We start from the raw sequence: 144,179 nt of genomic DNA, 5'->3' as shown, positions 1-144,179 counted from the left end.
AGCTGCGAATTTGCACATAAGACAATTATAAACAAACTGTGCGTGTGCGTGTGCGTGTGTACGGGTCGCAGTATGCATGCACAATTCTATCCTGCGATGAAAGCCTGGTACTTTTTCTGATTGTTGGTCGTACACAAGGTGATTGACAGGAAGTAGGCCGTTAAGTGGGAGTGCCAAGTAAAACACTAGGCGTGGCTGAAAAAATACTGGGCGTGTCCAGGAAAGCGATAGGCGTGCTGGAAAAAATGCTGGGAGTGTCTGGTAAAATACTAGGCGTGTCTAGGAAAATGCTGGGAGTGTCCAGGAAACCGTTAGGCGTACCTGAGCGTCGTACCTGAGCGTCGTACCTGAGCGTCGTACCTGAGGGTCGTCAGCTCCAGGCTGGATATGCCCTTTTTTCAGCGAGGATTCCCCCAAACAGCAAGGCTCGCGGTTAAAGCAGGGAGCCCGCTGCATTTAGCCGTGTCTCGCAGTTTTAGCAGCCGCATACACTGATTCTCCCTCGCTCCAAAAACTGTGAGGGGGAATCGGCGCATGCAGAGGACCAGTTGAATACTGACCCTCGCTGTCACAGCTCGCCCGCAGCATTAAATACTGGCCATAATCTGAATTTTTTGTTTTTAATATGGGGGGATGTAATAGGGTGTGAGAATCAGAAAGGAAGAGATTTGGGGAGAGTGTTCCCCCTTTTTTTAAGCGGCAACTAGTTACATGGTAAAATCAACCTAGTTTTGCAATGCAAATCATTGCCGCTTTAAAATATGGGAAAACTCTCCCCAAATCTCTCACTTTCTGCTTCTCACACCCTATTACAATTGGCCCGCGGTGCGGGGCGTTCAGTGGAGGTGGGTAAGGGAAGTCACAGATTGTAGGTTAATAACAAATCTGTTTGAATTAAAAGATTGGACTCATTGAAGGGAAGTGAGAGCAGATTTCTTTAATGGGAACAGGCCATGACTCAGGCTGTGTTTTGTTGGATGCCAGCTCGGAAAGTGGTTTGAACTCTGCATTCACCGTTCGTTACTTTGACAGTAGTCTTATTAAAGAGATGTAAGACAGAAAACAGACGTAAGTTCTTACGGTGGTTCTTACGTTTTTGCTGAGGGTAAAGCATAAAACACAGAACTGTTAAGGACCATTTATAATGGTCTAACGAAGGAAAGTACATTTTAGAATGTGTTTGAACTGTGGGCCAGATTTATTAAAGTTTTGGAGAAAGTTAAACTGGAGAGAAATAAATTGAGGCATGTGTACCAAAGCTTGAAGAGATAAAGAACCAGCCAATCAGTTCCTAACTGCCATATTACAAGTTGTGCTTTAAATGACAGTTAGGTGCTGATTGGTTGGTAGTTTCTCTCTATCTCCGAGCTTTGATACATACTGTATGGGGGACAAGTCCAGAGCACTGGCCCATTTGAAACCTGGCACTGGCCAAACCCACACATTACTGGTCACACGCCCACACAACACTGGTCATGCCCCCACATTATTGGCCACATCCACATCACCGATCACACCCGCACATCACTTATTACACCAAGATTTCCCGGGTCACTGCGACACATGACTGGTCTCCCCCACACTGCTCCGGTTTCAGATAAAATGTCCTTAATCTGGCTTAATGTGGCTACACATTTAATCATTTCACAGGGATAAAACCCCCAAAATGCAGTCATAATATTAAAGGTAATGTAATATCTTTTGGACACTTTTGTCCTGTTCAAGAGATATATGTAAAGCAGCCCCAGCTGTGGCGGTTTCCAGGAATCTTCAGCACTAAACGGGGCATGAGATCCGATAATAGGCACACACACCCATTTGAACAGAAAATCCTGATTGCATTTCTCGGAGGGCATACCCAGCATCCCAGGTGATATTAGGCTGCCGCCCTGGATTCTTGTTGCACTGACGGCTCCTCCTCTATGACAGGAGCCAAGTGCTGCAGGAAAATTTCACACTTCAGAACCCGCACTCCTGTCACTGTTGAGGGGGGGTGTGATTGTTTGTTGGGGCAGCGGCCAGCGTTTACATACTCACTAAGCAGCCAAAGAAAACTGCTTAGCGAGCGGGTCTGAATCAGGTCGAAAGTGTCATGAGAAGGGTTTGTGGAACCAGTCGCGACTGGAGCGGTCTGATGGTGAATGCTGGATGATCACAAAGTAACTGTGGCTGAGGAACCTGTGCAGCGAGTGACAGGTCTCGCTAGACTGGAACCAGAATGGCTCCGGACACTGGTGACAGCAGGACCGGGTGACACGGAGGAATTGAACTACTGTACATGAAGCTGGTAACTCAATGAAGCTTCTGGGTCTAGATATATAAACTGGGACCAGGGATGCCAGAATAAGTCTGTGGATAATGGAATCCGGGGAAGCTGGAAAAGTAGAATAATCCTTTGGTAGAGACCCTGGACTAGGACAACACAGGTAAGCCTCACAGGGAAAAGAATAACAGAATGCCTCCTTGGCAATATAAGGAACTAAGGATAATGAATCTCCAAGAAGCCTTCCTTGGCAATAATTGAAACTGGAAATAACAACAGCAACAATGGAACGGAATTCCATGGAATGCCGGAACTCACTGGACTGGCTTCAGAAACCATATTACTTTATAAATGGGTCAGTTGGTGAAGCAAACCCCTAAATGCAAAACCCAGGTGTGCTGGTGTGATAGATTTTGTGTGCTGAGCCCGGTGTTCTATATGGAGGTATGAGAGTGTCATTCTAACTAGCCTCCTGAACATCAACCTTGGAGTCCAGTGGCTACAATATCTAGGAGTTTAAATTATCCTATATCCACCAGAGGTTATACAAATGCTCTGACAGAGGGGGAGCTTTATTGTGTCTTATGGGTAATACTTGTGTGTGTCATAATATGTATTGGGCAATACAGTGTGCGGCAATGTGTAATGGGCATAACGGTGTGTTCCATAATGTGTAATGGGCATAACGTTGTATTCCATAATGTGTAATAGGCATTACAGTGTGTTCCATAATGTGTAATGCTCCTTTTTGTGATGCCACGCCTCCTTTCTGTGAGGCCACACCCCTTCTTCGATGTGTGGCTTCGCCGCGCAAGGGTCCCGCCTACTGTTGGTGGGCCTGTGTGCTCAAAAATGCCAGGGCCTATTTCTGCTCCCAGTCCGGCCCTGCTTACTCCTTTTTTGCTACGAAATCCACATTAACCCTATAGTAATATATATTGTACAAGATCCTCAACACAACAAACTACAACGTCAAATGAAAACTGTAAAGCTAACAATGTATTTTTTTTTCAGATTCTAAAAAATAACTAGAAATAGACAACAAAATAAATATATACATTTAGTATAATCAATAAGCAAAACCGGCAGAATTGCACATGCAAAAAGCCAATTATCTTGGAATTTCTGTACATTACGCCTTTATCTCTATTCTTTTCTGTGACTGCTCAAAAATTTTGTAGATATGTTTTTATAATTTTTTTTTTTAAGTGTATCACTATTAACGGGTTCTAGTACAATGGCTGTACAGAGAGAACACTGCGTTTCCATCACTCCTCTCAATACTTGTTGGTCTTTGATAAATACAACAGACAAATGGAAGTATCGCCTCTGACAGTTTTTCAATAAGCTCTGTGTGGTTCTGTGTCAGAGGCTTCCCTTCAGTGACAAGGCCTTTGTTCTATATCAGTCAGATTTCCTAGTTCACACATCAAAAGTGGATCTGTGTACTTGTAATACTGAGAAAACAGTTCAAAGGGGTAAGGGATTTGCCTTTAACTCCTTAATATGTCATTTCCATAGCTGTAACAAAAACCGGGCTCCTGGGAGCTGAAAGGCCATACCGGTGGAGAAAAGTTCATTAGAAATCAAGTGATCTATGAAATGTTAACCAAGGAAGCCATATTGTGTTTTCTCTCTGAACCAATCTGTTCTGTGGTACTGAATGAGGCATGAAAGAAATACCACTTAACAACACATAGACTTGTTTACAGCATGCTGGCATGACCAAGGACAACCAATCAGAAGCAAAGGGAGTGGCATGGGTCTGCAGCAGTCCCACACCTGTGTAGGGTAACAAGAGTCCATGTACAGTAGGAGCAAAATGGTCGGGACATGCCCCCCCCCCACTTGTTAATGACCCCTAATGCCAGGAGGAGACGGTCCACCACCCCTCATCGCCACTTGTGGCATTGTTATTCACTAACAATGCAATTAATAACGCAAAGGACAGCTCTTGCAAGTTATCCTTTAGGAAGGGGCTCCGGCTCTGGACTTCCAGGTCTGAGACCCGCAAGTCCAACTGCGCATGCCAGAGTTATAGTGCCTGCTGCAGGGCATGCTGGGGAGGCATCCATGATGGATCCCTTAAACGCCGCGGCCGAGAGAACTCAAGGCTTCCATAGGGTATAGCCAGATTTTGCTGATGAATCCTTCTGTGGCAGTGCCCCGGCGGAGGGGCTTTAGTGCATTCGAAAATACGATAAAACCCCATCCCACCCAGGGTCTGATAAATTTCCCAGGGGCTCTGAATATAATTTGCAATAGGATATTCAATTATAGTTCTTGATAGGTTTCTATGGGTTACAACCTGTTTTTGCTATAGACGCCTATGCTACTGAATAAGCCTGGCTATATATAACTGTTATTGCCACAGGACACAATTATAATTGTCCAAGTACACCAGATAAACACGTGGGGTGTGGTATGACTGCTCGACAATTGGGATCCCGACAGTCAGTATACCGACATCGGAATCCCGATCGCCAGTGTCCTGACAGGCGGGGCGAGCACAAAATAGCCCCTTGCGGACTCACTGCACTCGCCCTATATTACAGAGACTGTCACTGCTATGGTGCCCAAGGGGCATAAGGGGCCCAGCTCTTGTGCCTGACTCAACTGCACCCAAGTCATAAAATTGTCTATCATGTTTTTGGGGCACAACATATTGACATAACATGAACTGGGGTACTGTGTGGTATAATGCGGACTAGGACGTTACTATGGGGCATAACAATAACTGGGGCACCATTACTATATACTGTAGATCATAAAAAGGAACTAGGATGCTACTATGGGACATAAAATGAACTGCTGTGAAGAGATGTCTCTCTAGAAGAGGGAAGCGGCTTCTTCAAAATGGCTCCTTCAAGTTTTTATAATGCCCCTGCTCAAACCATTTGCCCTTTGTAGATCAGGGCACTACCCAAGAAAGGGAAGTGTTTAAGCCCAGGTTATGTGTGAGGTGGACCACGTTTTCCTAGAGCATCTGTAGCACTTCTTCTAAAACACTAGGGTCCGCGGACAGCTCTTGGGAACACTTGCCTATGCTGTGTAGCGATCCGCTAAGAAGGAGATTATGGCTTTTAATTGTTCCCCCTTAGAGGATCATTTAGTGGGCATCAGTACACTCCAGTGTATGTGAATATGTAGACCCTGTCCCATTCTGTAGGGGGCATGAGCCAGCCGCAAGAAGAAGTGGCTTCACCTCTCTTTCATATAGCATTCTTACTCCGGATCATCTTAGGGACCACCATAGTGGGAGACCAAAGTTCTGAGGTAGTTCTTCAGCTTTAAGACTCTTCCTAATCTCCTCAGCTCTGTTTTCGGGATATATAGTGTTCATAACTACCACAATTCTTTCCTTCATTTATACACTCGAAGCCGAGATCCGCGGGCTTAGAGCATCGGAGGGCTTCATAAATGAACATCTTTTTATGTTGCTCCATTAAGAGGCGTTACAACATGTAATCGGAAGAGGCTGAGCGATTCATATTTCATTGTTTAAACATTCTGTCTTTCTAAAGGACTCTATCCCCTTAAGACGTATCTCTTGGTTTTTACTATTCTCAAAGCCTACTTATGTTTTCAAGGCCTGTGTTCCATTAGTAAGCCTGTATTAAATTTTTCATAGTGTTAGACAATTAAACTTGGTTATGAAAGCAAGATTTCAGCTTTCAACTGCGCAATTCGAACTCCGATTTCTCCCTTTGTGTTTAATTTCTGCTGCCATTTCAATTAAAAATGACTAGTAAAAATTGAGAGGATTTAATGAAAAGGACGAGATGAGTTACGGGGACAGCACATAAAATGTAACCCCTTTGACTTCAAAGGGGAAATATACATATTGTGCACAAATTGGATGCGTGATCTAAAAATCTAACGTGTTAAATTTAGAGTTTGGGTATGAATAAGTCAATATATATATTAATCCGTCTGTGTTGATTGACTGCTTCGTTATGCACCGTATCAGCAGTTGGCAAGAGATGTGAAACAGAATGCAGAAAGGCAAGCCAGTGATGGGAATGAGTTGATATTCAAATTATGACTGGGTACTTAAAGGACAGCTTCAGCCTGGAGGTGACTGCCGGGCAATGTTAGCAAAGATGAGGCCCATCCGGGACCCTGTGGCCGGTAACTGGACACTCATGCGCCGGGGACTGGGGTTGTTAAAGTAATTTTGAGTCTATGACTATGAGATCATTTACATGATGTGATTTTGGGGAGATGTATCAAATGTGGAGTATAAAGTGGACCAACCAATCAGCTCCTTTCTTTTTTTGAACATTCAGTGACGTCAACTGCCGCAGCTGCCAGCATGCATCGATGGCGATATAGTCAACGTTGTGCATGCAGCACAGACCAGAGCCGGCCCTAGCCTAAATGATGCCCTAGGCAAGATTTTGGCTGGTGCCCCCTAGCACCGCCACTAGTTCCGCCTCTGACACTGCTCCCCTTTCCCAGCACCATCAACCCTCATCATAGCAGTCATCATTTTGGTGCTCCTACCTGCAATATTTTAAATAGAAACAGTGCACACATTTGGTGCGCAGCCCAAATAGGGGTGCGTTCTTGCTGGGAAGGGGCATGGCCACACAATTTTACCCCAAATTCAAATTATGCCACACAGTAGTGCAACTTTATTCACATTATATCATGTGAGAGTGTCCCTTATTCATGTTACATCACATTGTAGTACCACTTTACCTTATATACATTACTCATCAAATTATACCCTTAGAAAAAAATCCTGAGAAAATATTGTATTTTAACCAACTCCATGGCCACACTGCAACCCAGCACAAAGCAGTGTGTGCTGGGCAGAGGAGAAGAGCTGCAGCTGCTGCTGTCACTTAAGGGGAGGGGGCCCAGGGCCCCCACTGGGCCCTCCCATCAGGCTTTGGCCTGGGTAATTTGTACCCCCTACCCCTTTCTCTCGGCACCCCTGATAATACCACACAGTAATGCCCCTTACACATGACACACATTATTTATGTCCTTATAACCGTAATGCCCCTTACACATTATGCCAACCTTTATTAATGCCCTTCATACACATGACACACATAATGCCCCTTACACATATGTTTCACATTATTAATGCCCTTATACACATGACACACAAAATGCCCATTACACATGTCGCACATTATTAATGCCCTTATACACATGACACACATAATGCTTGTTACACATATGTCGCACATTATTAATGCATTTATACATGACACACATAATGCCCCTTACACATATGCCGAACACTATTGCACAACCAACCCACCCGCAGACCGCACTCGCACAGCCGCTAATACTGTGACCTCTGCCTCTGCTTGGATTCAGATGTTTCCTCATACATCTTGTCTCAATAGGCCATGCAGCTCCTGGCCCTTCTGCTAACGTTGGGTGCCTTTTTTGCTGAAAATTCGTCTTATTTGCATTGTTATGACCAGCACACACAAGGAGCTTCCGATGATTAAAATGATATGCGGCATGCCTATATTTTGTGTGCGACTGTGGCTGTACCTGCATACGGAATGCTATGTTACAGTGATTTCCATGAATACACTATTTGGTACTTGTGAGTTATCCGGGCGTCCGATTTGTAAATCGGGTCGGATTGGGACATCGCATCGCATCGCATGCGACCATCGGATGCGATGCGATGCGATGCGATGACCCGATTTTTCCATAGGAATCAATGTTAAAATGGACTGAGTCCATTTTAACATGGAATTCAATGGGAAAAAGGGTCCTTTTCATACCCCTACTATCCAAGTGGGCATGGAGTTGGATATAAACCTGTGGCGAGCGTAGCGAGCCACCGAGCCCGAAGCGTGGCGAGCGTAGCGAGCCCCGCGAGGGGACACAGAATACCGTCCCCTCGCGGGGCTCGCTTCGCTCGCCACGCTTCGGGCTCGGTGGCTCGCTACGCTCGCCACAGGTTTATATCCAACTCCATGCCCACTTGGATAGTAGGGGTATGAAAAGGACCCCTTTTTCCATAGGAATCATTTTAACATTGATTCCTATGGAAAAATCGGGTCATCGCATCCGATGATCGCATGCGATGCGATGCGATGCGATATCGCATCGCATCGCATCTGATTGTATGCCTTAACTTAAGGCATACAATCAAAAAATCGGACGCCCGGATAACTCACAAGTACCCACTATTTCATATGCAGATACAGCCTCACTCACACAGAATATAGGCATGCTGCATATCATTTTAATCAGCAGAAGCTGCTGATGCCCCTAGGAATTCCAAATGCCCTAGGCAATTGCCTAGTGTGCCTATGCCTAAGGCCGGCCCTGGCACAGACAATGTAGAGGGGGTGGGGGGTGGTTAACAATATTGAGCGTACAAACTAGATGATATGAACGAGTTCTCAGGTCCATTTCTCTTCAGACAGTTCAACCTAGGGCTACCCTTACCCAGGGGCATCACCAGGACGCAGAGACCACTAGAATATAAAGTAGGGGGCTACAGGATGTCCCTCAGGACTGACTGGTGATTTCCTCTTCCGATGATGAGAGCATAGTGTGTACTTGTTTCTGCATTAGTATAAGAAGTTTAAACTGGGCTCAGCTACTATCATAGACACCTGAATATCAATGGTACAAGCTGGCAGTTCATCATTGGGAACTGCAGCCAAGCACCCACGTCACTATATAAATATTTCATACAGTATGGCTTCCCGTATGTACAAGGAAAATTGTGGGAAGTTCCTATCACAATATACCACCTTCAAGTATTCCAACACAGTTCACTATTTTGGACTAGCAGAAGTTGGCAAAACTTGAAAACGTGGCTCAGGCCTCCAGAATTGTGAGAAATGTGAGAAAGACGAGATGGGTGCTCAGCTGTTTTCTCCCGACTCCCCGGACCCCATGCCGCCTCCTGCTGTACTGCCCGGACCCAGTGACCTCCTCCTCCCTGGCAGCAGTACTTCCCCTTCCTGGTGCAGGGAGGAGGAGTTTAAGAGTCCCTGTAGCCTTCTGCAGTAGGAGGCTCCCGGGTATAGGAGATGTGAGGTACCCGCAAGCATCCTCCCACTGCCACTTCGCAAAGGGCAGCTCTTTTTGCAAGAGCTGTCCTTTGTGATACTAATCACATATGTTAGTACATATGTGGTCAGTATCAATGCGATGTGTGGGGAGATGTACTGCAATTCCATAGTACATCACGCCCTAAGAGGTCTATTGATGAAGGAAAAGTAGCAGCCAATCAGCCCCTAACTGTCATGTTTAAGGCTGGGTTTGAAAAATGACAGATATGAGCTGGTTTGTTGGGACTTTGGGGGTTATTCAAACCTGATCTCACGGCTGCAAATTGGCGATTATCAATAGACTGCCTGTGCGTACGGCTCATAGTACATCCTGCGATAAAATCCTGCTAATATTTTAATTGCTGGCCGTACGCATGTTGATTGACAGGAAGTCAGCGTTTGTGGGTGTCAACTGGCCATTTTATTGGAGTGTTAGAGAAAATCCCGGGGATCCCACGAGTTTGAGGGAAGGATGTGTTACGTCAGCTCCGGCACTGATCCGACTGTTTCTATCGCACCCACCGCGTAAGTCCTGGATGATGCACAGACTGCACACACTGGAATAGATCATTCTATGGTGAGCGGCTTGTGAAAACTGATTTGGAACAGAACAGAACAAATAAAATTGTCGGTACTTGTGTATTATCACGGCGCCCATCGCATAGCAGAGCACGATTTAAGCCCCCTATACGATTTTAAATTGTATAAGCACCCTAATGGGTGTTTTTAAGCACCCTAATGGATGCTTACAATGTTAAATGCACCCTCACGCCACCCCCAGTATGAACGTGAACCCGAAGCGTGGCGAGCGCAGCGAGCGTGCGCGGGGCGGCGGTACGCGTCCTCTGACCTTTTCATACCCCCACTATCCACGTCGGCGTGGAGTTGACTTTATATAGTGTGGCGAGCGCAGCAAGCCACCGAGCCCGTGGCGAGCGGACGCGTATTACTTTACATGTATTCCGCGTCCCATTAGGGTGCTTATACAATTTATAATCGCATCGCATTGTATGGCATTGTATGCCATATACAATGCTTTACAATTATAACATTGTATGACATTGGGGGACATCGCGGAACATCGCATCGCATCACATACCATCGCATGCCTTATGGTCTGCGATGCGATGGGCGCCGTGATAATATACAAGTACCAAATTGTCATCAGTGTCATTTATTTTCACTTTCTGACAATCAGCCAAAGTGTCACCAAAATATTTTGCCAGTTGGAATTTGTCAATATAATGTACGGTATCGATTATAGTTTAATATCTAATAATATACAGATATTTTGTGTCTGTGTTTTTGTTAAATTCTTAATCTGCGGGTTGCAACAAATACCGTTAGCAGACAAAAAAGCCGTTTTGATAAATTGTAACGTATGACTATATATAGTTTTGTATTATTATCATTTTACAGACCAGGAAGGAGACAATTTTCTCTTGAAGATATAAAAAAGAATAAAAAAAAACCCATTGCAAAATAATAAGTGCAATTTGATTTAGAATTCTCGGAAAATTGTCACCATTTGATCATAATTCATCTTACAGTATATGTTCCTTTGTGTTTATACACATAATGAATGCGTTCTGAATACCTATGCTGAACAGATTGTGGTTAGAAACTGGAATCGTCGCCATGAAACAGGTGCGATTATTTCTCTCTCTCTTTTTTTTGCTAAAATAAATAATAAAATAGAGAATTACTGATATTAAGGAAAAAACCTGACACACACTTTTGTAATGTGATTGACATATTGAAAGGTGAATGACACCAGTATGATGGATTATGCTTCATGTGGAGCTTTTGTAATATATAATTAGAGTTTAAAAACTATTTTTTAATGCATTTTGGAGATCTTTTTATAATCATTCTCGGGGGGGGGGGAACTTTTCTCAAGAGAATGTTCAAGCGCATAGAAGGTTACATAAGAGATTCGTGGCCTTAGAGGAGAGGGAAGGATACGCTGCAGTCATTTACTGGTTTTAGATTTTGCTGGGATTTTTTAGAAGGCTGAGTTCTATCAACTGTATGACACCAGCCTCTTCCCATACACCTATAGCAGCCCTTTATCAGCAGCAAGGGCAACCCATTACGTAGATCTCCATAAGGGCTGGTCTTGCAGTGGCAACAAGAACTGCCTATTCCCATACATTTTTCTATATGGGCTAGTCCTGCAGCGGTAGTTAAGGTGGCCATACACTGCTTTGACTTCTCGCAGCATTATAGAGCCATCAGATCCCCCTTGATCCACCTGGGACCTTCCTCGGACTGGTCCTGCAGCAGTAGTAAGACTAGCCCATTCCCAAAGATCTCCATAAGGGCTGGTCCTTCAGCGGTAGTAAGATTAGCCCATTCCCATAGATCTCCATAAGGGCTGGTCCTTCAGCGGTAGTAAGATTAGCCCATTCCCATAGATCTCCATAAAGGCTAATCCTGCAGCGGTAGTAAGACTAGCCCATACAGTAGATCTCCATAGAGGCTAGTCCTGAAGCGGTAGTAAGACTAGCCCATTCCCATAGATCTCCATTAGGGCTAGTCCTGCATCAGTAGTAAGACTAGCCTATTCCCATAGATCTCCATAAGGGCTGGTCCTGCAGTGGTAGAAAGAATAGCCCATTCCCATACAGTAGATCTCCATAGGGGCTAGTTCTGAAGCAGTAGTAAGACTAGCCCATTCCCATTCAACTCCATAAGGGCTAATCCTGCAGCGGTAGTAAGACTAGCCCATTCCCATAGATCTCCATAAGGGCTGGTCCTTCAGTGGGAGTAAGACTAGCCCATTCCCATAGATCTCCATAAGGGCTAATCCTGCAGCGGTAGTAAGACTAGCCCATTCCCATAGATCTCCATAAGGGCTGGTCCTTCAGCTGGAGTAAGACCAGCCCATTCCCATACAGTAGATCTCCATAGGGGCTAGTTCTGAAGCAGTAGTAAGACCAGCCCATTCCCATTGAACTCCATAAGGGCTAATCCTGCAGCGGTAGTAAGACTAGCCCATTCCCATAGATCTCCATAAGGGCTGGTCCTTCAGTGGGAGTAAGACTAGCCCATTCCCATAGATCTCCATAAGGGCTAATCCTGCAGCGGTAGTAAGACTAGCCCATTCCCATAGATCTCCATAAGGGCTAATCCTGCAGCGGTAGTAAGACTAGCCCATTCCCATAGATCTCCATAAGGGCTAGTCCTGCATCAGTAGTAAGACTAGCCCATTCCCATAGATCTCCATAAGTGCTAGTCCTACAGTGGTAGTAAGACCAGCCCATTCCCATAGATCTCCATAAGGGCTAGTTCCGCAGTGGTAGTAAGATTAGCCCATTCCCATAGATCTCGATAGGGGATAGTTGTTCAGCGCTAGTAAAACTAGCCCATTCCTGTAGATCTCCATAAGGGCTAGTCCTACAGTGGTAGGAGGACTAGCCCATTCCCATTGAACGTTACAAGGGCTGGACCTGCAGCAGTAGTAAGACTAGCCTATTCCCACTTCTTAGGCTGCTGGGGGGGGGGGTTAGGCTTATGGGAGTGAAGGTTAGGTACTCAGAAGGGGGGTTAGGGTTAAACTGCAGGGTGGAGGGGGTTAGGTTTAGGTGGTAGGGTACGGGGTTAGGTATTAGAAGGGAGAGTTATGGTTGGCTGCCAGGGGGGAGGGTTAGGGTGCAGGGTGAAGGTAATTATACAGTACATACCTGACCACTGGCCATGCAGCACAGCTGCTGGGATGAAACCAATTTTAACAAACGGGATGTACTGTACACACTACTCGATGTGCAGTATATATTGTCCGATATGCCAGATTGGATGACATATTGCCTAGTGTGTACCCAGCTTATGTTACATGAATATAGTTTTCCTGGCTTTCTGTCAGCTATAAATATATTGCTAGTTATATTTTACTAGTAATCCCACTAGAAGCAAATGCTTTGAAAGCAAGTCTGCTACCTTGTGATGGCCTCTGTGTTTGTGCATGTGTGAGAAAGAAAGAGATGTAGTTTTACTTGCTGCCAACAGATGGCAATGTTTCGGAGACACACAAACGGACACTAGACATATACACTATATAGAAGAGGATAGTGTCAGTGAAGTACAGAATATTAATTCTGCTGGTGTTCTAACAATTTGTTCCAAAAATAAGGATATATGAAAGCATTGGCCAGGACACTGCCTCCCAAACATTGCTAGTTTCCTGTTATACTCTGTGCTCAGTGGTCTAGCTAGGTGCCACAGTGCCCGGAGCAAGGGCATGTTCCGTGCCCATGCCCATTACATACTATATAACAAACTGTAATGCCCATTACACATTTGTCACATAAATGCTACTTACCTACATGCTCATTGCTAGGAACTTCATGCTCGTTGCTAAGGGGGACTGACCTTGCTCATTGCCAAGCCCGCTCCTTTGCCCACCCAGCTCTCCAGCTTCCCGCTGTGCCCGCCTGCCCGGCTGAGCCAGAGCTCAAGTCTCCCGCTGAAGGTGCGTGGTGGAAAAATGGGTGTGGTCATGGGCATGGCCATTTGACACTAGTGGGAGTGGCTACATGACAAAGGGTCAGGCTGCTCCCCCTGTATAATAAAAGGACACCACAGGCTGCTCCCCCTCTATAATAATAACAACAGGACCCCACAGGCTGCTCCCCCTGTATAATAACAACAGGACCCCACAGATTGTTCCCCTTGTATAATAATAATAACAGGACCCCACAGGCTGCTCCCCCTGTATAATAACAATCCGTTGCCCGGTGACATTTCTGCGCCCGGAGCGTGTGCTGCGCCCTAGCTACGCCTCTGTCTGTGCTGCTGCAAATATTCCAATCCTCTGATTCAAGTCTTGGGGTGGAGGGGGCGGGGCTAAGTAAGTTGAAGTTTTGCCTAGGGTGTGTTCTACAGATGTTGTTATTGCATCAAAGAGAGAAAAATGGCTTGCAACAGAAAAGCATCAAATTAACTCAATTTAATTATTTATTCACTTTCCTTTGAGATCGCTTTGACACTTTAGCAAAATGATTAAAAATTACCAATTAAAAAACAGATTATTAATCATTTTTTCAAATGATTTTGTTGCTATTTCTTATTAACTATGTATTCATTAGATATATTTCTAAAATAATGTGTAATATTTTCTTTTTTTTTGACACCAGTTATGTCATTAAAAGAAAAAAGTTTATTCATTTTAAACTGAACTCTGTATCATTGGAGGAAGTTCCTAGACAAGGTGAAGATCCCTGGAATAAATCTATTTCATTTACGTAATATTCCTAATGTAACAACAGTAGAAATTAAAGAGAACCGGTGCACTGTGGGCCTAATTCAGCATCACTTGTAGTGTTGCGAAGATTCCCCAAACTACAACGGCTCCCTCCAGCATGGGCAAGGCCTGCCCACATGCCAGCTCCATATGTTAAGCGTAGCCCCCCCCCTGGCCATGGTTGCCAGGCTGCCCTGTTTTGGGTCTCAGCAGCTGCGTGGGATTTTTCGCAGCAGCCGCAGACCACCCCTCAGACAGTCTGGAAAAGATTGCATTTCCCAGACCGTGACCCACAATGATGTGTTGTTGCCCCATCAATCCTTAGGGGGGTATTCAATCGTTGGCGGCCATCTCCCCACGGGGGAGATGGCTGCCGGGCCCTATTCAATATGTCTTCCCTGACAGCATTGAGCAGGGATTCCTTCTTTAATAGACATAAACAGGGGCACTGCAGGTGGGGCAGATATAACATGTGCAGAGAGAGTTACAAATTGGGTGAGTTGTATTGTTTCTGTGCAGGGTAAATACTGGCTGCTCTAGTTTTACACTGCAATTTAGATTTAAATTTGAAGAGCCTCGACCAAAATATAACTCTCTCTGCACATGTTACATCTGCCCCACCTGCAGTGCACATGGTCTTGCCCATTAGAGAGACATTTGCTTTTGCGGGCCAACCTGAATTTAGGCCCTATATGTATACATGAGCCCTGTTATTTGACTGGGATTGTGAGGGAAATTAGAAGCATTGTCCCGCCCCTGAGGTCCTGTCTAGGGGGAGGAGCCACTTAAAGAAAATATTTTCCTATGTTATAATGTAACTAATCGAATGCGGATTGTTATTACATTGCATATTAAATGTAATTTTTTTATTATCCTAAATAAACAGATAATTAATATTTACAATGCAATATAGCCTTGAGGCCCCTCAACTGGTCAGGGCCCGGTACAAGGGTCCCCTTTGACCCCCCTTTCGCCTGCCCTGTGGAATCCTGACTGCCAGGATACACAGAGTGGTAAGTATGCTGCCAGCACTATTATGCTGGGGTAGGTTTAGTAATTATTAGGGGGGGTGGGGCTTAGGGTTAGGCTGTGGTGGTGGGGAAGGGGTTAGGCTACAGGCAGGGGTACCGACAGCGGTGGGCACCCCGGTAAAAAAGGGGGCCTGGCCAACAGGAGGGCTGTGGCCATGCCCCTGTAAAAAAAAAATAACAGAGGGGGTGTGAGTAGGGCAGGATGCGGGTGGCTGAACTACCGGTGGGTGGGACACCCGCTCAGGGAGAGACATGTCAGGTTGCCCCTGTCTCTCTCCCCAGCTCAGCACATGGCACTAAGCAGTGTGTGCTGAGCTGGGAAGAGAGGCTGTGCTGCAGCCTGTCATCTCTCTCCCCACTGCCTGGCTCCATGCAACGGGGGAGCGGGCCCTCCAGCAGACCCAGGCCCAGGTAAACAGTACCCGCCTCCCCCTCTCTATGCCAGGGGAGAGTTAAGGTCAGGCTGTGGGGAGAGGGGTGAGGGTTCGGCTGCAGGAAGTGAGGGTTATGGGGGGGGGGGGGGGCGCGGGGGGAGGTAAGTATACTTTCCTGACCCCTGTAAGTAATGCCTCCTCTGGAATGCTGGCATCAGTATTCTGACTGTTGGCATCCCAAACGCCGGTCATCTGTATGTATCTTATATAATAATTGCACTGCCTCTTATTTATGCTGGGACTACAGATATCCTGGGTCACAGAAACCACTAGCTGCTATGGGTACCTGAAGTCAATGACCGCTTGGCTGCCTGGGTGTAGTAACCGCTGCAGTGTGAGGGTTAGCTGAGCAGACGAAGCATATAACTTACTGTATGCACACACTGAACAATGACTAGAACAGCGCTTTACCCCCATGTCATTTAAATAAGAGCTTTGCTCCTGTTCTCACTCAAAGCACAATCTGTGCTGGATCTCGAGGAGGACGAGCGGGAGGGAATTTCCCAGTGTACATTGCTAATTAACACAGAGGTTATCCAACAATGAGACAGAAAGGGGCCTGAGAGTAACAAACCATAACTTCAGCCACGGAGAGCTCGCAAAATGTTCCGTTCAGTAGATTCCGTTGGAATTCAGATTGTTCTTATTGATTATATTGGGAAGTACTAATTACCCGGGCCTGGGCTTGCCCTGGTCCGACCCCCTCCCCCTCTATCCCTACCGGGCAGCAGCACACGCATACAGCATGTGGTGTGCTGACAGCAGGCTCAGCATGAGTGTCTCACTGAGAGCTCATGCTGAGCCTGCTGTCAGCATAGCACAATCATGCTGTAGGTGTGTACTACTGCTACTGCTGAGGGGGGGCGGGGGGTGATAATAACACTCCCCCTCAACTTTAGAGAGTTTTCTCACTCCCTCCAGTAATAATTTTGGGGCGTGGCCTAATCACATGGGGTGACCACACCTCCCTGATTAGGCCACGCCCTCAATTTTACCGAGGCTCGGCATACCTCTCTGCTGCCCTGGAGGTAATTCGACATTTTCCACATTTGCTGTTGAAAATTTTTTTAATAAAGATTTTTAAGAGAGGCCAACATATATAATCCCTTGTGAGCAACCACCTGTGTTTTAGTCTGTGACTTAGGGCCTAATTCGGTCATGATTGCTGGGCAATTATCGATAGACTGTGCATGCACACGGCCGTTCTCAAGGCTATTGACAGCAGGATGGCATTTGGGGGTGGTAACTGGCCCTTTTTTTGGACTGTCAGGGAAAACGCAGGCATGCCCAGGTGGGAAGCCATGTGATGTCAGCTCCAGCCCTGATCAGACTGTTTCTATCACAGCCGCTGAGTAAGTCCTGGGCTACGCACAGACTGCACACACTGGGAAAATCATTCCACTGCATACCTCTGCCTCATACTATGCATTTCATCCAGTGGCGTAGCTTTGTTTGGGGCGCCCCCCAGCCATTAATGGGGAGCGCCCCCCTCTCCCCCCCTGGCTGCCCGTGCCCCCCATGCCCCCTCCCCCCATTGCCACAGGCTTACCTGTCCGCCGCGCATCCCGGCTCCCCTCCTGGCTTCAATTAATTCTATGCAGACGGACCACGATAAAATGGCCGCCCCCATACCGCAGACAGTTTCAGAGAACAGTCTGCTTTATGGGGCGGCCATTTTATCGTGGTCCGTCTCCATAGCATTGATTGAAGCCAGGAGGGGAGCCGGGACGCGCGGACACTGGACAGGTAAGCCTGCGGGGGATGGGGGGCGGGGGGATTACTATAGCACCGCAGCCCCCCCGGTGCCCCCATATGCACAGCGCCCCCCCGCGACCACGGGGGCTGCGGTGCTATAGCTACGCCACTGATTTCATCTACAGATCCTATTGTCTATCAAATTGTCTCCAAATATATTCCTAAGAGACACTGTAAGATTTTTTTTATCAACATTTCAGCTTTTGAACAAACTTATTGTATCTTTGAAAATGGATACCATCTATACTTACTATATTTAGGTATACACTTCTAGTCTTTATGGAGATTGTTATAGAGATCTTTCTCCGATAAATCAGCTTTTAAGAAAGCAATTTACATTTATGTATGTATGTATGTATGTTTGTACAGTATGTACTGTAGACTGGATGCACAGGTCTCCAAAAACATTGCACCCGGCATGTTTTGGAGACTAAAAATTCACTAGTGCACATGCGCGGCAGCCATTTTGGCTGTGATTTTTGCTGCGGCTAATAATGGCCACCAATATATTACTCATTGTAAGCTCTCCAACCTTTGTAAATTGCACTCATTTGCATGAATTCATTTACCTCGTATTTACTATGTGAATACAGTTTTGTCTGATTTCCTGGTTTCCTTAAGAAACTTCCTGATGCGTTTCATTAGGAGCAAGGTGATTTCCTCAGAGGTAATAGAATTATTATGCATTTTGCCAATCATTATAAAGATCTATTAAATATCGCTAATATTAATGATTAATCCAAATGATGTATTGAGTTGACTCAAATGAACCTGCATTTCAACAAACCAGTTACTTGATTATATTTAATAAATAAAAGCATAAATTGAATATAAACAAGGGAGACATTATCAGCTTCCAATCGTTACAGTCATCATAAAATGTATTCTGGTATAATGATCTAAAGCAGGGGTTCTCAAACTTGGTCCTCGACCCCACACAGTTCACGTTTCCCAGGTCACCGTGCAGGTGCACAGGTGCACTCATTACTCATTGACACATTTTTTTAAAAAAATACACAGGTGGAGCTAATTATTTCACTTGTGATTCTGTGAGGAGACCTGCAAAACATGCACTGTGTGGGGTCCTGTGGACCGAGTTTGAGAACCTGAGATCTAAAATGATCTCTCCTGGAATGGAATTCATAACAAACGTTGAGTTTTCCTCTACAAATATATACCTATAGTAACTGTTATTTATATAACTGTTATTTATATATTATGTAATAATCAACAATGTGTTATATTTGACATCAGTTTGTTTGAAGCACACCGTTTATTTAAAAGCTCTGGTATTTCTAATATAAGTCAAACCGAGATCTCAAATTAATCTCAATTTCAAATTCTATTAAGGAAAAGAAAGATGCCAGTATATTGCAGAGAACAGTAGTGGGAAGGCGGAGTATAAACTTTTTTACAGTACTGTAACTACTTACTGTATCGGCAAACGGTATGCTGAACAGACCGCAGCGTCTTTGTGGGTGCACCGTCGCTCGCCCCATTGCCCACGTTTCTGTCAGCAGTGCCCTAAGTATCCTCCTGCTGTAACTACTACAGTGGAGCCTGCTGTTATTATCTGGGTGCGGTGACACGCACCCCCCATGCATGATATCACATACAAAGGAGGCGGGGTCAGCACAGAGCACTGGGAGTCCTCGTTACTGCACTGCTTTTTTTTATATATCCCCACCCCAATTAAATAATAAAACATACATTTTGGGTGGAAGTACCCCCTAAACTGGGGCTGTACTTGGTGGCCCTCTAAATTTCAAAAGGGACACACGAGCGACGGCTCGTTACCATCTGGCAGGGGTGTCTGCAGCAGTCTCTCCCCCATCCTCCGAGTAATTCATAACTAATATTACTAGGAGGTGGGATGTAGGTCTGTGGCTTAGGTCTGGTACTGCTAAAAGTTTATTTTGTTTTTTAAAACTAGTGCTTGCAGAATTACACTTTTGTAATATGCTTTGCCTCCCAGCCTTTCTAAAATCTGAATATTTGTAAAATTCATGCTAATTGAACAAGCTAATGGGGGAGATTCTCTAACAATCGTGGCCCAGCTCCGCTCGCCATCCCCGCCCATCGCATACATAATTATTGCATATGTTCTAACATATGCGATAATTATGGCAAAGGACAGCTCTTGCGTTAAGAGCTGTCCTTTGCGGTGAGAGTCGCCGGGTCCCAGCGGCTCCCCCCTCCCTCCCTTACCCGGCGCTGCTGCTGCTGCACCGGGCTCTCCTCCTCCCTGCTCCCGGAAGAGGATCATAGTGCAGGGAGGCGGAGGTCACAGATCCGGGCAGCACAGCCCGGACGTAGGTGAGGGGGGGGGAGTCGGTGCGGGGCAGCGGGGGGTCGGTACGGGGCGGCGGGGGTCGGTGCGGGGTGGCGGTGGGTTGTGGTAGAAGCCCATAGGCTTCTTCTGGCAATGCCCCCCGCTGCGGGGGATGCTTAGAGCATCCCAAAATGCGGTAAAAACACGATAACGGGGTTTTTACCGCATTTTTAGTTTAGAGAATCTCCCCCAATGATTGCTGAGTATCTGATTGTCTGTCTATTAGTAGGGGCATATATACCAGCACAATCCACACCATAAGTCACCTTTGAAAAAGCTACAGCAAGTAGTGAAATGCGTTAGGAGTTTTTAGCCTCATCTCTAGTACCCAGAGACTTCTAACCCTGTGGGGTTGTTCTACCTTTCCACTGCCATCCTTAACCAAGGACTTATCACGCTATTGTTTACCCCTGGCTCCAAATTGGGACCCTTCACCTGGATACCCTCCAGTGGTCTGTACCATCTTATGAAAGGACGCTTGGTTCCGGTTAAATCGGGTCATATATCCATCTTCCCTCCAGCGGGTCAATTGGACACCGTACACCTAGTGAGGACTGGACCTATTGTTGGGTAACTGCTTCCACCTTCTCAAGCGGTGAGGTTACAAAACAACTTGGATAAAGTGCACTTACCTCTCCTCCAAGTGACCATCAACTTTTTCTTCAAAATTGGAAACTCCACTTTGATGAGGTCCTGAGATTGTGGCATTATTTTATTTCTCATTTATTTTTCTAATTTTCTTTAATCATTAACACCAATGTTCTTAATTAATGTACAGTATGGTGTTATATAGTACTTATCCAGTAAACTTTTTACAATTTAAAATTGTTTACTATCGGATCATTAGCGCTGCTAATTTGTGTGTTTTTTTCTATCTGGTGCTGCTAAACTGCCCGGCTTTTCCTGGCTTCTGCATCATCATTATGAGGAGCTGGCTGCCTACTTCTGGAGCGGACAACCAGAATTTAAATACAGCAAATATGTCTCAGCCCTCGAGTTTTCTTGAAGGGTCGTGTTTTCAGGATTTCCATCTGTAGAAGCAGATGTGATAATTACTGATGCAACAAAATAGATGAACTCACATGTTCATGATGAATAAAATCCAGAAAACATGACCTGTTGGTGGCACTTGGGACTGGGAGTTGAGAACCCCATGGAATACAATAATAAAATGTTCAAATAAAATTCAGCTAAAAACAAATGAAAATAAATATAATAAATCTGTGGCAGTAAGGCCCTTATTCAGATCTGATCGCAGTACAAATTTGTTTGGAAAATGGGCAAAACCATGTCCACTGCAGGTGACAGTGACACAGTGACACCCCCCATCCCCGCACACCGCCTCCCTAACCCTGCGGCCCCCCAGCCAGGCATGCACGATACACAGTGCAGCCTGCAGAGCGCCGAGCCTAGGACACAGAGGGGCTCGGCGCTCTGCAGGCTGCACTGTGCTTGTGTTTTGTGTTCACCGAGAGGTCAGCTGAGGTGAGTTCCAGGGAAGGGGGGGTGCGGGGGGCATGGTGGGGGGGGGGGCATTGCAGGGGAGGGGTTCAGACTGAAGGTCAGTCGCGGGCCCCAAAATTACTAGTGGCGGCCCTGCTGGCAGCCGTAAAAACCATTTGATGGTCGTTGACCAATGAATGATTTATCCAAGGCTCACAAATATAAGTTAGTGGAGACTGACATATTTGCGGGCTTCCAACCTTAGACAGGGCGAGAAGCTGACGTCCTGCCCCCAGCACGCTGTGTCATACTTCCAGTTACATGGGAATGGTTTGCGTTTGCATGGGAACGCCCATGGCGACTGAATGAATCAGAATCAGGGCCAATATATGTAGCTATTGGGGCAGGGACAGCATCTTTTACAGTTTTTCTAGTCCAGGTTTTAGAGCAACCGCAGCAAGAAAAATGTGATCAAAGTTTGGCTGTGGCTTCCTAATCAAAGTGTTTCCAGGGCAGAGTCTCATTGCTCTTGACGGTGGAATAGCTGCCCGTAATAGGCCGTGGTGTGGGCTACGGTAGGAACCACTGGAGCTTGTCAATAGTCAATGCTCAAATGGTTGCCAAGAGTTATTTAGGGTTTTTTGTAACTTTTGACTAATTTACCTTCCGCGAGGACTACAATTGTAACCTTGAACGAAACATGACCAGCAAAGCAAGACTACGAAGGTCCAAGTTTCCTCGAATCATTGTCATAAAATGACATAACAAATTTTAGCCAAACAAAATTCCAAAAAGTTGTATCAACTTTTTATGTGTCGATCCCTTTCATGTCCACCTTTTAACAGCGTTGTCCATTTCTACCCGTCTACCTTAGACACAGTCAACCGTTTGCGTGTCGAAAATATGGGGACTGTCTATGTAATTTATGCTGATCTATTATAATACCACAATCCATTGCAACACCGTATATTAGCACGTAATAGCATTTCTTTGTTGAAAGTGTTTTAGGGGTTTTATGGCAAATAACAATATTTCAAAACATATGTCACAAATGACTACCACTGTGTCAGTGGCGTAACTATAAATTTTGCTCCCCCCTGCCAAAATGTTTGTGGTGCCCCCCCCCCCACCCCCAGGCTCCTCTCCAGCATATTTCCCCAGTGTGTGACGTGATGACGGAGAAGCTGTAACAGGATATAGGAGGAGCTGAAGCAGGAGAGAGGAAGAGAGACCAGCATACACTGCTGCTTTCCTTGGCTCCGACGCATCCCAGGCCACCCTAGCACGCCCATCCGCCCGCCCATCCTGTACACAGTAGCCAATAGCCAGCTCTGTGTACAGTCAATTGAATCAGTGGGGGAATTTGACGTCTCTGCCATGGCCCCACCCGCGCTGTGGCTGACTCGCCTCCAGTGCTCAGCCAGTGGGCAGCAGCATGACAGTGCGTTGAGCGGGTGCCGGCGCCCACACAGACCCCACTGCTGCTTGCTCCCCCAAGCGGCTGCTGGGGCTGCCTTACAGTAGTTACGCCACTGCACTGTGTTAAATAACATATGTGTTAGTTAGCATCTTCAGCTACAAAGTATAGAACTAAGCCGGCTCACAAAATGGATTCCGCATTGCCCAGAAGCATTGTACAGTGCATGACACGCCTCAATATTAATTTCACAAGACTTCCAATTACTGAGTTTGGTTTGCACAATATTTTAGTATTTTCAGCCATCTAACCTGCTCCTCTGGTCATCTACCTTCAATAAAAACTAAGACTTCTTTATGATTTGCTTTGAAACATGGATTGTACTGATGTTATCGCTATTATGCCTTATTATAAAGTAAGTGCCCTTTATGTGCAAAGAATTCAGTGGTCTTCTTCTAACTTAAATGGCCCCAGAAATGCTACAAAGAACCAACCCAACCGATTGATGTAGAAAGAAGGTCTTAAGAAATTGTTCCAGATTCTGAAATAAAATTTCTGTTCTGATAAGTCTTTTTTTTCCCCACGGAATATGTGAACTCTTAACTTTAGATAAGGGCTATTAATGATAAATCTCAAATTATAGATGGATGTACAGTACCTGTGCAAGCCTAAAGAATCAGATATTCAATTCTTGTAATCTTCGCTCGGCTATAATCAGACATCACAAGCCGATTTGACCTATAAGTGACTTATCTCTCTCTCCGTAGACTTTACGAACATATGTGAAATCCTTTGTTCTTTTTTTTTTTTTCCCGTGTCCCATTTGTAATTTGCAGGTCTGGCGGTGGCAGCCAAAACAAAATAAGTTTTAAATACATTATAGGGAATATGGGTTTAGACAGGATACAAAACTAAGCCATATTTTGTCGTAAAAATGTCACAGCACTAAAACTTAAACAAATAATACCGTACTGTATTACCTATTAGTGGCTTGTGTCAAAATGCATTAAAACATAGTTCATGATTTTTAATGCCGTGTTTAACTAACATTACATTTAACATGACTATGAACTGTGAAAATAAATGACTGATTATTCGCTCATTGCTCGCAAAGTATATATATAAAAATTTCTGTGTTTGAAACAACTTTTTACGCACAGATCTTTAAAAAATGTAATAACTCAGAACAGATGTTAGATTTTGTGGACTAATGGAGGTTGTTGAATTGCCTTGTTCTTTAAGTTTTCACCGAAGAGCATTAGATAATAGCGTAATAGATTTATAATGCCGAGTTTTTAAGAGCTTGTGGTTTAAATGGGTTTTCAAGTGTTGCAAGTTTTGTCTGTCTCGAAATTAATAGGGATTTTTTTTCCCTCTTTTGGCTTCACTGGAGATATTTTCAATAGATTTTAGCAATTACATGGGGGACGAGCTCTGCAAGCTTGTTAAAGCGAAGAACTTTTTCTGAAATTACAATATGGACACTATAAAGATGTGCATTGAAAACGGTCAGGGGGAATTTACTAAGAAGGAAGTTCTACTTCACATGGGGTGCTATGGGCAGCCAATCAGAACTGACTTATTAATTGAGCACCTTCTAGAAGATAACAGATCTGATTGATTGCTTATATCAACATCCTATGTGAAATATAATTCCCATCTTATGCCTGGTACACACCAGGACGACTAGGGCCCGATCCCCTCAATCTAGATCCAATTCCGACCAATTGGATGTAGATTGTGTGGTGATTGGGCCCTTTTCTGTCCTGGTGTGGACCGATACCGATCTGATGCGTGGTCCCGCGGGTCGGTTGTTATTCAGATCCTACCTGCTGCAGGTAGATTCTGAATAACGACCATACTGCCGGGTGCGGGTCGCCATTGGATCGGACCCGCTCACGGTGCACATCGTGAGCGGGTCGTGCCCCCCGCATCATCGTGAGCGGGTCTGAAGAAACACTGACGACCCGCTCACAATGTGCATCGTGAGCGGGTCGTCGTGGTGTGTACCCTACATTAGTAAATATGCCCTTAAGCTGGGCATACTGTACATTAGAGTGACTTCTCCAAAATAAGAAGTTGCCCGTGTTCATTTGCATACAATATATTGCATGTGATCCCAGCCCAGCCGACTTGGATGCGATGCAACAGATAGCTTCTGCAGCTGGTACAACTCCCAGGCTCCTGTGCGATGCATTTGGGATTGGACCTGCTGTCAGTCACATGCGATATGGACACTTTTCATGCGGCTGATAGCCACAATTGCATGAAGAGTCCAAATGCAGCTCTGGCTGCATACAGCGAAGCGCGCAGTCCGGTTCACAAGTCCTCTCGACAGCAACACACACACATGACAAATCACATCCGTGCCTCTGATAAAGGAACTCTGGGGTAGCACTGTGCTGCGCTGTATGCAGTCTGAACAGCCAGGAGTCAGGGTCCCAACTGTAGGGTCAGAAAGCACGGGAGGTGAGTACCCTACCCGGATGGCACAGAGGAAAAATGGAGGGTGGGGGTTGTGTGTGTGTTTGGACAGGTCAAGGGGTTATTTTATTGAAGGGGGCCCCCACAATTTAGTTGTATCGGGGGGGGGGGGGTCCACAAGCCTTAGTCTGGCCCTGACAGTAAGAGCAAGAAACATGCTGGGGAAACGTGACAGACCCTAACAGCCGCCATGCATCTACAATGGATTGGTGCAATTCCCCTATCCACCAACACTTGGGATGGGGGAATTCAGGAAATTAAACAAGTTGAACATCCCTGATTTTCTGATGCAGACCAAACACACTCAGGATCACAATTTAACATCCAGACTTGACTTGATTTCCTGATGGAACGGCGATCATCATTGGCCAACTATCTGCTGTTATGATTATTGGATCGCCAAAATGGATTGAACTGGGGAAACCCATTGCAGATGCACAGATGTATCCTCAATAGGAGATTACCCAATGGAGAAGTGCGCCACGTGGGTGCACTCGGTACATATGGAGATGGTTGGTCATGTGCATGCAGGGCAAAGCCAAAACTAGGATTTTTAGTGCCTGGGGCAAGGCAGCAATTTGGTGCCCCCCCCCCCCCCCCCCCCCCCACACACACACACACACACCTTGTCAAAATTAGATGCAACTTAATAGCTAAGAGGTGTGAAGTGACATTACAGTACCTCCGCAGTTCCCCTGTGTCAAGTCCATGATTGTCCCTCAGCTGCGTTGTCTCTTTATCCTCCAGCTCCAGTCCCACTCCTCCTGCCTTGATGTCAGGGCATTCCGGCTCTTCCCCCAACTCTCCCCCCCCCCTCCAGCATGATGTCACTGAATGCCTAGGCCACTTAGCCGCCCGCCGACCAACTCCGTGTGACAGTCCTGTGCTGCTAAAGGTGCCCATACATGCTGCGATTGTATTGTGCTATGCATTTTGTACTTTAAAATGGTGCTATGCGATTTTGCCACTAGTATGCGATGCGATGCAATGTGTATTTTGTACTGTGCGATGCAATTTTAACCTTTTTTTTTAAATAGTATAAAGTCACCTAATCATCTGTGCTCCCCCTGCAGCAGCAGACCTCTCTCCCTGTGCTCCCCCCCTTAGTAGCCAGGGCAGGCGGCAGGGAGGGGGGGGGGGTCCAAGGGGAACACATGTACCGGGCCCTAAGCTTGTGAGGGGCCTCAAGGTTCTGAGGGGCTCAGGGGCTGTATACATGGCTGTGTCAGTGCAGTGCCTAGCAATGGTTTAAAAAGCACCTGCCTGGATTCCTGGGTACATGACTGGAACCCCCCTCCGGTATTAGTGAATATTAATTATATTTATTTTGTAACAATAAAAAACACGTTTAATATGCAGTGTGCTAACAATGTTCTGCTCAAGGGGGCGGGGTATTGGGCCCCATAGATATATCAGTGTACAGGGCCCCAAGATTTCTGTTGCCAGCCCTGGCAGCAGCAGCACCACAACTCCCCCACTCCCCCCTGCAGCAGCACCACTTCTCCCCTCAGTGGCGGATTATACACGGGGTGACAGGGGCAGTTGCCCATGAGACCCCACACCGATACCCCCTCCCCTGGTACCTGGCCAGCGCGGGGATCTGGGCAGCAGGATCCATGCTGGGGAGGCAGGGGAGTGGTGGGGTCCCTGGGGCGGATGGGAACTAGTAGCACGACTAGTTCCCATCCGCCGCAGGAACCCCGCTGCTGACTGCCCATCCACCACAGGGACCCCGCTGCCTCCCCAGCGCTGCATGGACCCTGCTGCCCAGATCCCGGGGCTGGCCAGATACCAGGGAAGGGGGGTACCGGTGTGGGGGCCCCTGGGCAACTGCCCCTGTCACCCCGTGTATAATCCGCCACTGAGGGGAGAAGTGGTGCTGCTGCTGCAGGGGGGAGCACAGGGAGAGAGGTCTGCTGCTGCAGGGGGGAGCATAGGTGACCATTAGGTGACTTTATTCTATTTTTTTTTTTAAAAAGGTTAAAATTCCATCGCATCGCACAGTACAAAATACACATTGCATCGCATCGCATACTAGTGGCAAAATCGCATAGCACCATTGTAAAGTACAAAACGCAGAGCACACTACAATCGCAGCGTGTATGGGCACCTTAAGTCAGCGTCGGTTGGGCAGCGTCAGCGGCACGCGACTGTCACTCGGAGTCAGAGTTGGGCAGTGGGCGGCTAAGTCAGTGGACAGATTTAATACCCCCTAACCCAGTGCCCAGGTGGCATGACCCCTAGAGGGTGACTGTGTGGGACAGAGTGGGAGTGGGGGAGGCAGAGCAGCGGTAGAGAGGGAGGCAGCATGGGACAGAGTGATGAGTTCCCTCATTATATGAAAGAAAAGGCTACAAGCACACTATATAGGTATAATTCACATTATGGGGTGTATTATTAATTTATTATTACTTTTCTAAAATATGAAAAATTATTTTATGCCCCCCCCCCCAAAAAAAAAATTCACCGTAATATTTCACGACTATTAGCGATACCTTTCACAATGATTAATTTGATTTTGACACTAGCCATACAGTATAATGTATTTTATTATATACTGTAGGTATGAAAAATATTTGGTACTTGTGTCCTAGCACGGCGCCCATCGCATCGTATACCATAAGAAAAAATATGGTATACGATGCAATGCGACGCGATATTGTACAATAAAATATCGCATTGCATCGTATACCATGCAATGGCATACAATGTTTTTTTTTATTGTTCAACCAACCTGATGGGTCCTTACAATGTTAAATGCCCCCTCATTGTCAACGCCACCCCCAGGATCAATGCCAACCCGACGCGTGGCGAGCGCTACGAGCCCACGAGGGGCGGCGGTACGCATCCTCCGACCTTTTCATACCCCCACTATCCACGTCGGCGTGGAGTTGATTTTTAGATAGTGTGGCAAGCCCGAAGCATGGTGAGTGCAGCGAGCCCCGTGAGGGGACGCGGAATACATGTAATGTAATACGCCGACGTGGATAGTGGGGGTATAAAAAGGTCAGGGGACGCGTACCGCCGCCCCTCGTGGGCTCGCTGCGCTCGCCACGCTTCGGGTTGGCGTTGATAGTGGGGGTGGCGTGGGGGTGCATTTAACATTGTAAGCACCCATTAGGGTGCTTATACAATGAAAAATCGTATACCATCGCATTGTATGCCATTGTATGGTATACGATGCAATGCGATATTTTATTGTACAATATCGCGTCGCATTGCACCGTATACCATATTTTGTCTTATGGTATATGATGCGATGGGCGCCGTGCTAGGACACAAGTACCAAATATTTTTCATACCTACAGTATATAATAAAATACATTATACTGTATGGCTGCGATGGCATAAGATGCCATAAGATGGAAATCGTGGGCGCCGTGCTAGGAAACAAGTACCAAATATTTTTTTTTCATATATCTAAAAAAAAAAAAAAATTTCCAGAATGTTTTTTTTATTTTTTTTATTGTGCTTAATTTTCAAGGCATTCTTATTGATTGTCATAAGGGTGACATATATTATTCTTAAAGTAATCTCTTGGAATTAATCAGCACAAACTTACTATATATATACAGTATATATATATATATATATATATATATATATATATATATATATATATATATATATATATATATATATATATATATATATATATATATATATAAAGATAGTAGGTATACACACATGTATATAACAAAAAAGATGAGAAATTGTTCAAACTGTACATCATTCTCTCGCCTGCAGTTGCAGACACCAATTAAAAATATGGCAAACCCGTGCATTTGCCTGAGATAATGTTTTCTAAGAGTCTAATTTAGCCACAACAGTATTTAATGTAAAATGTGATTCTCATCCTTCTTCTCTATGAGACAGTCACCAGTAATACGTCTTTTGGCAGTGTCAGACTAATCTAGGTCATCCCTATTGTCAACCTCCTTAAATAGTACCTGTCCTTAGTTATAATTTATGTTAAAAAGACATTACTGTAAGCTTTTAATAGGATGAAGAATTAAACATTACACCGTTATCTGGGGATGATATATTTTATAATATGAATGGGAAACACAAGACACGTTTAATTAGTTTTGCAACAGTCAAATTGGCCTGTGGTGGATACTTTTGCTCTCTACCGCCGTCTCAAAAGAAATTGAATGCTCCGTGTCGCTATTAATATTTTTTTTTTTTCGCTGGTTATCAACTTGACCCGCCACTGTAATATTCATCAAGTATAAACTTCTCTGTAGACTTAATTAAATAGCATCCCAAACCTGCAGTGCAGTAAGATGAGGGTTATTTAAAGATCAAAGCGCTATCTCACATAGCTTTATTGTAAAAGGCAGGCACTAACATTGCTTACATTGTTACATATTATTATCTACAGTATATTAGAGGAGAAGGTGTATTGTTATGTAGGGATGCGGTCAATATGTCGGCGGTCAGAATCCGCGACGGACTAAATACCGATGCCGGAATCCCGACCGCCGCAATGCCAGCACTTTGTCCCTCTATGGGTGTCCACGCAAGGGGGGGATCCACGGCCCCCCCTTGTCGGCATTTTTCGACCGCCGGCATTCCGACCGCCGGCATTTCATACCGAATCCGTTATTAATTAGGACTTTCATATATAAAATACAATAGCAAGTCTACAGCAACCATGGCTATTTCCAGTAAAGCGGATCAATTGTGTAATTTTTAATATCAGAAATAGTTAAATAACCAATCAATGTATACAGATGGAGCCCCTGCCATCCTTGGCCAGGGCTTGGCAGGGGCTTCAGTGAACTGGGATACGCGTGCATCTCACACGCACGAGCGTCCCAGTCTCTCGGCGGGGACGCTGCATGTCCCTTACGCAAAAAAGAATTTAGAGATCACTGCGCTGCTTATCCTCTCACAACGTGAAATTCAGTGGTACTGTCTCAGTCAAAAGATTCACTGTATTTCCAGAATGATGACACTTCTTAGATGTGAACTTTGTCTCCATACATGAAACAAAAAAGAAACAGCAAAAAAAGACTGTCAGACAATATTCTTCATGTAAGAAGTGAAGGAATGTTCATTCCAGGGGAAGGGATCCCATAATCCCCAATAATTGGTTGGCTTACACGTGCTTACAGTGTATAACGTGTGTAAAATCCTATCTGGGTATCTTTTATGGGGACCACCAAATTGTGCTCAAGACGGTTGCATGTCCCTGCCCCTCTTCGCTTCAGGGAGATGGGCAGGGTTAGAGGGGCGCTCGGGGCGGCGATGGCGGGGGAGGTGGCGGGGACCGGAGGCAGGCTCCGTTGTCCAGGGGGTGCGCGAACTGGCGTGATGTACGTATTTTTTTCCAACGGTCACTAGTGATGGGTATCAAAATGTATTACTGCGGGGGGGATTGAGTGATGGTAATGAGTACAAATATGTGGGCCAGGCTTGTTGGAGGGTCCCGGGCTAGTGGTTTAGAGCCGTCCGTAGTATTTTACATTTTTCTGCCAAAACAAGGTTTAAAAATTGTAGCATTAAAATCAGAGGTTTATTATAGACGCCCAGAGGCAAATTGAAGTTTGCTGCCCCCTTAAAAAAAAGGGTAAAACAAATATGGTGCGTGTGAATGTGTGCACTTGTGTGTGCATGTTAAACACCTTTGACTTACAGAATTATATAGATGCGTTCAGCCGTTCTACAGGAACCGGAGCACGTAGTGAATTGTGGGAGGTGGTAATAGATTGGGGTTGCTCTGGTGGTCTCGGGGCACCTTAGCTGGGCCTGAAATAATGTGCCTAGGGGTGGTCTGGTCCCTAAATTTAACCTTGCTAATGGCCTTATCTAGAGTTGGTTATGGGAGCGGCGACCTGTGATGCTTGGAGAGGTGGAAGGATGATGAGCCAGCACAGAGATGGTACGGTCACGACTCATAGGAGTGTGTTGAGAGCCAAAGGGTGTGGCCTAAGTATACCCAAAGCACCGGGAAACCGGGAGGTAGAGCAGCTGGTAGGCCTTCTCACGGCTGCACCTGGAAAATGTTAGTACAGTAAGGGTGTGTTCAGGTAAAAGTCACCCTCGTACTGTACGTACTGTAGATATGCCACCAAAAACGGGAATGCTCCACAGGAATTAATAGCAGGAAATGCATATGGATCATAAACGTAATCCCCTCACAGTTTGACTGACAGGAAACCGACATTTAAGGGTGGTAACCGGCCATTATCTGGGTGTGTCAGAAAAACCGTAGGCGTGCCCAGGTATTTATGAGGAGGGTCTGTGACATCAGTAATGACCATTTCCACCCTGTCTCAGTCGCAAATTAGTGGAAGCCTCAGACCCACAGTACTCAATTGTACAGGCGGCAAAATCTATTTGACGGTTCACAAATTCCATACGGATCTGCGAGTGGATGGCGATTAGCGATCCATTCACAATTCTCTTGCAACTTAGCAAGGGCCGTCTTCTTCTGTCTGTTTGGTCACTTTCTCCTCGCCGTCCACTGCAAATTCTCACATTAGCCAAATATACTGAATTAGTCCCAGACAGTAGTTCTTTAAACATTACATGTTTTTAAGCAAGGAGGCCGCCTTCTTTATAAATTATTATTTATTAACTCTATTTAGACTACTACATGGTACAATAAGTATTACACACGGAATTTGGGGGTGTTAGTATTTTATTGCATTTAAAGTGTAAAAAGTTACATTTGTATTTTTTTTTTGCAATATATTGGGCCGGATTCAGACATTCTCGCTGGGCTGAGTTTTCGGAGCCCAGCGAGCAGGTAAAGTCAACCCCAAAATGAGCGAAAAACCATTCAGTATCACTCACCAGTCTAGACTGGAAAGACTACAGGGAGAAGGAGGTCGCTGATGATGTCAGCAGCCCCGCCTTCCAATGGCCGGGGAATACCTGCCTTTTCTGGGACACTCCCAGAAAACGTTGTGCTAACTCCCCCCCAAATGGCAGCAGGGTGTCAATCACCCTGCGTGCAGCCAGCAAATGCTAGCCTTTGCTGGCGGCCTTCGTACGGACGGTTCCGGCATTTGTACAGCGTACCATGCGCACGGTCTTCCGATAAACGCTTGTGCAGTTAATACACAGCAGAGCGAACGGGTGTGAATTGTGCCCATTACATAGGTATAGGAATACAGAATGCATTTGTATGCTAGAAAGACGGAAATAATGCTATTGTTTGAGTTGCGATAAACAAGACTCAACATACACATGTAAAAAATTGTTCTGTTGCGATGTCATTTTTATGCATTCATATGAAATGCAATATGTATCCAACTATAAAGGATGTCCCAGCTCTGTTTTGTGATCCTGATATATCACAAGTTGCAAGGTGCAAGCATTAATATTATCAAGTACTTTCATTGACTAGCAAAATACCCAAAATTTGGAAAAAAATGTTTGGCAAGCGACTCGCTTCTGTACAGTTGTTGTGAAGAAAAGTTACAGGTTGCGTTTCTGTAGTTCTGCGTGCTGTGATGGTGGGCTGGACCCCCCGGCGTTACGTTTGGGCTACGTCGCACATTTCTTTGGTCGCTTGTTAAACAGATATGATATGGTAATGAGAAATGCTATCATTCTGACGGGTCTAGATGTGCCTAAGGGCCAAAACATGTCAGCGTTTTATGTGCACCATTGTGAATTAAAAACAGTTTGTAAGTTTGGAAATTCATAATTTGAAGTTCTAAGAACACTGCGAACAGCCTGGGGGCTCAAACATGTTTTTTTTTTGTAATGTATCCCACCTAGGAATAGGTATAGCTTCTAACATTGGCAACACAACTGAGGGGGGAAGGTATGCATTATTTAGATATATTGTTCCAATGTCCAAACATATTTTTCTTTACTTATGAACAGAACAATTATTGCGACCACGGCACGTGACTAAAAATACACTGTGCGTGTTTAAAATCCAGACGCATTTATTACAATATTAAAATTTAAATGTGCAAGTTTCAGAAGAAAACTGCAAAGCTACAAAATGTATATTTAATTAACTTATATATGCAGTGGGCTAGATACAATTTTTGTAGTGAAGTTTTTTAATTAATTCATATTTTTGGAGAACATTCAATATTTGCATAACTTTTTTTTTCCAAATTGCACATCATTAAATAATGACTGTATTTGTTTGTCTGTTGGTATTTAGGAACTGATTCTAGTTAACTCGGAAATCTGCCAATATCGCTTACTGAGCGCCAGAGAGCCGAGTCCCGTCGTTAACATAACGAAGACACAACCCAGTGCCAGATTAAGCCCCTTGCACTTGTCATTACTGGCCGCAAACTGCATGGGTGAATATTACACTGTCAAGACACAGAGTAAAGGCAGTAGAAACTTGGTCAATGGTTAACACACATACATACATACCACATGAAAATCCTGTGTTTGTCTCTCTGCACCTTACTCTGTAGGAGACCTCACAGTCCCAGAGCTGCCTCTGATTAAAAACCCTCCCATGACTAGGCTGCTGCTGCTGTTATCCATGGGCCTGAGAAGCATGTAATAAGCTCCACCAATCAGAGCTCAGCACAAACGTCTCAGCCTCTGCCCTCTGGTGCAAAGTGTCATGGGACTTAGTCAACTCCCAGTAATGCACTGCACACTTGGCTCCCGATGCTCAGCACCATTAATCATTGTCACATTGGCAGATAGGTGAAGCTGCAGCACTACCCCACTCCCATGCACAAAACCTGTAGCTAAAAAAAAAAAAAAAATTATTTTAAATAAATGCCAACCCACAGGGGGCCCCTAGCTAGAGGGGGGGCCCAGGGGCACTGACCCCTTGTGCCCCCATTATAATCCGGCCCTGACACAACCCCTCGCATGTCTTCGCAGCAGAAGAAATCATTCAATGGTCTCCTGGCTTTGCAAATAAAAGTCAGTAAGAACTGACTTTTACTTGCATGTGCCTGCCGGAAGACAGGGCGGGCAGTAGATGTCCTGTGACGTCAACCGTCCAACCCCCGGCACACATCGGCCCTCCCCTGTAGCCATGGAAACGCCCAGCATTTTCATGGGGATGCCCTACGAAACGCTGGGCGTTCCCATAGACGACACCCATCCCCACTGCCGACTATGAAAGTTACCGAAGCCGTTAGCAAAGGGGACCTGCACATGCACATAAAAGACCATGCAGTCCCCAAACCATCAGAACGGAGCCAAATTCGACCCCATCTGAACAAATTTGAATGACCCCCTTAGCCTGAACCACGATTGGCCAACATGCCACTTGTAATCATTAAATTAAATATAATGCAGAATGTAATGTATAGTTTTGTTTGAGGGTTTTTTCAACTTTCTTTATTGAACCCTGTGCATGTACAGACATGAGTAACAAGTGCAATGTATTGCAGAGATTGGGGTGCATTGGGGTGAATTGACGAGGGGCTGAAAGCCTAAATGTTTTGGTAAAACTATGAAGAGAATGCTGTGATATTTCATTTGGTCCATAAACACAGCTTTGCTCTAACACCTTGGGGTGTATTGGGGGACTTGCAGGGGTGCCTTGGATTGGTGGTCCACAGTGGCGTAGCTACATTTTGGTCGCCCCCCCGCCATTAGGGGGGGGGCGCCCATACCCACCCCCCGCCGCCGCCCCGTCAAGCACAACCCCCCTCCCCCCGGCCGCCCCGTCGCCTATGCTAACCCCCTCCCCCTCCCCTGCAGTCTTACCTATCGCGCTGGTCCCGGCGGCTCCGTTCTTCTGCTGAGGACCACCACAAAATGGCCGCCCCCGTACAGCAGACAGTTTCAGAGAACTGTTTGCTATATGGGGGCGGCCATTTTGTTGTGGTCCTCATCAGAAGAACGGAGCCGCCGGGACCAGCAAGATACGTAAGTCTGTGGGGGATTGGGGGGGGGGGGTAACTATAGCACCGCAGCCCCCGGCGCCCCCACATGCACAGCGCCCCCCCGCGGTGGCGGGGGCTGCGGTGCTATAGTTACGCCCCTGGTGGTCCATGACCAGTTCAAATTATCTATGACCAATGTAATAGGCAAACTGTGGACAAACAGGAGTGAATCCTGCCCCCCTCACTGACTCTGAGGGATAGACAGGCATACCACTCAAGTGGTAGAATTAAGTAACTTGTGTTTAACAAGTTACTTAATTGAACCACTTGAGTGGTATGCCTGGAAATTTTCGGGGCTCAGCTGCGCTGCCGCAGCGGGCTGTCCCGGAAAACGCCGGAGCGGAGGTGAGGGGGGTGGGGGGGCTTCCTTTGTTCTGTGGTGGGTTTTGCTGGGGCAAGACAGGTAGGTTTGTCCTGCCCCAGCAAAACCCACCCATCAAGGGGTTAATATTTATTTTGGATTTTCCCAATGAGAACCGTTTAGCCTAGGGGTGCCGTGATTCAAAAAAAAATTGAGAACCACTGCTCTAACAACACATGTGCTGAGCCACAGGAAGGGAGCAGTGCTAAATGACTGGATTCCCATTATTTGGCGCCACATCCTCACCGCGGACCTGTGAAATTGTCAACTTTGGACTCAAAAAAGGGGTGGGTCCTCAGAAGGGTTGGTCATTGCATTGGGTGGAGGGGTGGGTCCTGGTACCACAACCCCCATTTTTGCCATTTTGTGGGCGTGCACAGTGCTCCTCAAGCAGCTGGGCCCCAGCAGGTCTATTCATAAAGTTGCTGCTGCTGTATGTGATTGGTTTTTAGAGCCAATGTTGGGTCCCCTGTTCAGTCTGTGCCCAGGACTGGAGTCCTGACATTACCCCCCCTGATGGCGGCCCTGTGTGACAGCATAGCCGGGTAACGTATGTGCATGTGCAGCCTTGTCACTAGGTGTAATAATATATGATAAGCATAGTGTGTGTGAGGGGCTGGGAAGACGGTATTGGCAGGGCCGGCGCCACCACTAGGCAGGTCTAGGCATTTGCCTAGGGCGCCAGCCACTGGAGGGCGGCAGTTCGCCCCTCGCCCCCCGTGCAAAGGGGGTATCTGCTGCACCATCTGGGGAGCGGGCAGGGGGGTCCATGCTGGCGTCTGACAGGAGCCTGCAGTGGTGTCTTTGCCACGCGGGTACCTGCGGCGCTGTGTATAAAGCTGGCGGCGGTGGGGGTGTCCCTGCAGTGAATAAGAAATAACTAGCGCTATCCGCCGGGCTATGCGGCGGCGCGGGAAGCGCTGCCGGGTTTGAAAACACTGGCCGCACACTGATTGGCTGAGATTCAGCCAATCAGCGTGCGGCCAATGTTTTCAAAACAGAAGCACTTCCCACGCCGCCGCATAGCGCTAGTTATTTCTTATTCACTGCAGGGACTCCCCCCGCCGCCGCCAGCTTTATACACAGCGCCGCAGGTACCCGCGTGGCAAAGACACCACTACAGGCTCCTGTCAGATGCCAGCATGGACCCCCCTGCCCGCTCCCCAGACGGCTCAACAGGTATCCCCTGGCACCAGGGCGCCCCCACACCGACTCGCCTGGGGTGCTCCGGTGCCTTGCACCGGCCCTGGGTATTGGGGAGCAGGGGCAGCAGGATGACACTTTGCTGAGGGCACCTAGAAACCTTAAGGTGCCCATATATGGTGCATTGGTACTTGTGGAGTATCACGGCTCCCACGACCTTCATCGTATGCTGATCGTATGCTAAAAATCGCATCGCATCGCATACGATCAAATCGCATGCGATGCGATGCGATCGCACCCGATTTTGCACTGAAATGCATCAAAATGCATTGAAATGTGTATTAAAGTTGTGAAATGCCCCCAAATGCCATTTTTCATAGTGCACCACCCCACTATCAACGTCAACCCGAAGCGTGGCGAGCGCAGCGAGCCCGCGAGGGGCGGCGGTACGCGTCCTACGACCTTTTCATACCCCCACTATCCACGTCGGCGTGGAGTTGAGAATAGAAAGTGTGGCGAGCGCAGCGAGCCACCGAGCCCGAAGCGTGGCGAGCGCAGCGAGCCCCGCGAGGGGACGCGGATACCTTCACAGGTATCCGCGTCCCCTCGCGGGGCTCGCTGCGCTCGCCACGCTTCGGGCGCGGTGGCTCGCTGCGCTCGCCACACTTTATATTCTCAACTCCAAGCCGACGTGGATAGTGGGGGTATGAAAAGGTCGTAGGACACGTACCGCCGCCCCTCGCGGGCTCCCTGCGCTCGCCACGCTTCGGGTTGACGTTGACAGTGGGGGTGGTGCACTATGAAAAATGGCATTTGGGGGCATTTCACAACTTTAATACACATTTGAATGCATTTTGATGCATTTCAGTGTAAAATCGGGTGCCATCGCATCGCATCGGATTTTTGACCAAAAATGCTCAAAAATCGTATCGCATCGTATGCCACTACATATGGCATACGATGCCATACAATGGGAGCCGTGATACTCCACAAGTACCGGTGCATTTGCACCTTGCGATGCGCGCTCCCGCCGGCATCGCATTGCACAGTACAAAAAGTATATGCTGCACATAAGTTTTGTACTGCCTTCTGGTCGCATCTCCCAACCCTCACTTCCAACAGCCAAACCCTAACCCTACCCCACAGCCTGACGCTAACCCTCCAAACCCCTGCATCATGCTGCCTAAACCTAACCCACCCGCCTACAGCATATCCCCCCTTTTAATTCCCCAAACCTAACCCCTTCTCCCTGTAGCCTAACAGTAATCTTTCCCTCCCCGCAGCCTAACCATAAGATCCGCCTAAACCTAACACCCCCCATCCACGGCCTGACCAACCCGCCCCGGTGATCCTTTTGGGGTTGCAGCACCGGACTTGAGTCGAGATGCTGGGGATACTGACCGACACACATATATCATTAATTATCGTTCTTATATCCCTAAGAATTTTTTTTTTTTTCATTTTTAAATTACATTTTTAAGTCGTTACTTTTTATTTTCAAGGCCAATCCTTTATTTTCCATTATGCCTGAATTTTTTTTTAAAGGCAACGGGGTAATTTTTCTTGCAGCCAAAACATATTTTTTTTTAATATTCCTTCTCCACTCACGAAAATAATTTATGGAGGCTTGTTCTATATGCAGTTGATGGCATTCCAAGAATCACACCCACCCCCATACAGAAAACTATGTTTGCTCAAATTAAAGAAAGCCATTTTATCATTATTCACATGACTTTCTCTAACTGGAAACTATTCTGAAGTTATGACAACTTAAATCAAACGATATGCAACAGTGAGTTACAAATCTTTGTGAGGGGGGAAAGAAAAACCATGGAAAACTGTTTGGGATACAATCCAAAGTAATTTTTATTTCTTCTAGACATGTTAACTTGGATCCAGGTAAAATATTTGCATATAATTCCATATGTTCCATATTGCTTTCATTAATTGAATAAAATAACATATTTTTTTGTTTCTTTTGTTACTTTCGCTCTCTGTTCTTAAGTGGTCGGGTCTGCCAAGTCCATGTCTGATCATTTTATTGCTCCACCTGCATACACACAGGGAAAAAATGTTTTAAAGAGCTGGAACACACCTTGAATATAGGCGACAGGGATCAATGCTCAATCATTTCTTTATCGAGCACTCGCGGACTCAGTTAACTCCTTTGTGGCTGAGTGCAACTAATAATTAATAAAATGGAAAAATGGAACCGTAAAAAGGTATTTTATGAACATGCAAAATTGTGCCCAATGTTGCAGGAAAGAGTGGGTGGAGGGGGGTGGGTCCGCGTGTCACTATTGTATGACTATAGTGGGTGTAAAAGTTTGCAGCCACGGATGGGTAGAATTGGGTAGATCACTTAAACTTAGCTAAGTGCATGGGGAGGGGGAGCACTCATGCACCTCATAATTCCAGACATATATAGGATTGGGCAATCTCCAGTATCAAATCAATATACAGTATTATATATTATTTAGTGTTGCAATTAACGCCCGCCACCCCGCGAACCCTCTCGGGAGCATGCAAACGGATGTGTATGCTCACATATCCGTTCACAGCATTAGATGCTCGCCGGCCAATGAATGAATAAAAGTCAGCATATACTGACTTTTATTTGGGTCGGAAATGTCTGAGAACGGGGCGGGCGCTGATGTCACGTGACGTCGGTCATTTGCCCTGTACAGGCTTCTCCATGCCTGCGTTCGCATGGGGACGCCCACCATTTTTTGTGGGCACGCCCAGGAAATGCTGGGCACCCCATGTGCCAGCCCCCTGCGCCAGTGGTGTAACCATATATTTTGCTCCCCCTTGCCAAAAGAGTTTCTGGTGCCCACCTCCCCCCAATTCCTATTACACATTATGCCACACACCATAATGCCTATTATAACACACAATGTAATTCCCCGGGCCCTTACAGTGTACGCAACACACCATAATGTCCCTTAAACTATACGTCACACACCGTAATGCCCCTTACACATTACACCACACACCGTAATACCATTTTCACATTAAGTCACACACTATAATGCCCATTACACTATATGCCACACACCATAATGTAATTTACAAATTACTTCACACACCAGTTGTTCGTCTTGGCGGCAGGCTGCGCTAGCGAGCAGGTCTGAATCAGGCCTTGGGTCTAATGGGGCATACGCCCAGGGCAATTCAATAGCTATTTCTAAGTGATCGGACTCTGCCTGGCTGCTTGGTGTGTCTCTCTATTTTATTATAACTAGAGGCCTGTATGAGTCATGTCCTCCCTTTCCCTTTTCCCTGCGTGAGTCAAACCTCTATTCCCTGTGTAAGTAAAATCTCCTCTTCCACTTGTGTGACCATTCCCTGCGTAAACGATGCCACCCTTCCCTCAGTGTGAGCCATGCCCCTTACTCCCCCCCAGTGTGAGCCATGCCCCTTACTCCCCCAAGTGTGAGCCATGCCCCCCCCCCAGTGTGATCCGTGCCCCTTACTCCCCCCAGTGTCATTCGTGCCCCCAACTCCCCCCCCCCCGTGTGAGCCATGTCCCCCTCCTTCTCCCCTGTTTAAGTGATATCCCCTGCCTTTGGGTCACATACCATTCGTTATGGATTGGCAGTGGCCACTGCTACTCCAAATCCTGATTCCCTCTCATGTCCCTCATCTGCATGCAGTGACAGGAGTGGCACCCTTCTCCCAACTCTGTCTCCCAGCCTCCGGCTCCTCAGTCAGGTACAGTGCAGCCTACTGAGCAGAGAGCCGAGTCTAGGACACAGAGGGGAGCGTAGAGCTGCTGCTGATCTGCACTTCCCCTCTACTTAGGGACTTTTCAATCAAATCAGTTGGGGGTCAGCCAATGGCTGTCAATCATGACAGCAGCCAGGAACCGAGAGCGCAGCACCACACTGACTGTCCATGCAGCAGCGCAGAGCCTCTTTAACTCTTTGTGCTACCCCAAGCCACCACGGGGTCTGCCTCACCATTGTTATGCCACTGCCCTGTCCGCCCCCAATATGTGCAAATGCCTTGGCAACATCACACAGGGGGCTGTACATGTACATAATCACACATACGCAGTCTCTAAGACAATGGAACGGGGCCGAATTCAGGAAAAATTACTGAGGTTCGCCCCTCAAATCTGAAAGGTAATTTATTGTGTTACATTTTTATTTATATAACTGTTCACAATGTAACAATTCAATCAGCTATATTGGTGTGGCAAATTCAATAGCGCTGATCCGTATATATATATATATATATATATATATATATATATATATATATATATAGATATATATATCTATATATAAAGATATATCTATCTATATATAGATATTTATATATATATCTATATATATATATATCTATATATATATAGATATATATATATCCTCTGGAAAGCTCTGCGGAATGTGTGCACGGGATGCAGTTAAAATCCCGGCGGTCGGGATCCCGGCGTTCAGAATCCCGACGCCGGAATCCTGACCGCCGAAATGCCGACACATTCTCCCTCCTGGGGTGTCCACGACACCCCTGGAGGGAGAATAAATTAGCGTGCCGAGCGCAGCGAGGCACCGGGCCCGCTGCGTGGCGAGCGCAGCGAGCCCGCAAGGGGGGGCGATCCACGTCCCCCCCTTGTCGGCATTTCGGCTGTCGGGATTCCGGCGTCGGGATTCTGAACGCCGGGATCCCAACCGCCGGGATTCAATACTGAATCTGTGTGCACTATATAAAATAATAAATACATATTTAATGTTCAATATGTTTTCTCCAACAAACCTCAACAATTATTTTGGGAATTACACCTGCAACCTGAGACAGAACAATGGGAATAGGTTATTGAGGCCCTTTCTTCTTTCTGCAGGAGGGACGTTTTACAACTAGGATTCCATTTGTTTCACCCTAACTAAATAAGATGAGTATAAACATTTACAATGTGAAATAATTGGTCCAGAGACCCATCTAATGAGGTGCAAGCCACTTATAAACTAAAATGCAAGTGTGTTTATGAATGAATATGCGCACAGCTGGATTGAATGAAAACGTAAAATTGTGTGGTAGCATCGCGTATTCACTTCATAAAATGTACAGATGTTTGTGTGATGTCATACATGCTTTTTTAAAGGTGTCAGGACAGATACTCATACCACATACTAATACTTACCTATGTTGAGCCCGTAGGTAGCTCTCCGTCCATACGTCAGAAATCCACGTGGTACCTGTGGAAGGAAATTATACTTATAAATATAAGGGTCCTCCGGCGTAGATCGAATCCTCTTTATTTGAATCCTCTTTATTCCAAAGTAGCATCCAGGACCTGGCCACTGAAGCGTAGCATGGTTCGCTGCGTTTTGGGCACAGTGCCTCGGTACGCTCAGCACACTATGTTATTCTCTTACCACGCCCTAGTGGATGGTAGGGCATGGAATACCGCCGGTCGGCACATGTCGGCTCAAGAAAATGTGAAATTCCCCATGTCGACCTTTTGACACGCGACCTTCCCCATGTCAACTTAATGCTTTTTTCAACCTGATGACCTGTTCACCTAACCCATGTTGACCTTCAGTCATGTCGACCTTCATGCATGTCATCCTAATGCATGGTGACCTAGTGAAAGTATTCCCCACAACCCTGAACAGGGCCTGATTAGAGGTTCCAGGTGCCCTAGAGCTTGCCATGTAATGCTGATAAACACACTTGTATGGGCACTCAGGGACTCCCCAGTCACAGGGCTGCCATCAGGAATTTTGGGACCCAGGGCCAAGACTGGAAATGAGTCCTGGGCCCCAAAATTCCAACCTGGCTCCTGCTCCCCCATCTAATTTTCAGCTGAGCTGCAGCTTCTTCAAATCAGGATGCCGGCGGCCAATTAAAATGCAGCACTGGCTGGTGAGCCAATCAGAGCCCGCGTACCAACAGCCGCTATGATTGGCTGCCAGTACGTGAACTCGGATTGGCTCAAAAGCCAGTGCAGCATTTTAATTGGCCGCCGGCGTCCTGGGTGGATAAGCCTGCTCTCCGGGACCTTCTTTGTTCAGCGTACTGAGTGCAGCGCAGCGGAGGCAGTCAGGGGGGGCGGAGTTGCAGTGGACAAAAATGAGCTGCCCTGGCGTTTCCAGAGGTTGGGGCCTATTGGCGGCCCTGCCCAGTCATACTGCCCCTGTGCATGTAATGTAGGTTATACAACTGGCATGTAGGATCTAACACTTGTGGCGTAGGAAGGAGACTTTGGTTTTAGGCTGCCCGGGAGAGGGGTGGCACTGTAGCACAATGTACATAAAGTAATGGCTCCATCAGTAAGTTACATTGACACAGCCACCTGGAAGTCACCTTAAGAACTTTACCCCCCCCCCCCACAGTACAATATATTTTACAATTAGTTGTGCTTTAACATGTATCACTACATATGTGATTTACCTCTTGACGTGTCCATGTGGTCTGTCCTACTGCATGTAGGCAAGATGCAAAGACAATTTAAGAAGCGGACATCCCAAACGTAGGAGAGACATACATCAGGCATTAACATATGGATTCAGTGATCAACCTGTAAAGGTGTTCTTTAACCACAGTGTGGCTAGTATTAGATTAATTATTATCGATCACCAGTGGTGTAAATTTGTCCATGTCACCCGGAGGCAAGATAAACGTTGGTGCCCCGATAGATAGATAGATAGATAGATAGATAGATAGAGAGAGGGAGAATGATAAATAGGGGGAGCAAGAGAGAGAGAGAATCATGGAGAAAGAGAGAAACACGAGTGTCAGAGAAAAAGCAAGAATGTCAGGGGGAGAAGGGTGCATCAGGGAAAGGGAGGAAATTAGAGGGGAGAGTGAGAGAGTGTCAGGAATACAGAGGGTGTCAGGGATAGAGAAAAGGGGGTGAGAGGATTTAAGGGTAGGAGAGAGAAGTCAGGTACAAAGAGAGAGGGGAGGTCATGCAGAGGGAGGGGGGTTACTCGCGCGAGAGAGAGTAGGGTCAGGCAGAATGACGTATGGGGTGAGAGCGGAGTTTAGGCAGAGAGAGAGAGAGGGGGGTTATGCAGAGAGAGAGGGGGGGTCAGGCAAAGAGAGAAAGGTGGCAGTGGAGTCAGGCAGAGAGGGACTAGGTGGGAGGGTTACATAGTTATATAGTAGTTATGGCTGAAAAAAGACTTGCGTCCATCTAGTTCAACCTTGGTTTATGTAGTGAATACTGATATTTTATTTGAAAGACCAATTATTATTCTTATTTGTACCCCTGGATGTTTTTAACCAATAAATGTTTGTCCAACCTTATTTTAAACGTATTTATGTTTCTGCCGACACCACCTCACCAGGAAGAGAGTTTCAAAGTTTAGTTGCCCTGACTGTGAAACATTTTTTTCCTTCTAAGGGAACAAAATCTTTTTTCTTCTAATCTAAGCTCGTGCCCATGTGTCCTAGAGTCCTTCCTTGTGGTCAGGGGGGTTAGGTAGAGAGAGAGAGAGAGAGAGGGGGGGGGGTCGGGTAAAGAGAGATGGGCGACAGTGTGGTCAGGCAGAGAGAGAGGGTCAGGCAAAGAGAGATGGGTGACAGTGGGGCCTGGCAGAGAGGGATTGGATGGGAGGGGGGTTAGGCAGTGAGAGAGGGGGGTCAGGCAAAGAGAGATGGGTGACAGTGGGGCCTGGCAGAGAAGGATTGGGTGGGAGGGGGGTTAGGCAAAGAGAGAGGGGGATTCAGGCAAAGAGAGATGGGTGACAGTGGGCTCAGGCAGAGAGAGAGGGGGGGTCAGGCAAAGAGAGATGGGTGACAGTGGGGTCAGGCAGAGAGATAGGGGGTCATCAAAAGAGACATGGGTGACAGTGGGGCCTGGCAGAGAAGGATTGGGTGGGAGGGGGGTTAGGCAAAGAGAGAGGGGGATTCAGGCAAAGAGAGATGGGTGACAGTGGGCTCAGGCAGAGAGAGAGGGGGGGTCAGGCAAAGAGAGATGGGTGACAGTGGGGTCAGGCAGAGAGAGAGAGAGGGGGTCATCAAAAGAGACATGGGTGACAGTGGGGCCTGGCAGAGAGGGATATTGGATGGGAGAGGGGTTAGGCAGAGAGAGAGAGAGAGGGGGGGAGGTCAGGAAAAGAGAGATGGGTGACAGTGGGGTCAGGCAGAGGTCAGACAGAGAGAGAGGGGGGTCAGGCAGAGAGAGATGGATGACAGCGGGGTCAGGCAGAGAGAGGGGGGGGGGCAGGCAAATAGAGATGGGTGACAGTGTGGCCTGGTAGAGTGGGATTCGGTGGGAGGAGGGTTAGAGTAAGGTAACAGTGTATAATTTTCTTAACAATGGCTCCTACCTTATCCCATAGCCCCACCTGGGCAGCTAGTCCACCATCAGGAGCATTGTACTTGTCCACAGAAACAATTTTAAGGCAGATCACAGGTGCCACCAATCAATTCTGCTGCACCTGACTAATGAGCTGCAAGCAAAACCTATTATATAATGTATTAATTTGTGCGCCTGCATAGATTTTGTTACATGAGACTTGCTATCTCATTACAGAGCATTGCTTTCCTCCCAACATTCAGGTGTACAGAGGTGGGACTCTCGCGTGGCAACTGCCCCCACTGCGGAACACTGCCGGCCCTGGGTGGGACTGTCCTGTGGCAATCGGGACACTTGGGAGGTATGCCAATACATCCTTTAACACCTCCCCCTACCACCAGATCTAGGCGCTTATTATTGTCCATTCGCAGCAGGGCAGTGTGCGCACGGGGACCAATGTTTTTGTACTGCGCATGCGCATTTCTGCACATGTGCATATGCAAGGTGCGTGCAGACACGGCAAACAGACTGTTCTCCAGGTGCCTGCAACCAGGACAGCGGGTGGGGGGTGGAGAGGGGAGTGGGGCAGCGTGCGGCCCCATTAGCATATGTGAACACCCAGTATTTCATGGGCGTTCCCATAACAATGCTGGGCGTTCTCATGCTAAGGAGGCTATGACGCGGGCGTGGGGGGGGCAGGCAGCTGACACCACCGGATGGCAGCTGCTCGCCCATTTCCTTCCCAGCGTGCACGCATATGTAAGTGACTTCAAAGTCACTTTTATATTCGTGCACCTTCCACATCTTTCAATGATCGGCGACCATCGAAAGATCTGGGAGGCTCCCCCTGGCCTGCGAATGGATGCTACAGTGTAACATCCATTCGCAAGCCCCTGCCAGCGAGTCGCCCTTGCGAATGGGTGTCGTCAACCAACCATTCGTAAGTCGAGGTTTGGTGGACTCGCAAGGCTGCAACCAGAATAACCCCCCTAATTTCACACATTTGTTAGAAGAATGTTCTAACACAAATTTATTGTCCTCTCCCATCCTGGACAATGCTGAGAAATAAAACAACAGTTGTAAGCAATCAGGAATACAACAACATTTAATATGGAGCAGTGCAGTATGTCCCCCTGCACCTGCTACATACAGTACATAGGAGAAGATACTTGGCTACAGCAACGTGCAACTTGTAACATCCATATGTGAGAATCTATTTGTAGTACAAGAGAATGAAGTTGCTACAGTTTGAAATGTTAAAAGGGGTGGAAGGAAGCCAGGACCAGATGGCAATCCAGGTCTCAGCTGATATATCAAACGGAAAAAGTGAAATGATGTCGAAGATTCCTGCTAACCTCTCAGATGAAGAGCGAGTCGGGACCTAACCACGGTGACATGAAATGGGTCACCCCCGCTGATAGCACAGAGACGGGGAACACTTTAGTTCTGATGACCGGGGAGGGGGGTCCTTTTTGCTTGTGTAAATATTAATGCAAATATCGGTGTCAGAATCCTTGCCTGACACGCTGACGGCTCGTGCAAAAAGAATAGATTAAATTGTTGGCACGGAATCGCTTTAATACAGGAATATTATACATGCAAACCTTTACAAAAATAATATGTAAATCTTTTTTAAATTAAACTATTTTTAAAATACTAACTCCTAAGCCCCCCATACACTATGCGATTTGGGCACGATTTCATCGGATGAAATCGGCCCATATCGCAACTGTAGACATCCCGTCTGAACCGATGCACAGTCCTGTGCACAACGGATTGGAGTCAGGAGGTTTATGTGTAGCCCGGAGCCGGGTGGGGGACAGCAGTGGGTGGGGGATACCGGGGTCCAATGAGCCGGGCGGAGGGAGCAGGGAGGGGCAGTGAGGGGAGCAGGGAGCCGGGCAGGGGAAGCCGGGCAGTAGGCGCACAAAAAAAAAGCCAATACAAATGAATGGAAAGCTACTGATTGGCTGAGACCTCATTCATTTTTTTTTAAATGCGCTGGTCGCCACCATCCCACGCCCGCTGCTGTCCCCCGCTGCTGTCCCCCGCTGCCTGGTCCCTTCGCCGCCGCCCCCCTGCTCTCTGCGCCTGCAGCTCCCTGGGAGTTGGATGTGATAAATCGCACCCACACCCACTGGCACGCACTGCCATCCAACCTGACTCACTGGCAGTTGCTGCAACCTCCTGTATTTGTATTTTGAACTGTGCTGTAACCCCTTCTCTGGAGCTGCCACTGTTTAATACTGAAATATGTGATGATAATGATTCCTAGTTTAAATGGGTTGGCCAAAAATCTGGTACAAATATGCAACTCAGCCTCCGTGTAAATCCCGATACCAGCCCGTTATGTCCTTCAGCCACAAAAAGAGATGTGATTGAACTGTGCACCTATAGTTGCTCATAATTACGTATGCTTGGCTAAATGTGATTTATAGGAACCAATAAGATTGCACTAACTAAGGTCATGGAGGGGCCACCGGGGGAATGAAGTGTCAGGGCCCCATACTTAAGGGTGGGGCCAGACTCCATTGTGGGTATGGCTAGCCACCATAGAGACTTAGAGATGCGCTATGGCCGCAGCTCCTGGGGGGTCAGTGCGGGCGCTATACATGGGCGGGCTCCAGGGGCAGGGGCAGGGGTAGGCTCACTTATCTGCTCCCTGGTGCTTTCCTCCTGCTCTCCTCGATGCCTAAAGCTGCCTAGTGTGGCGCCGGCCCTGCATATCCTCATATGGCTCGCTTTGCTTGCCATGCTTTGGGCATGGTGCCTCATTTTGCTTGGCATACTTTAACTTCGAGTTCTTTGGAAGAAAAAAATTGTGAAAAACTCATGTTGATCTTTTCATGTGTCAACCTAACGCATATCGACATTTTTACCATGTCGACCTTTTGTTTGTTGACCTAGACCGGGCATGGGCAACCTGCGGCTTTCCAACTTTTGTGAAACGGCAAGTCCCATCATGCCTTGCCACAGTTTTGCTATTAGGGAATACTAAAGCTGTGGCAATGCATGCTGGGATGTGTAGTTTCACAACAGCTGGAGGGCAACTGGTTGCTCATGCCTGATCTAGACAATGTTGACCTAACAATCGGAAGCAGTATGGTCTGGGCCCCTTGACAAATATATTCAGTATACACTGCTACTGCCACTGTAGATTATACACCATAGCCTAGTGCAGTATAATATAACATACAGTATTTTAATGCATCATTCAAGTGCACTAGGGTAGAACCTGATTCTTAGAGGATTAGGTTGGACGACACATAGTGGTGACCACCGAGGGTTTCTCCTGTTCCCCTGTGGGCCAGTTCAACCCTGGCACTATCCCAATACGGGATGCAGTCAATTTACCGACATTCAAAAAACCAACGGTCAAAATATCGACAACCATTGGCAGTCAAAATACCGTCATGTTCACAATGCCGACATCGTCAAAAATGCAGAAACTGTAGATGTAGTGAAGGTGGGTTATTGGACAACTACAGAAGTTTTATATATATATTGACATGTATTTGTATACAGGACTGTCCATTTTAGCAGTGCTCTACAGTCATCCATGTGTGGCTTTTAGGTTTATCTGTTCCTGCAAATAACTTCATTGGAATTTAATCGCAGCCTTTTCCCATCACTATCTCTGTATTTATCATCATGATTGTGTTTAGAATGAGAGCAATACATTTGCTGAGCGTAACCTGGAACTCTCCTAGCTATTGACATACAATCAATTTGAGATGGGGGTTAGAGAATGAGAGGTGTGCAGAGGAGGAGAGGGGGTAGAGGAGGAGATGGGGTTGTACAGTAGGAGAGAGGGGGGGCTGTAGAGAAGGAGAGTGGGTAGAGTAGTAGGTGGGGTAGAGTAGGAGAGGGAGTGTAGAGAAGGAGGGGGGATGTAGAGGAGGAGAGAAGGGTACTGCTTTCCTAGCACGGCGCCAATCGCAGTAATCGTGTACATTTTTATATGGCATACAATCTGTGCAATGCCTGCGATTTAGGGTTTTAAATCGCAGGCATCGTATGAAAAACAGTACTATAGTCAGCTACGATGCGTGCGATGCGATGACTGCGATGTATGCGTTTAAATCGCATGCATCACACTCATCGAGTCACTTGTATGGATTGTATGTAGTTGTAGATGTACAATGAATGCGATGGGTGCGATATACTATGGTGTATGTATGCCCCCTATACTTACAAATTGTCTAATCACCCTAAAGGGTGCTTTTAAGCACCCAAATGGGTGCTTACCATGTTCAATGCAGCCCCACGCCAAATCCCCTCTATAAACGTGAACCCGAAGCGTGGCGAGCGGCGGCGGTACGCGTCCTCCTACATTTTCATACCCCCACTATCCACGTCGGCGTGGAGTTGGCGCAGCGAGCCCCCGAGCCCGAAGTGTGGCGAGCGCATCGAGCCCCGTGAGGGGACGCGGATACCTGTGAAGCTCGCGAGGGGACGCGGATATCTGTGAAGGTATCCGTGTCCCCTCGCGGGGATCACTGCGCTCACCACGCTTCGGGCTCGGTGGCTCGCTGCGCTCGCCACACTTTCTATTCTCAACTCCACGCCGACGTCGATAGTGGGGGTATGAAAAGGTCGGAGGACGCGTACCGCCGCCCCTCGCGGGCCACGCTTCGGGTTCACGTTTATAGTGGGGGTTTGGCATGGGGCTGCATTTAACATCATGGTTGCAATGTGCAATAGCGCATAACAACATTGAACTCTGATGCCATCTCAACACAGGAGAAATCAGCAAGGTACAGCAGACAGCAAGAATTCAAGAAATCTGTAATCCACCAGGAAAACTGTAATCCACCAAGAATCAGGAAGGAGTAATCAGAAATCAGAAACTCACTCTCCAAATCTCAATAAAAATGCACCAGCTCTCCAAGACACCTCCACCTCTCACACAAATAAACCCACAAAGAAACTTCAGGGAAGGAGGTGTCTCACACAGGGGATTGGAATTACAGTGAAAACATGTTTAGTGTTATGTAAACATATGTTACTATGCAGAATAATGGTTAATAAACCAATCAGAGATGTCACTATGCAGAAAAAGGGTAATTGGACCTATTAGTGATGGGCCTGTGAGCGCCAAATGTATGAAATCGCGTAAATCGCGTCCATCGCATACATTGTATGTATGTTTACAGTACGAGTGATGCGATGCATGCGATAAAAATGGGTACGATGAAAAAATCACTGTAGTCGCATTAATCGCAAGCATCGCATGCATCTTGTGGTGCAGAAACACATAAGATGCTTGCGATTAATGCGATGCTAATCGTGGGCGCCGTGCTAGGAAAGCAGTACCGAGAGAAGGGGGATGTAGAGGAGGAGAGAAGAGGGTTGTAGAAGAGGAGAGTGGGGGTTGTAGAGGAGGAGAGGGGGTAGAGAAGGAAAGGGGGGTAGAGGAGGAAAGGGGGGGTGTAGGAGGAGGAGAGAGGGGAGTAAGTACTTTTTACCCAGGCCCTGGTCTGCAAGAGAGACCTTGTCCTTCCCCCCCTCCCTCCTTGCAGTGGGGAGAGAGATGGCAGGATGCCGCCGCAGCACAGCCTCTCTCCCCTGCTCAGCACATCCTGCCCAGTGCCGTGTGCTGAGCTTAAGAGAGACACAGCTGTAGCGGCAGCTTATCCTCTCTCTCCCTCTTGTTTATTTTTTTTCCCTGGGGAAATGGCCACGCTCCCTCCCCGATGCCCCGCCATGCCCTTCCATTTTACCGGAGGGCCCAGCAGACCTGTCGGCACCCCTGCTTACCTGTATAGTTGTAGGTACAGTTCCGAACCCTTGTGTAGAATTTGCACATTATCTACACGTGTCGTTCCATGACATACTCATCATTTATTACAGAATTAGGTGTTATACGGTATATACAAGCAATCCTGTCTGTGGGCAAGGTTCCCTTTGCCAATAATATCACTGCAGTACGGTAAACACCATTGACAGGGGGGAAAAACATGGTCGTTCATTATAAATCATTCATTTGTTGCACCCCGTTATCATACCCTCCAACTTTTGACAGACCCAAATCGGTACATGTTCCGAAGGGGGCGTGTCCAATGGCAAAATGGGGGCGTGCCCAATGTCAAAAGGGGCGTGTCACTGACAGGAATACTTAGACACCTAAAAAATATATTGAATGAGGGCGATGGCTTTGGTGGGGGCTATTGGGGCCGTACCCTGTCTCCATTCCCCCGTCTTGCAGAAGAGATGATGAGCTCACCAGTGTTCCCCAATAAACTGGGAGAATATAGGCGCATTGATAGACGGCACAAGTCTCTATTTGTAGTGCTCAGCAGCCGGGCGGGTGGTGTGAGACGCCGGCGCTGCGTGTGATCCAAGTCACACTTTGTTCTCCTGCCGCTTCCAGCCAGATGGACCAGTGAGGCGTGGGCATGTGGGCGCTGTTGCAGAAGCAGTCTCTAAGTTACTTACTTAGAAGTAAGTGGACTGCAATTACTGTGTGCGGCCTGACGCGTCCCCGGCTTTCTGAGCTGGAGAGCATCAGGAGACCAGACTGCCCTTCTCATAAAACTGCCGCCTCCCAGCTCCTTGCACTGCGATTGGCTGCGGTGCAAGGCAAGCCTCGCTCTGCAGCCAGCCCCTCTTCTCCCGGCGCCACCTTCGCTTGTGATTGGCTGTTTACCACCGACGGTCTGAACAGGGCAGCCCCTGATCGACAAAAATCGGTACATTCGGTGCATATTTATTTAGCCGGTACAGACCGTAAAAAAACGGTACTGTACCGGCTAAATCGGTACCGTTGGAGGGTATGCGTTATCCTGAGTGATTTATTTACATCTCTGTAGACATGAGTTCATTTATTTACCCTCCTCTGTCAAATGACAAGTCCTAAGCACTGTGCTTCCCCCTCAGAGTCACATCTTTAAATGTAGTGTTACTACATACTGTCTTAGATTTCTCTTACCTCCAGTAAGCTACACTCTATTCCCTAACCCAGTTCATAAACAACAACTAATATAAAATGACTCAGTCAACTTAAAAGTACTTCATAAATGCTAGCTTGAAGTTGATTTGTTGCTATGGGAAACGCCACTTGTTCAGTTCTCATGTACTTAGGGTGACCAACTTTCCAAAGGGTCAACCCGGGACAGGGGGTCGCGGGCTCCAAACCCCCCCCCCCATACTGTATAATGGGATTTCCATTCCCAATCCCAGCCAGGCCTAGCCAGTAGCCCTATTCTAAGGGCCTTTGTGACTAAGGCCCTTAGTATAGGTCTACTGGCTAGGCCTGGCTGGGATTGGGAATCCCATTATATAGTATATAATGGGATTTCCATTCCCAATCCCAGGCCTTGCCCTATACTAATGGTCAGACTCCATACCAGTGCAAAAACTTTCAGCATAGCCTATTAGCCCTTAGTCAGTATAATAGGGGGTAGGCCCAGCCGGGAATGGGAGGGATAGATGACAAAGAATATAGAACAGAACTTTTAATGATTTATCTCGACTCTCACAGAGTCAGAGTGACTCACCCGGCGGCACACAGGCAGGGGCAGGGTAGCACACTCAGCAGCTCGCACACCGTCCGTCGCAGACGCAGAGCAGAGACTGACTGACAGTCTCAGCAGAGCCTCGCAGGCTCCAGCCTCCAGCGGCCGTCGGGTCACCGCCTTCAGTCACGCCAGGCCAGGGGCTCACCAACAAAGGCAGCAGCAGGTCAGTAACGCGGCGCCGTGCTCCCAGTAATGCTGCCTGACGGTGACCGGCCGCACCCGCCCTGGCTGGCAGTCAGTGGCTGCACAGCATTACTGGGAGAGTGGGAGGGGAAGCGGTCACGCGGCGGCCGAACTAACCAATAATGGGGAGGCAGCGGCGCACACCGCGTAACAGCTTCCCCTCCCACACTCCTCCAAGTCTAATGCTGTGCGGCTGGATAGAGCAGTGAGCTGCCCGGCACGTCACTAAGTAACAACACCAGCCATTTTATTTTGTTAAAACTGGACTTTCCGCGTCCCGGGATGGGTGTGCCCGGGACACGGGATTTATGAGGTTAAAATCAGGACTGTTCCGGGCAAACCGGGACGTTTGGTCACTCTACATGTACTGTACCCAACAAAAGCAACAATCCACACTGTCACGCACATACACAACGGTCCACAAGTGCACATACTGTAGCGCACTACTTGTTACCAGTAGGGCGTGCACACCCATGGTGTCCAATTGATTAGATGTGCACCCACATAGCCCTTATAAACCAGCACGTGCTGCGGCTTATCAGGGATTTTGTTCGCTTGCCTGAAAGGGGCGAACAAAATGGCTTTTCGATGCTGCGGCTGCTTTCACAATGCACCTTATCCCAGGTCCATACAGTACATCACCAATAACCCCGGTCCGAGGTGCGATGTGAAAGGGGTATCAGTGTATACACCCAAGCCACAGTCCCGAAAAAAGTCCAACAGGTGATGGGCTCAAAAAAAAAAAAATTATAAAAAAGCCTACCTAGTCGACCTAGACATTGCCGAACGAATGACCTGTCAAACCAATGACCTTTTGACCTATAACCATGTCGACCTTTTCCCATGTCGACCTAGACCCATGTCAACCTTTCCGCGTGTCGACCATCATGCTGTAGACCAAATGACCCCAACCCAAATCATCTATTTTAGTTCTTTAGAACCTGACTGCTTAGACTAATAATGCCCCAATAATAAATCTCATCATCCTCAGATATTAAATACTATGGCTTATCCTTGCATTGTCTGCGGCTCTGTGTAGGTAGGGGCTGAATAATTACATAAGGTAGATTTGGACGTCTTCCCAGACAGAGTCAGACTCAGACACTTGTAACTTTGTCTGCAAATAGTCACTAATGCTTAACTTGTATTTAAAAGTTATTAATAGACCATAAAAGTACCAGTTATATCAAGTATTAAATAACACTCATGCTTATTCGAAGCAACACGTCCTCTACCCAGCACAATTTGAGGCCAACGGAACACACCTGGTAATTATATAGTTTGTGCATATGTTACTTGCCAAGAGCTAAGTCTTATAAATAAGCTTGCATCAACGTACTCACAGAGTGACTGTAAAACGCTTGGCAGCCGGCAGAGAAGTACATTTCTACACTTTCCTAGGTATTTTGACATTTTTGCAGCCGTGCCAAAGTTCCTGGCCAGCTACCGCCGTCTAACTGTGAGGTTTTTAAATGGAGACCTTAGTGCCAGCAGGGGGGGGGGGGGTCCACGAAGAGTTAACGCTGTGGGCGCAGGAGAGTTAAAACCTCATTCGTATATCCGCATGGTACAGGTACACCGTTTTAATTTATTAGGTGGGACCGCTCTCTATAGGGTGAAATCATTCCCGATTCAGTTTCCACCATTCATTTTCGTTTCCCCCAATAAGGCACATCTAGGCGGATTTTATGTAGTGCTAAGTCTAGCATGTCTGTCGCAAGAGGGATTGTGGAGAAAAAGTGCGACGGGTATAAAACACCGATTTTTTTTTTTTTTTTGCAATCATTTTTATTATATTATTACCATTCGCTAAACAAAAAAAACTTCAGTCGTCATTTATTTTTTTATTAGTTCATGTCAAAAAAGTCTTATAAAAGTTGATCACAGTAGTTTTAGGCCAAAAGTGAAATCAATACTGTAGCAAATGTCATTTAAAAGGTCAATTTGTACATTGATTTGGAATCAGATGCAAAATGCATCATCCTGGGCCAGATGTACGAAGTTTCAAAAGTGATAAATTGGAGAGTGATAAACAGCCGGCCAATCAGCTCCTACCTGGCATGTCCCAGACTGTGTTTGAAAAATGTCAGGGAGGAGCTGATTGGCCGGCTGTTTATCTCTCTCCATTTTATCACTTTTGAAGCTTGGAGAATCTGGCCCTCGGTCAGATGTACTAAGCTTGAAAAGTGATAAAAAAATGGAGAGTGATAAAGTACTAGTCAATTAGCTCCTAAATGCCATGTTACCGGGGGATACGGAAGCTACAGTAGGTTGACAGCATAAAGGTGGACATGCATTAGGTCGATCACTAATAGTCGACATGAAATAGGTCGACATGCCTAAGGTCGACAGGGTTGGAAGGGTAACACAAGCATTAGGTCAACAATGGGAAGGTCGACATACATTTTTGATTTTCATTCAAAAATAGGCGGTATTTGATACCCTGCTATCCACTAGGGCATTGAGGTGAGAAGAAAATCATGGTCCGAGCGCAGCGAGCCATGCGAGGGGACCCGGTACACGGATGTGTCCATGTCGGTGTCCATGTCGACTTACGACACGAAAAACGTGAAGAAATCACGTCAACCTTTTGACTGTCGACGTTCCCATTGTCGACATAATGCTTGTGTTGACGTTCCGACCCTGTTGACCGTAGCATACTGTCAACCCTATGACCCATACCCATTACAAGTGGAGATAAAGTGGAAGGAGATAACGCACCAACCAATGAACTGTGTTTGAAAATGACAGTTGGGGGCTGTTTGGCTTTATCTCCTTTCACTTTATCTCCATTTTATCTCTTCACCAGGCTTAATACATCTGCCCATGTGTTTGAAAAGTGGCAGGAGCTGATTGGTGAGAATTTATCACTCTCCGTTTTATCACCTTTCAAGGCTTAGTACATCTCACCCTCTTCAAGGAAGATGTATCAGTCCTACAGATGGAGCGCCTGTCAGCCGGCCTGTAGAACCGGCTGATCTCCTCAGCTGGCGGACAGGCGACACAGAGCAGATTACCTCAGGGAGACGGGCAGGGCAAGAGGGGGTTGTGGGGGGCTACGGGGGAGGACAGGGGAGCCGTTGGAGGGGAGCGGCGAGCTCGGACAGAATGGGGCGCACGAGTGTCTCATGCGCACGTGCCCCGTTCTGTCCGCTGGTGGCGGGTAGCGGCAGCTGGCAAATGGCGATAGAATCGCCAGGAGCTGCTCCATCTGTAGGAGTGAGATAAAATGGAGAGATAAAGTACCAGAAGGTCAGGGTCTAAATGGAAATTGTTTGAAAACAGACAGGAGCTGAATGGTTGGTACTTTACCTCTCTCCAAGCTTTGATACATCTTTCTCTATACAGTATGTTGCTAGGACTAAATGTTTTGTGACCTCAGTGGTGTAGTCTGAGCGAGTCTTATAGAACGTGACGGGGTCCTGTAGAATAATGTGGTATTTATGTAAGAAGATTATAGATTGTTGCCATCTCAGCCATATTGTATGCATACATTGTACTGTACCTCCTGTATGCATACATTGCACTGTACTGTACCTCCTGTATGCATACATTGCACTGTACTGTACCTCCTGTATGCATACATTGCACTGTACTGTACCTCCTGTATGCATACATTGCACTGTACTGCACCTCCTGTATGCATACATTGTACTGTACCTCCTGTATGCATACATTGTACTATACCTCCTGTATGCATACATTGTACTGTACCTCCTGTATGCATACATTGTACTGTACCTCCTGTATGCATACATTGTACTGTACTGTACCTCCTGTATGCCTACATTGTACTGTACCTCCTGTATGCATACACTGTACTGTACCTCCTGTATGCATACATTGTACTGTACATCCTGTATGCATACATTGTACTGTACTGTACCTCCTGCATGCATACATTGTACTGTACCTCCTGTATGCATACATTGCACTATACTGTACCTCCTGTATGCACACATTGTACTGTACCTCCTGTATGCATACATTGTACTGTACCTCCTGTATGCATACATTGTACTGTACTGTACCTCCTGTATGCATACATTGTACTGTACCTCCTGTATGCATACATTGCACTATACTGTACCTCCTGTATGCACACATTGTACTGTACCTCCTGTATGCATACATTGTACTGTACCTCCTGTATGCATACATTGTACTGTACCTCCTGTAGGCATACATTGTACTGTACCTCCTGTACGCATACATTGTACTGTACTGTACCTCCTATATGCATACATTGTACTTTACCTCCTGTATGCATACATTGTACTGTACCTCCTGTATGCATACATTGTACTGTACTGTACCTCCTATATGCATACATTGTACTGTACCTCCTGTATGCATACATTGTACTGTACCTCCTGTATGCATACATTGCACTGTACTGCACCTTCTGTATGCACACATTGTACTGTACCTCCTGTATGCATACATTGTACTGTACCTCCTATATGCATACATTGCACTGTACTGTACCTCATGTATGCATACATTGTACTGTACCTCCTGTATGCATACATTGTACTGTACCTCCTGTATGCATACATTGTACTGTACTGTACCTCCTGTATGCATACATTGTACTGTACCTCCTGTATGCATACACTGTACTGTACCTCCTGTATGCATACATTGTACTGCACCTTCTGTATGCACACATTGTACTGTACCTCCTGTATGCACACATTGTACTGTACATCTTGTATGCATACATTGTACTGTACCTCCTGTATGCATACATTGTACTGTACCTCCTGTATGCACACATTGTACTGTACCTCCTGTATGCAAACATTGTACTGTACCTCCTATATGCATACATTGCACTGTACTGTACCTCCTATATGCATACATTGCACTGTACTGTACCTCCTGTATGCATACATTGTACTGTACCTCCTGTATGCATACATTGTACTGTACCTCCTGTATGCATACATTGTACTGTACCTCCTGTATGCATACATTGTACTGTACTGTACCTCCTGTATACATACATTGTACTGTACCTCCTGTATGCATACACTGTACTGTACCTCCTGTATGCATACATTGTACTGAACATCCTGCATACATTGTACTGTACCTCCTGTATGCATACACTGTACTGTACCTCCTGTATGCATACATTGTACAGTACCTCCTGTATGCACACATTGTACTGCACCTTCTGTATGCACACATTGTACTGTACCTCCTGTATGCACACATTGTACTGTACATCCTGTATGCACACATTGTACTGTACCTCCTGTATGCACACATTGTACTGTACCTCCTGTATGCATACATTGTACTGTACCTCCTGTAGGCATACATTGTACTGTACCTCCTGTATGCATACATTGTACTGTACCTCCTGTATGCACACAGTGTACTGTACCTCCTGTACGCATACATTGTACTGTACCTCCTGTATGCATACATTGTACTGTACCTCCTGTATGCACACATTGTACTGTACCTCATGTATGCACACATTGTACTGTACCTCCTGTGTGCACACATTGTACTGTACCTCCTGTATGCACACAATGTACTGTACCTCCTGTATGCACACATTGTACTGTACCTCCTGTATGCACACATTGTACTGTACCTCCTGTATGCACACAGTGTACTGTACCTCCTGTATGCACACATTGTACTGTACCTCCTGTATGCATACATTGTACTGTACCTCCTGTATGCACACATTGTACTGTACCTCCTGTATGCATACATTGTACTGTACCTCCTGTATGCATACATTGTACTGTACCTACTGTATGCACACAGTGTACTGTACCTCCTGTATGCACACATTGTACTGTACCTCCTGTATGCATACATTGTACTGTACCTCCTGTATGCACACATTGTACTGTACCTCATGTATGTACACATTGTACTGTACCTCCTGTATGCATACATTGTACTGTACCTCATGTATGCATACATTGTACTGTACCTCCTGTAGGCATACATTGTACTGTACCTCTGTACAGGTCTGTACTAAACATGAACATACAACCTAATATAGAAATCATTTCTGGCCCGGATTAGGCAACAAAGTGCATCACTGTTCAAAAAACCAACGTGGGCCTCATTCAGGGCCAGACTCTCTAAGCTTCAAAAGTGATAAAATGGAGAGTGATAAACAGCCAGCCAATCAGATTTTACCTGCCATGTCACAGACTGTGTTTGAAACATGTCGAGCAGGAGCTGATTGGCTGGCTGTTTATCACTCTCCATTTTATCACTTTTGAAGCTTAGAGAATCTGGCCATCAGACCGGTTCGCTAGGCTGCTTGTAATCGCAGCCTTGCTAACAGGTAAACGTCGCCCGGCCAAACGCCCACACCCCCAGTGCCCAATGAATTGAGGGTGGGCGCTGACATCATGTGACGTCTGCTGCCCACCCCACAGTTAAACAATGGGCGTTCCCCTGCTCTAGCACCCTGCCCGCTCCCTGTGCTCCCGAAGGCGTTCGCACAGGAGGTACGCACATGCGCCGACACTCTCCTATTGAAAGCTTTCCAAAAGTCTCTGTCACCGACATTTAGAGGAAGCTGCCATTTATGGGTGGTTTGGATCGTTGGGTATACAGCAAGTTGGTCGACAAGGATTAGGTCAACATCGTTAGGTTGACATGGGAAAAGGTCAACATGGTTCTACGTCGACATGGGACAAGGTCGACATTGGTCTAGGTCGACATGGGTTTAGGTCCACAGGTCAATAGGTCGACACAAGCATTAGGTCAACAGGGTCTATGTCGACAGTCAAAAGGTCTACATGGGGTTTTCAGTTTTTTTACCCGAATGTTGACACAGTCGACATGGACACAGTTTCCAGTGCACCATATCCCCTCGCATCGCTCACCATGCTTTGGGCACTATTTTATTCTCCCACCACACCCTAGTGGATGGTAGGGCATGAAATACCGCCTGTCGGCACATGTTGGCTCAAAAAACAGTGAAAAACCCATGTCGACCTTTTGACTGTCGACCTAGACCCTGAAGACCTAATGCTTGTGTCGACCTAAACCCATATCGACCTAGACCCATGTCGACCTTGACCCATGTCGACCTAGAACCATGTTGACATATCCCCATGTCGACCTAACTGTGTCGACCCAACGCTTGTCGACCAACTTGCTGTAGACCCAGTGACCGTATCCCTTTATGGGATACAGATTCATTTCTAGGCATCATGGCTTCCCTGAGAAACGTTCGTGTGTGCCAAAGGTGGGAGCGAGCTCTCACTGCAAGGAGTGCAGTTTTACCCCTCCTTAATGGCTGAGATACAGCTTATATACACTGTTAAGGACACGGGGAATATAAATAAAAATTGTTTTATTTTTATTGTACTCTTTCTTTAATAGGCCCTTACACATGTTGCTGTTCACACATATCCTCACTTTACAGTCATTATTCAGTTTTCCACTGAACAACCATCCTTGCTTGCCTAACCTCCTGTAATGGCTGAGGGCCTCCCAAAAATTGGTTACCCCTCCCAGCCCCCCGGAAAGGTAGGCAAGCCTCCCGCATGTCCTCTGTTCCGGCATTCAAAGACCACAGTTTGTGTCTCTTTGAGGGAAGAGGCGGGGCTAAAATGTTATATTTTAGCCCTGCCCCCTCATTGTAGACGAGCAAATTGCAGTACTTGATTACTGGGGGTGGGGCTTGATGACATGCATATCAGTTCCTGCCCCCCAAAGTGCCTCAGACAGTCTCTTCTTTGAGCTTCTACCGTAGATGAGAAAGTAAAAAATTGGGTAAGTATGCTTACATGTGGAGCCGATATCCCTTTTCCAGACTAGATAAGGGCCGTTGTGATTTTGGGGAAGAGATAATGACAGTGATTGGAGTGTGTCTCTATGTCTGGGGGGGGGGGAGGGGGAGGCTACTGGTAAGAAAGGGGTTGAGGGGGGCATGCGCCTAATATGACGATGCACAATGGTGGCTTTGCCGAGCCTAGTGGTGAGGGTCAGATAAGGACGGGGGATTCTTTCTTTGTTTTGTCTTTACATCTTGTAATGACAGATGTAGGAGACAATGGTCAGTAAATTGGGGTGGAGGTAAGGTGAAGTTGGTGCTGCTTTGGCAGTCAGAAGGGAGCAGGGACATGATGACCAATAATGTTGTGTCTAGGGATGGTGTAACCCCTAAATTCACCCCTGACGATGCACTGAGGGGCAGATTTATTAAGCTTGGAGAAGAGATAAACTGGAGATAAAGCGGAGAAAAGGTAAAAGGAAATAAAGCTCCAGCCAATCAACTCCCAACTGTCTTTTTCAAACACAGCTGATTGGCTGGTGCTTTATCTCCTTTTACCTTTTCTCTGCTTTATCTCCAGTTTATCTCTTCTTCAAGCTTAATAAATCTGCCCCTGTATTTCCACATGAAAAAGGTTGAAATGCTTTTGTTGGCATTGACAAAAGTTCAACACAAAAGGTCAACATGAGAATCGTCAACACAGAAAATGGTTGACATTGTTTTTTTTTATTGGGTGCTGTGAAACCTGCAGACATGGATACCATACAAGTGTACCATGTCCATTTGTGCTTCCGGCATGGTGCCCCCCATGAGCTCGGCACAATTTTATAATCTAACTCTATGCCCGGTTGGAACGTGAAGAAAGAACAAGTCGGTTTAACAAAAAACTCTTGTTGACCTTTTCTTGTCTCGAACATTTTCATGTCAACTTTTTGCGTGTGTCCACTGTTTGTCAATCTAAACCATGTTCACCGTCGATACTGGTCGACCTATTGACGTAGACACTGTCGACCATTTGACCGGATCCCACAACCTTTGGGCAAGTGGGAAACCAGGTCTTGCGTGCCCCTTGAAACTAGACACCTACTGAGTCTTTTAAATAGACCTATAATTCAAAGGGTTATGGATTAGCGGATCAATTGGGCAAAGGTCAACAATACCATAGTCAACCACTAGAGGTCGACGTCTATACTTGGTTGATCAGGTTTACATAGACAGTGACTCTGGATCGATGGGAGGCATGCATCGACTGGAACCCGATCAACAGGAACAAGGGTTAATTCATCTTTTTTTTTTGTGCCAAATGTCAGAGGGGTCCACAGTGTCCCCTCGCATGGCTCACTACGGGGTTTATTCCGGTTCGGGTGGCTGGGCCGTAAGCGTACGTTCCGGGTTTTTTTTTTATCTGCGCATGCGTACCTTCTGCAATGTGCAGGCACGACGACTCCACAACGCTCACGGACGGGTCTTTCCGTGCGAAAAAACCTGTCCGCAAGAGTAGGGTCATTGTGGGCGGCATATGGGCGTGTTGAGGGGAGCGGCCAAAATAATGAGGGAAACTGGGCGTAAACATGGGCGTACACAGGGGTGTGCACAAAAAATGTACAGTGCTACTACCAGGGCCGGTGCAAGGCACCAGAGCGCCCCAGGCAAGTCGGGGTGGGGGCGCCCCGGTGTCTGCCGCCCGGGTACCTGTCCTGCGGCGTTGTAAAGCTGGCGGCGGCAGCGTGGGGTCCCTGCAGTCAATAAGAAATAACGAGCGCTATCCGCCGGGCTATGCGGAAGCGCTTCTGTTTTGGAAACACTGGCCGCACGGCGCACGCTGATTGGCTGAATCTCAGCCAATCAGCGTGTGGCCAGTGTTTCCAAAACAGAAGCGCTTCCACATAACCCGGCGGATAGCGCTCGTTATTTCTTATTGACTGCAGGGACCCCCCGCTGCTGCCGCCGCCAGCTTTTACGCACATATACGCCGCAGGACAGGTACCCGGGCGGCAAGGGGGTGCGAAATACCGCCCTCCAGTGGCCGGCGCCCTAGGCAAATGCCTAGATTTGCCTAGTGGTGGCGCTGGCCCTGGCTAGTACCGCTCGATCGGCGAAAGCACCGTGCATTTCGGACACAAAACAGGCAGCCGCCACCGCCACCTCCATACCACCCCTACAGATAACGCATGAGAGCGGACGCCTGGGTCTGCTAATTAACGTTGATTACTACTCTAACACATACACCTGAATGTAATAAGCAATGCTGCAGTTTATTAAGTCCAAACCATTATTTCACTACCTGCAAGCCACACACCACCCTCAAACACATTGGAAGCATATCTGTCTACACTTCTCTACATGTAAAGGTTGGTTTTATTTAAGGTAAGAATCTTTGTAAGACCTGCTTATATATGCCAAGGTAGTTATTTGGTAACCATTTACACACATTCAGTAAGTGTTTTCATATACTTTAAACAGCAGCACACTCAATCTACACAAGTCGACATGTGTCAACCTTTTCACTCTTATACAAACATCGTTTTTTAAATTATGATAAAAATACATAAACCACATCTAACAGCTACAAGGATGTTTCAGCAATGTTTTAAGGCCATGGCCATTATTTAGTTAAAATGTATTTTTATTAGGGTGTTCATTAAGGTAGACAATTGAGGTAATAGAAAACAATAATTGATGAACAATTAGAATAATTCATTTAATTGGCTGAATCATAGTTGAAAGGCTAGATTATGAGGGCCATATATGTGAAGGGTATGCCAGCGTGCACGGACGTACGCTAACTCTCACGATCGGTGACATACGCTGAGTTTTCCATTGAAAACAGGCGAGACCCATCCGTACAAGGTGGCGAACGCTCAGATAGCCGTAAGATGTCGGTGTGAAAACGGACGAAAGCCGTCCGTATACGGTGGCGTACGCTCTGTTGTACGCCAGTTATCGGTGTCTAGGAGGAGATCCCTCCGTGTACGGTGGCGTACGCTCAAGTGTACGCCACTCCCCTTTGTCCGTGTTTGTGGCCATTCGTATGCGGATGTTTTGTGGGTGGACTTTCGCTCACCGTCCGTGTACGGGAAACGTACGCTGATACGGAACGTACGTATATTTGGCCGCCTGAACCAGAATAAGGCCCTACATTTGACACACACACTTATATATTCCCACTCTATGTCCACTTGGATAGTAGAGTAGGAACCAAGTGGACCAGCACCAAACAAAGATGAAAAACCCATTGAACTTGCTACTGTCGACCTCTAGTGGTCGAATATGGTATTGTCAATCTCAGCCCCATCAATCCGCTGTCCGGATACCACTTCAAAGTGATTTCCATAAAATTGGATGCAGTATTTATATTTAGGACTATGGCATCTGTCCTTCATGGACAATCGGGTACTTGTTTAGTTTCACGGCGGCAGCATGGCCTCCCGCTACTTCCGGGTTCGGCACTCGGCAAACTTTATAAAATAAATCCCATGTCAACATGGATAGTTCATACCCCCACTATCCACGTTGGCATGGAGTTGATTTTAGATAGCGTGGCGAGCCACCGAGCCCGTAGCATGGGCGAGCTAAGAGAGCCCCGCAAGGGGACACAGACACTGCTGCAACTGAGACGCTGCCGCTGTGAAACTAAACAAGTACCGACAATCGTTCTAAAATCAAACCTCTGGAAACCCCCCCCCCAAGAAATCCTGCGTTTGCTCCCGGTTCTGTAACACCCCATCTTGCTGTAGACATTGCTGCGCTATTTGTGTTCTCGCCACTTTATAAAGCGCTCACTTACTGTAAATACATATCACATTCCTGGCAACATCTATCTTTCCTTTCTTCTAGTGTTTATAATTCTTAGTTCTGAGTATATTTATTTTGCATGGGCTTATGATGAAGCCATCTGATTATCTAAGCAAGAATAATTACAAGTGCCATCCATTAAACAGTCTGCGATTCCAAATTCACAAGAGATGTTTTAAGGAACAGCTGCTGAAATATCCCGTAACATGATTTCTAATGCATTTCATTTATTTACTGTGCCAGAGCTGGTTCTAGGAGGGAGCGTTAACAGAACGTGTGTGTAAATGTTTTATCCTATCCCCCTAGGGGGGGGGTACATTGGCAAGTATTACACTGCGGGTTGTGTCAGCCTCCGCCGGATCATCATAACTAGAATTTCTGAAAGGATTTTCTTGATGAGCGGGCATTTATTTTTTCGTGCTAATTTCGAAACTGTGAAATGTTACTGAGGGCATGAATAAAGTGGACCCGTCATCTACACTTAAAGGTAGTAAGCCTTTAATAAATTGACCCAATACTGTTAGCCCCGCCCTTTCTCTCTATTATCCCTCCCACTTCTTCCTAGGCCCATCCCACTAAATTCATACAGCCACCCACTACTCCTGCATGCGCTCGTACGGGGAGTTCAATGGTGAAGATCTGCCTATGCGAATATGAGCATGTGCGGGTCTTCTCTGTGGGCACCCTCGGAGGCTTGCATAGTCATCAAGGTGCTCGTACCCGGGGAGGGGCTTTCTTATGCGTTTCCTGGGTGTAGCCACAAAAACGCTGGGTGCGCCCTGGAAACCGATGGGTGTCCTCTTGTGAACGGGGGAGTTTGCAATGGCGATACTTCCATAGCGGGCCCATTGAACGGCCCTTTTTTACGTGCACTAGTAGCCCATAAACTTTCTGTCACCTCTGTCTGATCCTATTTGTCCAGATTAAAACAACAACTTTATGCATACATCTGTATGCATGCAACAAGAGGAGCTCTGCCACGGCGAGTCTGAGGAGCGTGACATCACAGAACACTCTGTATTCCGGACGCAGGACAGAAGAGGGTGAGCCAACTGAGAGCGCAAAGGCTGCACTGCTTGGGCAGCCCAGCTCTCTGTGTGGATCAGTGGCTAGCTACCGTACGACAGCCACCACAGCTGATTGGGGGAGCAAGCGCCGGCGGGGCGCCGCCGGTGCTCAGCACACTGCTCAGAGCCGCCCCCCTTACCCCTCTGCAAGCCGCTGCCGCTGTATTCCTGCCTGGTCCGGCACCACAGATATCCTCCTGTCGTGTAATGAAAAATTACACGGCAAAATGGCTGCCCCCATACAGCAGACAGTTTTTTAGGAACGTTAGAGGAGGCGGCGGCCTCCTCTAGCATCCTTAAAAACTGTCTGCTATTAGGGGGCAGCCATTTTGCCATGTCATTTTTCATAACTGCAGGAGACGGAGCCAGGAGGATATCTGCGGTGCCGGACCAGGAATGCGGCGGCGGCATCCAGCTACCGGCCCTTCTGCATTACTGTGCCAGTAGCGCCAGATGGCCAGTCCAGCCCTGATCCTGTGTATCGCATGCGCAGTGTTAGCTTTCAAAACTTTTTGCACATGCATTGCTACAAATAACTTGAACATCGACATATCCTGCACCTCAGAATTGGGCCAAAAGGTGCAAAGAAGGGTTAGCAAAGAAAAAGGCAGAGGAATGCTAAATAACAGAACAGAGGTATATTAGGATTGTACAGATGGGTGGTGCTTTGCCAAAGCCCCGGTACTCATAATGTTGTTTTCGGTTGGAGCCCTTACTGTAGTATATAGAACCCTGTAAACCAGGATTGAAATTTTTTGTGGCAAAAACAAAAATCTTCTTTTTTCTTTTAAACGAGGTCATGTGTAGCAAATTGATGAGGGAAAAGTCACTTCATTTTTAGTGATAGCAAACTTCCGAAATCTCCATAGCGAGTTCTAGGCAATCCCCCGACTCTTGGCATATGTCGAATAGGCCGCAGTCACAGTCACAGTTGCAGTTGCAGTCATTGTTAGATTGCTCCTCATCGGAGGTGTGGTAATACCGGTGTGACGGGCAGCATAAGCTGGTTACCATACTCTCACACGCATTGGGCAACATAAGCAGGAAGTCGCAGAAGTGGCAGAACAAACACGCCAGGATAAGGGAGGCACATTCACCTGTAGGGAGAAAGACAATAAAGTTATGGTGGTTCCGGGTGCTTGGTTGAGGCGTTCAGTGTTTGCTACTGTGCAAACACCCCAATCCCACATCTTCCAGGAAGATGCCTAATGGCGTCCACAGGCTGCACACAGATAATGTTTGATCTGATAGCCTATAGTATTGACCGCCAGGGCCTTTGAGAGATCAAACACTATTCTCCGGGAGGTTGGTCCCGAGCCCTCCGGTCTCCTGCCCACCATGTTGTGTTTCTATGAAAATCACGTCATATTGGTCTTGCCACCACTCCGCCGAGAACCAGGGCCGGGTCACTTTAGACAGGGGGGCCCCCTTGCACTTGTTATTACTGGCTGCAAACTGCACAGGAGAAAAAATATATATATATTTACTGTATTACTGTAGGACTGTAGGAGACCTCAGGCTCAGCGTTGCCTCTGATTAAAAACCCTCCCATGATGAGGCTGCTGCTGCCCTCCATGGGCCTGAGAAGCATGTAATGAGCTCCACCAATCAGAGCTCAGCACAAACCTCTCCGCCTCTGCCCTCTAGTGCAAAGTGTCATGGGACTTAGTCAACTCCCAGTAATGCATTGCACACTTGTGCAGTCAGTGCGCCTTGGCTCCCGAAGCTCAGCGCCATTAATCATAGTCACAATGCTAGATAGGTGAAGCTGCAGCACTACCTCGCTCCCATGCACAAAACCTTTAGCTACAGGGGGCCCCTAGCTAGAGGGGGGCCCAGGGGTACTGACCCCCTGTGCCCCCCTTAATCCGACCCTGGGAGAAACACCAACTGCCAATGAGTGAGTTTAGACTGACAGTTATGGCAGTGAGTGTGGCTCCCCTATTTGAATTATGAACTGTGCGAAAGCCCCTCCTCTGCATCCTTCACTGGAGGTAGGACTTAGTGATGCATAGTGGATAGACTTGGCCCCGCCCTTCAGTCAGCTGCGTCTCTTCCCCAATGCCAAAGTAAGTAACTATGGTCAGTTACCCGTTTTCAGCCTCCCGCAGAGGTGCAACTGCAGCGCAGATGACTTCAAACCCTCCGCACTCACATATCACACAAACGAGCATTATCCGTCCACAAACCAGACTTGCATGCAACTCTTCCTTGCCTTAACTCTATAGCACTGGATGACTGAGATCCATCCCTTCAATTGCTTTATTAGGGTTTTAGTTTTAGGAAATGTGCTGCGAATAAATCCTAAGTTAAAAAGCTTTGTGGGTTTACAGTAACACATCTAATGGGATGCAATATATAAACTGCCAGGCAGGAGAGGTTATCATTTTAACCAGTAGCCCGTGGTGCAATTAACACTGCTTACTCTGGATATGAAATGTTACATTCACACATATCTGAGAGTCGACGGAGGAGCGTTGACACTTTGTTGAAGGTGTTACATATGTGAATTGCTTTATAAAATATACGTTTTTTTCCATTTAATATAGTCAGTCGTACTCCGGCCTCCCTGGGGAACACATAATAGAATGGACTATCCCAACATATTACAGTCATATTTTGGACTGTGATAATCAACAACGCACAATGTTTTAATAATCATGTTGCAGTATGCCCAGTTGTGATGGGTTATAAAAATGCTTTTAGAGTCTCATCAAACCAATACACCATGAACTGTACTAATGGAAGCAGCGCGTTTTGTGAAATCTGCATACTGTATGTGATTCTTTTTTATCTTGTTTTTAGAGTGGTAGCACACATCAATAATTGATCATGATAATTAGGCATCTATGCTTTTTACTATCTGGTGCAAAAATAAGTTTACCGCAAAGACTGTTAAGAGACAGCTGAAGCTCCAACCTCGTCTTCTCGTGAGGCTTATACAGCATATAAGACCTAACATATTGTGGGGGATCAGAACTGAACACAATTCTGTAAAATACATAGACAGTAAAGGATGATATGGAATTTTTACCATGTATTTTTAGTGTAAAATAGGCAAATCTATATAATTTCCTAAGATCTGTTTCATTAATGCACACACTGTGGAATGGTCAGAGGACGGGAACAAGGAGGGTCAGTAGGGTTGGGAGGGGGGGGGGGGGGTAGGAGTACAGGAGGCAAATGGAAGGAAGGTTTGGACTTGGTGGAGTGGGGAATGTGGGTGGACGAAGGGGGAGAGCAGCAGTCAGACCTAGGGGCAGGGCAGAATCAGGTGACCAGTCCTATGGTGCGCCCCTCTATGAATTATAAAACATTTAAGCTCAAGTCTACGTGGTTGATACAATGGTATCAGTGGCGTAGCTACATATGTGGCAGACCCTGCGGTGGCTTGGGGGAGCAGTGCCAGTGGGGTCTGTGGTGGGCGCCGCTGGCTGAACTGACAGGCGACCCAGGCAGCAGTGAGCGCTGAGCTGGTCCCACCCTGTACATATCTAATGAGCGGGGACCCAGTGCAGTGCATATTGAATGAGCAGGTTCCCGCCCAGTGCATATGTATTGAGCGAATCCCGCTCATCACATATGCATGGGGCTGGGACCCACTCATTAAATATGCACTGTGCTGGGACCCTGCTCATTAGATAGGCACGGAGCAGGACCAGCTCAGTGCTCACTGCTGCCTGGATGGCCAGCCAGTGGCGCCCATAGTCCATCGCCTCATCCTTTCTTGAGGGGAGCGACGGAATTTTAGTTGACAGGGGGGGGGAGAAAAATTTCGAGCTACGCCACTGAATGGTATCCTGTACATGACATACAGGTATGTTGTTCTATATAATACTGCCAACACATGGGTTACTCCAGATGGTCAAAGAAGCCATACTTAGGACTCAAACCCATCACCTCTCATGTTGCAGTCGGACACCTTACACATGCAGCTATTTGCTCCTGCAAATTCCATTTCCAAGCAATATAGAACAAGCCAACAAAAAAGTGCCCCATATGATAAGGTCAGTATCCATTATGGTCAACCACATAGGCTAGACTATAAGTGCCATCTGAAAAGTACCTCTCCAGCTCACCTCTTAACTATAGCTCGAAAGGATCTTGTCTTTAATATTATCCGAAAATGTTGTTATTTTAGGGCAACACTACAGTATCTGTGAGATGAGGCCCATTGCCCCATCATTGGTCCGCAGGGATACGGTTGCTAGGTCAAACATGGCTAAGGTCAACAGGGTCAGACTGTCAAATCAAGCATTAGGTCGACAATGGGAAGGTCGAGAGTCAAAGGACGTAATGGGTTTTCCACGTTTTTGAGCTGACAGGCGATATTTCATACCCTACCGTCCCCGAAGTGTGACGAGCGCAGCAAGCCACGGGAGGGGACACAGTAAACTGTACAAAAACGTGATCAAACTCATGTCAACCTTTGGACTGTCAACCCTATGACCCATACCCGGTCAGCATATGTCCAATAAAGGTAAATAATAAAATGTTGTGGTGCAAGCTCTATAAAATATCGTTTTCTGCGTATTTTTTGCATCAGTTTAGGTTTGCCTGAGTGTATGAAGAGGGGGAATATTTTCTGCAGTCCATGGCAAAGCAGTCCCCATAATGGACTCTAATGACTGCAATATTGAAAATGACCCATAGAAGGTGCCAATGGATCCCTCCCTGACAGCATCTTTGGACATATGCACAGCCCAATGGCCGGAAGAGCACATTACATCAGTCAGGTCATAAACCCGGAAGTGATGACATGACCGGGGGACAGTTGGATATCACAGAGCTGTTCTTGATGAAAGTGAAAGTAATGTCAGGTATGTAGGTGATGATGTATATTAATGACAGCATTATAAATGGGATTATTAATATATATTACCCAGTATGCGGCTAGAACCTTACCGCCATTCTCCTCATATAAGGCCATTGGCCACATGCAGCCCATTCTTCACATACCTTACAAAAGACCAGCATGCTCATCGTGTCTTACCCTGAGCTATTATGACCTGATTGGTACTCAGTGGCGTAACTATAAATTTTGCTCCCCCCCTGCCAAAAAGTTTGAGGCGCCCCCCCTCCAGGCTCCTCTCCAGCATGTTTCCCAAACGTGTAACGTGATGACGTCACACGTATAATGGAGAAGCTGAAGCAGGAGAGAGGAAGACAGACCAGCAGACACTGCTGATTCCCTTGGCTCTGACGCATCCCAGGCCGCCCTAGCACGCCCATCCGCCCGCCCAACCTGTACACAGTAGCCAATAGCTGGCTCTGTGTACAGTCAATTGAATCAATGGGGGAATTTGATATCTCTGCCATGGCAGCACCCATGCTGCGGCTGACTCGCCTTCGGTACTCAGTCCATGGGCAGCAGCAGGCAGCAGCATGTCAGTGCATCGAACGGGTGCTGGCGCCCACACAGACCCTGCTGCTGCTTGTTCCCCCAAGCGGCAGCTGGGGCTGCCTTACAGTAGTTATGCCACTGTTGGTACTGTACTAATGGTGTGTCAGCCATCTTAAGCTGCTAGTTGGTCTGTATTGCATCCATGAATAAAGAGGTATACACCATGCAAGTGCACTATGCACAGTATGAAGTTATAATAATGGTACTAGGTGAGTCATCGCGCCCTGCGGGCGCTCTTCACACCATTGTGAGGGGCTGCACCCCCTTAACCTGTGAACGCATTTATTGCGTGAGTGAGTGTTGGGTGCAAAGGGGCTATGGGTGGGGGAAGGTGGTTAGGGGCTCGTGTGGGTGGGGTGGCAGGTGCGGGGATACTGTGGGTGGTGTAGGTGGGGTATGAAGCACTATTATGTATTGTACTCCACTGTGCTCTGCTTCCCCTCCATGCACTTATGGCTGAGCGGGGAGCGGTGTCAAATGTCACTTGCTTCTGGCCACTCAGACATGTTCACAGGCAGCATACCGCCCATGACAGGTACGGGCTCTAGGCTCTCTCATGGGCGGATAGCTGTGGATAGACGGAGCTGAGAAATGGTGGGGATGCTGCTGGGGGCAGCGCGGTGGACAGTGGGAATACAGCTGGGGGTCAAGGGGGGTTGCTGGGGATACACCTTCTCTCTCTCGTGGCCTGAGACATATGAACTGTTGGTAGATCTTGCGAACAGGTTTGGCCACCTCTGCTCTAGGTGATTCTCGGAAATCCTAGAAGTGCAGACTGTTGTATTCACCACAGTTACGGGTTCATACCTTCACTCTCTTTTTGGTGCACTGCGTTCTGCTTCGCTTCCTTGTAGGAAAGAATTTTGCTGCAATCCTCATTTGAAGAGCAGGTGACAAGTCGCATATTTTTCTTGTGGTTGCTCTCCTGGAAGGACTCATCTCCGGTGTCTGGACTCTGTGGGGTTGTGTGCTTCTGAGACAACTTCTCTTTGCAATTGTCCTCTCTGCTGCCACCAGCCAGGTTCTGTTCTGCAACAAATAACTGTGAGAAGTCAAATCAGCAACTACACGTTACATCACACACCATTCCCCACAGTGCAAGTTTGTTAAATACAATGTTTGGGTCACCGTCTCAAGAGTTGTACTGTACAGAACATTGTGTAATTGTTAAAAATTTGTGTCAATGGGTGGGATTCACTAATAACCCCCGCTGCACATCGCCGGCATTCGCATTGTTAATAATCGCATATGCACTAACATATGCGATTATTAACTCAAAGGCGATGGACGGCAATGTGCTGTGGGTCCCCCCTCCCTCCCTGCACCCTTACCTGGCTTTAAGGGTTCCATTTCCTCCTCCCTGCACTCAGAAGCTGTGCAGGGAGGAGGAGGTCAGTGGTCCGGGAAGTACAGCAGGAGGACACAGGTGAGGGGGGTGCGCCGTGGATTGGCGGGGGGGGGGCACGCGGGGCGGCAGGGGATGCGAAGGGAAGCCAATAGGCTTCCATGGGGTTACACCATATAGAACTGGCGTAACCCCCCGCAGCGAAGCCCCAGTGGTGGGGCTTTGCTGCATATTAAAAAGGCGGTAAAAAAAACGAAAACGGTTTTGGTGAATCTCGCCCAATGACTCAACAGTTTATTAGCAAATTAGTTAGTGAGGCAAAGACCTCTATGTTTGGACAAGAGGTAAAACTCTGCTTGTCTCTTTTCTGCTCATACGTACATAATAGTCATTGAGATTATCTGCAGATCCATATATGGTTGGCGTAACTTTAACTTACTTTGACTATAAGATGTTTAACCAAATGCAGCAGTCAGGGTTAGATACAATCTAAAACTGTTGCTTATTGGACCCAAAGAGACTTTGTTGAATTTAATTAATGAATCTTCCACATTTCATTTTGAATTATTTCAGTTTAAACCAATCCATTTTCTCCTGAAATAAGTGGACTTTGCTGCTAGTGGTGTAGTCAACTATTGACATGAGGGTAGTGAGCATAAAAAATAGTCTCCCTAGGCCCAGGTTTTTCCCATGTGCACCTTATTTGCCATCCAACCCCTCCACATGCACCTAGAATACCATCAGATACCTCTGCATGTCCTTTTGTGCCACCAGCCCTTTCACAGGCACCTTTTTTATGATAAGACCTTCCTTTGTTCCCTCAGACTCCTCAACATGCCCACCTGTATGTGATGAACTGTGCTGATCCCCTTCTACTTGTTTTTATTATTCAATATCAACTAACCTAATATCTAATCTAATGCAACAACAGATATTGGAGCTTAAGCTCTCCATAAGATATTGGAAGAGCTGAGAATGGGACTGCTTGTAAAGACCCAAACACACATGAATATGCTAAATTGGGTCAATATATGTATATTGCATCGTACTCATTGTGATCTTTGTTTTTTTTTACAAGTTTAGATAACACAAAAATCACTTGAGAAGAAGGTTTGACCAAGAACAGATAAACCATTTCCACTGCTTAATATTGAAATGTATTCTCTAATGTATTCTCTAACCGCTTGATTTGCTGTTACCTGCAGTACTTCATCTACAACTCTGAAGGAAAATAGTGAGGTTGCATTCAGTAGGTCGGTATTTCAAAAAGGGTTTTATTGACAAGCTGAATAATTTGTCAAGAGCAAAATTTATTTCAAGTTATCTCAAATGTCTCCATGTCATCAGGAGCGATATTTGAGTATTAATTTGGGGGCATCATCCATAATCTAAGACATAAACTCTCAACAGACAAAATGCATTCATACCACACTCACACCAATTTAATTAAAACAGAGAAACAAACAACTGAATTGGCAGTGAAAGGGGAAAGCCTATTTAGAACCAACTTTTATTTTAAAAATTATAAAGAATTACACTCTCTGAAACTAAGGTTGTGGGAAGAAGAATGGTCTGATTAAAAAATGGTTCCAAAATATATTATTTTAAATACCTAAAGTAAAATTCACCGGAGGGCCAACTGCCCTTGTAAACAAAGATGGGCCAAATGCCACATTCCTTGTCACAGACAACTCCTAACGTCAGAGCTACTCACCCAACCAGAAATAAATGGTGACCTGTCTTACTTATGGTCAACTTGAAGCGTCAGCTCAGCTAAGATGGCATAGAGGCCCACCTGAACCAACGATACATCTAAATAAAAATCCATGTCTAAGCCACCTTCTCAAAAGGAGCTGTGACAATGACAGAAGGTTGACACCAGCTAAAGTTCGACTTGGTTCTTACTTTACCATCCAAGTGGGCATAGCGTTAGATTACAATAGTACGCTCAAACGGTGTCCATGTTAACATGTCAAAAAATGTGAAAAACTAGTGTCAACCTTTTCATTGTCTACCATGTTCATGTCAACCTTTACATCAGTGATCGACCTAGTGACTGTCCAACTAGATATTGTCTATCATCTATACCAGTTATTCCCAACTGGATTGCTGGTCGGGGAAAAGCACGATGTGACGCTGATGACGATGACAGAACCAGGCACAACGGGAGACTTCTTCCTCTACTTCCACCATTACCATTATTATTTCACCCCAACTGGTCTGCAGCATACCCCCCTTTTTTGCAGGAAGGCTGTCTCAGAGGCATTCCAGAACCAGAGCAAGTACTGGGGGAGATGTTTCAATCCATATAACTTGACAACGTACCAACCAATCAGCTTCTAACTCATTCTTTCAAACACCGCTTATAAAATAGCAGTTAGGAGCTCTCCAATGATTGACACATCTCCCCCACTATCACATTTGGAAAACCAGCTTCTCTTATTGTAACATTTCCATTTCCTCCTGTAAAAAAAATCCAGCCTCATTTGTGTCTTAAATAAGTCATGACAGTGAATGTTATTTCCGCATTTCGGAGAAGCGCTCTGTTTATCTCAATCTGTGACCCATTCCTGTTTTGCTTTCAGCTTACCTGAATTTACCGTTATCTGTAAATCTGTCAAATAATTAATTTACTCCTCGGTTCTACGTTCCTTCATGGTCCAGTGTTTGCAAACAATAACCCCCGTTCTCTCATGAATAATTTCCGCCAGTTTTTCATATTGGACAATTACACAATTGTCGCTGAAATTATGAGAGTATGACTGATAATAAATTACATCAAACCACCATAATGCTATGTGTCCAAGGGCACTCAAGATTATTGCTATCTTATGTAGGATAAGCAACCCCCAATTATAAAAAACAATGAAATAAATAACAAAGATTAAAACACCGCAGACCGCCAGTGTCCGTCCGCATTTGGCAAATTGCTTATTTCAGTTTTCTGACATAAGTCTAAAGGTCACGTTAGACATGGGAAGTAAATGTTTTTTGCGCCAGCAAAGTGATATATCCGAGTGACCTCTGGTAAAACGCTATGCAAAACAAGCTTCCATCTTACATCGATACGTGCAAATTATAGCTTTCCGAAGAATTTAAATTGACTCGAATACTTAAAAATCAATGGTACGCTGTTATCCCCGTAATGAAAAAAATGCATTTCTTAATACACACAAGATGAAGACATTAAAAATGTGCATAATTCATAACATACAATTCTGTTTTAGTAGAATTTTATTCCATGGATAATTAGATGTGCATATAAATATATACATTTATGATGAAAGTGGTAACATTTAGTAAAAGTCAGTGCATGTAATTCAGAAAATAATGGCTGGAGAAACTCATTGGAGCCTACGTCTTATACACGTTTCTGGTTTCCTTATAGGGAGCACGGTGTGAATGATGGTAAGCAGGTCACACAAAGGTGCAACTGAGCAAGTGACAAAGAATTATGGGTAATGCAGTGAATCTTAATGCACCCTGTCCTCAACTGTCAAGCGAGGGGCTGTCTACAAAGGTAACAGGGACTAAAAAAAGATGGACTCCAGAGTGTATTGGATGAACGCTGGGACATATGATTAAGATATGCCGTTGGAAAACATAATAAGGTAAACAATATTTAACTGCACATTTTCCAGCAGTCATAAAAACATTGTGAATTAGAATATAGATGTGTACAGTATCTCCTGAAGCACGGATGGTGTAATGGTTAGCATTACTGCCTCACAGCACTGAGGTCATGGGTTCTATTCCCACCCTGGCCCTATATACAGTTTGTACATTCTCCCTGTGCTTGCCAGGGTTTCCTCTGGGTACTCCGGTTTCCCCCCAATCTCCAAAAATATACTGGTACTGTAGGTCAATTTTCTCCCAACAAAAATTGTGGTAGGGATATAGATTGTAAGCTCCACTGGGGCAGGGACTGATGTGAATGTTCAAATATTCTCTGAATATGTGTTCACTAAATAAATAACTGGTAATAAATAATAAATATTTGTATAATTACTGGAGCTGGCGTAAGAGAACAAGGGTGACATTCTATGGAGTGAGATAATCTGACTTTGGCGATTTTTTCCGCAAAAACGGCCAAAATCGCATTTTTTTCCATTTTCGCATATTTAATGAGGTGCGAAAATGTGAAAAAAGTGTGATTTTGGCCAACAAGTTGGACACACTGGAAATGCGATGGCTGCTTTTCGCAGCACATCGCATCCAGATGTTTTCACATTAAAAAGTATACAAATCGCATATTTAATGGTATGCGATTTGTATAAAGTGTGTCTATAATTCGCCCAAAAATCAGACCAGGTTCTGATGGGCGAATTAGCCAGAACCCTGCACAGATCATTGCGATCTGTGCAGGGTTCTGGTGTAAAAAAAAGTTTAAACAGTTAAAATAAAAAAAAAACCAGCGCGGGGTCCCCCGCCAGAGCATAACCAGCCCCGGGCTCATTGAGCCGGTGCTGGTGACATAAAATCAGGGTCCCCGACAAATAGGGGTCCCCTTGATTTAATGAAACCAGCACCAGGCTCAAGGTCTGGCGCTGGTTCCCAAAATACGGGGGACAAAATGACTAGGGGTCCCCCGTATTTTAAGAACCAGCACCAGACCCAACCAGCCAGCAGGGTAATGCCACAGCCGGGGGACACTTATTATATAAGGTCCCGCGGCCAAAGCATTATCCCCCTGGCTGGTCAGCATGGGCAGGGGTCCTGGGGAAGTGGGGACCCCCCCAATGAAGGGGTCCCCCCCCTCCAGGACTTACCAGCCCATGCTGAAAGTCCGGGGCTGTCCCCGATGCCCCTGGGCGGTGGGCATCGGGCTGATGCAAAGTGTAAAAAATAGAATAAAAACTATTGTTTTCTACTGTAGAACTATGAGTCCCAGCAAGCCTACCCCGCATGCTGGGACTTGGAGAACCACAAGTCCCAGCATGCGGGGCATTAAAGGGCCCGCTGGCACTTGTAGTTCTACAGTACAAAAAATTGTTAAATAAAACACACTGACACCCTGAAAAATAAAAGTTTAATACATACATAACACACACATACTGATACTTACCTACCTTGAGCCCGTAGGTCAGTCTCTGGATCCTGGGTCCGGGGCTCCTGGACAGAAGAGTCCGGTTCCAGGGCCTTGGTCCTGGTTCCGGGGCTGGTCCGGGGTCCTGGGCTCCAGGGCTGATGTCTCCGGGGTCCAGGATCCAAAGTAGTCCAAAAGGGGTTCCTAAGGAAGGAAATCCTACTCACCTGGTCCCCGGCGACGACCTCGGCATCCTCTCCGGCAGACGCGCTGCTCCCGGCTGGTACCCGCTCACGGACTGGAGAGGCGCAGAGATGTTCATCTTCCGCGCCTTTCCTCCGAATGATTCTATTGACCGCCTAGCGGCCAATCAGGAGCCGAGAAAGTCGGCTGGTTATGCTCTGGCGGGGGACCCCGCGCTGTTTTTTTTTTTTTTTAATTGCGATTTCCTGCAAACGTGCGATTTTCAGACCTGAAAATCGCACATTTTCAGGACTAAAGAAATCGCACCTATTCGCACTATTTGGCCTGTTTTTCGCATCTCATTAAATATGCGAAAAACGGGCCAATCTTGCTATTTTCAAAAGTGCGATGTGGTGCCATATAAAAACATGCGCATTTATCTCAATCCATAGAATGTCACCCATATTGTTAAGTGTTCCCCCAGGATCTTGGTATATGGTATGGTTTTGTGTACCCATGGTGATGGATGTGCCCTGTTTGTCTGAGGTGATGCAACTGGGCATTACTGCACATCGTACTAGACACTCCCCCTAAGGGCCTTATGGGATAAAATGATGCAGTGGGTGGGGCTATCAACACTGAGAATCACAGCACATCTAGAGCACCCAAAGGATGCTCCAGCCCATACTGCATTTTCTGGCTGCAATGTACCATTCCAGATACCCTTCTTGCCAGATGCAGGGACTGTGGGGCTTTGCACTCTGTGCGGCGGCACTGCTCTCCACCCCTACAGTAGTTATGGCCCCATGTGTGCATGTCAAGTGTCAAATAAATAAGTACAAATGATGTGGGCGAATACTTGGGTTGGGTATTACACCCATCCTGGATTAATGCTAAATTATGTAAAATAAGAATAATACAATGAGAGAATGGTGATGCTCAGCATGGTGTTACTTGTAACAAAAACTATAGTGAGAAGATTTAACAATAAGAAGAGATTTGGGGGCTTATTTATGATCCCATATGGGCCCATTATCTCTGCATGCTACCTAGTATTCAGCAAACTCTGGAAACGGAAAATGTCTGGATTTCTCGATGATTACCTACTGTTTGCGGAAAAGGATCCAATTAGATCCCTCTGCCACCTATGCATTGTATACCGTGAAGCTTTAAATTATGGATGGCCGTTAGAGTGGTTGTCCTTGATGGTTACCATTGATGGCAATATTTCATGTGGCTGTTCATGGCTACATACAGTACTTTGCGATAGATATCCATTGATGGTTTTTATCAACCATTGGTTATCATTGACAGACTGGGCTGTGAGCCAATAAGAACCTGGGGGCGGGGCTTCTTGGATGACTGGGCTAAGCTCCATTTTCCAACACTTGTAAATAGATAAATAAATAAATACATATATATATATATATATCACAGCCAATCAGAACCTGGGGGCAGGACTTCTTGGGGCTAAGCTCCATTTCCTGACTCGTGTACATAAAAACATAACACAGCTTAGATCTGTATTGTAGCATTTATTTAATTGCTAATAATGCCCCTTCTATCTGCTGTAGGGAAAATTCTGCTTTTCAGTAAAATATTGGTTACACTGGATACATTTTAAGCTGCTGCAACAGTGACAGAAGCAAAGTCGTTGTGATGAGTGGTTTGGTTGGCGTCGTCTCATCTTCTTGGGACAATATATTAAATAGATGGGCAAGAAGGGTTGACAGATAGAAAATCTTTGATGATTATGGAGATTGCAGAGCTATTTACTTGCAGAGCTAATTAACAATCAATCCAAATTATCAGGCGCAGCCAGACTGCGTGTCATTTCAACAGCCTCTCCTAGAGAAATTGCAAGGAAGGGACAGATACAAAGACAAGTATAGCAAAGGAATGAAAGAGATTGTGTTTGTTTGTTGTATTTATTAAAAACAAGGAGTGGTGGTAACCTTCGCTCAGGACTATTAGTGGCTGGTGTATAGTAATTCTGATGTGCACGTTGCTATAAATAGTGGTATTGGCACAAATATAACGTTGAACTGCACGGAAGTAACAGTGGTGACAGAAATGCAGTGTGGTGATGTGCACGAGGGAAATATGAATAACCAGAAAACATGAGGGGTGACATTCTATGGGATGAGATGTGTGTTTTTTGGCGAATATTAGTAAAAAAAATGGCGACATCGCATTTTTCCTTGAAATCGCATATTTAATAGGATATCGCATATTATGTGCGATAACTCATACGGACTCAAAGTGTGTGAAAAAAAATCGCATTTTTATCGCATCCAGATGTTTTCGTACAGAAAAGTATACAAATCGCTTATTTAATGGGATGCGTTTTCGAAAATCGCACTTTTAAGGTGTCTAATAATCGCACTTTTTTCAGAACAGGTTCTGTTGGGCGATTTGGCTCAGAACTCACTTTGGTCAAGTGCACAAATGGTTAATTTCAACACAGGTGCCCTTAATTTCACTCAGAAACACCCCTACATATACCCCAACATCATTAAGGACACCTGTGAGGGTTTGAGACATGGAGTTTGCAGAGTGGTTTGGAGTTGCTGATTTGTGATGTGGCCCATTTGGAGGAGCTGCGCAGGAGGGAGGAAGCTGCACACCAGATCCAGGTAGCCCCCCGACTACTGCATACCCCACGTATGTATCGTGCTCGGCTGTACCTGGACTCCCTCTCGGATCAACAGGTTGTGGGGATGTTTAGGCTGAACCGCATTAACCTGTTGGACTTATATGAGCAGGTGAGAGATGATTTGGACTCTTTCGGGGAGGCAACTGTGACCTTACCTCGGGTTGGTAAATATTATCTTCAATTTTATTGAGCGTTCTAGGTAGGTGTAGAATTCTCCTAGGATAGGTAAGTATGGATTCCGGAGATCTTCTCAGGTGAAATACAGCAACACAGATTAATTGAACTGTATTTATTACAACACTCAAATTACAATTTGGTACTGTTTCATAAGGTAACAGAGTAAACAAATGAGCACTTTCACAAGAACACAACCGATTTATTTTTACTGGAACATGAATTCACTCCTCCGGGCTCCGCTCCGGTTCCAGTCCTCTTAGCACATTAACAATACATTAACTTACCGTACATACCATAATAAAGACAAAAGTATGAACATGCATATAATTCACGTTAGCTATCTAGAACTGAATTCCTGAATCTACTTTAACACAGTTGCACTTTGCTTATAATTGCTCCTTTAAATAATTACTATTATATTATTGCGCAATAGTTTGTTACCTTTCCTAAACAACTCAAAAGCGCTTTTGTTTTACACAGAGTCCCTCCCGGTGGCCACTGTCCTCAACGTTACAGTCCCCTTTCAACAATCCGGGATACAACTACAGGTGAGTCACAGTTTATCTCAGTTCTTTCCTTCCTTAAAGATTTATACAGCACAGCCTGTAATAATAAACTTTCCTTTAGAATGAAGAGATAACATTATATCCATGCTGCAGATACTGTTGATGTAGAGATTACTGACCTCGAAATTAATAAGTATTTAACACAGTTCCATATGCAGCGCGGCTTCAGAAGATATTTTATACGTCTATACAGGCATCCATGGCTCTGCAAATTAGGCTAGTCGGATACTCTGATATGCTGCACTCTCTGTGGTCATCCAGAGCAATCTATTAATAACGCTTCTGGTAACACTAAAGGTGTAATGATGCAGATTTATTCCTCTCCGTGTCACCAAAATGGCTGCTGCAACTGTCCTTTACCTGCCTGCCACTCAGATAGGACCGATAGCAGCTCTCCTCTTGCTAAATGTGTCAAGCCTTTCTCTATCTCTGAAAGTCTCCTGAAGTATAACTAGCACTAGTTTGGAGCGTCCCCTGGTGTTTTCACCGGATTTAGCTTGTTACTGTATGCTCTTTATTTATTTAATGGCAGAATGACGATTCTGTAGGGACGTCCCCAGGCCAGGTAAGTCGGCCGGGTTTAGTCCCCTTCTACTGGCTGTTCTCAAGGTGTAGGTAATCCTGGGCGTCACTAAACATATAAGGCAGTGCTGGGCTTGCCGGGGCAGGGTTCAACACTCACCACTCCCCATATTGGATGCTGTCAGTGTCTCGGCCTTCCACAGCACAGCTATCCGCCCTGACTGCTGCGTAGCTCTGCTGACTACCAGTCTCTGAGGGGAACTGAAAGGTAATAACGGCTGTCCTGGTGCCAGCCACACTCCAGCCAACTTTATTATTCTTATAATCTCCCACTTGACAACCGTCAGCCATCAGCGAGACAGCTGTATACTGTGACAAGTCTATGGGGACACTTTAACACAATAATTGCCACTTGCTGACAATCCAATAAAGTCCTTTCCAATTGTGCGGGGGGGGGGGGGGGGGGGTGCCGTGCCACTGTGGGCAGCTGAAATCCAAAACAAAACAAAATGTTTTGGATTTCATGTGCGAGGTGTTTATTGAATGTCACCTTTAAACTGTTGATAAGCTGCTTCTGGTTTTGTTGTGCGCACCCAACCACAAAGTCTATTTTTCTGGTCACTGTGGGCAGCTGCCCGGGCCGGGGCCCAGGACAGTTGTACCCACGGCACTCCGCTGTCGGCGGCCCTGCCCTGTACCCAGGATTATTGATAAGCTCCTGTAACTTGGTGTTGGAATAGTTTGAGGGTGGGATGCACTAAATCGAAAATGCTGTAAAAACCCTGTTTCAAATGCACTAAAGCCCGCGCACGGGGGTACCGCTGTGGGGGGGCTTCTCTTTGAGGCAATGTTAGAGGGTACAATCCAGGATCCCTCCCGGCATGCCTCGCGGCCAGTGCCGTCACTCTACATATGCACAGATGGACTCCCTGTTCTCAGATCCAGTTGTCCAGCACTGGGGCTGCATCGCAAGAGCTGTCCTTTGCATTAACAATGGTGTATGTTAGATCATATTCCAATTTTAAGAATGTGGTAGCTGCCGAATGGCGGCGATGTGGGGCGGTGGATGTTAGTGAATACCCCCTGAGAGTCTTCAAGGCCCCTTGTAGATTGAGATTCTCCCTGTGCTCACACAGTCTTCCTCTATTTGTTCTGCTTTCCTCCCACAGACCATTAAAGGGCTTGTAGGCTGATGGGCTTCTGAGTAAGCCGTCCCCAGTGCGTAGTTGTGTTCTTGGCATTTTTATGTACTGTACAGTGTATGCTCCACTGGAGCAGTGACTAATGAGCATTCTCTGGCTGCAGGGTGCTGATAATTGCTATTATTTCTGGCTGGACACAGGACTACCAAGGGCGTAACTACCATAGGTGCAGGGGGTGCAGCTGCTATGGGGCCCAGAGCTGAAGGGGGCCCATCTTTGCTGTCTAAGTATATGTTTTACATACATTTATCACCATCAGTTGATAAATAGGGGGCCCTTACAAACTTTTGCTATGGGGCCCACGATTATCTAGGTACGCCTCTGAGGACTACTGTGCTTTTACTAGATGTTACTTACTATTGCTGTGGTTATCACATGGCATATTACTGCTATTATATACTAACAAGCAGGCTATTACTAATTATGGCAGTGTTTCCCAAACTCAGGCCTTAAGGCACACTAACAGGTTCCAGAGGCAGTGCTATTTTTGTAGAAAAATAGGTTCAGGAACTGTGGGCGGGGGCAGAAAGTGGGCAATGATATGGGAGGAGCTACAAAAGGGGTGGGGCATTACATAAAAACAAAACAAAAAAAACCAAGAAAAACATAATTCCTCACTCCGTCACGCTTATTATGCATATGCCACACACAGAGATTCCCATTATACATATCCCCCACTCCGTGATGCCCATTATACATATGCCCCTCACCGTGATGCTCCATTTTATATATGCCACACACCGTGATGCCCATTATACAAATACCACACACAGTGGTGGCCATTATACATATGCCACACACCGTGATGCACCATTATACATATGCCACACACAGATGCCCATTATACATCTGGCCCACACAGAGATGCCCATTATACATATGCCCCACACCGTGATGGCCATTATACATATGCCCCACTCCGTGATGCTTATTATACATATGCCCCACTCCGTGATGCCCATTATACATATGCCACACACCGTGATGGCCATTATACATATGCCTCACTCCGTGATGCCCATTATACATATTCCACACACAGAGATGCCCATTATACATAAGGCCCACACAGTGATGCTGCCCATTAAACATAACACCAAGATGCCCATTATACAGTAACCGCAGTGAGAAAAAATAAAATTGCATTACAAATTTGTAGAACATTCTTTCTCTATACCAGACAATTGCAGCCAGGATCAGAATCCAGTGTAACTGGTCTCACTGCTTAGGCAGATGGAGGAAGAAGGCACTTCACAGGTCAGGGCAGGCAGCAGGTGGGAGAGCGTCCTCAGGTTAGGCAGGCTGGCAGGTGGGAGAATGCGTCACAGGTGATAAAATAACAGCCAATCACCTCCTGTTATTATTTAAACACAGCCTGTAACATGGCAGTTAGGAGCTGATTGGCTGGGACTTTATCTATCTGCAAGGCTTAGTTAAAAGACCCCCCAACTGCCTAAAGAGTTGCAATATACAGATGGAGCCGGGCTCCCTCTTGCTGGGGAATCGCCAGACTGTCTCCGCTGGCGATCCGCCAGCAGCGAGGCACTCCATCTGACTGAGACGCGCGTGCGTCTCACACGCACGCGTGTCTCAGTTTCCAGGCGGCGGGGCGACGGGAACCCTGTCCGTCTCCGCTTCAGGGAGACGGACAGGGTTAGGGGGGGTGCGGGGAGGCGGTGGCATCTCGTGCGCGTCCCCTTTCGCATATCAGATGGCGGCTGGCGGGGGATAACGGCTGGCGATTCTGCCGCCATTCCCTGCAAAGACAAGGCCGGCTCCATCTGTATACACACTAGGTATACAAATAAAGGACACTATGGTCTTAGTGCTCATTTTGGAGCACTGTGGTATTCCTTATTGTATATAATGCTCCATAAGTTCTCAACTTGGGGTAGATATAAGAAGGGTTGTTGCATGTGCATGATACCGCTTCTCCCCCATGAATGAAGGAGGAGAGTTATGTTATACTGTATGATAGGGGCATTATGTGCCCCTGTTATTATCGGTGCTACTATCTACAAGATAGCACGCCAATATGAGGGGCAATGTTTGAAAGTTGAGTGGCAGTGACCGTTCCGACACCTGCCGCTATTGATTTGCGGTGGTGCAGTACTGTCTGGCAGGTCTCTGGAAACATGGTGTATGGTTTAATGGGTGCAGGGTATGTGGTATCTGACTTCCGGACCCAGGAGCCAGTATCCACCACACACCTGGCACCCATTATAGTGACGCAGTGGCGCTCTCCCTGGCTGCAGCTTCTGATGACTCCGAAGGGTTTCGGCAAACTGTGGTAATGTTTTTGTGGGTTGGGAAATGATTCTTTTGTTACATAGTTACATAGTAGTTAAGGCTGAATAAAGACTTGCGTCCATCTAGTTGTGAGTATAATGTATTATCTCATGCAGGGCCAGTGCAAGGGTTTGCAGCACCCTATGTAAAACTTCTGTGCGCCTCTTCAGCGCGTACTACCACCCCCCCCCCCCCCCGTGATCGCTCTGCCGGCTTACCACGAACGTGTTGCGGCAGCAGGTAACATCTAGGATGCCGGCCGGGGAGGAATTGGAGCTGGACGAGCTGTCCGAGGGAGTGGTGGCCGTGAAGGTGTCCGGGGGCTCCGGCCTATGGGAGCGCACAGTGGAGCAGCACTACAGGTGACAGGCGCAGGCCAGAATCGCTATGCCGTTGGGCAGCTTGAGGGCGGGTTGGGGCAGGTAACCCTGGTCGCCGTTGATCTCCCGTCCCCGGCCTCCTCCTCCGCTTCTTCCCCTTCCTCGCTCAGGTCCTCCCCGGAGCGGTAGAAGGCAGGAGGACTCCCCTGGCAGCCGATATCCTCCGGTCCGGCCACCCTCAGCCCAAAGCAGCTGCTGACAGGCTGGCCCCGGGAGCAGTGCAGCGGGCGCTGCCTGGTCCCGGTGATGCGCTCCGTTGTGAGGGTGCCTACAACCCGCTGCACAAGTGTCTCCCCTGCCAGGACCCATTATATTGAATTGTTGGGCTGAAGAGGAACCCTCCAGTGGCCGGCTGCCTAAAGCTGCTTAGTGGTAGCGCCGGCCCTGAACTTATCCCATAGTTATACTTAGTGTTTACTGATGTCCTTAAGACAGATTATGATTATTTTTAGTACCCCCTGGATGTTTTTAACCAATAGATGTTTGTCCAATCTTATTATAAATGTATTTATTGTGTCTGCCACCATCACCTCAACCGGAAGAGAGTTCCACAGTTTTGCTGCCCTGACCGTAAAGTTTTTTTTTTCCTCCAATCTAAACTCATGCCCACGTGTCCTGGAGTCCTTCTTTACAGTAAAAAGGGCTTCTGACAGTTCCTTGTATTGGCCCCTGATATATTTGTACATGTTGAGCATTTCCCCCCTTAAGCGTCTCTTCTCTAGTGTAAACAATCCCATTCCCTTTATTAGCTTTCTTGCTCTTCTCTGGATTTTTCCAGTTCTATAATATCCTTCTTATAGTGCTGTGCCCAGAATTATACTCCATATTCTAGATGCGGTCTAACATATGCTTTGTACAGTGTCATCATTACTTTCTAGGCCCTAGTTTCCATACCCCTTTTTATACATGCTTGTATCCTGTTGGCCTTATTAGTTGCTTTATGACATTGAGCACTACACCCCATCTTGCTATCAATTATGACCCCCTAGGTTCTTTTCAGTTTCTGGGTTACCCAATGCCTCCCCGTTTAAGCTATAACTAGCATATTGTCATAAACTTGCATTTGTCCACATTGAACCTCATTTTCCACTTTTTTGCCCACTCATCTAATTTATTGAGATCGTTTTTAAGCGTGGAGACATCCTTCGTTGATCTAATTACTCTGCTCAGTTTTGTGTCATCTGCAAAGATGGAAACATTGCTGAGAATTCCCACTCCAATATCGTTAATAAATATGTTAAATAAAATGGGCCCTAGTACCGACCCCTGTGGCACTCCGCTTAGAACTGGTATCATATTTGATACTGCGCCATTCACATTCACTGTTCTCTATTACACAACCAGCTTTAATGTTAGCATACTGGAAGTCATAGCATTGCCCATTCTCAGTGTCTAATTAACCAATAGGCTGGATAGGCTTCATCCTAAGGTGGGGGGCGTGGTGGGTGTGTGTGTGTGTGGGGGGGGGGGGATTTGCGCCTTACAGGGCACACCCGAGGAATAACAATTATTCAATGCTTGTTAGCTATCACCTGTCTCAATGTACTGTGTGGGGCAAAGTTCTTATGGTGACTGCCAGGTGGCTGCACCAATGTGACTTACTGATGGAACCATTACTTTATGTACATTGTGGCAGCTGGGCAGCCTAAAGACAAGGTCTACTTCCCACACCACAAGCATTATATCCTACATGCCAGGTGTATGACCTTCCTTACATGCACATGGACAGTATGACCGGTGAGTCCCTGTGTGCCCATACCCTTGTGTTCAGCAGCATTACAAGTAGGCATGCCAATCCCGGGTCATTTTTTCAATCCCAGGATTCGGGATTGAAAAATGCTCAATCCCGGGTTTCCCGGGATTGGCATCCCTAATAATAAAAAACGCCCTAGCCGCCAACTATTTACTTGCATTTGCGGAGGGAGGGCTGCTGGCTGGGTTGCCGCCGGGTTGGTAGGCGGAGTGGCTGGGAGCCGGGAAGGCTGGGTGGACTGCTGGCTGATGCGGGCTGTACGGCTGTGCGTCTGTGCCCTGCGCAGCGTGACCTCTGACCTCATCACGCTGCGCAGTGCTGCACTGCCGGGTATGGGAAAAGCCGGGCAGCGTCTGAGCCAGTGCTCAGACGCTGCCCGGAATTAGACTGCGCATGTGCAGTCTAATCCCGAAATCCCGGGATTGGAAACTCCAATCCCGAGATTGAAATCCCGGCATTTTGGGGGCCAAATCCCAGGATCCCGCCGATCCCGGGATTGGCCACCCTAATTACAAGGGAAGCTACATGTGTGTTATTAGCCTGGGGCACCTGGAACCTTTAATCAGGCCCTGACCGTTCTACCAGTTGTCTGCTAGGTGTGTAACTCCCATCTAATTGTTTGCTGGCGTATGATTCTTTAACTGTCAGAATCTGACTTTCTCTTCCTGCGTCTGTTACCAGTCCGGTTTGTGGCTTTGTCTGCATTATGTCTCTTATGAATTTAATGTCAGATCTGAGCGTCTGAAGAGGTAAAGATTTAGTTTGTCCAACATAATGAGTGGTTAACATTCTTTATTTTCAGGCTCCACTCCATGGATTAATAATGGGGCCAAGTGCTGGGAAACACAAATGAAGCCAAATAGGCTTTTAACGAAGCATAACGCAAGAACAGAAAACATTTATGTCAACGTTATATATGAATCTGAAGAAATAACATGGTCATTACAAGGGAGGCGGAATGAGACCTTGCACTGGCTACAGACAGCATCACAGCACAATGGGCCGGATTCAGTAGTGATTGGTCCCTGGCGTATTCGCACTGGGGACCGAAGCTGTGCCTCTGAGCATGCGTATATGCGAATATACGTATGTGCAGGGCCGCTGTTCGCACGGGTATGGGAGGGAGGGGGGTTACCAGAGGCCGGAACAGGGTGGACTCTGACGGAAATAAAAGTCAGTTAACTTCAGACATGGGTTTTTTTCACTGTTTTTTGAGCCGACATGTGCTGACAGGTGGTATTTCATGCCCTACCATCCACTAGGGCGTAATGGGAGAATAAAATAGTGTGCCGAGCGTAGCGAGCGATGCGAGAGGCTGCGGTTGACTTCCAAGTGGAAGCTGCCTAGCGAATGGGTCTGAATTAGGTCCATAATTACATGACCAGATGGTACCCTCAGAGGCGCTTTAGTTGGTCGGGTATAGTCAGTTCCCACAGTCAGCGTCAATAGCTACACCACTTATTGCATATCAAAACATCACGGTTCTTCTTCAGAAGCATTATACGTATATATACATTGTGTTATAGTTCATTAGTAACATGAGCGGTTAAATAAACCTTAGTAACTATAATTATAGATAATTATGGCAGTGTGCACTAGGCAACTTTTACATCATGGTATGCACGGGCAGATGTGTCCTGACATCCAAGCAAAGGAAACAGAACTCACCCCCTCTGCTATAAAATACTGGAGACATTTCTGTTGGTTTAGATCTTCTGGAAGATGTTTGCTGATGACATGAAAGTATGTCACATGTGTCTCGCAAACGCAAATTATACGCATGAAATAAGGTCTATGACTATTTTGTTCTGGAATCAAAGGAATTATCACCTCCGCACTTCTGTCAGCTCCAATAAACGCTCTGGGTTTTTTTTTTCAGTCTCACTTTTCCTAATATATGAAATTCTTTTATCAGCTCAGTGAAGAAACTGACATAGCTGTTTGCACCCTTTGTGTATCCTGTTTTTCCTCCCGTGTTATTTGACATGTTGAAAGCGCTCTACACCTGTTCCCCACCCTATCATCACCGCCGTGCAGAGAAGGAGAGGGAGTGTGTTGTCTTCCCTGTGAACTGGTGACATGAATCTTTCTGCACCGTGAGATTACCAGTCTTTTATCCTGAGCATGTCAAATCAAATAGCATCCTTGTTAAAATATCAATAAACTTTTGCTATTTAAGCTACTACCAAAGCAAGTGTCACATAAAAGACAGCGGCATTCGGTAAACGTTATTTGTAGCCCTGGTGCTGTCGCTAGTACAATCTATGTAAGGATGTAATGTTCATCATTTATTCTGTGGAATCGTACAGGTTATCTGTGATAAACATAGGGAATAACTAACATGTAGCCGCAGTGTGAGTATGTGTGTCTATATATATATATATATATATATATATATATATATATATATATATATATATATATATATATATATATATATATATAACAATTGTAAGATGGCGCCTCTTGTGTTGATCTTTACAATTAGACCAATATAGCCTTATAATATTTTACAGAAGCATATAAATAAAGTCCATATATTTCAAATGTTTATTAAAAAGTTAGTTTTTTCAAACTTTGGTAGCAGTCTTTCCAGATAAAAATGAGGTTCTTTATGGTATTTCAGACACTTGGAAATAGCAAACGAGAATACCCAACACCCCCTTCCTGGAACTTCCTCATGGGTTTGCGCTGGGCCTGATTATCAATGGGCAGCAGCTCTAGGCCCACTCTACAAATAGGCCCATTTTGTAGCTGGGGCTTTCCAAGGAGCCTAGCCTCGCGTCGCTAGCCCCCCGGGAACCGGAGATACAGCCGGGCAAAGCTGGAACGTTTTCCCCATAGGATAACATGGGACCCGCTAATTCGGACCCCCAACGGTTTCAAAGGCTGGCAGCTCCCCCTCCTGCATCTCGAAGTTGATCTCAGTTGAACCCAAATCGCTGGGCCTTCAATCTAATACCAGGTTGGTCCATATGGATTAATTGGTTCCAGATATATTGCGGGTAAACTTATTTTTTCATTTCTGAAATGTCATTTCATGGCTGTTCATGTTGTTTAAGGGCAGATTTCTCTGGAACCAAAAAGCCCAGTTTCACGGGACCAGAATCATTCGAAGCCTACTCAAAAGTTCTTCAATATGATACTAGTCTCATGTAAATGGGTCAGTTGGTTCTGAATATATTGGTTAAAGGGGGTGGGGGGTTGGTTTTCTCTCCCCTTCACACCAGAAAATGCAGGGACTAGGCTGGTGTAAAAGGGGCCAGCCCGGGAATGTCCCTGCATGATCCTGAGACCATATTCCCGGGTAAGTCCCTGTATTTTCTGGTGTGAAGGGTATTATTTCAAATAGTTCTGCGAATACAGCTGGACAGCCCCCTGTTTTCTGCCCGGCTGTCAATGGCTGTCACTTCTGCCCAGCAACGGCTGTCCCCCAGTTACCGTGAGCAAGTTTTCCCCCTTGGCAATGAGCATGTAATCCCACATGGCAACGAGCATGGAACCCCTGTCAATGAGCATGGAACCCCTGGCAATGAGCATGTACAGTAGGTAAGCAGCACTTATGTAGCATCATTATTAATAGGCATTATGGTGTTACGGTGTTATTACAGTAGGCATTATGGTGTTATGGTGTAATTTTGGCTCATTCCATGTGGCTTAATGTGTAAGAGGCAAGTACAGTACAAGAAGGTTACTATTGTGTTGCATGATTTGTATGAGTGGTATATGGGGCCTTATTCTGCTTGGAGCGTCCGGGCCGTACGCGTACGTCCCGGGGTTTTTCACGATCTGCGCATGTGCAAATACGCTAATGCGCCGGCGCGAGCACTCCACAACGCTTACGGCCGGTGTCTCAACGTGCGAAAAAACCTGTACGCGAGCGTACGGGTAATGGGGCGGCATAGGGGCGTGCTGATGGGAGCGGCCGAAATAATGAGGGAAAATGGGCGTAAATATGGGCGTACACGGGGGTGTGCACCAGAAATGAGCGGTGCTACTACCGCACGATCGACTGAGGCACCGTTCGTTTCGGACACCAAACAGGCGGCCGCCAACCGCCAGCTAAAACCACTCCTACAGATACCGCTTGCCAGCGTGCGCCTGAGTTGGCTAATTAACGCTGATTACTACTCAAACACATACACCTGAATGTAATAAGCAATGCTGCAGTCTATTAACTCCAAACCATGATTTCACTGCCTGCAAGCCACACATGCAGCACGCAAACACATTGGAAGCTTATGTTTCTATACTTCTCCACATTTAAAGGTTTGTTTAATTTAAGGTAAGAATCTTTTTATACGCTAAGGTAGGTATTTGCTAAACAGACACATTCACTACCTGCTTTCATAGACTTTACGCAGTAGCACACTCAATCTACACAAGTCGACATGTGTCAACGTGTTCACTCTAATACTAACATAGGTTTTGTATTTAGGATACAATAACATAAACCACATCTAACACCTACAAAGGATGTTTCAGCAATGTTTGAAGCCCATGACCACTATTTTCCACACAATCTTTGTATAGTACCCAAAATTATGACCTGTACCACTATCTCATCTGCTATGATTTGGATTTCACTACACTCTGGATGTAAGATGCCACCAATCACATTATTGCACTCTCATCTCTCTAACAAAGGATTCCTACATCTGCTTATGACACTGTCAAATCATATATATTTTAAAAGTTATGCATGTTTGTTCACAAGCTAATTTATCATGTTTGGCCCATTCACACATCTTTTTTTAGGGAGGACACATATGAATTCCTACACAAATGTACCTTTTCACCCTTGTTTGTCTGCCTCACCCACTCCATGAGGAAAGCATTGTTCTGGACCTGCTTTTACCTACTACTGTAGGCAGGGCCGGCGCTGACCGCTCAGCAGCTCCTGCAAAGCAGGGAGGCGCCATGTCAAAAAGGCGCTGTCTCCCTCCCTGCTTTGCTAAAGCTGCCGCCTGCCACAGTCAGCCCTGTCACTGCCTCCGTCCTGCATGCCGCCCGCAGCGCCTGTCTGACAGCGGGCGGGCGGCAGCAGTGTATAAAGAACTCCCTGCTCCCAGGCTTGCCTACCCTAGGAGCTCCGTCTCTTTGAGGCTGCTCCGCAAGCGGCAGGTCACTTCCGGCAGTGCACACTGTAATGTGCTGTCAGCCTGTCACAGATCGCGCTTCTGCGATGTATGTGATGCCGGGGAGCAGAGTGAGTGCAGAGGAGCAGCAGCGCTAGTAGTAACAACTAGTGCTGCTGTCGGGAGGAATGAAATAGCAGCCAGTCCCACTCTGACACAGCAGGAGAACGGGAGATAACAATGACAGGGCTGCTGTGAGCCTTATCTGCAGCCCGGGGATGGATGATGGATGACCGTGGATCTCTGGCTCCTTGCTTCCGTGTAGTAAGTAATACGAGTATCCAGTATCCATCTGCCATGTTAGCAAGGGACTGTCTGCAAACTACTTGCACCAACATGTGTTGAATATACTTTTATAGTAGCGAGTAGTTTGCAAACGGTCCCTTTCTCCCTGCATGAGTGAGATCTGCACATTGTACACTATAGAGCTCTTTTTCTTTTAATCTAGTGGTTAAACCCCCCTCCCTCTCCAATGCAGAGACCAACTCTGTTTGCCACCCCACCATGTGTATATATATATGGTTGCAGGGAATTTAGCAGCAGCTTGTTTTATTACACCCAACACTAGGCACCTGGGCCAGTGGGTCTGCATACATATTGTACACCATTCTCAATCACTCTTTTTACAGGAATCCACAGGTGCCATAAAACCAGCTCTGGCAAAACTATATTATCTGGCCACTAACTGCACCAGTGCTTGAGTTTGCAGGTTAGCAGTTAATTTGTGTCCCATGACTGTGGGAGGGGTGGTTAGGGTTAGAGTATGAGAGAGGTAGTTAGGTTAAGGCTGTGGGAGGGGAATGGTTAGGTTTAGGCTATGGGAGGTGGAGTTTAGGGCAAGGTGATTTTTTTATTAAATTAAATTACACGACCTTACCTTGTTTGTACCCTTTCACTGGCAACCACACAGATACTGAACCCAGCAGGGCACACCCCAGAGAGGCATAGAAATGCCCATGGATGAAGCTAGACACACCCTTTTAGTAAAGCATGACACGGCGTGCCGCGCTCAGTATGGCACGTTTGCATGTGGCAGACAATCTCCCTGAAACTAGTTTTCAAAAGTAGGCAAGTATGCCTGCTCCCTTCGGCGCGAGAGCACTGTGCACACACTCAACACAGCCTGGATAGCATCTGCACTGTGGCACTGCTGCTGCGCTGCCCAGCCTGACTGCTGCGGTGTAAGCTCAAAGTCTCGGCGGGGCCGGGGGTGTGCGAGTCATCGCTGGGTGCCCTTCAGCCTGCGGGCAATCTCTGGGTCGCAGCAGGGCCGGGGGTGTCATCGGGTCACTGTGAGGGGAAAGGTTATCAATCAGCCTGAGAGGCAGCAGCGGCGTGCATCATATCACTGCCGCTGCGGAGCTACAGACATTATCGCGAGATGATGATGATGTCATCATCTCGTGAGTCCTTGTCTGCAGGCTGCCTCTGCACTGCAGCCAGCCCAGCTATGATGATCGGGTCTGGTGATGGTCTGAGGAGATGAGATGACTGTCATGACTGAGTGACCGCTGGGTAGCGCGGACCGTGACTGTCCGACCTGCTGTGACAACTCTCTGGCCTGCTGTCACACCTGATGCCCCACCACAATCAAGAGTACTGTATGTACAGTAAGTACTCATAACTTCATAATAGTAATCTTGTGTTCTACAATTTAGTAATACAATGGCATCATAATTGGTCTAATTTAATTTAGCTTCATCTCTGCAAAGTTATTTTATGTTACTGCTAATCATCCAACAAGCAGTTAACAACTACGCACATTTTGACCCAAATGGTGGTGGCTAATGTTCATGGAACACTGTCTGACTGCACACCAGATTGTAATTAGGGCTTGAAAACATACATGAACATTGCTTGTTGTGGGCGGGGATCCGTGTGTCAGAATGTGAATTTTGGCTCCGCAAATGTTTTAAGTTTTTTTTTTTTATCTGATCGCGAGTCGCAATCACAGCTACTCCCTCTTACTGAGTTAAGCTCTGCCCACTGTAGGGATTTTGGGGGGGGGTCTCCAGGAATCGATGATGCATGAGAAGGCAACCCTAGTTATGTGCCTAAAGGTGGTCATACACGCTGCGATAGCTGCGTGCGATGCGATGTGCGCTCCTGCGGGCATCGCACAGTACAAAAAATATGTGCTGCACATACTTTTTGTACTGCTTTTGGATCGCATCGCACACACATTACATGCATGCCGTGCAATGGGATGCGATCTAGCCCATAATGTATGCGATTCTCGCAGCGTGTATGGGCACCTTTGGTGCTTACAACATTTTGCGGACACAGCACTGAGATGTGAGCGGTTTGCTACACAAAACTGAAACGTTTGCGCAGTATCGGCTGCACCCTGGCTGAGCAGCCTACAGTAGCTGTGAAGCCAGACGCAGGCCGTCCATGTGTTGGGTTGTGTGTGATGTCATCCAGCCGTCGAAGCCCTCCACCTGACATGCCTGCATTGTCTCGACCGTTCGCATGAAATGTTGAAGTGATGCCCCCGCAACAGGCCATTTGCGGCGTGGAGGGTGGGTGGTGATGGGGGGTTGCATGAAATGCTGAAGTGAAAACCCAGCAACAGGCCATAGGCAGCGGGGACTGTGGAAGGCAACGGGGCCCAATGGCCTGTTGTTGGGGCATCGCTTCAAGATTTCATGCGAATGGTTGAGACAATGCATGCATTTTGGGGGAGGGCTTCGACGGCTGGATGACATCACACATAACCCAAAACATGGCAGGCCTGCTTCTGGCTTCACAGCTAGGCTGCGCAACCAGGGTGCAGCCGATACTGAGCAAGTGTTTCACTGTGTAGCAAACCGCTCAAAAGGGCGCAAAATGTATGGTTTGCAGGAGGGCGCCGGACACCCTAGCACCGGCCCTGACTGTAGGAGCTACCTCACCTGCACACAAACTGCTTTCTCACCTATTAAGTTGCTCTGCACATGTGCTGACACAAACTAATTAGCAGGGAAAAGTTGGATAGGAACATGGGAATGGCCATGGAGAGGGTTACACATGGGAAACTTCCACCACACTTCAACAAATGTTCAAAAATACCCTGGTCAGTAAGTACACATAAATCTAGTATTTGTTTCACACAAGAAATGACACATACCACAATTTAGATGTAATTTGTAAAATAAATTTATTTGCTGTTCAGCATCACAGCTTGACACTTTAATGTGAGAAATCAAAAAAACAAATAAAATAGACACACAAATAATAAAACAGCCAGAACAAGAGGTTGCATATCTCCAAACATGTGTTACCCTGCAAATGCAATGGTGAAAGAAATGGGGACACCAGAATACGTACTGCAACAACCAGGGTGAATACTAAGCAAGATACACACCACCAAAAAAAAAAATCCTGCATTTGTAGAGGTCAAAATACGAACTTTCATGCCCATGGCACGCAAATGGATCGATGGGCAACTCAGGAAGCGGATGTCCAGTGCAATTTAAACCTTTGGCCTCCAACCACAGAGGAAGTGAACCAGGTCTCATTTGGGCCCTTTTAGATGGGGCCTTGGGGACAGGGGCCTTTGGGTCAGCTGGCTTTCGGCGTCTTCCCCTAGTCGCCACAGGAGGGTCAGCCGAGGTGGAAGGTTGGGGAGCAGCTTGGGGTGGGGCAGCAGATGGGGGATTGTCCCTTAGGGACCTGGCGGTGGACAGCTGCTCCGCAATAAGTTCATTCTGGCGGCTGAGGTGTTGGCCAATGCTTAGCATGCCAGCCGCCAGAGTTTCATTAATGCGGTTCAACGCCTCAACCTGCAGCTGGTTTGTGGCCTTCCACTCCGCCAGAAAATCCGCCACCTGCTGCTGACGGATCGCAGCATCCACCCCTTGCTGCTCGATCCTGTCCAGCGTCACCAACAGGCTCTCACTCAATGTCTCCTGTGGCTGGGGCTGGGGGCGACTTCTTGCTGGAGGCTGGACCACCTGCTCCACCTGTGGCTCTGCAGAGGAAGATGCTGCCGGTACATCCTGACTTTCTGCTTCTGCTAGGATAAGAATTGAAAACAATGTCACCATCACATACGCAATAAAAAATATCTTTCTAAATACAATGCATTACTGTGACTTACCATCAAAAGCAGCAGCAAAGACCTCCGCCGGGAGCTCACTGTCCATATTGGAGATCCCCCTGATCTCCCCCACATCGATGACATCACAGGAGTCCAGCTCCAGGGGGGTAAACTCCAAATGGTCAGGCATAGGACCGCTCCCGGTGGACATGCTGTGGTTGTACCGGTCAGTCATCTTCCTCTTCAGGGCACTTTTGAAGTCAGTCCACCTACAAGTTTAAAAATACAAATATCACCATGAGATATGTGCACCACTGTGCTACGTGTAGGCTTACCACCTAGTCCCTTTAATTCCGGACACATGTTACTTACACAGGTTCTGTGGCAGTTTAAAATTAGGTGAAGTGGAGTCTTGAAGTCAGCCAGCCACAGAACCTGTGTAATTAATATGTGTCCGGAATTAAAGGGACTAGGTGGTACCCGTAGCTATGTGACATTTCCTAGTGTGGGTGATCTTCTGTTTTTTTGCCATGTGTGGCCAAATAATTCTTTGATGGACAAAACCATGTGCACTGCAGGTGAGGCAGGTGTAAAACCCCACCCAAATCGGATTATCTCTGCACAAGTAACACCTGCCTCACCTGCAGTGCACATGGTTTTGTCCATCTAAGAAATATTTGGCCAGAAAGAGTGAACTAGAATAAGGGCCTCAGTTCCTGCTGGAGACTGCTGAAAAATTGCCCTGACAAACACACTAACCTTTTCTTCACCGCGTCCCAAGTTCTGACCACTGGTGCCACCTGGTTCACTTCCTCTGTGATCTTGTCCCAAAGGTTTCGCCTTGCACTGGCACCCGGCCTCCTGGTTGCCAATTCAATCCATTCGCGTGCCCTGGGCACGAGAATTCGCATTTCGGCCTCTACAAATGCAGGGTTTCTCCTTCTGGTGGTGGTATCCTGCTCAGTCATCACCCTAGATGTTGCAGCACGTTTTCTGGTGGCCCCAGTTCTCTCACCATGCACCTGCTGGGTCACACCTGTTTGGAGAGATGCAACCTCTTGTTCTGGCTGGTTGCTTGGCCCTTGTGGAGCTGGTGGAGGTTCACCAGGGCCTGTTACTGAGGGGCCCGCTTGATCTTGCAGGCGACTCCTCTCTTGGGCCCTCCTTCTCCGCTCCTCTTCCCTCTTCTGTAATGCTTCAAGCATGGATTCTGCTTGTGCTCTCTGCAGAGCGTCCTCTGCTGCTGAATCGTCAGAGTCAGACATGTTTGCAGCAATTGTGGGCTGCATCTGACTGAATATTTATATGTTAATCTCCCGCCACGAACAAGGGGGCGTATATTTTTCCCCGCAAGGTAGATGCAAATTTACGCCGATATTTCCCGCCGATAATTGCCGCTTAAATTACGCAGGTCTCAATGCACCTGATTAATCACCCGTATATGTATATACACAGGTTGTGGAGCATTGTGGGCTACATCGTGAAATGTGTGCACCTGTCATTCCAATGATGAGTGTTGTCACCTGGTATCTGTTGGAGTTCGTGTATGCTTTGTGAGTCACATTTCAAAACATCACGTTATCATGCTTGCCTTGCATATGTAATGTGTATGAAATTGTCATACAGCAACATGTTGCATTGTGGCCCTTTAAGCAGCGTAGTTATAAGTTGAGGGTTGCGTGTATTATTTTCCGCCTACTGTATATACAGTACTCCTCCCCATGCATATCGGTGTATCGTGCCCCCTTTAAGCAGCGTAGTTATAAGTAGAGGGTTGCGTGTATTATTTTCCGCCTACTGTATATACAGTACTCCTCCCCATGCATATCGGTGTATCGTGCCCCCTTTAAGCAGCGTAGTTATAAGTAGAGGGTTGCGTTTATTATTTTCCGCACACTGTAAATACAGTACTTCTCTCTTCATTGAATGCATGCTGTTGGTTGTGGTGTGTGTATATCGGAACGGTCCGCGTAAGTTTCTATTCGCATCCAGTTTGTTAATATAAGAGGGATTAATAAAGTTAATACCAAACAAACAATTTTTTCGACCAATCAGCAAGCACCAAAAGTGATATATGTACCTGCAATTAATAACTGCGCCATTGCCAATATGACTTCTACAAGAGCCAGGCCCTTTTCTACATCAGAGCTTTTGGCCCTGGTGGAAGTGATGGATCGTCACCTGGGGCCCAGGGGCCCATATGTATCTAATGCGGACAAGCGGCGGGCGTATAATGCTGCCCGCCGCCTGATATTTTCCACAACCGGCGTCCGCAGAAGCCTGGGCCAGGTTGAGCGGCGCTGGTCCGACCTGCGCCGGCGGCAGCCGGTTCTACTCAGCAGCCTTCGCCGCCATATTGCCCGATGTAAGTTTTGATTACTAGTATGTCAGCGTTTTTTAGCAATGTTTGGTGTACTTTTTATAAATATGTTCCTGAGTATGGGGGTGTATATGGGTGTATAGGGGGTGTATATGGGTGTATAGGGGGTGTATATGGGGTGTATATGGGGGGTATATGGGGTGTATAGGGGGTGTATATGGGTGTATAGGGGGTGTATATGGGGGGTATATGGGGGGTATATGGGGGGTATATGGGTGTATAGGGGGTGTATATGGGTGTATAGGGGGTGTATATGGGGGTATATGGGGTGTATAGGGGGTGTATATGGGTGTATAGGGGGTGTATATGGGGTGTATATGGGGGGTATATGGGGTGTATAGGGGGTGTATATGGGTGTATAGGGGGTGTATATGGGGGGTATATGGGGTGTATAGGGGGTGTATATGGGTGTATAGGGGGTGTATATGGGTGTATAGGGGGTGTATATGGGGTGTATATGGGGTGTATAGGGGGTGTATATGGGGTGTATATGGGTGTATATGGGGGGTATATGGGGGGTATATGGGTGTATAGGGGGTGTATAGGGGGGGGTTTAAGTAGTTGATCAGTTTTTGGGTGTAGGATATCAAATAGTTTGCATGATAAATGTCTGAAATTTCACAGCAATGATAATTGTGAAGGTTATGAGCATGACTAATGTGAATTTTGCTTTCCCCCTTTTTTATGAAACCCAATCTTCGATTTCTATGCCATCAACATGAACATTTCAGCACGGGCAAGGGCACGCATTCAAGCCCGGGAGCAGGCAGCCCGGGACCAGGCAGCCGAGGAGGAGGAGGAAGAGGAGGAGGAAGAAGAGGAAGAGGAAGAGGAGGAGGAGGAAGAGGAGGAGGAGGAAGAGGAGGAGGAGGAAGAAGAGGAGGAGGAAGAAGAGGAGGAGGAACAAGAGGAGACCCAGGGTGCAGTTTGGACCCACACCATTTCCCCATCCCCTTCCCCCTCCACAACCCCCACCCCCTCCACAACCCCCCCCCCTCCACAACCCCCCCCCCCCCTCCACAACCCCCCCCCCCTCCACAACCCCCACCCCCTCCCCAACCCCCACCCCCCCCCTCCCCACCCCATTTCCAACCCCCCTACACCTCTCCACCACCCACCCCCAAACCTCTCCACTCCCCAGTCACACCCACTACCTCGGTCCAAACACCAGGACCATCCTCCTTGCTCCTGCCCCCCCCAACCACTCCACAGCCAACCAGCGGCGCCCAGGATGGCTCAAGTAGCCGTAAGTAAATAATGTGTCTAATGTTGACCTACACATTTCTACACATAAACAATCACAACAACCACATATGTGTATCCAACATCAACATTAGTTGCAACATATCACTGCAGGCCGACCATGAGGTGTGTCCTGTCCTTCTCCAGGAACAAGGCTCCCCTTGGTGTTTTTTTGGAGTGTGGCCATGCCTCACCCCTTGAATAATTGACATAACAGTACATCCAATGAGATATCCGACATTAGTGGTGTGGTAGTTATGTGGCTCCAGGTGTTGGGTAACTCCAGTTCCCAGCATGATGTGCAACACAGGGCCAGATTATAATGGAGGCGCAAGGGGTCAGTGCCCCTGGGACCCCCTCTAGCTAGGGGCCCCCTGTGGTTGTCATTTTTTTTTGTAAAAATAAAATGTTTAAGTTATGGGTTTTTTTTTAGCTAAATGTTTTGTGCATGGGTGGGGTAGTGCTGCAGCTTCACCTATCTGCCAATGTGACAATGATTTATGGTGCTGAGCATCGGGAGGCAAGGCACACTGATTGCACAAGTGTGCAGTGCATTTCTGGGAGTTGACTAAGTCCCATGACACTTTGCACCAGAGGACAGAGGCTGAGAAGTTTGTGCTGAGCTCTGATTGGTGGAGCTCATTACATGCTTCTAAGGTCCATGGAGAACAGCAGCAGCAGCTTAGTCATAGGAGGGTTTTTAATCAGAGGCAGCACTAGGACTGTGAGGTCTCCTCCAGAGTGAGGGCAAGAGGGACAAACACAGGCTTTTCATGTGGTATGGTGTCTATTATTATTCCGAGTGCCGCCAACCCCCTGTCTATATATATATATATATATATATATATATATCCCCTGCAGGTAACCATTGACCAAGTTTATTCTGCCTTTACTCTATGTTTTGACAGTATAATATTCGCCCATGCAGTGTGCGGCCAGTAATGACAAGTGCAAGGGGGCCCCCCGCTCTAAAGTACCCCGGGCCCCCCAAAGGCTTAATCTGCCACTGGTGCAACTTAAATGTAGAGATTGTTTTGGTAATAGTGTGTGAGGCCATGCGGATGCATGCTTTACAAACATAGCTGTAGGCCTATAATTTGTACAGCAATGTCCTAAATTTAAAATAGTAAGGAGTGCTTAAGCCACAACAATGTCATAACCCTTAAATAGCACAGGCTAATTGTGAGGTTAGAGGAGAGTCCCCCCAAAACCAAAGTACCAATTGGGATACAGCATACATTCATTGATGAAGGAGTAATTGAATTAATGTTATTTACTATGTACAGTATGTGTGTGTTAACATATTATTTTTTAGTACTGTGTTTACAGCAGACCCATCTTCAATGTAGTTTACAAATGTATGTGGCCTTCACACATAACTCTGAACTTTTTATTATGTACAAATACAACAAACATTTGTGTATGTTATATATTAATTTTTTTTTTTTATCCCTTCACTACAGACACTAAACAGCAACAGGAGGAGGTCGCCAGAATAATGAGGGAAATGTTCCTGACCCTCCTCTATTTATTGATTCTTTTTGGGCAACTGGAGGCCCTCATTTAATTTATTTTTATCTCCCCCCCCCCCCCCCTTATTATGTTTGTTACAAATAAAAGTTTCAATTCTGTTATAAATTGCCTGTGTTTTTACTAATAAATATGTTAGAGGGCTTGTAAGGGTAGGTACATACAGATGTGTACTGTACGTTATACTTGTAATTTGAGGTGAGGGGTAATGATTGATGTGTGAATGTGTGTGTTTTTGAGTAAAATAACACATAGTGAAAATGCATGAATGTTTAATGTTGTTCGATTAAAACATCACACATAACATCAGGGTAGGTATACATGTTACACATTTTGGACAAAGTAATTACGTACATAATTTTGTACATATACAGAAACACCAACATAACTTGATTTAAAAGTAACAGCAATATGGGGACACATAGATAGTGATTAAAATGCCACATTAGAACATAACAAATATACATGTAATGAGGGTTAAAATGTAGTTTTATTAGGTCTTTATTAAGGTAGACAATTGAGTTAATAGAAAACAATAAGTGAATAACAAATAGATTAATTAATCAATTGTCAGATTAGTAGTTGAGAGGCAAGATTTGCAGGTCCATATATGTGAAGGGTATGCCAGCGTGCACGGACGTACGCTCACTCTCACGAGCGGTGACATAAGCTGAGTTTTCCATTGAAAACAATAGGGACCCGTCCGTGCAAACTGGCGTACGCTCAGATCTCCGCAAGAAGGCGGTGGTGAGACGGAGGAAAGACGGCCGTAGACGGCGCCGTACGCTCAGTTGTACGCCTGTTGTAGGAGTGCAAGGGCTGGGCCGTCCGCGTACGTTGCCGTACGCTCATTTGTACGGCACTCCCCTTCTACGGTATTTCTGGCCGTACGTAAGCGGCTGATTTGTGGGTGGACTTAACCCTAACGGCCGCGTACGGCTAGCGTGCGGTAATGGCGAACGTACGCACGTTTGGCCGCTCCGATCAGAATAAGGCCCATGGTGTGGTAAACTTACAGTAGGTGACCACATAAAAGGTGCGGAAATGTTGTCTACCAAGTTTTGGCTTTCTGTATTTTTTTATGACTGCCCCCTCACCCCGCAAGTATCTTAGGACATCTGCGTCTTTGGAGGGCACCCGGCAATATATCTGCCTGCATCCTGTGTGTGTACATGAATTTGTAATATATATATATATATATATATATATATATATATATATATATATATATATATATATATTTGCATTAAACTGTACCAGCACTTTTCTTAATAAGCCTTTTGTGTGCCGCCTACTTTTCTGTGACCGTATAGAATGGACTCACCCCTAAGGAGGTAACCCAGATTTGGGACACCGGAGTGTCGGGGAAGATATTGTGTGTGTGTGTGTGTGTGTGTTGTTATGTGTATGTATATATATATATATATATATATATATATAAGTGGCTTGGGAACCGTTAATAAACTGAAACGTTGTCAGATAGAGTAGTCATCTTCTTTATTCGACCTGCTTTGTTCTGAGTGCCACACCTCTACCTTGGCGATATACATATATATATATATATGCCATTGCACTCTTTGGCTGGAGGGAGTGTGCATATATATCTTCCGATGCTCTCAGTGCTGGCGATACATGGTTGGCACTGCAGCCCAAAGTCTGCAGCTGCCGCTGGTAGGTAAGTATATCTGCAGCTTCTATTTTCCCTCTTTTCTGTGCCAGGCCCTTGCATATGCCAACCTCTTTGCCATTTTCCACCCTATACTAAACCCTCTGCATTTTTCCTATGCCAGCCCCCTGCCTTTTTGTCAATTAGTTGAAAAAGTAATATCATCTATACCCTCCCTGATATGAAATAAGGAGAACAAATGTGAACATTGTTTTTGCCTCAGGCATCCTAATTGTATAAGGACCCAATAAGCAACGCAATATTACGAATATACTCTTCTTGTGAAATTTTTCTGAAATAATCCCTGTTATCCACAAACCCCTGATGAAGTCCCAGGAAGGGGCGAAACGCATTTGGTATTCTCGTTTGCTATTTCCAAGTGTCTGAAATACCATAAAGAACCTCATTGTTAACTGGAAAGACTGCTACCAAAGTTTGAAAAAATAGACTTTTTAATAAACATTTGAAATATTCAGATTTATTTATATGCTTCTTTAACATATTATAAGGCTATATTGGTCTAATTGTAAAGATCAACACAAGAGGCGCCATCTTACAATTGTTCTCTATATATTCCCCATCCCCAGGCCAACAGGGGATTGTGTAAGTAAGGCAGGCCTCCACATAGTTATTCAAATACAGTTGTACCACCTTCCCGGATGTCAGGATGTATCGCATGCAGTCCTTTCACATGTGATGTATGGCATGCAACCTCTGTTCCCTACCACCGGGGACCAAATTGGAGGTCGGACTTGCATGCAGGTCCAACCTCCGACTTGGGTCCGATGCACACGAGACTGTGCAATGGACCCGATGGGACATCAAAGGCATCTGATTTCTCAGCCATATTTGTCAGGAACGGGTGAAATTTGCTTTAGTTTATGGGAGCCTTAAGCTTATTTGGCAATGGGGGAAAAACATTAAAAGTAAATACTTGTAATAATAAAGGTCATAAAACTGGTCCGTGGAAATCTGTTATTTATTGATAAATCACATATAGTTCTACATTTAAATAAGGATTTTTTTATATCAAGGTAATGCCACGATTCAGACTAATGAATTCAATAAGCCCAACGTGTTTTGTCCGAAGACTTCATCCGGGGTGGGGACTGTTTCTTAGTGGGTCAGAACCAGAAAAAGCACTTTGATTGGAGCTACTGATTCAGAGGGTTCTAAATGACCTAGGCAATGGTCCTTCCAGCTAGCCTCCAAAAGTTTTCAACTTCAGTCCTCAAGTTTACAACTTCAGTCCTCAAGTTTTCAACTTCAGTCCTCAAGTACCACAACTGGCCACATTTTATTGATTTCTTTAACATGCACTGGTGAGTTAATCTATTTTGCTGTGTCACTATTTATCCCATTCCCACTTGTTTTCACAATCCGAAATCCTGAAATCATGACCTGCCTTGGAAAACATGAGGGCTGTGGTTGACAACGTGACCTGAAGTACCGGGGAGCAGTGGCTGCTCCAGAAAAGGAGCTGCAGCACTGTCCAAAATTCAAATAGCGGAGCCACACCAACTGCCACCCCAACCACTGCCAAACATCACCATCCAGGACTCAGTGGCAGTTTGTATTTAAATATTGCACTGTGCTGCAGCCCTACAGCTGGAGCTGCCACCACTAGGTACTTAACGTGTTACCCTACCAGGTGGTGTGGCCATGCACCGCAAAGTCATGTGACCATAACCCATTGTCTAACTTACCATGCGGGCAGCACTGGGACGTGCACCTTAGCCATCTGTAATTTAATGTTGTAAAAAAAAGTGTGGCCTATCTTAGTTGTACATACCAATAGCCATTACTATTTTTCTGGAAAAATAGGTCCAGGAACTCCAGGTCTGGGGGCGGATCAATTAAATAAAAAATAATATATATAATAAAGATAGGGAGGGAGAGATAGATCTATATATTGTATTTAGAAGCAAAGACACTCACAGGTGACTTTAAAATAAAACTTAGCTTATAGAAAGTACATTTTCAGTTCCTGATGATGTCTTATTTAGAGGTTCAGGAACTGAGTTCCTGCTGGATCCTGCTGAAAAATAGCACTGCCAATAGCCCTTTCCCACACAGCCAAGAATCCAGGTGTTTTGAGTAACGGTCTACCTGCTTCCATCATGTTTTTTTTTTGTAGAATTCACCATTCTGCAAAACCAGGTAAAGGACAGGTTGGTGCACACGCAATATTAAAGGAGCATTGTGTGTCTGTACTCCAGATAGCGAGTACAAAATACAGGCCTTTGTGGAGGTTTAGCAGTACAATGGACTTACTGTATAACCACACACACCCCATAATGCCAAAACCGCCACTCTCTACACAATAGGATCACGATCCACATTATCTCCATTGGCAGTGCACCACCACCAATGAGTCTTTGTGATTTCTCGGTCACCTGCTTGTACTGTTTATGTTACTTCTGCTTTCCTAAAAGCTGATCCAGCTGCTCTTGTAATGCTGTTCTCCGACACTGCCACCCTGTCTATTAAAACAACACCAGAAATTTTACAAACTCTGTAAAATACTTTATTCAAAGACTTTATCAAATGTTCACTGTCAGCTGATTTTTATGGCTTTTTTTATTATAATTTTATTTAAAAAAAAAGCTTATTATTTTCTGGACATTTCTATTCTCCATTTAATTATTAGCACGATGCAATGAGCATTGCTCTAAATGCTAAAATTAAGTGTGAGGTTATTAACGTCTCCAACCAGCGTAAACCTAAATCCACGCAAGAAATTTGAGCTTTTATGACTAATAACGACTTTCCATTATAGCGGGAGATGAGTGTAATAGAGTTGGTGAACTCTGCGATGCAACTGATACAATGCAACTATAAATTGTTTTATAGGAGGGATAGATGCACAGAATTGTATCGTATGTGCCTAATTGCTGTGCAGCCCTGTTCCTCTGCTGTCATCGGAACAAAATATCTGAAATTCCGATAGAGCTGCTTGGAATATTTCTTGACAAGAACACCGCATGTAACGTCAACATTGGGCACAATTTAGCATGTTCTTGACTTTTTTTTTTACAGTAGGTTAGTGTTGATGACAAACTTCGGTGGCTCCTTCCCTGATGTTTGAGGTCTGAACATGTGCATACACCGGGAACAAAGCTTTGGCTTCACACGCCTTTCGCTCCAGAGGAAGCGGGTGGTGGACACCAGGCTGGAGAATGGAACGCCCAACATTATATGGGTGTTGGCAACCATCGAACGATTTATCTTCCCTTCGGCTGGATGCAAGGGGATGTGTTCTTGGACACATCTACTTGCATGTTTCCAAGGGGATGTGGACGGTGCTGGCGGTAGAGGGGGAGGGGTGGTGTTCGTCAGGGCAGGAAGGCGGCGCTTACAAGTTTGGTAGGCAATGAATATACTTAGCAGGATTTCATCGCTAATTGGTGTTGCACATGCTGTACCACAGGCCGTACACATGCGCAGTCTATCGATAATCATCCGCTGTGTAAATTCGCACAGCAGCGATCAGGCCTGAATCAGGCCCTAAGATCACATATCCAATTTGTTTTGTGTTCCAGTGCACACAATAATGCCACAGCTACTCTAATATAAGCAAAAATCTCCAATGAGAACTTTTCAGGGGGAGACACAGAGGAGTAAGTCTGGGAGGCAATGGAGTCATCTGCCGCCAGGCTCCTGCTCCAAAGGGGGCACCTCTCCTCCGCTGCCAGTTTGAATCAGTTAACTGTAAGCCTTAGATATCCCTTCTGTGGCTGACTCCCCCTCCCAGCAGAACAATAGACATCACACTGTCTTTATTCTAAACATCCTGTTTGACAAGTGTCCCACCCTGTATTAGAACCCATTAACGGTTCTACTAGAAGCAGATACCTTACACACATACAGATGGAGCTGCCATTATTCAGCAGGGTTCTGGAGGTCGGATCGCCAATCACCAGCCCCTACCAGACGCCGGAAGAGGGCTCGCGCAGGAGTTACCCACCGATCCCCGCCACCTCCCCGCCGGTCCTGTCGATTGCCACCGCCTCCCCGCACCTCCCCCCCCAACCATTTCCCTAAAGTGGAGCTGGGCAGGGTTCGCATCTCCTGCTGCCTGGAAACTGGGACGCGCATGCGTGAGAGACGCTCGCACGTCCCAATTAGATGGAGCTGCCTTCATTCAGCAGGGTTCTGGAGGTCGGATCGCAAAACACCAGCCACTACCAGACGCCGGAAGGGGGCGCGCGCAGGAGTTACCCACCGGTCCCCGCCGCCTCCCTGCCGGTCCCGTCGATCGCCGCTGCCTCCCCTCACCCCCCCCCCCATAACCATCTTCCTGAAGTGGAGACGTGCAGGGTTCGCATCTCCCGCCGCCCAGAAACTGGGACACGCATGCGTGAGAGACGCTCGCCCCAATTAGATGGAGCGCCAGCTCGCCAGCGGGGGCATTCTGGCGAGCCCAGGCACTGGCTGAGAGGCGCTCCATCTGTATATACACATGCATACATATATTTATATAAGGTGGATTGTGTGTGTGTGTGGGGTGGGGTGGGGGGTCACAAATATTTATCTTGCTTCCGGGCAACACGGACAAACTTACGCCACTGGGAGACAGATTATAAGTTGGGCTGGTTATCGGGTGGGGTTGAATCACGGCATTACATTATATTCCAGCGCCTATTTATTACCTTGTTCCAGTCTTGTGCAGGAGCGTAGGTGTTAAATTCCTACCGCTAATACCATGTTCTTTTCAAAGCGATCAACTCAAGCTGACACACTTAGTTTTGTCTGGGAATCACTCTACCTTCATGACACAAAAGACGATGATGGCAAGGAATGAATGTCAAATAAAATCTTAAGATTGCATCTTTTTTCTTGATGATAACATTTGGCAGCCGCATGGGGTTCATTAATTTTGACTAAATGCAAGAGGTTTTTTTTGTAATGAATTTCAGAAAGTAGAGCACTTCATTTGAAAATGTCAGTCCACGGGCTTCTGATAATAGATCTTATAACTATACATTTGTAAAATATGGTGTTTTTTTATTTGAGGTGCAATGTTGAGATGCTTATAGAATTTTAAATGTTAGACAAGACATTCAATACTGCTTTATCTCAGACTTCTCCGGGTTCTGCAATTTCTGAGACTCTCTGCACCGAGATAATCAACAATTTAAGATTTTTTCATATATTTTTTTTTTTTTTACTATTTGAGAAAATTAAAGTAATTTATATGTCACCGATATGTTTTTTTTTCTTAATAACAGATGATTTTTATGCAAAGTCTCTGCTTCCAAATGAGAATAATAACTATAAAAGTAACATAGAATATTATTTCTTTTCCAAGTTGTTTAAAAAAAAAAAATCCTTAAAACTGAGAATAAATCTTTTATATTTGCTGATGTATTAAATTAAGTTATTTTAATTATTTTGCTGTTGTTTTCTTTACGTCCTTTCTATGCAACGTGGGTAGCATCTATCTCATTTTAGCCGCTGACAAACGCAAATTTAATTTGATTCAATTTGAGATTAGATACATTGGGGGAAATTTACTATCATGCCGGAATACGGCCGATCCCGTAGCCATTTGTATTTTTTTTGCCCAAAGTGTACGAACAGCAATGATCGCTGAAATCGCTGGGCTGAAAACCGCTCAGTGCATACACACTGAGCAATTTTTCCCCTGTACATCGATTTTCGTCGCTCTGAACTGCTTTCTGTAGCAAGACGCTCACCGCTCATTGGCCAGTATTCAATGAAAATGTTCACTATGTGCAGTGAATCCTGTTTAGGATTCGCTGCACATTTGCCGGCATCCGGGACGCTGAAGTATTTGCTGCCAGCCCTCCATCTCCCCCTACTCTGACGGCGAATTTGTACCCCACCCCACCGGCGAATGTCGCAGGGAGCCGGAGGGATGGCAGTAGGCAGGGAGATGGAAGCCTCACTGCCTGCACCGGACGCTGCACACTGAAGCAGGTGGGAGGAGGGCTGGCGGGGACACAGGCAGCACAGGGTCGGGTCTTGTAGCACTGGCGGGCAGCGGGTCCCTACAATGTATGTGAGATCAGCGGCGGGGTCCCTGCGGTAGATGGGAACTGGTAGTTCCCATCCGCCGCAGGGACCCCACCGCTGATCTCACATACACCGTAAGGACCCCCTGCCCGCCTGCGCTACCCGACTTGACCCTGCACTGCCAGACCCTGCTGCGTGCCACCCACTGGCATGCAGGGGGTCCCTATTATCAGGGAGGAGAAGGAGGGCTGCACTGGGATCAAAAAGGGCGAATTGGATTCACCTATAAAAACAGGTAAAAACTACAGGTTTTTCACCTGGCAAAAATTTTGTCCAGGATTGAATACGGGCTTTAAGGTTGGGCACTTAGAAGATGGTTAGTCTATGGGGCGGCGGGATTACCTTTAGGTGATGAGGTAGAGGGGTTAGAGTTAGGCACTAGCAGAGAGGGCTAGGGTCAGGCAACGGGGGTGGGGGAAAGGTTAGGCAGAAGGGACTGAGAGATAGGGGGCAGGGAGAAGGTAAGTATACTCATCTGACCCCTGTCTGGATTCCCACCATTGGGATGCCGGTGTCTGTATTCTGAAAGCCGGTATCCCAACTTCCAGTATGTATCCCACCAATACATCTTTTGATGAAAATGCTAATGGTTATATTTTCAGACATCCTTTGATTTTATGGCTGCTGGGTTATTATTTCCCGCCAGCTAGATCGTGAGTACAGTCTACTGTAGCTTCATTATTTCAGTTCAACCTGTGTGCTCCTGTGTTTGCATCTGATTCCTGGAACCAGCTCCATGGCCTTCTCTAAATATCCTGAGTTTCTGCACTCCTTGTTCCTGGCAAATGGTATGGGTCTGTCATTTCAGCATAAGTTGTGCTAGCAATATCTCTTTGTACCCTGGATGGCTTAGAGAGTGTTATTGGAGTATACCCTGCATCTGCCTAAAGCCATCAAAATCCAAACGTGTTTCACCTCATATGTTGCCTTTTGTTCCATTAATTGTGGTTGCACCTGAATTAAGTTGACTCAATAACCCAGCCAACACTAATGGATCTTGCTGGGACCCCACCTGCTTAGCTTTTCTGGATGACACTCATTTGTAATTGGTACAGGTGGAAATGATCCAATTTTGTTCTTAACTACCTCAAGTTTTGTATCTGCTGCTTGACGTAACTAAAGTACTGTCCACAACTCCTGTATGGTATTCACTCAGGTACTTGTTCCTGGCTGGAACCAACCCTCCCAGCAGTACAGATCCCAGTCATCACAAAGCCTCTGCCTTCTGGAGAGAGGTGTCTATGGCTTTACAAGGCTGCAATCCAAGCTACTGCCACCTCCGCCATCTATCTAACAGTTAAACTAATGAATTTTATTTATCTAGTATTCCCGACATTAGTCAGGTTAGCTGCGGCCCACGCAGTACACTCTCGGAGTAAGAATACAGTGGCAAAGATTTCTGAACCTCTACTTTCGTTGTGCCTCCTGGAGCTGCGTTCATTCCAAAGACCAAAGTGCCCTCCTGGACATTCTATAGCCTGTTTAGCCCCAACACATATAATTACCTTAGATCTGGCTCCTATATATTTCTCAAATATGCAATCCCTCAAGTATCCAACAGAATTACCAGTCAGTGCTTTCTACCCTAAACCACCAGTTTGTACCTTCAATTCAGAGGTTCTAGTAATTGTTACGAATCCTGAGAGTCCAGTCCTTGTCTCATGTCCTGCAACTTCAGTTACAGTATCAACTCCTGTTTCAATGCCAAAGCCAATATCTCCACTCCAAAGTAGGTCAATGCCAATATCTCCAGTCCAGAGCTGGTCAAAGCCAATAACTCCAGTCCAGAGATGGTCAAAGCCAAAAGATCTCCAGTCCAGAGGTGACCTAAGCCAATAACTCCAGTCCAGAGGTGGCCTAAGCTAATAACTCCAGTCCAGAGGTGGCCTAAGCCAATATCTCCAGTCCAGAGGTGGCCTAAGCCAATAACTCCAGTCCAGATGTGGCCTAAGCCAATAACTCCAGTCCAGAGGTGGCCTAAGCCAATAACTCCAGTCCAGAGGTGGCCTAAGCCAATAACTCCAGTCCAAAGTTGGTCAAAGCTAATATCTCCATTTCAGAGGTGGTCAAAGCCAATAACTCCAGTCCAGAGGTGGTCAAAGCTAATATATCCAGTCCAGAGGTGGTCAAAGCCTATAACTTTAATCCAGAGGTGGTCAAAGTCAATAACTCCAGTCCAGAGGTGTGAACCATTTCTTCCAGTACTTAGATTTCAGCCAGTATCTCCAATTTTAATGTCACTCTAGTTCAGAGAATAGAGACAGTACTTTATAATCATAGAATTTTAGCAGGCGCCTCTAATTTGAGGTGCCTGTTGTTGTTTCCAGTTATGCGCTGCCTCTGATGTCTCCAGTACTAAGGTCCCAGTTGCTGCTTCATGTTCCAAGGTTCCTGCTCCTGTCAACCAGTCAGGGCTCAGCCCTGCTTGACTGTAAGTTTCTCCATGGAAAACCATACAGTCAATTAAGGCTGAGCTGTGTCCTGATTGGTTGAAGGGAGTCCCCGGTGACAGACATCATTGGGAATCCCCCGCCAGATGTCACAAGGATTCCCTTGATGAAAGTCGGGGGGCTGCGCAACTGCTCAGGGAGTGATAGGCATGCTCGCAAAATGACTAAATTGGGTGTTGTGGTGCTCAGTCATGCCCCCACCACAACATACTTGTCTACACATTTCAGGAAGGCTCCTGAAAATCGTGTCCCACTCCCGGCCCCCTGGGAAGGTGGACAAGTGTCCCACATTGCACCTGCAGCCCAGGCTTTCCCCTTTCCCGCTGCAACAAACCGTTTTTTGCAGAGAGGGGGTGGGGCTATAATGACACGTTTAGCGTCATTTTGTTACATTTTAACCCCTCAGCCCCGTCCCACCCCCTGACATGCAGTATCTGGTCTCCACTCTGGGAGAAGCCAATAGTAGGCAAGTATGCTCCACAATAAGCCCCACCTCTCCCCTCAGGACTCTACTTCCTTTTACATGGGCACAGCACCTCTTCACGGAGACAGAGGGACTGCAGGCATGCCACATGACGTCAGCACCCCTCCCCAATTCGGCCATCACCATGCAGGATAAAAGTAAGTATAGACTTTTATCTGCGAAGGGTGGAAAAATCATTAGATGTTAAGTGACCATCAAATGATTTTTCCTCTGTGCAGCCGCATGCGGGTGGATTTGTAAGCGTACACATACGATTGCATAGCATTGCGGGGATTCAGTCGGCAGGGGGGGTGTGCATTTGGCGGAGCAGCGTTTACCTGCAGCGAATATACGCAGCCTAGTGAGCAGGCCTGAATTACCCCCTCAATACCCTATGGCCTCGTACACTACCTGTACCTCCAAAGTTAATTCCCTGCAATCAACAAAACTACAAGGCTGTTCCTGAACGTACAGCTTTATTGACACTAACAGCAGTGAGTGATAGCTTGTAGTGCATCAATTAGTCTGGATGTTCCTTTGTCTGCTTCTCATGCAGGCTCACAGGACCAGACTGTCAGACAGCCACCTCCTCTCTTTGGGATCAAACTGTCAACGCAACCGGCTTTCTTTTCATGCCGAGCTAAGTCACCCCCAGAGAGTGAGAGCTTTCAAAAAACCTTCACACTAAATTACATGATACTAGCTTTAGCTGAGCAAGCTGACAGACCTTTAAAGAACAATTACAAAGGTTTATTTTAAATGACTTGTAAACTGTAATGAATATTTCTGAAAGCTTCAGCGCTAAAGCGTAACCTACAGTTGACCTTAGGAGAGTAAACGCTACATGCAGAGGTAGTAGTAGCACAATATATTTCCCCCAAAAATCAAGTTTTGATATAGAGATGTACTAAGCCTTGGAGAGTGATAAAGTGTGCGAATTCGCCAGTGGCGTAGCTACATTTTGGGCGCCCCCCACCGTTAGGGGGGGGCGCCCCCCCATCGCCGCCCGCCAAGCACCCCTACCCCGCCGCCCATGCAAACCCCCCCTCAATCCCCCACAGCCTTACCTATCGCGCTGGTCTCGGCGGCTCCGTTCTTCTGCTGAGGACCACCAGAAAATGTCCGCCCCCATACAGCAGACAGTTTCAGAGAACTGTGTGCTATATGGGGGCGGCCATTTTGTGGTGGTCCTCAGCAGAAGAACGGAGCTGCCGGGACCAGTGCGATAGGTAAGTCTGCGGGGGGTTGAGGGGGGGGGGGGTTTAACTATAGCACCGCAGCCCCCGGCGCCCCCACATGCACAGCGCCCCCCCTGCGGTGGCGGGGGCTGCGGTGCTATAGTTACGCCGCTGGAATTCGCGATCCGATCGATTGTGGAAGGACTGCACATGCGTACAGATTGTAGCGCGCATTCACAAGGCCGTAGAGCGAAAATCAGCCTGTCTCTGTCGCTGAGTTTTGGAAGCTTCCAAATGAAAGTACTCACATTTTGCACAGACTGGGGATATGATTGAATTGCATATGGATTTGCAGTGAATAGCGAATAGCGAGGTTTTCAACATTCACTCGCAAAACTTGCGCTGGGCGAGTTTTTACTCTGGGCGGCGGTTGTCTACTTGCAGTGATCTGCAACTTTGCTCAGAATTAGGCCCAGAGTACCAGCCAATCAGCTCCTAACTGCCACATTACAGGCTGTGTTTGAAAAATGACAAAAGCTGATCGGTTGGCAGTTTATCTTTCTCCAGTTTATCACTCTCCAACACAATGTGAAATGCAGTTTTGGACCTACAGTTTGTGTATGTGATCTAGATTCCTGCCGGGGGGGTAAAGGATTTGCGGAGGAACAGAGATTTGGTCGAGCAGAGGGGGATGACTTGGGTCAAGCAGGCGTTCCAGGTGAAGTACACAGAATGCGCACCACTACACGTTGTTCTATAGACATATGTAAGGCCTGATTCTGGTTCACTCACAAAAGCAAATTCTCTCTCTAATGGACAAAACCATGTACAGTGCAGGTGGGGCAGATGTAAAATGTGCAGAGAGAGTTAGATTTGGGTGAGTTATTTTGTTTCTGTACAGGGTAAATACTGTCAATACTAGTCAAATGCATGGGGGACTGATTAAATCAGAATAACCCCCATAGTTTTGTCCATTAGAGAGAGATCATTTGCTTTTGTGAGTGAACCAGAATTAGGCCCTTAGAATTAAGAAGATTTACCATACATAACATGAATGAATTGTTCTATCAGGTCAGTGAACAGTGTCATATATTTTCTAGAGGCTACAGCATTCCAGAGTTACTATACTTTGTCAGCCAGCTGAATATGTCTTCCTCTAGTGAGCTGGTCTGAATCGGGCCCATAATGAGCAGGATGCATCAAGCATCGTATTTTACCTGTAATGCATCTTGCTACTCTCCACATGCATATGGGCATTTAGTAACAGTGGGCCTTATTCTAGTTCACTCTTTCTGACAAAATCCTTAGATGGACAAAACCATGTGCACTGCAGGGGGGCAGATGTAAAATGTGCAGAGAGAATTAGATTTGAGTGATTTATTTTGTTTCTGTGCAGGGCAAATACTGGCTGCTTTTTTACACTGCAATATAGATCTCACTTTGAAGTAAAACCGTACCCAAATCTAATTCTCTCTGCACAAGTAACATCTGCCCCACCTGCAGTGCACATGGTTTTGTCCATCTAAGAAGGATTTTGTGAGTGAACTAGAATAAGGCCCAGTATGTATGAAGAAAATTTCAAAGTACAGCTCTTGTGGTGAGAGCGGCCCTTTACAGTGATAGGACTTCCGGGTTTAGGATTCAGAGTCCTATCTGCATGGATCCCTCTGAGAAGGGTCAGTGCAATAGAAGCCCTTGAGATTTTATTAGGGAATGCCATGGAAAGATGGCAGTGCCCACCTCAACCATGCCCTGGAATATATTGCAATCCGGAGCTTGGTGCATACAAGGTAGCCAGCCATACCTCTAGAAACTAAATTTAACGGTTTGGACGCATATTTAAGCTCGATGCATCCCACCCTATTTGACTTACTAGTTAGCTTGTCGCTGTAAATACTCAGACTTGCACAATAACTGATTCATTTACTATGCTAATAGGCACAACACCTATGTTTATAGAGTGTGTAGTTGGCTAGACAAGTCCCACATCCTACACTGAGGGAACATTTCTATTACAGATGGATCCCTTCTCTTTCATTGCCGGCGCTCAACAGAACGTCCGCGCTGGCAAGCGCTGGTGGAGAGGGACTCCATGAGACTGGGACGCCCGTGCGTTTCACACCCACGCGCGTCACTGTCACTCGATGTCTGGGCGGCGGGACCCTGCCTGTCTCTACTTCAGGGAGACGGGCAGGGTTAGGGGCTGGTTCGGAACAGTGGTGAGGACCGGCGATGGGGACCGGGGAGGCGGCGGATGGCGGTGGGGAGCTCCATCAGACCAGACGCCGCCCTTCCAATGGCTGGCAAGACCTGGCAGCTGGCAGGGGCTGGTGATAGAATCGCCAGCCCCTGCAATCATGACTCCGGCTCCATCTGTATATAGCAACTTACGGAGAGGATTAGGGGAGATAGAGGGAAGGAGGGAGTGATAGGTGCAGGGGTGAGAAAGAGAGAGAAGGAGAGGTATAGGGGTAAGAGAGGGAAGGGGGAGATGAGAAAAGGAAGGAGGGAGTGATAGGTGAAGGGGTGAGAGAGAGAGAGATAGAGGAGAGGAGTAGAAATGATAGAGGTATGGAAATATGTAGGTTTAAAGAAGGACAGAAGCTATGAGAGGTGCAATAAGGGAAGACGAAAATAAGAGGAGCAGAGGTGGCATGTGAGACAGATGGGCAGCAGTCAGAAGGACCGATACACAGCATCCTGACAGGGTTACGATAAGTATACTTATCTTATCTCTGTGCCATAACCCTCCCTCAGTGATGTCTAAGCCTACCCCTCCACACAGCCTAACCCTATCCTCCCCCCCCCCCCCGCAGCTTCATAATCATCTCTCTGACTGCTAGCCACCACTGTAAACTCTAATCAAATTCCTTATATTATTTGGCTAGCAGTCCCATTCAATGCTGTCGTTTCTGACAGCATTGAAGGTGAAACTCCACAAAACAGATCCGGCTTTAAAACCAGTTGGATCTGTTTAATTGAAAATGGCTGTGCATTGTCGAGTTCACGGACGGATTTTGAAAATCAGTGGCCGTTTTCTCCGGCACACCCCCTTTCGATAAACTGTAAACCTGGGCGAAAAGGGGGCAGGATTCCAACTGTCAGAATGGTCCGGCAATCAGAATCCAGGAATGAATACCCACCTATGCAATAACTGGTGCACTAGTCTCCATTATAATCTTTGTTTGTATTGTAATGTGAATAATTCTATAATAATAATAATAATAATAATAATAATAATAACAATAATAATAGTTTTCACACTTAATATTTCCTAATCAAAGTAATATGTCACTGGATCTTTCATATAACCCATTGAGTGCCAATATCTCTGTGAAAGACGTGCAAAATATGCCAGTGTCGCTCGCATTTGTTATATAAATTCTAAATAAAAAAGTTTTGTAAAAAATACTATATTTCCTTTATAAGGTAAACATTACAAGTCATTATGATGAATGCAAATGTTCGTCAATTTTCACACTAAGGGCGGGATGTATTTATATACATCGCCGCCCTTCGCCTGGCAGCCGCGGGCATGCTGCCGCATATGTACTAACATATGCGGCTAGCATCAGGTTGCGGTGACGGAGACCCCTGCGATACCTTTGATGTGGTCTGCGGGGGTCTTCATCACATCCCGGCGGCTGCCAGTGTCCCCCTGTGTCTCCTCCTCCCCCCTGCAGCCGGATGTCCTCCTGGCTGTGACACCTGCTGGGGGAGGAGGATATCAGGAGGACGGGAGGGGCGCGCGGACGGTGGACGTCGGGCGGCGATAGAAGCCCATAGGCTGCCAAGCAAAAACAGGGCGGACGGGTAATGGTAAATAGGAAAATGCGGTAAACCCCCCGTTTTACCGCATTTTCCCTTTAGTACATCCCGCCCCTATTTTGACAAATTCACTTGGCACTCAAAGGGTTAATATGGTTGTCATTGTAATTAACTTTATATTTCACTTTATAATCCTTTTTTATCCCTGGATTGTTTCTCTAACGCATTTCGTGGTTCCCTGATGACATCACGTATAACCGCAAAGCTGCAACGTCCACAAGGAGATCGGTAAGTGGAATGACCAATACACACTGCATTCTACCGAAGGGAATTAATCCTTTTTTCGGATAATGATGAACACAAGTAAATGATCATCCCTGAGGACCCAAATGGAACTAGACAGAGTCTATAAATTGCTTAGTGTAAAGTGTAGGATGGAACAAAGCAACAAGCTCTTTCCATTTTCTTAAATACAGGACACCCAATTGCCGTTACTTCTTTAAATACATGAACCTGAATATATAATGTTGACAATTGCTATTAAAACGTATCTGATGGAGCGCTACCAGTTTACACAACTGCCCCTTTAAGTCTTAAAAAAATCTTTGAAAGCTCAAACTATAACTTGAAACAAAAAAGAACATAAGATTGACTGATGAATAAAATGAAAATGACAAAAATAATATAATATCAAGTTGCAAGTCTCTTTAGGGCAAATGCAATTAACTTTGAATAATATGATCAAACTGAAGGCTGAAAAAAGCATTTTTTTTTACCAATCGCAGACGGAATTATATATGCCCTCTTTTGAATCGGGCTCGTGTTAGGTGGCGTACATTAAAATATTGTTTTTTAAATGGTTGGCACTCTGGAGCACAGAATGCAATTAAAAATATGCATACACAATTGTCATCTGTATTTTAGCGATGATATTAGTTTTAATATTCGTGGCTACATGATCTAATCAAAAATACAGTCGGTCAAGTTGGGAGGCATTTGTCGCAGTCGATATGCTTGCACTTTTGGGATTTAAAATTACTATGAAGGATGCGGGTTACAGGTTGAAGAGGAGAAGTTATTATTGAAACACAGTCTCAATCTCTAGTCTTTAATGGGTAATTCAAATTGTTCATTTAGAAAATGACTTCACTATTTATTAATTCTCCAATGTTTCGCTCTGCTTTAAATCTGTGCTCTTTAATAATCCTGATTTAACAAATTATTTTATTTCCACAATGCTAAAATTAGAAATTAAAGAAAAAAATGGAAAAAAAATATAAAGATGCTTCTGGCAATGGTGTTCTTGAAAAAAGAATGAGTTTATTTCTCGATTCCTGTTGAGAGTTTTTAATATTCAGAAAAGCATGCGTATAACGACCCTAATTTTTAATTGCGACCTCCACTAAAGAGGCAACAGTTTTATGAGTGTAATTGAGATAATGTAAGAAGAAGCGAAAAACACATAACCATTTATTTTAAATGTAGCAGAGTGTAAAATTAAAATATACATTCATTTACAATGATAAGTGTGAAAGATTGTATAGCAAATGAAACATAATACAAAATACGCGTCTACATTCTTTTTGGGCTAATTTTAACCAAATTTTTAGCAGAAAATGTGAAACAAATCCTATGTAATGTTAGTATTTTTAGTAATTATTATTTTTATTAATTACGATTTTTCTACTAGTAAATTTTATTATTATTATTATTATTATTATTATTATTACATATCCATAAATATTGTTTATTTATTTATAAATACAAAGTTCTGAAGTCCTGTGCATTGATTTTAAAAAGTGCAAATTCAGAACTTCATATAAAGAGGAAGTGCCAATTTATTTGCGTAACTCTTGATGCTAAATTAAGGTCAAAAGTCTTCAGACTTACAGTATTTTGGAAGTCTGGAATCTCCTTGAGCTTTACCCATGTACTAAACCTTCAAGTACATAGGAGTAAGCAGGGCTGGCAACAGAAATCTTGGGACTCGGTACACTAACATCTCCCCACCAACCCCACCCCCCTTGAGCAGTGGATTTTTATTACATACTTATGGGCAAAACAATTATTACAAAGAAAACAGGTAATATTAACAATGCAATGTAATAGGGAATAGAATGTGAGGGCGCAGCACTTTGCGTTGGGCGGTTTGTTGCCGTCACTAAATTCATTGGTATGGGTAGCCGAACTGATGACCAGGTCCAGGTGGAGTAAGTTCCTTACCAGAATTCCAGGCAGGCAGGTGGGTGGCTGGCCATTCTGCTCCTTTATAACCCATTGCTAGGCACTGCACTGATGCACAATGCTTATAGCCTCTGAGCTACTCAGAACCTTAGGGTCCCTCACAATGTTGGGACCGGTTATGGGTGGCCCCCTTTGACCTCCTTGTTGTAGGCCCTAGGAGGATGTAAGGGAGCCAGTAGGACCACATCACCTTCTCTAGATCTCAGAAAGAAACCCAAGAGACGCTTTATAGTATTTCAATCATGGACACAGCAAATTATAACCCCAGCTGTTTATTCAGCAAAACTCATCTGAAACATTATTGGATTGCCAATTTTGAGACCAGGAAGGTATTTTGCCAACTGATAAGTGTCACTTTTGAGGTTTTGTTTTACGGGCCTCTTGGTAAACACGATTGCAAATAACGATCCCTTAAACTTAATGAAATTGTGTGTTTTTTTCAACTATGTAACTACTTTTTTTAAAATAGAATACTTAACATTTCCCTGCCTGAATATGTGTTAATTTATTTTTATAGTGAACACATATTCCCCAGCACTTTACAGAGTTTATTTGTTACCCACGCATACACACTAGGGACAACTTTTTAGATTGTGGGTGGAAACCAGAGTACCCAGAGTAAACACACTCAAGCACAGGGAGAATATAAAAACTCAATACAGGGCCATGGTGCTAACCATTAAATCCAGGGCCAGCTCTACCATTAAGTAGCTTCAGGCAGCTGATTAGGGCACCAACGGGTCTACCTATCCCAAAACAAAGGAAATCTACTGTGTGAGAAAGTCAAACTTGTTGTACTTAATGCAGGTGGCCGCTGTGGGGCGTCTAAGATGTCACCTTCACATTTTCACTTGCAGGACCAGAAAGCGCGTATTGGTGGCAGTGTAGATCTGGTTGCGGGGGCAGTCAGTAGGTTTAAGTTTTGCTTAAGCTCCCTAGACAAATCAAGTTATGATGATGGATAGTGGGTAGTGGGGGTATGAAAAGGTCGGAGGACGCGTACCGCCGCCCCTCGCGGGCTCGCTGCACTCACCACGCTTCGGGTTGGCGTTGATAGTGGGGGTGGCGTGGGGGGTGCATTTAACATTGTAAGCACCCATTAGGGTGCTTATACAATTAAAAATCTTATAGGGGGGCCAATTAACATTGAAAGCACCCATTAGTGTGCTTATACAATTTAAAATCGTATCTCATCTCATCTCATTGTATGCCATTGTATGCCATATACAATGGTATACAATTTTAAATTGTATAAGATGCCATAAGATGGAAATCGTGGGCGCCGTGCTAATACACAAGTACCATGTAAACTACTGTATAGCGCGAGTTGGAATACTGGGGATACATATATATATATATTTGTGTGTGTATATATATATATATATATATATATATATATATATAAATTATATACAATTGGTCTATCTATAATACTTTAACTGACCTGGCATACACTGGGTCACCTAAGTGTCCATCTCCGTGCTTTGCTCCACCCCTCTGGAAACCCCCTTCTGAAAATCCTGCGTTTGTCCCTGAAGTTCAGACATACAGATGTAGCCGTGCTCATAGTTGCCAGACTGCCTCAATTGTGCTTGTTTGTCATGACTTTGCAAAGCTGCAAACAGGCACTGAAAACTCATCTATTCATCAAAGCGTACCCTTCCGCTGCATAACCTATTCCTGAGGCTGGTCCTCCGACTCCCTGCCTTATGCCTTGACCACCTCTGCCTGCTTCCATCCCGCTATCAAGCCATCTCCCACCTGCTTACACCTCATGTAATCTGCCTGTCTCCCCATCCTGCTAGATTGTAAGCTCTTCAGAGCAGGGCCCTCTTCCCTCCTGTTGTCAAAGCTCTTCTCTTCACATGTCACTCACAGCTCTCCCATACTCAAACACTCAGCGACCATCTTCGCCCACATACTCATCTCCATCTTGGCCACCAGCCCCTAGTAGTACATTAATCAAGTCCTCACTACTTACATTTAAACTTTAATGTGTATTGAACTGTGGCGCTCTGTTTACCTGTAGTCTATTTTTGTTATTTATTTACTGTAATACTAAGTTTTGTCTCCCTGTACTGTTCCTTTGTACGGCGCTGCGAAACACTTGTGGCGCCTTATAAATTAAAAAAATTAATTTATAATAATAATAATGCCAAATATGCACCCGCGATGCAGAATTGCAGTGCGGTGTCATAGCCGCTCAATGCATTTCCATGAGGCACGGGAGCAAATTAGATGCACTTGCACGTTGACACAATCCCGCCAATCACCACAGGAGTCACACGTGGCGAATGGCGTCGCAACGATGAGCATGGATCATTTCTGAATATTTCCATTTCTTGATTTGGGTGCCGGACGGCTCACCGACAGTCTGGATTCCGACAGTCATTACTCCGACGTCGGAATCCCGACTGCTCCTTCGTGGGGGTCCATAGAGGGAGAATAAAATAGGTGGCGAGCGCAGCGAGCCCGCAAGGGGCTTCATTGCGCTCCGCCCACTGTGCAGTCGGGATTCCGACATCGGGCTACTGACTGTCGGAATTCCGACTGTCGGTGTATTATACTACATCCCTTGATTCTATATGAACTAATTGTTTTTTGGTGTAATCAAAAAAATAAATGTAAAAAAAAATAAAATACAATATTATTGATGATATTCATCACATTTTGATGTTATTTAGAATCTTCACTATCTTCAAGGACGGGGAGTATAACGTGCTGTATAAGAGGTGTTTGCCCGCGCTTAGAATATTTATATTATAACATTATACTGTATATACATGAAAACACTTTTCTTATTACAACGGCAGCTGTTTTAAATATTGTGTAAATATACAATATGAGCAAATAAAAAAACTAAAACACATTCATATTAGGCTGTGGCGGTGAAATATTTATAAGCAGCGAGACGATGTGCTGAGTGTTCAGTAATAAATGTCCTGCTGTACATAGGAACCAAAACATTATGCATCTTGTCCATACATGATTTTTATTTACAGGTCAGCCGAAAGCTCCGTCTACACTCTATATTAGATGACTGCAAAGGCATATCTTATACTACATCAAAATATTAAAGGGATATTATGAAAATATTTGCTTTGAATAATGTCTGGATTTGACTCATGAAGTATTAAAGAATATCCAGGCACAGGGCACGGTTCAAAAAATCAGAGAAAGTGATCTAGACACTGGATAGACCGTGCGGTCTTAACAAATGTTTTTGTTTATTCAAAGATGTTCTGTTATGTTTACAGAGAAACACTGTTTTTTTTAAGTCTTTACAGTGGGAACTGGTGGCAGTGTGGGGTTGGGGGGACAGTAGATTGAAGTTTTGCCTAGGGTGTCGAAAAGCTTTGTGTACTGTACATTAAAAGAATTCCACAATAAATAACCCCCCTGCAAATACAACCAAAAGAATGCCCTTGGCTTATTTTCTGTTTGTGAATCTGTGGTGAACCCAAAGTAGATGTAGAGCAGGGGTGGCCAAACCGCTCCTTGTGATCTACCAAAGGTTCACGTTTTCCGAATCACCTAGCCGGTGCACAGCTATAGTCAGTGGCGGAACTACAGTGGGTGCAGGGGATGCAGCTGCTATGGGGCCCGGCGGCTTGGGGGGGCCCCAAGGGACAGCAAGCAATCCCCTGCACAGTTTTGTATTTTTTTACAATTGATATTATCACACCGAGCGGGAGCCGGTGTATCGCGCTGGGCTGGACCAGGAGTAACGCACCGAGCAGGGGGGAGGTGAGCCGGAGTAGTATGGACGGGTGTAGCCAGTGTAGCGCGCCGGAGGCAGAGTAGTGTGCCGGGCATACATAGTAGCATGATGGACTGGGGTTGCCGGAGTAGCGCGCCGGGCGGGGAGTTTGTGCCGCACGGGTTTGTAAACTGGACAGTGGAGATAGTGTGTTACCGCGACTGACAGAGCCCATGAAGCATGCTTGATATTGGAACTTGGCCTGCTTCCTGACAGTGCTGCTTGTCAGACCCAGCAGCACCTGCTTCTTGGAGAGGAAGAAAGAAAGACTGTCCAGAAGTCCAGAGTGACTGAGGTGTGTAAGTGATGGAGTCTTGCAGCTGCTGTCTGTGGCTACTTTTCTATTGAAGAGCAGCATATACTAATGTTAAAATACGTTTAAGATGATTTGTTTACAGATTATTTGAAACCTAAACAGAAGTACATAAAGTAGCCATGTGAATGTTTCCTGCAACAGCACGGCATACTGCGTCGGGCTATGGTGATTCGCAGTGGCGGATTTAGGGGGGGGGGGGGGGCACCCGGGCACGTGCCCCCCCTGTCATTTCATTTTGTAGCTGAGGCCCAGAGCATTCTAACGAGCCCAGCCCCGTGTCTCTAGCCCCCCGGGAACCGGAGATATCGCCTGGCAAAGCTGTAACGTTTTTTTTCCCCATAGGATAATATGGGACCCGTCAATTCCGACCCCCACCTGGTTCCGACGGCTGCCAATTGCCGCCCTGGCATCACAGAAGCTTGTGGTTAATCTCATTCAATTCCAAATCGCTGGGCCTTCAATATGATAAGCTGGTCCATATCGGTCAATCGGTTCCAGAGATATTGCATGTAAACCGATATTTTTATTTTTTAAATGTAATTTCATGGCTGTTCATGTTTTTTGAGGGCAGATTACTCTGGAACCAAATGTTCCAGTTTCACTGGACCAAAATCATTCAAAGCCCACTCAAAAGTTCTTCAGTATGATACTTGTCTCATGTAAATGGGTCAGTTGGTTCCGAAGATATAGCCGGTTAAATGAATAACTGGTTAAAGGGGGGAGGGGTGGTTTTCTCTCCCCCTCACACCAGAAAATGCAGGGACTAGGCTGGTGTGAAAGGGGTATTATTTCAAATAGCCGGGACCTGCAGTGCTCTGAATACAGCCAGGCTCTGCCACTGTCAGTGGCTATCACTTCTGCCTGGCGGCGGCTGTCCCCCATTTACCACGATCATGTATTCCCCCTTGGCAATGAGCATGTAGTCCCATGTGGCAACGAGCATGGAACCTCTGGCAATGAGCATGGAACCCTTGGCAATGAGCATGTAGATAAGCAGCACTTATGTAGCATAATTTTTAATAGGCATTATGGTGTTTTGCATAATACATAATGGACATAATGGCGTGTAACTTAACGTGTAATGGACATTATGGTGTAAATGTGCCTTTGGTGGACAATGTCCACCAAAGGCGCATTTACACCATAATGTCCATTTCATGTTAAGTTACACATATTGTGAATTTTGGCTTAATCTGTGTGGCATTATGTGAATTCTGGCTCAATCCATGTGGCATTATGTGAATTTTGGCTCAATCCATGTGGCATTATGTGAATTTTGTCTCAATCCGTGTGGCATTATGTGAATTTTGTCTCAATCCGTGTGGCATTATGTGAATTTTGGCTCAATCCATGTGGCATTATGTGAATTTTGGCTCAATCCATGTGGCATTATGTGAATTTTGGCTCAATCCGTGTGGCATTATGTGAATTTTGGCTCAATCCATTTGGCATTATGTGAATTTTGGCTCAATCCGTGTGGCATTATATGAATTTTGACACAATCCATGTGGCATTATGTGAATTTTGACACAATCCATGTGGCATTATGTGAATTTTGGCTCAATCCGTGTTATTATGTAAATTTTGGCTCAATCCATGTGGCATTATGTGAATTTTGACACAATCCATGTGGCATTATGTGAATTTTGGCTCATTCCATTTGGCATCATGTGTAAGGGGCAAGTATAATGGGGTCTAGTATTTTGTTGTATAATGTGTAGAAGTTGTATATGGTGTTGTACACTACACTCAAGGACACACCCCCTAGTGAGTGGCCACACCCCCTTTTTCAGAGCGCGCCTTTGGCTCGCGCACAACCATGTCCTTCACTTTTGTCGCCATGGTAGGCCTGCGTACTTTAAATGCCAGGGCCTATTTTTAATCCCATTCCCACCCTCTCTCTGCCCCTCTCTTAGCATGTACACTGGCACCACTAACACTGCCCCTCCCCCACCTAAACCCTCTTTTGTCATGGTGCCCCCCCTGTCATTTTATCCTGGATCCGCCCCTGGTGATTCGTACCCGGTGATCGCTCCGTTAGGTTTAATGGCACAATCACCGGCACATCACATGGCACAACCCCCCCCCGCTGCCCTATTTTTAGGGAGTGCAGGGGGGGGCCCTTTCAAAATGTTGCTATGGGGCCTGCAAAAGTCTAGTTACGCCTCTGCCTGTAGTCATTACTAACTGTCACATTTTCAAACCTGCTGCATTCATTCCTACTATAGATCCACAGGTGGCCTGAGACACATGACCTGTTGGTAGATCTTGAGGACAGGTTTTGCCACCCCTGAAGTAGAGTATGCATTGCACATGGCTCATTCATCTAGATGGCTGCCAGGCAGCAGATCCAAAGATTATGTCACTTAAAAGTCACCCACAATATGGCCGCTGGAAATTAGTATTACAGTCCAGTAGGACTCTCCAGAACTTTGAATGTGGTCATTTTTACAGTAGCAGCAGCATTGGGTGGCTGTCATCCTGCATGAGAACATCAGGGCATCAGCTGACCTAAAGTATGACCCTTGTATGACCTGCTATGAACTGTCCTTTTACAGGCTGTGCTGAAAAAATAAGTTAGGAGCTGATTGGTTCTTACTTACTTCTAAAAGTGAAAAGGGATGATGTTGCTCATAACAACCAATCAAATTCTATAATTTCTCTATTGCATCCTAGAAAAAGTGATAGAGAGAATATGATTGGTTGGTGTGGGCAAAAGCATTTAATTTAATATTTTCTATATTAAGGTACCAATTATTATTACTTTGTTGATGGGCCAAAATAATAAATCTATCTACATGGTTGCAAAGTATTAATAAACAATTCTCAAAAATTATATTTCAATTACGTGGACAATGTAACATTTAAAAACTACAGTAAGAGTCCAATAGAAATGATTAATTAACGAAACAGTATTTTTAAGTTAATTGTAGCCACTTTAGTAAATGAATGATGGAAGTTCTCACGATATTGCACACTTGTACCTTGCATGCAGCAGTATCATTCTTGTACATTTCATGATTATCTCATACACACAGACAGTACAGCTGTCCTCCACTTCCATCAAAAATATCTGCACACTGTCAAAGAAACATATCCTTCCATCACAGGAAGCCCCAAATCACTATCGCTGCCGTTCTACTTCAAGGATAAGATTAATAAGACTGTCAAGATCCAACATGAACTACAGTAGTGTTTTTTTCCCCGAGCAACAAGTTGCTCAACTTCTTTCTCGTACCCCTTGATAACTTCTCTTAATTTCATGCTACTAAATGTCAACTTCCTATAACATCAGTAATCTCGTGCTCTCTTCACTAGTCTACGTGCTTCATTAATCATTATTGCTCTAAAAACAGTGGTGGCCAAACCAGTCCTCAAGATCTACTGACAGCCCACGTTTTTCCAGACCTTATGTACAGGTGTAAGCCATTACCAACTGTCACATTTTCAAACATGTGCCGCATTCATTCCTAATGGACATTCTACAGATCCCTATGTAGTCTGTAATACAGATAAAGGGGCAGATGTATTAAGCCTTAACAAGAGATAATATCAAGGGTGATAAAGAGAGATAAACGTCCGGCCAATCACCTGCTAACTGCCACGTCACAGGCTGTGTTTGAAAAAAGTCAGTAAGGAGCTGATTGGCTGGACGTTTATCTCTCTTTATCACCCTTGATTTTTTCTCTTGTTAAGGCTTAATACATCTGCCCCAGTGTGTCTGCAAATCAGCTTCTAATGGTCATGTTTCCACACAGCTTATAATGTGACAGTTAGGGGCTGGTGGGCTGGTAGTGGTACTTTATCTCCGTTGACTTGATCATCTTCCAAGATGTAAAAAATAGACCTCATCCAGTCCTAAAACCGAGGGTCATATCTAATTTCTGGTTTTACTGGATATCTCCGCCGCATTTCACATTGTTGGATACTCACCATTGAAATACGGTGTTACTGGATTGCAGGGCACTTTATTATTCTTGACCTCTCATCCTACTTTTCAGATTGGTTCTCCAATGTTTGTTACACTGGATCCACCTGCAGCGTATTGAGTTCATTGGAGCAGCATACTGTAAGATGCCTGGCCCTCTCCTCTTCTCTATTGATAAAACTCCTCTTGGAAAACGACTAAGCTCCTCACAATGGCCCTTATTCTGATCGGTGCGGATATTCCCGCTTGCGTACGGGCCGCCGATGTTTATCGTCTGCGCATGTGCAGAGGTCACTCTGCGCATGTGCAGGCGATTTCGCCGCATGGATTCTTTATACGCCGCACAGGGGGCGTAGAGGGGCGTGAGGGGCTACTTAGCCTCATGACCCTATGCATACGCCCCGCGTTTCATGGGCGTTCCCATGCAAACGCGGGGCGTATGCATGGTAATGAGGCCGTGACGCGTGGGTACGGGGCGGGCATCTGACATCGCCGGATGTCAGCTGCCCGCCCCCATACAAGATTTCACACGGACAAGTGTCCGTGTGGTCTTGTGTTGCGGGACCTGGTGGAGCGTGCGGCCCTGCATTCGATGTTCAGCGACCATCGAATGCAGGGGCTGCTCCCACCATGGAGGAGGCGTATCCCCGTCCACATTCATGCGGACCGCCACATATCCGCGTACGGACGGAGGTGGCGATCCGTATGGAAGGCGGGGATTCGCCAAGACGGACATCACCGCATATTTCTGATCGGGCCGCACCGATCAGAATAAGGGCCTATGACTTTGTCTATGCAGATAATCCACAAAGGACCTTCCCCCTTTGTCTCTCTCTCTCTTTCTACTTGTAAGAAGCAATAGCTGAACATGTAGTTTTCCTCTACCTAACCAGACTATTACCCCTACAGTCTTAACAAAATTAAGCTACTTAAGCTAATGTCATTTTTTTTGCAAAATATTCTGTTGCGGTTCTCTGTATAAAAAACAAAAACTTGTACAATCATGCAAAAATCTGTAATATAACTGCAACAACACACAGTGCAAGTCTTTCTCCTTAAATAATAATAATACAGTGCCCCTTCTTTACCCCTCTATTGTGCCCACAATCTGCAGTCTCACCCATACTGGTTTACTGCTCCCATTCCTGTTCCGGGACTTTGTTCATACACTGCTGTGGGACTGGATCAAAAACTATTTTTCCATTGCAATCTGGCTGGGCCAACTTGTACACTCTGTGGCACATAAACTCATGAACCAAACTCCGATTTTCCTATAGACTGTGAGCTTAAAGCCAGTTCCTGCTACAACGTTGTCATTTACTTCCCACTTGATTATAGTGTGTTACTTTACAATTGTAAAGGGCTACTGAGAATGCCACTTTTCTGAGCTGGCATAGTCATATGTGATATGACCACAGGTGTGGTATGGCGGGCCGACAATTGGGATACCGAGGGTCAGTATCCAGACATCGGAATCTCGACTGCCGGTGCTCCAACAGTGGGGCAAGCACAAAGAAGCCCCTTGCGGGCTCGCCGCAGGTTCTGTTCTCCCTCTATAGGGGCCATGGACCCCACAAGGGAGAATATCCCCTGTAAGTCTGGTTCCCTCCTGTCGGGCATTTAAACAGTCAGGATTCTGATGTCGGAGTACTTACTGTTGGAATCCCGACTGTCGGGCAGTCATCCGGCACCCATGACATCAGTAGCGCACGCAGGGGGGGGGTTCTGAGTACCCAGAACCCCCCCCCAGGAGTCTCCTCTTTCTAGGGGTACAAGAATTTTGAAAATCGGCTCTTGGGAACCGGAGATATCTGACTTCAAAGCAGTGGTCCCCATCCAAGCCTGTTAATCGCTCTTCCCAGTCAGATATTTCAGGTTCTGTCTGACTTAGAGTTTTTCTGAGGGTATATTCCAAAAGCTGGGACTCTCCCCCTTTGAGGGACACTAGTAGCTTGTCTCTACCAGAACCAGAGATATCAGCCTTCCAGCAGCTGGTTACTGCTCCAGCTCCATGCACCTGGTATGTAGTTTTATATACTCATTGGCAGATTGCTCTGCCTCCTGAACTCTGATCCCCTAGTCCCCAGTACCATTTGGTAGGTGGGATTCTCTAGTTTTTAATTCCATTACAATCTAAGAAATCTATTTTTGGGAACTGGAGACATCTTCAGTCAAGCAAGCTGTCCTCCCCCCAGAAAATTATGAATAATAAGCCCACTCCACTATACACCCCTCCTCTGCATATTTAACATCCTGTATAACCCTGGAAGTTATGTATCAGGGCCCCTTCATTCAGCCCAATGCCCCCTTCTCCCACCATCTGTGCAGTAAAGGGGTAATTAGTGGAAATTACTGATCCAGGCCCTACATGCTGAGCGGTTGATATAATACCCCCTACCACCCGTGGGACATCAAAGCTTCCCCCACCCCTACAACTGGTAGGGGCCCCAATAAATTTCTATGCCCAGGGGTCTCACTGCTGTTAAAGTCCCTGTATGAATATATGTATGTATATATATATATATATATATATATATATATATAATATATATAATAATAATAATTATTATTATTATTATTATTATTATTATTATTTATATACATTTGGTCTATCTATAATACTTTAACTGACCCGGCATATACTGGGTCACCTAAGTGTCCATCTCCGTGCTTTGCTCCGCCCCTCTGGAAACCCCCTTCTGAAAATCCTGCGTTTGCCCCTGCATGACCACAGCCTGGTGTCCGTTACCTGGATTGGTTGTATCACATGCTACCCCACTGTATCATCCTCTGTAAGGAGGAAATCCACTTTGCACAAAGCAGAACAAACTTCCTCCTGCCCTGACCGTCAACATGACTTCCGAATCCCTTACATGCAGCATTTCGGTGTGCATGGGCCATAACAAAATACACTAGGAGGTGACTATCGTTCTCTTCCCCAGCACTTTTACTGATCTCTATGTCTGCAGTGATCCGCTATAGCAGGAGGAACTGAGGATCCGTCTCACAGGGATCTTTTACCAGTAGGGGGCAGCGGTGATAATGCTGGGGATTATTTTGCAACTGGGGGACTATTTCTACTTTGGGAAAGGAGATATTTCACAATAGGAGGCCTATGGACACAAGGGGTGGGGGTGGGGGATCTCATGAAAATGTGCGATTTTCGAAAAATGGCCGAAAATGGCAGTTTTTGCGAGAAAAAAATCGCAAAAAAAAAAAATGGACCCTATTAAATTTCGCCCAAAGACTTTTGTTAGATTTGGTAAAGTTTCACCGTACCATTGGTGCATTATTCACCAATAAGAGATCCAGCATTTTACTGGGTTTATTGCAACCGCTACCTTATGTCACCTTGGCTTAACCCTGGAACCAGGGGTGGATTTAAACCTACCATGTTTCCCCGATAATAAGATCTGCCCCGATAATAAGACCTACCCTTCCTTCTGAACGGTCCAAAATAAGCCCTAACCGTAAATAAGACCTACAGTAGCTAAATCCCCATTTTGCCCGGTCCCTGTGCTACACTACAATGCAATGAATCCTACATGTGCTGTTTCTGTGTGTGTATATATATATATATATATATATATATATATATACTGTATAAATATGTTTGTTTTGTGGCACACTGTTTGCAGTGCCATAAAGGGTACACAAAACATCCTGGACCTGTCACTACACCATCGACTGTCCCTTTAAAAAAAAGCCTTCCCACCTGGTTATCTCAGTAGGGGCGGATTCACCACCATTATTTTTACTAAAATATTGCGAAAAAGAATGCGTTCACATTAGTTTAGTTTCACTTAAATGTATCAAAGGCATTTTAGGGCAGTAAGCGGCCACGTTCTTCCTACTCTGACAGAGTCGGGTCGCCGGTTCCTGCGATCAGCCATGTGTGTCTAATAGACCACAAGCTGACCCCCATCTAAAATAAAGAAAAAAGTTTTTGTTTCTCCTTACAGGTAGTTACGACCTTATTGCGTGTCTTTTTTAGGCTACAGGGATGTTGCACATAAACACTTATGAAGTATTAAGAGAGTGGGCCAAATGTATTGCCGTCCAACTCCGATGGCCTTGCGAGATACCGAGCATAATCAGAGTTTTTTTTTATATAGGGGCAGTCATGGTTTTTGCCTTGTAACTGACTGCCCCTTAAAAATAAACTCAGAACTCGACCAGCATCCAACATGGTCACCAGTCTCGCACCTCAATACATCTGGCCCAGTATGTTATACTTCACTCAATTATTATATTATGTACAAGTAGGGTAGTGGGACATTACCATTTACTATAAACACTTTCAAGCCCATACTGACTTTTTCTGTGCCATCGGAAGATTAAACCAAAATAACTCATCTCTATTAAACACTCTACTAGAAGACATACAGAAATTCTCAAATATAAGTAATGTTCATTCTACACTGTATTCACTATACACTGTCAACATAAACAATTGCCCAATAATGTGAACACGTAAGATATTACTATGCCGATTGCCTGTTTGCTAAATTGACTTAATCTCCACTTGTGTTTCGAACATAAAACTAAATGCAGCAAATACAGCAATATAAATAGGATAAACCACATCAGCATCTCTTTTCCCAAACTCATAAATAAAAAATAACTCTGTACATCGTGCATCTACAATCTTAAATCTAAACGCTACTAACAGCTTTACTAAATTATAGGCAACAATCGAGCAAATTACTTTAGATTGATTCACATCCAGGACGGTAAACACAACATAAATTACACGTGAAGAAAAAGAGAAAAACATTTTTTCCCCTTTGACTTTGTGGGTTTTTTTTTATATCATTAATGGTTTTAAAAATTAAAATCCAAATGCAATTTTTTTTGTCTGGGAACAAGACGTTTACTTATATCTTACTGCTACTACTTCTACTACTACTATATATTAATAGCACAGGTTGAGTATCCCTTATCCAAAATGCTCGGGACCAGAAGCATTTTATGTCCCCAGTAGTGCCAGTTACATCTTATGTCCCCAGTAGTGCCAGTTACATATTATGTCCCCAGTAGTGACAGTTACATATCATGTCCCAGTAGTGCCAGTTACATATCATGTCCCCAGTAGTGTCAGTTACATATCATGTCCCCAGTAGTGCCAGTAACAGATGTCCCCAGTAGTGGCAGTTACATATCATGTCCCCAGTAGTGCCAGTTACAGATGTTTCCAGTAGTGCCAGTTACAGATGTCCCTATAGTGCCAGCTACATATCATGTTCCCAGTAGTGCCAGTTACAGATCATGTCCCCAGTAGTGCCAGTTACAGATGTCCCCAGTAGTGCCAGTTACAGATGTCCCCAGTAGTGCCAGCTACATATCATGTTCCCAGTAGTGCCAGTTACAGATCATGTCCCCAGTAGTGACAGTTACATATCATGTCCCCAGTAGTGCCAGTTACAGATGTCCCCAGTAGTGCCAGTTACAGATCATGTCCCCAATAGTGGTTTTAGCAAAAAAAGTACATTCTATGGTTTTTGGAATAATTTGAATAACGAATATTTGGATAAGGGATACTCAACCTGTAATAGTATAACAATAATAATAATAATAATAATAATAATAATAATAATAATAATAATAATAATAATCATCTCATTAATTACAGACAAAACCTTAAAAAATATATTACTTACCTTCTTTCAACCAAGAGATGGTTTCCTGGTCATTTTCGAAGATGACTTTACTTTTCTTGGTCTTGGCTTCTGACATCTGCAGAAAGTTAAGTCAAATTAATTATTATTTCCAACTTAACATAGACATTTTCCTCCCATTACAAGCCAAGACTATGCTGGATCCAAACACAGTTCCTAATTCCCTGCCTAACATTAACCCAATATCGGTGTAGCTGCTTTCCCAGTTAGGTAACTGCAGTGAAACTATTTTATGCGACTTATATATATATTTTTAAATTCAAATAAAATAGACATAAGTTCACCTGCTCTCTGTGCGGACGCTCTTGTTGTGTGTTGTTGTCTAGGTTCTCTCATACTGACAGCAGTGAATTGATCAGCAGTGCACTCACTATACAGTGCCAGAGTTGTCTTAATGCCAGCATATTCTAACTTACTGCCGAGGGGATTTTGCAGACAGCATTAGATGAGATATTTAAAATCAACTCAGCACTTGCAGAGCTTCCTAAGCATAAAAAACAATAACACATATTAACTGCTTCAGTAACACGCGGGAATAGACTGGGTAGAAATACCTGTGTATTACACGAGTTACATTGTGACACTCTGAATCTTTTATGTACATACAGTGCAGTCATCGTGAGCAATGATGTCATCATTGTAGATTGGTTGACATCACTACTCTACAATGATGTCATCATTGTAGAGTAGTGATGTCAACAAATCACTATTTTTCCTTTGCATACTATAAAGAATACCCAGGGCTGCCGAGGCATCCAGTGGGCCCCGTGATTATGTGAGGGCCGGGTCAACGTTTGGGACATGGCCGCGATCCACTTGCATATTCACCATTCTCATGTACTTGACGTCTTGTCCACTTTACCTTGGGGCCCTTACAGTCCACATTTTGTCTTGTCTTCTAACCATGTTCTTTTATGTTATTTCACCATACTGATGTACTTTACATCTTGTTCCCTAATTCTTGTACCACTGCCTCCAGAGCTTTGGTTTGGATACCTGTTGCCAGACATGGCTTTAGCCCGATTCTGATTATCGCTTGCCCCCCCCCCCCCCCCCTTCTATTTGTATACCTTTTGCCAAATCCAGGCTTGATATGATTAATCCCAGAGATTATTGGATAGCTACCTCTGATTTCTAGACTGTATCTCACCCTCAAGCATCTGGTGTCTACACCAAACACCTCTACCAATGGAGTGGTCACCTTGAAGCCACCTGAGCAGACGAGAAACATAATCGCTTTAGTTTGCTCTCTTCCTGCTACCATATTACTTTGTCACATTGCCACTGGGACTCGAGCATGATTCAGTGACGGACGCAGTGCTGCTGATTGCACAGTGGGGCAATTACATGATACTGTATATGAACAAAAAGTCCTGAAGGCCCCTACATTGCATATGTTCCCCTGACTTTAAGACTCTATATCCTGTTACATATAAGATCGTTGGCATTAGGCATGGTGAGGAAAAACCCTGAGCTGGGAGGTGCCCTGAAGTAAATGCAAAAGAAATCCTTCTCATATGTTATGGGAGTGTTGTGGTTGTGTCAGTAAATATGGCGGCATTCCCAGACACACAACCACAGATGACATAATTAGCAGAAGCTGAGAAGAAGACACAGCAACTGCCATAGGCCGGTGCAATAGTCAATGGCTAGTGTATAACCACCTGCAGATACCACCTATGGCCAATGCAAGTGGACATCTCATTGTTTACACATTTTGGCCCTTATTCTGGTCCATTCACACCTGCTGCTTCTTCTTTCTGCTAGCCGGGTGGAAGGGAAGCGGGAGCTGGGAGCCAGCTTGAAGGCTCATGGGAGGTGCTGTGCCCATGCGCACCAGCCCTCCCACGGCCATTTTGGATTTGGGCAAAGTGCCGCAGCCGCTGCCCACGGCCCAGACAGCCCAGGGGGAAGTGTGGCCGGCACGTTTTTAGTGAGTTTTGGGCAGGCCCACCGGGAAATGGCCCGGTTTCCCGGCAGGCCAATCCGCCCCTGCTTTCAGTACAGTTTATGTTTGAGGACAGCATGGAGGTGATGCACCAGGCTGTACAATTATACTCAGCTTGTTGATAGTGGCAGCTGGGCCACCCCCATTCCTGTTCACAATGTTACAGAATTAGCATGTAGACACACTTTATATAGGGGACGCAGCTTATTCCTATGCACAAATACACACAAGCGCTTTTGACTCCTCCTCTTCTGTTCCCCCACTGTGTGCTCAGTTCCTAAGGACCACTTCCCCTCCTTCTTCCAAAATTAATTAGCTGTCTGCATTTTCCACAGCCCTGTCAGTGTGCTTAGTATGTCACTACCACATACCAATTATGGCCGATCCCGTGTACAAACAGGTACGAATGGGATCGGCTGTAATTGGACCAGAATACAAACTGAGAATACGGCTAATTTACTAAACTGCCGTATTCTCAGGATTCATTTTATTTTCCCATGGTGAAGTGATTGGTATTTGGCTTCCGAGTTTCCCTGGCAGCCTAATGCAAACAAGAATGAAGCATCGCCCGAGTATACCCAGCCCAAGGCCAGTCCTGGTTTCTGGAATACTGGGGAAAAATTAAATGAGGTATTAAAGAAACCAGCACCTGGCTCTTGGCTCAGTCCTGGTTGCAAAAATATGGATGACAAAAAAATGGGGGTCCCCTTTATTTTTATAACCAGCTCAGGACTCCAAAAGCCAGCGGTTCAATGCCACATCCAGGGGAAACTATTTATATTAGTTCTCCCGGCCAAAACACGACACCTGGGACGGCTCCCTGGGAGAGTTGAGACCCACCCAATAAATTGGACCCCTAGTCCGGTCTGAAGCTCAGGGCTGTCCTTAGCAAATAAAGAGTTAAACAACAATGTAAAAATAAAGATACTGGGTTCTGTAATAGAACTACAAGGACCAGCAAGCCACCCCCGCATGATAGGACTTGGAGAACCACAGTTCGCAATGCTTCGGGCACGGTGCCTTGCTACGCTTGGCACACTATTTTGTTCTCCCACCATGCCCTAGTAGTGGATAGTAGGGCATAAAATACAGTCTGTCGGCACGTGTCGGCTCAAAAACAACATGTCAACCTTGCCCATGTCGACCTAATGCTTGCGTCGACCTAATGACCTGTCAATCTAGACCCATGTCGACATAAACCCATGTTGACCTTGTTGCCTGTCGACCTAGTGGTGTCGACTCAATGCTTGTCGACCTAGTAGGTGTAGACATAGTGACCTTATCCCATTTACTGTAGTACACTCTTTACACATCCATACTCATCGTCTCGATCCCATAGGTTCGGTCCACTTCTCCAGTAGAAATCCTAAGGGTACCTGTGAAAAAGTATACTCATCACTCCTCTGGGGTAGATTGTGTCCTCTTCAGTCCATTTAGGCATCCAGGGGGTAAAAATAAGAAACCACAAAAATCATGATCCATGCAAACTGTAGGAAGTCCATGTATACACATAGGCTTCCTTCCTGACTTCTGTCACTGCAGGACCCGGGAGCCAATCAGGGAGCGCTACAGCAGCAGCACTCCCTTGATTGGCTAAGCTTTGCTGACCTGTCAGTCAAGCAGAGCTCTCTTTCTATTTAAAATGTGGAGGGATTCCACCAGAGCTAGAAATGCCTTGATGGTGTACCTTGGCAATTTTGAAATCTTGCTTGGTGTGCCGCGAGTTGAAAAAAGAACTGCACAACCACCTCATTTATTTTCATCCTACATTGTTGGAGATGAATCCACACTAACCTGACACTGAATTCTCAACCGTTCTGATTTTGGTGGAACAATCCTTTTTGGACACTGTACTGCTGTTCCATCCATGAGGCACAATGTCCCTTGGGTGGGAAAAGTTGAGAACCTACTCGCCTGCATAGTAGAGTAGCGATAAATAAATACTTTGCTTCCATTCAGAAATGGCCAGAAGGCTCCTGAAAAGTGGGTGCCACTCCTGGAAACGATCCAGCTGCGATGATGCAATCACAATTAACCACACCCCTTCCCATTATTTTAATGGCCCCTGCATATGTATTTTACTACTCTGTACTCTGTGTTCCAGGCTGATGCTGCTACTGTTTGTTTGTTTTTTTACTTAAAACGCTTGCAGGACCCCTCCCCTGATGCACTTTAGTACTGAGTGCGATGTCATTGCATGTGCTTACGCTGGGCCAACAGCCCGCGGTGTCATGCCACAGCCGGGGGACACTTTTTTACGTAAGGTCCCCCGGCCGAAACATGAGCAGCATGGCTGGAGGAGTGGGGACCCCCTCAATAAAGAGGTCCCCCCCCCCAGGCTTCACCCATCCAGGGCTGAAGCCCAGGGCTGTCACCGGCGTCGTGGCCAGTGGACGCCGGCCTGATAGGGTTAAATCACACATTCCTAACATTGCTTTATGCAGATGAACTACAAGTGCCAGCAGACCTCCCCCGCATGCTGGGACTTGGAGAACCACAAGTCCCAACATGCGGGGCATTAATGGGCCCGCTGGGACTTGTAGTCCACCTGCAAAAAGAATGTTAAAATAAAACACACACACACACAGAAAAGTATAACTTTATTACACGCACAACCACACACCTCACTTTTACACCAACATACTTACCAATCCAGGATCCAGCGCTGGTGTCTGTGCTGCAGAGCCAGCTCACCTCGCACTGACAGCCTCTGTAGTGCTGTCCCAGATTATTTGTCCCCCGTATTTTTGGAACCAGGACCGGTCCAAGAGTCCGGTGCTGGTTTCAGAAATACGGGGGACCCCTACGCTTTTTGTCCCCCGTATTTTTGGAACCAGGTCCGACTCAATTCAACCGGGGCTGGTTACTGTATGCTCAGGAAGGGGGACCTCACGCCATTTAAAAAAAAAAAAAAAACATTTTTTTTACCATGCACAGATCTCAATGCTCTGTGCAGGGTTCTGGCCAATTCACCTGTCAGAACCTGGTCTGCATGTGTGGCGATTTTTAGACACATTTTCCCGAATTTGCATCTCATTAAATATGCAAATTGTATACTTTTCAATGGGAGAACATCTGGATGCGATTTCGCGAAATCGCAATTTTGCGTGTTTTTTACCATTTTTCGCATCTCATTAAATATGCGAATTCGGGAAAAAGTGCGATTTCGGACGTTCTTTGCCTAAAAATCGCAAAAATCTAATTTTCGTATCTCATTAAATGTCACCCTCTGCTTCTGACAGTTCACCATATTCTGTTCTAATGCATTGAGTAAACAATATAATAATGTGCTACCTGTTTTCCGCCCCATTGCGCTATGGAAAAATAAATTCCAGGAAAATAAACAGAATTTTCTGCTGATAGTGTACTGCGGATGATATCCCGCTTGTCGGTAAACGTTTTAATTAGAAAACAAGTGAAAAGCTTTTATAAAACTCAATGCAATGCCAACTGTCAGTCTAATTGAACAAGTATTTCTGTAACTGTACACAGAAGTGTTGTTTTGCAATGGTTCGAATTTTCCAGTAACATGCATTAACGGCAATGCAAGTGACAGTTTTCCACATTCCGTTCAAGAGAAGTTTTAGGTTCTTAACCCTCTAGTTTGGAGTACTGCTTGCGAAATGTGTTTTTCCTAGAATAGCAGCTGATTTTGAAACATTATTTACTAAAGTGGTGTGTGCCATTTTAAGGGCCTAATTCAGCTTGGATCACTTCTGTGATCCACAGCGCAGCTCCTGATGCGCTTGTGCAGGAAGACTCCTGTGATCACATAGCAATCGCATATTGACTGCAAGGCAAAACTGTAAATGTCTCTGCAGTGGACAAGGCCGAGGCTGGTGTTTCCGGGAACATGGGTGTCCTCCCCTATAATTTCCATGAGTGGTTCCTCCCCTCTAATTTCCGTGAGTGGCCAGGCCAAGAACTGAACCATGAGGTGCGGTTTCCTTGGCCTGTAAGCCGACTTGGTACAGGCAGCCAGAGTAAGTTTGGACTTACTCAGGTTACAGGTGCAGAGGGACACCAGTAATGATGGTCTCAATGTTCCTCTTAAACTGCACTCACATTGCAGTTTGATGCAAACACCTATGGAGGCAGGAATTGATATGCAGGAATGGGGTGGTATGGAGGGATAAGGTGGTATGTCAGTAAGGGGTGGAATGCAGGTAGGAGGTGGCATGCAGGGAGGGGACAGAACGCAGGTAGGAGGTAGCATGCAGAGGGTGGAATGCAGGCAGGGGGTGCATGCAGGCAGGGTGTGGTATGCAGGCTGGGGATGATGAGCAGACAGTCGGTGGTATGCAGACAGGGGGTGGTAGGCAGGCAAGGGGTGGTATACAAGGAGGAGGCGGTATGCAAGAAAGGAGTGGTATTCATGTACGGGGTTGTATGCATCCACAGGGGTGGTGTGCAGGCAGGGGGTGGCATGCAGGGAGGGGGTGGTATGCAGGCACAGGATGGTATGCAGGTAGGGGGCTGTATGCAGGCAGGGGGTGGTATGCAGGGAGGAGGTGGCATGCAGGTAGGAGGTGGTATGCAGACACAGGATGGTATGCATGCAGGCAGTGGCATGAAGGGAGGGGGTGGTATGCAGGCACAGGATGGTATGCAGGTAGGGGATTGTATGCAGGCAGGGGGTGGTATGCAGGGAGGAGGTGGCATGCAGGGAGAAGATGGTATGCAGACACAGGATGGTATGCATGCAGGGGGTGGTATGCATGCAGGGGGTGGTATGCAGGGAGGAGGTGGCATGCAGGGAGGGGGTGGTATGCAGGCACAGGATGGTATGTCTGCAGGGGATGGTATGCAGGCAGGAGGTGGTATGCAGGGAGGAGGTGGCATGCAGGTAGGGGGTGGTATGCAGGCAGGGGGTGGTATGCAGGGAGGAGGTGGCATGCAGACACAGGATGGTATGCATGCAGGGGGCGGTATGCAGGCAGGGGGTTGTATGCAGGGAGGAGGTGGCATGCAGGGAGGAAGTGGTATGCAGGCACAGGATGGTATGCAGGTAGGGGGTGGTATGCAGTCACAGGATGGTATGCATTCCGGGTGGTGGTATGCAGGCAGGAGGTGGTATGCAGGGAGGAGGTGGTATGCAGGGAGGAGGTGGCATGCAGGGAGGGGGCGGTATGCAGGGAGGAGGTGGTATGCAGGCAGGGGGCGATATGCATGCAGGGGGCCGTATGCAGGCAGGGGGTGGTATTCAGGGAGGAGGTGGCATTCAGGGAGGCGGTGAAATGCAGGCACAGGATGGTATGCAGGTAGGGGGTGGTATGCGGGCAGGGGGTGGTATGTGCCTCCATCAGCATTTGCATTGCTTAAGGATCACATTAGCTAAGCTGTCCTTTTCAAGTCATATCGCTGACACTGAGGGGACAGTACTGTGTATATCGCTGATACTGAGAGGACAACACTGTGTATATCGCTGACACTGAGAGGACAACACTGTGTATATCGCTGACACTGAGGGAACAGTACTGTGTACACCGCTGACACTGAGGGGACAACACTGTGTATACTGCTGACACTGAGGGGACAACACTGTGTATACTGCTGACACTGAGGGGACAATACTGTGTATACTGCTGACACTGAGGGGACAATACTGTGTATACCACTGACACTGAGGGGACAATACTGTGTATACCGGTGACACTAAGGGGACAATACTGTGTATACCGGTGACACTAAGGGGACAATACTGTGTATACTGCTGACACTGAGGGGACAACACTGTGTATACTGCTGACACTGAGGGGACAATACTGTGTATACCGGTGACACTAAGGGGACAATACTGTGTATACCGGTGACACTAAGGGGACAACACTGTGTATACTGCTGACACTGAGGGGACAACACTGTGTATACTGCTGACACTGAGGGGACAATACTGTGTATACCGCTGACACTTAGGGGACAGTACTGTGTATACCGGTGACACTGAGGGGACAGTACTGTGTATACCGCTGACACTGAGGGGACAACACTGTGTATATCGCTGACACTGAGGGGAGATTACTGTGTATATCGCTGACACTGAAGGGACAATACTGTGTATACCGGTGACACTGAGGGGACAATACTGTGTATACCGGTGACACTGAAGGGACAATACTGTATAAATAGCTAACACTGAGGGGACAATACTGTGTATACCGGTGACACTGCAGGGGACAATAATGTATAAATATCTGACACTGAGGGGACAATAGTGCATTGTGCATGTAAAGTGTGATGTCGCTGATACTGAGAGGACAACACTGTGTATATCGCTGACACTGAGAGGACAACACTGTGTATATCGCTGACACTGAGGGAACAGTACTGTGTACACCGCTGACACTGAGGGGACAACACTGTGTATACTGCTGACACTGAGGGGACAACACTGTGTATACTGCTGACACTGAGGGGACAATACTGTGTATACTGCTGACACTGAGGGGACAATACTGTGTATACCACTGACACTGAGGGGACAATACTGTGTATACCGGTGACACTAAGGGGACAATACTGTGTATACCGGTGACACTAAGGGGACAATACTGTGTATACTGCTGACACTGAGGGGACAACACTGTGTATACTGCTGACACTGAGGGGACAATACTGTGTATACCGGTGACACTAAGGGGACAATACTGTGTATACCGGTGACACTAAGGGGACAATACTGTGTATACTGCTGACACTGAGGGGACAACACTGTGTATACTGCTGACACTGAGGGGACAATACTGTGTATACCGCTGACACTTAGGGGACAGTACTGTGTATACCGGTGACACTGAGGGGACAGTACTGTGTATACCGCTGACACTGAGGGGACAACACTGTGTATATCGCTGACACTGAGGGGAGATTACTGTGTATATCGCTGACACTGAAGGGACAATACTGTGTATACCGGTGACACTGAGGGGACAATACTGTGTATACCGGTGACACTGAAGGGACAATACTGTATAAATAGCTAACACTGAGGGGACAATACTGTGTATACCGGTGACACTGCAGGGGACAATAATGTATAAATATCTGACACTGAGGGGACAATAGTGCATTGTGCATGTAAAGTGTGATGTTGTGACATCACATGCACCTGCCCACATTTTGAAAGTCTCTTTGATAGGATAAAAAAATATTTGGACACACAAAATGGTCTCAACTCCTGTATGTGGGCAGTCAGGTTACTGTAAATGTGACACAGGTACTCTATTCAGATTTGTACACAATGCGCTTATCGGTAGACTGTGCACGCACCAAGGTACTCTGTCGATGCCGCCTGCAATTACAGCAAACATACATTGCTGTGGATTGTTGGAGGGAGGAGGGCCCCAACCAGTATCTTGCCTAGGTTTAAATACACTTATGATCTGCACCTGCTCATAGAGATCAATCAAAATTAACTTGGTCCAAATTCAAGGGCCTCAAGTTACCATTGCATGGGCATGCAAACGCCGACAGTGGCATCAGAGCTCACCCCTCTGATGCCACTGTCGGCATCAGAGGAATATGCGGCATATACAACCAGGTGTACTCGTTTGTGTACGTACAATACTCTTAATGGAACTGTGGGACTTGGGGTGACATTTAATAGAATGCGATTTTATCGCACTTTTTCAAATCGCACATAATCGCCGCACATCACACTTTTTAAAATTACATTTTTCCCCGTGTAATTCGCATATTTAATGGGATGGGAATATGCAGCTAAAAAGTGCGATAAAGTGCGAAGAGATGCGATGTGGTGCGATATTATGACACATAAAATTGCGATTTGTCCCGCCGGTCATGTGCAAGTTTAAAGTTCTTTCAAAGTTCCGGTGCCAGTGTTCTGACTGCCGGATTACTGACCACAATGTACGCTCCTCAGTAGTCACGTCTATCGTCTAGTGACCAGTGGTTTCCAACATGTGACCAACATGCACGTAAGTGCCAACCACTCTCCTTGCCTCTACGTGTTCCATCTGTATGTTGCTCCAAAGCATATTACAGGCTCTTTTCTTGTACTTGCCGATAACAATATATTCCTAGGATGTCTTTGGCTCACTAAAAAAAAAAAATTCTCTTGACGTTCTCCTATTCCTGCGTATTTTCAAGTAACACCTAGGGTTTTATTGTTTATACTTTACATAAATCCATATCCAAGTCTAAAAATGTTATTATTTATATGAATTTGGAGAGTCGCTGATGTATGGCCAGATATTCGGAGATGAATGATTTTTCATCTTTCCATACATTTGACTTCATTTTCCGACTAACTGATGGAAGAAATACAAAAATCCCCTTCCCGTTGCATTTTCCTGCCGGCGTGACCTTAAAGATCAGTGCTTACAGTTTCCTCTCCGTGAAAAAAAGCATCGCATCTTGTGCACTCTCCGCTTTGCCTGTCTCGTAATCTTCAATAATGCATGGTAATTCCAGAGTGATGTATATTGATGTTGTATGATGAAGAATTTATCTTTACACAGTGATCTTCCAACCTTTCTAGATCATTGTTTAGAGTGCATGATCAACATCTTAAGAGTAAATAAATACTGTGTCTTTCAGGCGGCTGATTGATGACAAGTACAAGCTCAATTATGTAATTGACTGCAGCTTACAGCTACTGTAAACGGTCTACAGAGCCGATCATCCTGAAGTCTTTCAAATGAATGATTTTCAGCCGTTCGGCAGAGAAAGGCGCATTGCTGAGCTGGCTTTGCATCTTCGTGGCCAATGAAACGAAAAGGAATATGTGTGAGTTTGCAAAGCTGCATCCTCGTTGTTTAATGGACTTTATATTGAGGCACTTGATTTGTGCAAGTGAGCTTAGATTTCACACCATACATTATCTATCTATATATATATATATATATAAAATATAGTATATAAATGGCTACATACGCCTCACCTCTGAGGGGAAGTACCGCCAGTGACCACTAGAGGTTGCTCGACTGATTCCGCCTTAACAGAAAGTGAAAGCAAAATGATGAGTTTAATTTGGTGTGTAGGTCTCTTTGGTAGATGGTCTAGCACAGCTGTGGACACTCCAAACACTGGGGCAGATGCCTGGAGAAGAGATAAACTGGAGATAAAGTGGAAGGAGATTTTGCACCAGCCAATCAGCTGTGTTTGAAATATGACAGGTGGGAGTTGATTGGCTGGTGCCTTATCTCCTTCCACTTTATCTCCGCTTTATCTCCAGTTTAGGTTTTAGCCAGGCTTAAAACATCTGCCCTATTGTTTGTTAAATTTATACTTTCATATGCTCCCGGGTGTTGCAGGAGACTCCCAAATTCTAGGTTGTTCCCCTGCAATACCAGAAGGGTATTTAACTCTCCTGACACCCAAGCTACATTGTGCCTGCTTCCTTGTAAAATGGGTAGGTTAAGGATTAAAGAAAGGAAAACATAGCAATGGTGGAAAGGTGGAGCTGCTAAAGGTGTGAATTTTTGTATTTAGCCCTATCCCTTACCCAGAGACCAATGGAATGCAGGCATTTCTAAGTCTTAGGGGCGGGGCCTAATGACATGACAGTCCTGCCCCAGCCCCTGAAGGG

At 46.0% G+C, this 144,179-nt stretch overlaps 2 long non-coding RNA genes across 2 annotated transcripts; both read right to left on the bottom strand.

The window, feature by feature from the left end:
* Positions 1–38,634: 38,634 nt before the first annotated feature.
* Positions 38,635–42,322, bottom strand: LOC146026957 (uncharacterized). The gene is made up of 2 exons (XR_014454593.1): positions 41,923–42,322; positions 38,635–38,843 (listed from the first exon to the last, which is right to left on the bottom strand). It is a non-coding gene; the product is annotated as an uncharacterized LOC146026957 (long non-coding RNA).
* A 23,471-nt stretch (positions 42,323–65,793) lies between these two features.
* On the bottom strand, positions 65,794–133,127 carry LOC146026956 (uncharacterized). The gene is made up of 4 exons (XR_014454592.1): positions 132,966–133,127; positions 132,664–132,739; positions 71,589–71,823; positions 65,794–66,474 (listed from the first exon to the last, which is right to left on the bottom strand). It is a non-coding gene; the product is annotated as an uncharacterized LOC146026956 (long non-coding RNA).
* Positions 133,128–144,179: the final 11,052 nt, after the last annotated feature.

The sequence above is a fragment of the Crinia signifera genome, chromosome 8 (assembly GCF_055691185.1).
Source record: "Crinia signifera chromosome 8, ASM5569118v1, whole genome shotgun sequence".
Classification (NCBI taxonomy): Eukaryota; Metazoa; Chordata; class Amphibia; order Anura; family Myobatrachidae; genus Crinia; species Crinia signifera.
This window is presented reverse-complemented; position numbering and strand designations above follow the sequence as displayed.